This window comes from Pyrgilauda ruficollis, unplaced genomic scaffold, assembly GCF_017590135.1.
Source record: "Pyrgilauda ruficollis isolate IOZ18807 unplaced genomic scaffold, ASM1759013v1 scaffold23, whole genome shotgun sequence".
Classification (NCBI taxonomy): Eukaryota; Metazoa; Chordata; class Aves; order Passeriformes; family Passeridae; genus Pyrgilauda; species Pyrgilauda ruficollis.
The window spans coordinates 7173142-7300086 of NW_024522539.1; the positions used below are offsets into that span (position 1 = coordinate 7173142).

General features: G+C 48.6%; 7 protein-coding genes across 9 annotated transcripts; 3 read left to right on the plus strand and 4 right to left on the minus strand.

Annotated features, from left to right (window-relative positions):
• Positions 1–2929: 2929 nt before the first annotated feature.
• RHCG (Rh family C glycoprotein) lies at positions 2930–10734 on the minus strand. The gene is made up of 10 exons (XM_041469259.1): positions 10514–10734; positions 6984–7170; positions 6381–6531; positions 5895–6042; positions 5346–5512; positions 4529–4666; positions 4037–4173; positions 3373–3497; positions 3121–3194; positions 2930–3025 (listed from the first exon to the last, which is right to left on the minus strand). Exons 1-10 carry the CDS (start codon positions 10698–10700, stop codon positions 2960–2962), a joined length of 1380 nt encoding a protein of 459 aa, XP_041325193.1. The 5' UTR covers positions 10701–10734; the 3' UTR covers positions 2930–2959.
• A 4922-nt stretch (positions 10735–15656) lies between these two features.
• On the plus strand, positions 15657–32903 carry TICRR (TOPBP1 interacting checkpoint and replication regulator). Its single transcript, XM_041469258.1, has 22 exons — positions 15657–16339; positions 16880–17165; positions 17735–17976; positions 18232–18475; positions 18973–19108; positions 19796–19935; positions 20624–20836; positions 21488–21636; positions 22370–22464; positions 22823–22916; positions 23075–23154; positions 23484–23720; positions 24139–24235; positions 24453–24525; positions 25212–25352; positions 25855–25945; positions 26459–26520; positions 27311–27466; positions 28195–28352; positions 28560–30825; positions 32032–32136; positions 32487–32903. The coding sequence occupies exons 1-22, from the start codon at positions 15701–15703 to the stop codon at positions 32603–32605; spliced, it is 5823 nt and encodes a 1940-aa protein (XP_041325192.1). The 5' UTR covers positions 15657–15700; the 3' UTR covers positions 32606–32903.
• Positions 32904–34566: 1663 nt separating this feature from the next.
• Positions 34567–46005, minus strand: KIF7 (kinesin family member 7). 2 transcript variants are annotated; one of them, XM_041469285.1, is made up of 18 exons: positions 45158–46005; positions 43577–43777; positions 42545–42956; positions 41448–41979; positions 41015–41152; positions 40645–40869; positions 40031–40230; positions 39634–39740; positions 39174–39329; positions 38668–38870; positions 38360–38557; positions 38039–38164; positions 37389–37565; positions 36917–37132; positions 36506–36712; positions 35839–36037; positions 35598–35747; positions 34567–35398 (listed from the first exon to the last, which is right to left on the minus strand). In XM_041469285.1, the coding sequence occupies exons 1-18, from the start codon at positions 45456–45458 to the stop codon at positions 35031–35033; spliced, it is 4116 nt and encodes a 1371-aa protein (XP_041325219.1). In that variant the 5' UTR covers positions 45459–46005; the 3' UTR covers positions 34567–35030. The 2 variants fall into 2 exon arrangements, with proteins under 2 accessions (XP_041325219.1, XP_041325220.1); XM_041469286.1 differs by lacking the exon at positions 36506–36712.
• Positions 46006–46014: 9 nt separating this feature from the next.
• LOC121354565 (ras-related and estrogen-regulated growth inhibitor-like protein) lies at positions 46015–49185 on the plus strand. Its single transcript, XM_041469287.1, is given in 6 exon segments — positions 46015–46245; positions 46247–46303; positions 46305–46446; positions 46857–46910; positions 47175–47251; positions 47800–49185. Coding segments are annotated over 6 exon segments (807 nt in total). The 5' UTR covers positions 46015–46194; the 3' UTR covers positions 48226–49185.
• A 269-nt stretch (positions 49186–49454) lies between these two features.
• Positions 49455–55448, minus strand: PLIN1 (perilipin 1). 2 transcript variants are annotated; one of them, XM_041469221.1, is made up of 9 exons: positions 55362–55448; positions 54674–54732; positions 53853–54051; positions 53640–53722; positions 53022–53274; positions 52539–52837; positions 51904–52050; positions 51009–51242; positions 49455–50507 (listed from the first exon to the last, which is right to left on the minus strand). In XM_041469221.1, exons 2-9 carry the CDS (start codon positions 54716–54718, stop codon positions 50127–50129), a joined length of 1641 nt encoding a protein of 546 aa, XP_041325155.1. In that variant the 5' UTR covers positions 54719–54732; positions 55362–55448; the 3' UTR covers positions 49455–50126. The 2 variants fall into 2 exon arrangements, with proteins under 2 accessions (XP_041325155.1, XP_041325156.1); XM_041469222.1 differs by having other exon boundaries at positions 50250–50499; positions 54674–55431.
• Positions 55449–59310: 3862 nt separating this feature from the next.
• PEX11A (peroxisomal biogenesis factor 11 alpha) lies at positions 59311–63946 on the minus strand. The gene is made up of 3 exons (XM_041469236.1): positions 63831–63946; positions 63209–63324; positions 59311–61682 (listed from the first exon to the last, which is right to left on the minus strand). Exons 1-3 carry the CDS (start codon positions 63884–63886, stop codon positions 61117–61119), a joined length of 738 nt encoding a protein of 245 aa, XP_041325170.1. The 5' UTR covers positions 63887–63946; the 3' UTR covers positions 59311–61116.
• A 398-nt stretch (positions 63947–64344) lies between these two features.
• Positions 64345–75238, plus strand: WDR93 (WD repeat domain 93). The gene is made up of 16 exons (XM_041469235.1): positions 64345–64395; positions 64710–65021; positions 65721–65916; positions 66547–66611; positions 66820–66898; positions 67739–67866; positions 69339–69426; positions 69960–70137; positions 70342–70409; positions 70908–70994; positions 71316–71447; positions 71944–72175; positions 72815–72875; positions 73559–73715; positions 73841–74042; positions 75127–75238. Exons 2-16 carry the CDS (start codon positions 64758–64760, stop codon positions 75236–75238), a joined length of 2049 nt encoding a protein of 682 aa, XP_041325169.1. The 5' UTR covers positions 64345–64395; positions 64710–64757.
• Positions 75239–126945: the final 51707 nt, after the last annotated feature.

Here is a 126945-nt window from a genome sequence, read left to right on the forward strand (position 1 = left end):
TGCTGCCAGCAGCAGATATGTAGTGGCCAGTGGCTGGGGTGTGCAATGAGCCCATTTCAGCCCAAATCTGGGGCTGACACCATGTATGTGCACCTGTGCACACCAACACACACGTGGGCATGGATGTAGTAAGCAGGTAGACGCCCTTCTCCCGGGCAGATCCACAGATGGGGCTCCACCATCCACTCCACCAAGAGTGGGGGACAGCAGAGGTGAGCAAAGGCCTTCTGCCAAAATCTCTGCAGCAGCTTGCAGGAGCAGGAGTGCGAGCAAAGCCTACCACCTGCCTATTAAAAGAGGGATTAAACTATGCAGTTCCTCCCCCCTACCTCCTCCCTTCTCTCTCTAACATCATCCCCTTGGGGAAACCACCACCTTTACATGAGATTTTCCCCTTTTTTTTTTTTTTTTTAACCTCTTTTCTGCTCCATGCCACAGAGATCCCAGGGGATTAGCAGCCAGGCTGGGCCTTCCAGCCTCCTTGAAGGCAGGTTGTTTCAGCCACCCCCCCCATGGGAACCTGCCCCAGGACAACTTTGGTCAATGGCTCCGGTGCTTCCCAGCCAATTTGTACCACCTAATCCCCGCGAGTATCTCCAGCCCCTTTCTCACATGTTCTCCCGCCTGCTGGAGCAGCCCAATCCTCTGCTCTCCACGCTCCCCCGTTGAGAAACCCTCCGTCCACCGCTGGGGCCGCGACTGCACTTCAAACGCGCCAGCCCGACCCCGGCATTGTTTGCCAGGGAATTAAAACTGCACGGCCAGCCCCAGCGAGTGATTTAGGTACTGAGACCAGACTGAGCCCTGCAAGAGCACGGGCAATAAAACGCTTCGCTGCCCAGCAGCCCGGGCAATTTAGGTGTCTTCCCACGAGGAGGAGGCACAGCCCAGAGGGCCGGGGAATTGGGTCAGGGCTTCTTCTTCCAGCACATGGACATGGGATTGGACGATCTCCCAGGGCTCACGGAGCTGCCCCATCACAGATGTGGGCTGGTCACCTTGCTGAAGCAATGAGAGTCACCTGGTCTTTGCCATTACTGAACCCACAAACCCTTGTAAGCTGCTGGGAGGAAAGATCAGAGACACACAGATTATTTGGGACACAGACAGAACTTAAATGGTGTGGGATGAAGGGACACCAGTCCAGTCATACAGGGGGAAAAGCAATGCCCAAAAGGTCTGCTTCTGCTTTCAGATTTTGCAGACTCGTGGGGAAAAGTTTTGGACTCCCTTTCTGAAATGACATTGTCTATGGTGCCTGTCAGTAAACATCCCTGAGGTGGTTCTGCTGCACTCTCTGGATGAAGCTGTGAGCAGAAAATGGCTGTTACATCCCTTTCCCAGTGCAGAGAAGCTGGGATGAGATCTCCCTCCTTCAGCAGATCCCAGCACAGGGAAAACACTTGCCCTACATTTTCCCATCCCTGTCTTAGAGAAAGGATGCAGCTCAATGTATGCTTCAGCCTCTGCAGGGATCATTCTCCAGAGACCCTTTCTAACCCCTGTCAGACCTGCCTTTGCCATTGTAAAAGAAATATACTACACATCACTTGCTGGCAAGCAGGCTGGAGCTCCTGATGGCCCAGCTACGATATTTCTGAATTTCTCCTTAGCCAGTCAGCCCTTTCCCTGCATAGCACACTGCTGCTGTGCTTGAGACCAATCCTATGGAGGATTTTAGGCCTTTTATTACTCTTCTTTTTTTCAATGGTGAGGTTGTTTCAGGCCAAATGGAGGCAATGCGTGTACAGGAGAGAGCGTCTCCTGTGCCTGGCTGTCCCTGTCCCCGCCATGGCAGGGGAACACAGTGTTTCGGCACCTCCTCCTCTGTCACAATGTTTTTCAGCTCCACCAAGCAAAGTGTCCAATTAGAGCAGAGCCTCTTGCTTCCATCTTTGCCGACATTTAATTAACATGCTGCTGCTGGCAGCCGCTGACAAATTCCAGAAACATGTTGTAAAGGGTTTTTGTCTTTACCCAGCACGGAAAATGAGGGTGTCATATCCCAAGGGGATGTGAATAGCTACTTTTGACTCCCCCCCTCAGGTGTAAGAATTACAGCTAGATGCAGTGAAGAGACCTATCAGCCCTCCTACCTCCTTTCCCCCCCTCCCTTCTCCTTTCCTGCTCCTCATATTATATCACCCTGGAAAACACGCAGGATTTTAGGCCTGGTTTCATCCCTGTTTCCTCCAACTCTGGCTGAAGCCCGATGGTCCAGCTAAGAGATGGGGGCTGTCCTCTTCCTTTCAGAATAGCACCACAGTGGAAAGAGCCATCTGATGACACTGGAAGAAATGGATGAAGCCAAGAAAGAGGAAAGGGTCCTGTCAGCCTGTGCTGTACATGCAGACAAGGTTCCCAAGGAGCTGACGGAGGCCTCAGTGGGGCAGTTCAAGGGAAGGTGATGGCAGAGGCCATCGTGTGGAAGTGTAGCTGGACTCACAATGGCCCTCACCCCACTGTGGATGGCAGGATGAGTAGAGGCTCACCTGCATCCCCTCCTCAAACAGAACCAGCTCAGCCTGTGCTTTCCACAGGGGCTGAGCCTCCACCGTGGGGGCTGTCATCTCAAGGTGCCAGCTCCCAACCCAGCTATCTCCCCAGACTGCATTATCTAACACATGTCTAATACACCCAGCCTGTGCAGCCACCCTTCATGCCCCGACTTTGTCCCCAAGGCACCAGGAGTGTCCCGGCCCCTGTGCTTTGCCCCGGGCAGCCAAGAGCTCTCCTGGCAGCTGCTGTGCTGCACATCCCACCCCGCTCGGCCGTTGACCCTGCAACACAGGCCCGGAAAGAAGAACACGACTTTATTACATCCACAGCAGCTCGTTACAAAAGCGGCAGAGTAGGCCAGAGCCCTGTCCTCACGGGAAAAGACGATCCTTGGGCCCGGCGGCGGGGCGAGGCCCTGCGGCGGGGCAGGCGGGGCAGGCGGGCCGGCGGCGGGGCGAGCTCAGGGCGAGGCGGGCTTGTCGGGGTTGTGCATGTGGTACACGTCGCTCTCCTCGTCCTCCGGCACCTGCGGCAGAGCCCCCTGAGCCCCCCGGGCCGGGCCGCGGGCCGACAGCGCCATCTCGTGCCCCCCGGCCCGCTCCCGCCCCGCGGCCCCCTCACCTCCCAGTAAATGCCGTCCTCGAAGCAGTTCTCGGCCGCGGCGTCCCCCCAGATGGGCAGCTTCAGGATGCCCCCTGCGAGCAGGAGGGCAGGCGGTGGGCACGGGGGAATGCGGCTGGTCCACCCGAGGGGGCAAACGCAGCCCTGGCTCGGCGCTCGGGGTTTCCCCAGGGTGCACCCGGCACATGGATGCCGCTGTTTCGGCTGCAGGCTGGCTCAACCCTCCCCTCTCCGTGCTCCCCTCCCGCTTACCCACGATGGCTCCCCCAGCAAATGCCATCAGCAGAGACACCACAATGCCGGCTGCCTGGAAACCTCCCTGGATGCTGGGTGTCCGCGTCTGGTAGACGCCCGTGAAGTCAAACGCCTTGATGAACCTGCCGAGGAGGGCAGAAATGGTGGTGATTGCCCCTGGCAGGAGACATTCCCTGGCTCCGCTGGAACCATGTTGCCCTGCTCTCCTGGGAACTCTTCCCTAGCCCCATCCCTCTTCACAGTGGACCAGGAGAGTGTTGCAATGACCAAAACACCGCTCACTTCTTTCTCTGATCCCTGGCAGAGCTTTACCAAGGAGGAGCCCAAAATATAAACATTCTCTTTGTAATTCAGACTTCTAGCCTTACCTGACCCCACAAAACAATGCAGGGGAGAGGGAGAAGCACTTCCCTGCCCACTGTGACCCAGGATAATGCCAAACAGCAGGACTGTGGCTCACTTGAAGAGGCCACCAAGAGTCAGCTGCATAAGATGAGGCTACAATTCAATAAGCCCAACAGAGTCAGTGCAACCCGTGTTTTTGAGGGATAACTCTGGGCAACTCTGAACTATTAACAAAAGCTGTTATTTGCTCCCTGCACCCAGCCCACAGAGCTTCAGGTAAAATCTATTCTCAGGGAAGATTTTCAAGCCATCTTACCCTTCCTTTCCATACACATCCTCCGTGGCTGCAGCTGCTGTGATGGCCCCCACAATGCCTCCAATAAGGCCTGGCATGGCATGGAGGTTGTGGATGCCACATGTGTCCTGAATGTGCAACCTAGACTCCAAAAAAGGCTGAGGGGAAGGGAAGTAGAGAGAGATCAGGGAGTTGAGCATGGCCCTGGAAAGGATTAGTTTCTTCCATGGAGGACTGGGATAGGCAGAGAAAGAGGAGAGATATTGTGTCCCATTAAAGAGCTAAAAGCTTGTAGACAAAGATGTGAACCAAGTTCAAGATAAACTAACAACATATCCTTCAAACACACTCCAGCTGGGAGTCTGAAACTTCCTGAGCATTTTGGGGCAGTAAAGGGAGACAGAAGTGCATCTCACAAGGGATTCTGGAAAGCAGGAATCGTCAAAGGGAAGTGAATCCATTTCTGGTCTCCTCAGCAGGACTAGGGCTGCAGGCCCCTCGAGCAGCACTCACCGTGAAGTAGACATACCCCACCGTGGACACGATGCCAGAGATGGAGCCGACAATGAGGGAGCCATATGGGGTCAGCATCATCTCGGCGCTGGTGCCCACGGCCACGCCGCCGGCCAGTGTGGCATTCTGGATGTGGACCTGCAGGAGCAACCACTCTGCCTTGGCATCTCAGGGAGACTGAGATGCCATTGCTCAGGGGTGGTGCAAATGGCAAAGTGGGAGAATCAGCTCTGAAAATGTTTCCAGAGGAAATATCAGGGCCCATTTTCCTACTTGGTGGTGAAAAACAAGAAAAGAACAGGCAGCTTCTGTCTGTAGCACAGGTGCACATAGACTCCCACTCCCCGTACCACACACGTTCTTTGCATCCACAGATATGGGTGGGGAGTTGTGATGAGATGGAAATTGTCTCACCCGTGTGTCATGCAAGCTCTGCTGTCACAGAGACATGTCACCCACACATCCAACACATACAAGTCAGCCCCCCGATTGCTCACGAGCTGCTGCGCAGGCCTTGTTTGATGGGGAGCACTGCCAAAAAGGGCTCTGCAACATGTCCAGGAGCAAGTCCAGTCCCTGCTTGACTTGGGTCCACCACAGGCAGGGCATCACCCCACACCTCAAGCCCTGCAGGACCCATTCCCACTTTCTTATTCAATATAGCCTCAAGAGTTTCTGCCTGGATGCTGGTTTCACCATCATACCCAGAAACCCTGTGTCTGATCAGCAAAACACAAGTGCCAGTTGTTTCCTAGACCCTTGATCAACCTCATTATACATCCCTGGGGCAGTGCAGGGCTCTCTGCTCCCATCTTACCATGTCAAGCTTGCCCTTCTTTTGCAGCATGCTGGAGAAGGCCATGGTGGTGAGGACACAGGCGGCCAGTGAGCAGTAGGTGTTAATGGCAGAGCGGTGCTGGGCATCCCCGTGGTCAGAAATGGCTGAGTTAAAGCTGGGCCAGTACATCCACAGGTACAGCGTACCTGGTGGGATGGGGCAAATGGGATAAGGAAGAGAAAGGGAAAAGAGAGAATACAGGGATTGAAAAAAACCTCTTCTGCACAGGGGGAAATTACATCCCATAGTCCTGCTTCCCCAGATCCACACCCTGAATGATGAGACCAGCATCAGGAAAGGCTGGCAGAGAAAGGGAGCCAAAATGCATCCTTATCTTCCCAGGCACCATCTCAGCCCAGCCACTGATGGAGGGAGCTGAGTAACTCTGAAATGTGAAAGACCTCTGGCATACAGAGCTCCTCAACTCCATATCCTGGTTTCAGTTTTTCCCAGAGGCACAGGAGGAACCAGCCCTGTGCAGATGAGTGCTCCCCATTCAGCAGCACCCCGAGATGAGGGCTGGCTCACCGATCATAGCAAAGAGGTCGGAGTGGTACACGGAGCCCTGCTTGTCCTTGCTCTGCTCCAGGTTGGGTCTGTACAGGATCCGTGTCACCGTGAGGCCAAAGTAGGCTCCGAAGGTGTGAATGGTCATGGAGCCACCTGCATCCTTTACCTGCAGCCATGGGAAAGCAGAGGTTTGCTTCTGCAAACGCCACTCATTCTGGAGCTGAGGCCTGATCTGCATCATGCCCAGCTTGTCTGCGCACTTGACAGAGGGACCCAGTGCTCCTGAATTGCCAGGCTTATGTGCAAAACCCCAGAAGATCTCCCTTCCCAGGGAAGTATGACCTGCTGCCCCTCTCCTTCAAAATCTGCCTGCTTTTTCTGCCTGAATTCTTGCATTTTTAATCCTTATGGAGGCAGTGGCTTGGTGGAGCCATAACGAAGGGAGGCAGTTTGGAGAGGTGCAGAGAGGAAGGAGAAGAACAAAAGTACTACCTAAAGCCTTACATGAAGAAGGTTGAGGAGGATGTACTCATTCACTGAAAAGAGTGTGACTTGAAACAAAGTCATGACAAGGAGCTGTATGGGGCTGGTTTTGCCCAGGATGGCCCCAAAGGCGATGCACACAGAGCCCACGCAGAAATCAGCATTGATCAGGCTGGAAAAAGGGAAGGAAAATTGTGTTTTAATTAGGAAAAACTTCTCTGTAAATCATTCTTATCCACCCCCAGCTCTAGAGATCCCACCTGAAGACAAAGAAGTGATAAGGGACATCCCTAGATTTCCCACAGACCTTCCTCCCATCCTTACACCCCCACATTTTTCAGATAATGTGGATGATCCATGTTCTCAGCACTGACATCCTGGTGCTTGGCTCGGCCCTGAGGGGTGACACTCATCTCAAGTGTCCCTTTGAGCAGTACCACCACAGGTACCTTTGGACTAGAAGGTGGAAATCAAGTAGAAGTATGTGGAGGGAAAACAACAGTTTAGAGACCGATTTGTATTTGACATAACTGAGGGACAGGTGTTGCTAACTGCTTGGCTCTCATTCCAGCTCTTCCACTGGCCAGGTCAGAGGTGCCATCCCAGAGCCCAACTCCTCCTTACTTCTCCACTCCAATGAGGATCTTCCCGTCCTTGAAAGAGTGGAACCAGCCTTGCATCAGGAGAGCCCACTGGATCCCAAAGGCAGCAAGGAGGAAATTGAAACCCACAGCTCCGAATCCATAGCGCTTGAGGAAGGTCATGAGGAAGCCAAAACCCACAAAGATCATCACATGGACATCCTGGAAAGCTGTGCAGAGGGAAGGGAGTGTCAGCTCTGTGAGGACAGCAGAGCTGCAAGTGCCACATGCATTTGGTGTTGAAAAGAAACTACATCAGTAGCAGTAGGGAGGAAATTCAAGAGAAAATGTGTGTTTTCCTCATGTCCACATGTTTCTAAGTCTGAAAATGGCTCAGCTTTTAGTTAAAAGGCTCAGCCTGTAAAGTAAATGTTTACTAAAAGCTGTGTGCAAAAGAAGACCTGAGAGTAATGGAGTGCACAAAGGAAAACATTTTTCTATTCAGATTGTTTTTTCTCCTTTTGTGAAAAACTCAAAACCATCACGTGAAATGAACAGTAAAGTTTTGTTAAAACACGTAAATGGTCATTTTGGGTAGGTCCATTCAGGGTCCTGGTGATGGCTCAGAGCAAGGAGAGCACAAGAACAAGGAAAGTTTACAATTACATTTTTAAATGCTTCGGAAATCAGCAGCAAAATACCCTTGAGAGCAGAAACCCACCGTGTGAGATTTTTTGTGCTTAAACCAGAGAGACCCAGTTCTTCCCACTAATGGTCAGACCTGTTCACCCGAGCCCCTCAGATGCCCTTCCCCGGGGGAAACCAGACCTGTGTGAGCCTCTTGAAAGACCTTCTTGGTGCAGTAAACCTGCTGTACTTTTTAATGCTGCACCTTTCTATCAGATAAGCACTCCTTTGCAATTAAGTGAGCTGAAACGCTTGCATACTTACAAATTGAACCATGCAAACCTTAACACTGCAGGCCACTCAGCCAATGGAAAGAACAGGAGATCCAAGGCTGGGATGAGACTCCTGCCAGCGAAACCATGCTGCTGAGCAGATAAATACAGCAGTGATGGAGCTAAACCAGAATGTTCTGCATTTTGCAGTGCACAAATCATTATAGCCACTATATCCAGCAAAGTCTGTCCACTCAGAGAGGGTGTAAGCTCAGGGCAAAGGAAATTCTGTGGCTGCAAGTCTACTCTATCCCGAAACTGTGCTGAAATCCATCAGCCCCTGGTCCATTTCCACAGGGCTTGTGTCTGCTATTTCCACTGAGGGCGGGTGAAGACTTGTGTGAAGTGCAGCTCTGCAGAAGCTGAGAGTTTTGTCCTTCTGTGCTTTAGAAGACCTTGCAACTTGTTTAAGGATGAGCATTTGGACAGGCTTAAGCCATGTAGTGCCAAGCTAATCTGATTGCTTTCAAAAATGCCCCTCATGTCTATGAAATCACACTTTACAAAGGAAGGAGACGAGATCTGCAGCTGGTACTGTTTAGCAGAGGTCACTTCTAAAGCACTTCTCCACATGTCCTAAGATTACTGTGGTTTTACCACACAATCCCACAGACTTTCCCTCTGCAGCTGTATTTGTTTCCCCTCTCTCTTTTCCAGTGTAAGCAGCACAATATACAGCTAGATTTATCTGCTGCCATTTGCATCATATATTCATTCTCTCATCCTAAAAGCTGAAATACACAGGTCAGAGTTAAAGCTGTGGTCTGTGTGCCTTCCAAAAACCCAGAGGATCCTGCTGTGTGTTAGACTCTGTATGAACTTAGGAGGAAGAGCAGATCTTTCTTTAAACCACACCCAATTTAAACCCTTTTTCGAACACTTGCCTTTGTTTTCCCTTAGTAAGAATAACATTGTTGTCATTCAGAGGCAGTATAGGCATTGCTATGCCCTAAAGGTTTTGTAAGCCTGCTTTTGTGGCAGGACAATTGCCATAACTATCAAGAATAAGTGTTTGGGCTTTGGGAATACTCTTGGGGACAAAAAAATCTCATTGCTTTTCCCCTAGAGAGCAGATGAGTCACTGATTACAGAATATCCATGTGCAATCCAAAATAAGAAGGAATTGTCACACTGACTGGACCTGGCAATGGGCACCACTGACACAACCACATACTGGCTTCCTGAAACCAGGACAACTTCCCTCTGCCTGCCTTCCCAAGCCTTCCTTCTGGCTTGAAGGACCTGCTCATTTCTCACTCTTATCCCACTGCCACTGCAGACAGGTGCTGTGGACAGCAGTGGTCACAGATATGCTGGTACAAATGATCTTCTGGTCATCAACCACCACAGTCTTCTGAGCAGCACTGGATGGACACAAGGATTAAAATTCCAGGGCTTGGCCACCTTGTCATGTTTGTCCATTTTTGCAGAGAGAGAAAATTTCTGATTAGATAAGGGAGAAAGAACAGCTGTGCCTTTGGGCACGTGAGCTCTTCCTCAGGCCTGAAACAGAAACGTAATTCAAAGCTAAAATGAGCAGTTGCCCTTAGATTGATTTAGCTGTGTTGAATCCATCTTGCCATTTGAGGGGGAATATTTGGTGCTGAGGAGCAGGAGTGGGATATGAGGACAGAAGAGATGTCACTTCCTTAGCTCCTACACACTCTTTCTTGGACTCCTGATGTCCTCCCAGCACAGCAGTGACAAGAGCAGCCCTCAGGCACTGCTGCTCTTCACACCAGCCTGTGTGGGGCTGGTCCCAAGGGCGGGTGTCCAGGGAGAGCCCAGGGCAGCCACGACCGTACATGAACCTGGAGGCTGACTGAGCAGCGGGTTTCTGTAAGCAAATCCTTTTCTCAACCAGCTAATCCTCAGCAGCCACAGGTTGCTATAGCTCCTTTGATTTAGCAGGTGTTTTTAATGGAAATGTTCTAAATAGATGCATGACTCAGGCCTGTTGCTTCCTTGGAAACAATTGCCTACAGAAGCAGCCTGTTCTGAAAGGCTCACAAAGATGACCAGCCCTGGAGATCAAAGCCACCCAGAGGCACTGGCTGGCCAGAAGAGCTTTAACCTTCTGAATAATTTCTGTGTCACTACGATGCAGAGACCCGAGAACCCTAGGAACCTGGCAGCTTAGGAGGACTCTGGCACTGAAATGCCAGCAGCTAAAGGGTAATTCACAAGTGAGGGGGTGGACGGAGGAAGAGGAGGAAGATGTCACAGGATCTCGACAGCCGTTCCTCTGTGTGCACAGAAAGGCTTGCTCTGATCCAAAGCTGAGGGAGGGGGCAGAAAGCTGAAACTTGCAGAGTGTTGGGAACACGTCAGCCCTATTCCTGGAAAAAAGACGTCACGATACCCTGCTGACAGAGCCCCAAGGCACCAGAGGCCCAGGAGGCTTTTCTCTGGTTCTTTGGTGAACCCCAAGCCAGCCTCGAGGCAAGAGCACGGCTTTTGGTGTGAGACAGCACCTCTGACAGGTTCTGCCACAGCACAGGATAGGATGGATGGGACAGAACGGGCTGGGATGGGATGGGATGGGATGGGATGGGATGGGATGGGATGGGATGGGGACCAGCCAGCACAAGGATTAGGCTTCCAGAGTACTCACAGGGGTATCGGAAGTAGAAGTCGTTCTCTATGTCACTGGTCAGGTTCATCTCTCGTTTCTCCTCCTCCCAGTGCGCATCAGCTTCGGCGCCGAAGCGCACGAAGACCCCGAAGAGGACGATCATGGCCACCTCCCAGAGCAGGCACACGAGCGGGAGCCGCCAGCGCATGTTGGTGTTCTTGGCCATGCCGGAGCCTCGGCGGGTCCCTGCGCAGGGGCTCCGGGGGCTGTGCGAGCCGCGGCCCCGCGCCCGCCCGGGGCCGGTCACGTATATAGGTTTGGAGAGGGCGAGGTGGGGCCCAGGGAGGTGCCTCCGGCAGGATCACATTTCAGGGCACTGGAGCTTCAGCAGGGTTGTTCCTCTAACCCACCTTCCTCCCTGGGAGGAGGGACAGGATTCAGCACCTTTCCTCCGAGCTGCTCCGGGCACCTCTGAGCCCTGCCTCCACGGGGACGAGCAGATGGGGAGGCCAGTGTGACTGGGGAGGGGAGCCGCAGTGTCCAGCCCCCTGCTCTGCCCAGTCCCACACACCTTGATCCCCGCTGTCCCCTCCCTCCTGCCTCTGGGTGCTCCCCTCACCCCCTCCCCAGCTCTGAGCTCGCCCTTCCCCAGCTGGCACTGTGGGTGAAGGCACTGCCCTTTGCTCCAGCTCTTGGCTTTTGGAAAAGCAGCTGGGGTGCAGAACAGGAGGAAGAGGAAGGTGTGTGCTTCAAACCAGGTACCAAGATCCTGCACAGACACGTGATGGCCCTGCTAAGGCTGTAAGGATGTTCAAGTGACACATGTTCCATAATTTCCCAAAGTGATTTACCCAGAGCATCCTCCTGGCAAGGCAAACTGAGCTGGGGCTGCATAACCAGGGCAATACTGTAAGATGGTGCTGGAGGCCTAAACAGCCCCTCCTCGGGTATGGTTTTCCTTTAATTAACAAACATAAACACAAAAGTCCATTTTTCCTACTGTTTTGAATTATGTGCTCTTTCCCCAAAGAGCCGGGCAAGTCCTTCAAACGGATCCCAGTTCCTTCCTCTGCCTGCAGATCCCTGGTTTGCCTGTCAGTCTTCAAGAGATGAAAGACTGCAGCCCAGGCAAGCTGCCCAAATTTGCTGATGGCATCTAATTGTGGCCTGCAGGCTGAGCAAGCAGCACTGATTTTGGTGTTGATTAGGCAATAATTTGAGTTTATTATTTTTTCTTGTGTGCTTTCTTCTCAAAATGACAGATGGCAGAAAAATGCTGTGGATGGTCTTGAAGAGACTGACGGTCACACAAAATCATCCTCCAACCTCATTTGAACCCGTGCAGGCAGCAGGATAGAGACAGTGTTGGGAAGAAGAGAGAAGCCCATCTGTCTTAGCCCTTACCCTGCGTGAGCAGAGCTCCATGTGACTGGGGTCACTTTTTGGGGACACCTAAAGCAAGTGGATTTTTCTGTTGTCTGAAGGACGAGCTCCCCCTCGAGCAATGCTGCTCAGGGTGTGTTTTTGGGTCTCCCATTACACAGAGTGTCTGCAGGGCTGTACACACCAGGATACAAAAGATCTCCAGCTAGAAGGAAGCTGAAATCCCCAGACAATACTTGATCTCTGATTGCTGGAACACTGTTGACAGTTGCATGTTCTCGTGCCAGCTACGTGGTAAGACTGGTATTCTGCCCTGCCCTAGAGCAGCCTTTAGACATCTCAAAAAAGGCAGCACAGAGGAGCATTTTAAAACAAAAGGGAATTTGCTTAGGTACTGTAGCCACCAGCAGCTATACTCTGTGATTACTCTAGCAAAAGAGTAACTGCAGAGCTTTTCTAATCTGTGGCATCACTGAAATGGCAGGGTCCAGAAAAGCAGCTTGCAAAGCCCTTGTGCAGACCCCAGAAGCAGCAGTTCTGTCCCACCTGCTGTCCCCAGCCCTCTTCCCACGCGTGGAGGCCAGGAACAAAGGCTAATGGCTTTTCTGCTGGCCTGATAGTCTCACCTTGCTGCACTGCCCCTCCTTATCAGCCTGCAGATCAGCACTTTGTCACTGCAGTCCCATCAGGGCTGGCATGCTCCACTGGCTGTCCGTGCTGTGAGAGCCCATTAAAGGACCAGCTTCTCTCCAGGCTCCTTTTCAGGGCCAGGATAGCACTGGGAAGGCTGAGGGGGCTGTGCCAGCACATGTGTCTGCTGCAGTGCTGGCAGAGCACTTCCTCTGTTGGGTTAGATCACGTTGCATCCACCCTACAAGGGTGGTAGGACACACAGGGCGGGTTTCACCATGCCTCAGTCACAAATATCAGGGTGCTTAAATGTCCTGTTGGAAACTTCAGGCTGGTGTCAGCTTGCTCCACCACAGAGTTTTGCCCATCATGTCCAGCACTTGTAAGAGCTACAAGGTTTCCCAAAAAAAATCTCTGGGATATCACTGGGGGAGAAGGAACATTTGCCTTTCTGCTCAAGAGAAGTGGGACCAGGTCTGGCAGTGTCCAGCTCTCAGTTACCTTGGGGGAGGGCTGTACACTACTGGTCCCAGCTGGGTCTCTCCCAGTTTCTCACTTTTATGAGCACTAAATATATTTGAAAGATGTAGAGACAATATCTAAAGCACAGAAATCCCTCCCTCTTGCCTGGAGGCCTTGGGGCAGCTTCACCCTGGATAGAGGGAATGGGTGCTGCCCAGAATCAGTGCTCAAAGCAGCCACTACCAGTAGCCTTTGGGCACATGGGGTGGAGAAGGCACTGGAGCATGAGGATTTGGGGAGTCCTGGAAGCCTTGATGCAGCACAAGTGAGACTCTGGGCATTGCCCAACTTCAAAGGTGACTTGTTACTTGTGCAGGTCCTTGAGGAGTGACCTGAAAGCAAAGCATCTGAGTCAATACAAAACAAAACTTTTTTCCAGGCTGTCTCAGCAGAAGGGCAAACAAATTTTCCAGTGGGGCAGGACAGAGTGGTGGTATGAGGGGAGATCAAAGAGTTCATTTAGGTCTGGGCTTTCTCATCATTTTTTTCAGCCCCCACCATTAAGTATCCCTTGGAGATAAATGTTGGAGACAGGACAAAATAAATAGAGACTTTTTTAAGCTAAAAAAAAAAAATTATCTGGATCAAAGTGACAACCACACATGAGCCAAATTCATAAATTATTTTTCTTGTGCTCTCTCATTCCTCCCAAGAAACAGCATTTACCAGCAAGTAAATGATTGTCCAGAAGGAACCCAAGGACTGTTTGAGAGGGAAGTCGGTGATCTTGTGGAGCAGGCAGGGAGGGCAAATGTCTGTGAAAGCAGCAAAAACACAGGACAGCACAAGAAGCAGGGGTGTGAGCAACTCTGGCTGTCACACTGGGAAATAAGGTCACCTGGGCTCAGCCAACACCTCTGCTGGCCTTCCCAAGAGCTGGATAGGTTTCAGAGCAAATACACTCAGGTGGGCAGGAAAGGACAAGGGGTTTGAGTAGCTAGCAGCAGTTCCTGTGTTGGAAAGTGTCAGCCTTTGCTGGGAAACTCCCCTTTGCCCTGGGTTTGTTTCGGGTCCCAGGTGGACTGTGATAAGGCAGGTTTTGGTCACACTCTGCTAAGTGTCCTCAGCAGACTGCTGGGACAGATGCCAGTGGCTGGACAACGGCAGTGACATGGTGAGGCTGGCTCCTCTTCAGGGCTCAAACAGCACAGCGATGTCAAACAGCAAGAGATGCCAGCCATGGGCAGAAGGGAGCCCATAGCCCACATCCCCAGGGCTGCCCTCTGCACTTTTCCAGGGACACCTGGTGTCCTTCTCTTGCTCTTGGTGGCAGGTTACTCCTGCCCAGCCGGGTGGATCAGCTCCTGGTTCCAGCTCATTAACCCCACTTGTGTTCCCAGTCACCAGCAGAGCCGAATGGGTCCTTTAGTGCCCCTTGTCTTTGTTGCTCTATAAATACCACTGGCTGCTGGTGACACTGGTTTGGGCTGGGGTGTTCAGGCTCTGGAGGTGAGGGTGGAGCAGACACCTGGGTGGGGATGCTGTGTGGGGATTCCTCTGCTGTCACCCACTGTGATCACACCGTGACCACTGACACATGGGACAGACATGTTTCAAGCCCTGCAGGGAGGGGCTGCTCCTGGGCAAGGCAGCTGATGACAGCCCAGGGTCTTTGTCCTCCACAAGCATCCTGTCCAGGTGCCCTGAGCCTACACCTTTTCACAGAATTCAAGTTTGGAAGAGGCCTTTCCAATCAAGCCTAACCATCAGCAGAGTAACCCCTAAACCATGTCAGCCAGCCCCAGATCCAGATGCCTCCTGGACACCTCCAGGGATGGTGACTCCACCACTTCCCTGCCCAGCCTATTTCAATGCCTCACCACCCGATCAGATTTTTTTTTTTTTTTTAATATGTAATCTGAATTTGAAAATGTCACCACCCGATCAGAATTTTTTTTTTTTTTTTTTTTAATATGTAATCTGAATTTGAAACTGAATTTTTCCCATGCGGGCCCTGGGCTGTTCCTGCGGTCCTCCAGGGAGGCTCGGTAAGGAGGATGCCGTGTCGGCAGGACTGAATTAGAAACTGGATTTTCCCCATGCGGGCCCTGGGCTGTCCCTGCTGTCCTCCAGGGAGGCTCGGTAAGGAGGATGCCGTGTCGGCAGGACCCTCCGGGCAGGCTCTGTCCGCGTTGTCCCCGTCCCTGCTGCCCGGGGGCGGTACCGGCGATGGGGAGGTGCCGGTGTGCGGGCAGCCGCGGTCCCTCTAGCGGCACCGGAGGAGCCTGCCGGGTGCAGGCTGGGCAGGACCGGGCCGGGGTCGCGGCTCAGCCCCGGGATCCCGCTGGGGGACCCCGCCGTGCCCGGCTACCGCCGCCCCGCCCTGGTGACGTCATACCACACACACTGAGTGACGTCACTGCCACGCGCGCCCAGCCGGCTTTAAATTTTAAACCGGTGGCGGCGCCCAATCGGCTCGGTCTGCGCGCTGGCCGCGCCCCTCTCCGTCACTGCCTCCCGCCAATGGTATGGCAGCGCTCTTCGCGCGGCTGGCCAATCAGCAGCGAGCACCCCTCTCGCCGCCGCACCGCTCCGCCCTCCCGCTCCCCGTTCTCCGCCAATGGGAGAGGGAGGCGCGGGGAGTGGGCGTGGCGGGCGCTCCGCGGCAGCCAATGGGAGCCCGCGCTAGGTGAGGGCGCGAGCGGCCGTCCCGGGCGGGCGATGGCGGCGGCGGCGTGAGGGGCCCGCGCCATGTCGTGCTCGCACAGCGCCGTGTTCCTGCTGGACACCGCCGGCCCCGCGCGCCGCCAGCGGCTCCAGCGCGGCGCCCTCCGCCTCCTCACCCTCCTGGGCTGCCGCTTCGGCCTCTCCCGCCTCCGCTGGGCCTTCCGCTTCTTCGACTCGCTCGGCGGCCGCGGCGGCGCCTCGCGGGGCGGTGGGTTCCGCCCGCCGGGGCCCCGCGCCTGGCAGCGCTTCGAGGAGGAGCTGGCGGAGCGGCTCGGGGCCCCCGCCGCCCTGCCCGGCCCCGCGCCCCGCGCTGCCCTCACGCACAGCGGGCTCAAGGAGACGCTGCTCGACTTCCAGTGGGACCGCCCGGAGATCGCGTCCCCCGCCAAGCCGCCCCGCAGGAGCCGCAGGACGGGGCTGGCCCCCCGAGAGCCCCCGGAGGCGCCGCCCGAGGGCTTCGTGAACGCCGTGTTCCTGTTCTCCCCCTGCCCGCACTCGCGGAGGGAGCTCCGGCAGTTCGTGTCGGGGAACGACGCCCCCTTCTCTGGAGAGCCGCCCTCGGCGCGGGAGCTGGCGGAGAAACTCCTGCCCAAGAGTGTGCAGGAGCTGCTTGTGGAGCAGAAAATCAGCCTGTTCTGGGTGGACACTGCCGACTGGTCTCAGGTAACGGGGTTACACGGCACAGCTTTCTAGCGGGACATCTGCCACGCTGCTTTGTGGCATGAGTAATCTTTGGGCGGTAGGGAAGCACGCCAAGGTTCACTCACTGACACATAATCTTCAGCAAGGCACTGAAATCTGGAGGGGAATCATCCACATGGAGACTGAGATACATCTGCAGTGGAGTGGCTGCACGGTGTTTATTGATGGGATGTCTTGTGCTTTGACTTAAAAGGGTGTTACAGTTGTTCAGAATTGCAGATAAGCAGCCTGATAATTCAGGTGTGTAGATACCAGATTAAAAAAAAAAAAATCGTCTTGAAAATATTGCTAGCTTTTAATTCCCTGGGAGTATATTTACTTTGTTAGGTTCCTATGAAGGCTGATCAAGCCCATAAAAATACTCAGAAGGTACCATGTTTAGATGCTGTGGATATGTTTCATGTGCCAGCTTTTCTGGAAAAGTGCAATCTTTATTTGTTTGCATGAAAGCTCTCTCACTGCCAACCTTAACTTGAGACCTCTCTGTTGCTTTTATTTCAGCTGATCGAATGCCCGGATCATGGTGGCTACTGGACAATGTTTGAAGTGATCTGTCAGATGGGAGGCACCATTTTGCCAGCTGAAAGCCTGGTGCACTGTTTGAGTCACCCCGGGGCAGATGCTGCTCCTGGCTTCCTTGGAGACTCCGGGTTCCCAGAGCCACAGGCTGTGCCTTGGGCCACGCTTCTGCCCCTGGATGGGACTTTGAACTGTTTGTTCTCCAGGCCTTCCCTGTATCGATCAGTATTTCCTCAGCAAGAAGGAACATTGTTTCTCAGCATGCCTGGTAATTAAAAAAAAAAGAAAAGAAAAACATAGATGTGCATGGTAGTAACTGATCTCTCATGCAGGGTCCTTGATGAACTTCCTTTGTGGATAATGTGTGTAGAAGTAACTTCATATATTTACAAGCCTAGGTGTTTTTCTTTTAAAGTTCTGCTTGTGCTCTACTTCTGACTTGAGGACTGTGAGCCCATGTTTCTGATTTAGCCTCTTCAGTTTGCCATGCTCCTAGATGTTTGGATGAAGAGCTCTTTGCTGGTCCCACTTTGTAGAGGTGTACTCCCTTTTCTCATACAATTGTTTGATTTAGCTAAAATAAGAGTACAGATTAAAAACCCCTTCCAAAGAAGACAGAGCTGCTGTAAAGCAGCATTTAGGATACATGGGGTCTTTCTTTAGTGGTGCTTCCATGCACTCAGCTCCTTGGGAGCATGGGGAGGAGGTCAGTTCTGCAACACACTGTAGGGTATATCCCCTGTTTAATCTTGGAACTCACTTTTTGGCATTGAAGTCTCTTCACCCTGATGGAAAGGGGTTGCTTTCAGACTTTTTCTTTATCCTATCCTTGCACAGGAGGGAAGAAGCAGGAAAGCTGTGCTGTGACCCTGGAACCTCTTGCCATGAGCCAAAGACAGCTGCATTGCCCAGTCAGCATTGTCGTGAAAGGAAGCTTGACAGGTTGGAGCTTGGCACAGGCTGGCCACTTCCTCACAGAGAGCTGGATACTGCAGAGCTCACAGGCTGAGCAGGGAGAGTGTAGCAGGTCTCTGTTTCATCAGCTGTTGAGGAGTCTGCTGGCTGAAGGACTGCATGTGGTAAATCTTTCTCTTTGCCTTAAACTATACCTGCTCTGAAATGAACTGTGACAGAAGGGCTGGCAGTATCATGTTGTGAAGACAGTAATAGACACTGCACATTGCTCATTTGAAGCTAAATTCAGAACATTTTTTTAAAATCATGTAACTCTATAACCTGCTTGTAAAGTATCTATGCTCCTTAGGTCTCTGTATTTCTAGATAATGTAATATCTTCTATTTTTCCTTTTTTTTTTTTTTCCTTTTAAAATGCAGATTGCTGAAGTATCTCTGTCTAAGACTTGGTGCCCCTGCACTGCTGTTCTGTCACCTCTTTCTGGGGATGCTGCAGTTCTGACTGTGCTTGGTCCTGAGAAGACTGCTGGAATTCAGGGATGCAGCCTTGAAGGAGCTGTAGTGGAAGACTCTTCCCAAGACTCTGCTACTCACCTGCCAGAGATTGTGAATAGTGTGTTGAGTAAAATTGACATGTCAGTGGAAGATTCTCTGGCCAGTCTGGGTAGGTGTCAGGAAATGCAAAACTTGCCATCTTTTGATCATCTCCAGATGTGCAGTAGAAAAAAACCTAAAGTTACTGATTTTGTCCTTGAGGAGTCTCATTTTGGGACTTGTTCATTGTGTCATCTGTAGCTAAGGCCTTATGATGTGATGCAGAAAGAAATCTGCATGGGATTCTGTTTTATTACTAAGTATTAGTTTCCATTAGCTTGCAGATAAAGCACAGTTACATGTGCCTGAGGACATGCTTTTAGAAGGAGGCTTCCTAAAATGTGTCACATGGGCCATCCCTGGCCAGTAATGCCTTTGGGTGGGACTGCATGCAGCACATGTTTTGTGTTAGAGTGAGTCTTTGCTTCTTCTGATGTATTGTCTATGAAATTGTCTCTCCAGGATCAAAAGTTTGTGAACCTCTGTCTTCGAGCTTCTGTGGAGGCTGGGACCTTCTGCCACTTAGTTTAGCTTTTCTCATTTTTGGCTATGTGTGTGTCTGTACAGGAGAAGAAACTCCAGTGCCAGAGTGGGTCCAACGGGAGCTGTCCCATACAGGGGGCTGGCATCCTTCAGTGCTGGAAGCGTGGTATCCTGCATCCAATGCTTGTGGAGCAAGCTCAGATCTGATGGAGTCATTCAGGTATTCTGAATGTCTCTGAGCAATAATCAAAGGATTTCAGCTTTTTTTTTTTCTATTAAGGGAGTATGGCTGTAGCATTGCTTAGAGTTCTAGGATTTTACTGCTTTTATTTCTGTACTCAGTTTACTGGTGGGGTATATAGACACAAGAAACTGGGAACAGGATGTTTGGGTATCAGATTGCATGGATTAAAATCTTGGTAATTTCAGGAGTTATAAGGTCACTTAAAATAACCTTAAGCTACTTGGGAAATGACAAATTTTAGCTTCACGGGATGGTAAGATCCCAGTGCAAGATACTGAAGATGTGGTTGTGTTCTCACAGGTGGTGTTTATTTGGAATGAATAAGCTTGCTTTCTTCAAAGAGCTTGCTGAGTGAAACACAAGAGCCTAATGCAGGGTAGTTTAGAAAGCACAAAGCTGCTCATTTAGTTTTGTGGTACAGGTCAGTGCCATAGCCATTGCACATCAATGTAATGCTTGTTTCCAGCATTTTCAGAGGGTTTGGATTTTCTGCATCTCCTATGTGTGTTGGGGAGCAGGTGCTGGAAGAGTTACTAGTGTGTGCTACTTACACTATATTGCTGCAGGCTGGAATGTAGAAAAACCTTGTTTCTGTCCACAGGAAGGAAGGGATATGCCTCCTTCTCCCACCTTTTTTGATAACTGTATTGTTCTTTCATACAGGCTCCTGCAGGTTCCTTGTGCTAACAGGAAGGATGGTGCAGACCAATCTGATGTGGAGCTCTCAGAAAGTCTGTCTGAGCTGTACCAGAGAAAATGCAGTGAAACCTCTGCTGCAGCTGGAGCAGGAAATAAAAAAAGACGTATGTATAGTTTGGGGTTATATGTGTGTCTTGTCAGTAAAAGATGATGCATGAACTCCAGAGATTTGTACTCTTAAGTAGTACTATGCTTTAGATATTTTGTTTATTTAGGGACAGTCTCATTTTCTTATTAGTATTAGGTTAGTCCTGTAGTAGAACCCAAATTATTGTAATTCAGGGCTGTGCAGTGAGTGACAAAGCTGTTAAAAGCAGCATGCAGAGCTCTGCAGTTTAATTAGCTGTTGAAACAGGGACTGCTCCAACTACTAGTAAATATTGCAACTTCTCAATTTTGTTCTAATTAACAAAATAAACCACTTTTCTTCTAGAAGAGTTTAATCATTGCATTTCTCTACACTAACTACAGTTGACTTTACCTTAGCCTCATGTATCTGCAAGTCCTGCTATCAGCTGTTTCTATTTCTGTGACATAAGATTGCTGCCTATATATAACTTCTGATTAAACCTGTGTAAGTTCTTATGCAGAGCAATATGCACCTCACTTTTTATTTGGAGAAGTAGCTGCCTGCTACCCTGCCTATATGTTGATTTCATGAAGAAATACCAACCTTTTAGGCCATATTTTACTCTAGGAGGTTACTAAGGTCGCAGTAATACAGAATTTAGTGTTGTTTTCTTCCTTGCCCCAGTGTACCTGATGGTAGAACTTTCTCTTGTGGCGTTGCAGGTGGGGTTCCCCGAACTCCAGTCAGGCAGAAGATGAAGACCATGCCCAGATCCCTGCAGATGCTCAATGTAGCAAGACTGAATGTAAAAGCTCAGAAGTTTCAACCTGATGCTGTGCCACCAGCAGTGAATGAGAAGGTTCCACAGAAGCTTTCAGCAAAAAGATTGGATGAAAAGGTGGAAGGAAAGGCAAAAGCACTTAAAATATCAATTGGTGTGTGTTAAGTCCTGTTATCTTTATGTCTTGTTACATCCCATATGAACTCTTGATATCCTAATATAGGAGTCATAGAGGATTCGTATGGAAGGGAGAGCAAAGGATAATAATGGAGTGTTCCGTATCTAGGAGCACATCAGTGTTTGAGTTTCTGTATCTTGAGCATGGCAAAGAGTAGACATTTTTCCCCACCCTTCTGCCATTTAGTTTCTGATTCTTTACAAATTATTGTTACAGCTGCTTCTGGGGTTAATTTCTTGCCTTGTATCCATCTGAAAAAAACAATAGGGATTTACCTTTTAAATTTTTTTAACCAAAAGAAATAGAGGGAAGCACTCATCAAGGTATAACTGGAAATGTAGTCCTATTTATTAATTAAGCAGAAATAAAGTATTTCCTGACTGCTTCAGTAGCGTGAAAGTTTGCTGATCTTAAGCAAACTTTGTTGATTATAGCACTGATTTAGTTTATGATATGTCTTGGGCCTGGACGTGGGACAGCCTGTTAGTGTGCTGTGGTCTGGATGCATCATTGCTGGAGGAAATATTTATTAATACCTCCTCTGTTCCCTGCTTCAGCTGGGGGGAGTGTTTTATCATGGAGGTGTGGTGAACATGCCTTTACTTAATGGAGAGCATTTCCTTGCAGACTTCCAAACAGAGGAGGAGCTGCAGTCCCACCTGACTTCAAGCTACCAGAAGGCTGTTGCTGAGGGAATTCCTTCATCTGTGTGTGCCCAGAATATGATCATGGCCATTAAAAGGTTCTTGAAAATACAAGATGCCAAAGAGAAAGAGGTAGGTGAGAGCATGTGGGCAGGGTTAGAATTTTTGGAATCTGGAAGTTAGAATTTTTTCTATTTTGGGCTACCTTTCCTTCATGTTCCCTGAGGTTTTATGTGGAGGTGCACCATGGTCACTGACTGCTTCTATCTGTGATGACTCAATAGTGAAAAACTGGATTGTAAAAAATGTAGGAAAATCCAGTTCAGTTATCAGTTTACAACTTTGCTAAATGTTGCAAGACGTCTTTTCTTTACATTGACCTCTTTACAAATTCTGATTTTAAAGACAGTATTTAAAAAACACATTCTTGCAAACCGTATTTCAAAGAAGTTGCATCTTTTGTTTTGGCATTACATGGCAAATCTAGGCCTGGCTTTGTCAGGGAAGAGAAATTGTTCAAGGTATTTCTTGCAATCTTTAGCACTATTTATAGGCTTACAATAATCTTAAACCAAAACTGGTAAACCTGTGATTAATTTAATAAAAACACTGTGAGAGACAAATCCAAAGTGGATCCAGAGTGAAGAAGGTCTGAAGCTATGAGCAAGAGACCTCTGTGATTTCTAAATTGTTTTATGTCATAACTGTGCTACTGAAAGGAAAAAGTAATTAATTTCCTTGAAATAAAAGGAAAAAACTATACTTCCAAAATAATAGGTTGGGGTGGTAATTGGGGGACAAGGGTGGAACCTGCCCTGCAGATGGGGAACAGTTTTGAGTTTTTGCTGTCATTATGTGTCTGCAGGTGGCCTGTGTGGGAAGAGTCAGAAACCATCTCCTGAAGACCAGCAAAATGCTCAGACAACAGCATGGCTCACAGAAGGAGACCAAAGTCAGAGAGTATGAGACCCTGTATTTACTTCAGCTTCTGAGATACTGTGGAGTTGGTTAGCAGTTTTTAATGGTGGCTTTTTTGTACAACTGGAAAAGTATTTACCTGGGACAAATATTTCAAGGGTAATCTCTGGTTGCAGTAAAACCATTTCATTAAATGCAAATATACCCGTGCTGTGTGATAAGCACTGCAGCCAATATCTGGAGTGAGGTATCTCCCTTGCCACCCAAATGAAATGCTAAATAAATATTGCTGTCAAAAGGAACCACTTCCCTTCCCATTGCTTTTTTGAGCACACCTTTTGCAGTAAATCTGCTGTTTCCAGTAGAAAAAGAGGTGGTGGATAATTACTTGTTTTCTTAGGTGCCGACTTCAGGTGTTTTTGCGCCTTGAGTTGTGCCTTCAGTGCCCTTCGCTGCAAAGCAACGCTGAGGAAATGGAGCAGCTGTTAGAAGAGGCAAGTAAAGTATCAACCAGGTTGTGTTTCTGCATGGCACTAAAAATGTGGACCTGGAACCTGCTTTTCCATTGATTTTACACTAACAATTTATATTCCTTACTAAAATATCTGGTGCTGCACCTTAATCCATTTTGCCACCTGACATTCTTTTCCAGGTGACAGATATGCTGCGCATCTTATGTCTGACTGAAGACCCAGCCTATCTTACAAAGTTTCTAGAGGAAATATTAGAAGTGTAAGTTATTTGGCATGACTTATGTATTGCTGGGGACTATGGTTTGGGTCAGATGTTGTCGGTGAGTAGGGAGCAATCAACAGCTTTGATTTACTGCATCTTTGTAATTCTCAGAAATTTCCATGTGTTCTCTTTCTTATGCTTATATTTTGGTTAAAGAAACAGTAGTTGATAAGCAAGTAAACTACTTGAATATAAACCCAGTTGATATTCAGTTTGTTGTTTTTAAATGGACAAGTAAGAACAAGGGTTTAGTTCACACCTTGGATTTGAAGTACCGAAGTTTAGAGGAGGGTTGTATTTCATGTGTGTTCTTTCTGCTACTCCAGGTATATGAATTCTATACCGAAGACCCTTGGAGATATTTATTATGGTCTGGGTACACAAATACCTCCGAAGCTGGCATCTGTTCTGCCTTCAGACTTCTTCAGTGATGACTCCATGACTCTGGATAGCAAATCTCCAGGCCTTCCTCCCTCTTTATCATCTATCTTAACTCCCAGTGCTGTTTGCACTGAGAGCGATCAGCTGGAGGAGCTGCGCACCAGATCTGCCAAAAAGAGAAGGTAGTGATTCCAAACAGGAGGCAGCTTTTTGTTGACTATAAAAAAATACAGTCTTGATTCTGTATTTGTATCTTATGCAGAAGTAGATTTCAGGAGCATCTTCCATGAGAGGAAAAGCACGCTATGCTGTGCAGTAGCTGACCTGTATTGTTAAAGTGACTTACTGGAGATCTCTGTGTTGGGAGTTCTGTGTTCATATTAGCAAATTGTGAATGAATTTTAATACCAACCTTAGGAATAGCTTTTTATATTGCAAATCATATCCCAGTGTTGTAGTAAGCGAGGTATCAATGTAGTTTGCAATTTGAATTTAGGTAAACACTTCTATCTCTCAAGTCACACCTAAGTTTAATTGTCAGTAGGTTGATAACTGTGCTCTTAATCTTATTTTAACTTAATTTTTGTGTGTTTTCTGAAGGAATAATGTGTTAGCCAGACACAGGAGCATGACAGAAGCACCGCAGAACTTGCGTCAAATTGAGATTCCCAGGGTAGCCAAGAACCCCATCAAAAAGGTAAAATTCTCCCAGAAGGATTGTCTGAGTTGTGATTCTTGACTGCAGAAACTCTTGCTCTGTATTCCCTTAGTAAGTGTGCCCTGTATCAGCTGTACAGAGATCAAATTGTTTTGAAGGAAAGATTGAAATAAAGTGTGGTTCAGAGCTTGTAGTTAATGTTCATATTTAACGTAACATTGCACTGCTGCTGAGGCTGATTTCTCATTTGTTTCAGGAGAACTCGCATTCTTACCTTGCCCCTGAGAAGTCCCAGCAGATGCCTTTGTTGCAGAAAGAGGCAGTGCAAGGTATATTGACTTCTGGCTTGTTCATGGAAAGGTGCATCTTCAGCACATGTTGTCCCTGTAAATTTTACTGAGCCATGATGAAATTATGCTGAGGCATGCTGGAAATCTGAAGGAAGTTTTGCTGAGTTGTGCAAAAACTTTGAGGGGAAAAAAATATGCGGTATTCTGTGTACTCATACACAGAAAACTTAAATTTCGTGTCCTCAAAAGAAAACCTTGACTCTTGAAATTATTTCCAACTTCTCTATCCGGAAAAGAGAATGGGGACAAGAATGAATTATATCTGAAAATAGGATATGTCCCCACAAATACTTCATAAAAATAAATCTCACATATGTTCTCTGAACCAAGATGTGCTTTGGTTGAGATTTTGTAGTGCACCTAATGTTGCACATGGGATACTGACTGCTTTTTCTGCTATGGCATCTGCTTATAGCTTATTGCTGGAATTATGCAAATAATAACAAATTCAGAAGAGAAGGCTGGAATGGATTTAGAAGAGGACATGTTCCAGTAGCAGGAAAAACAACTTTTCAAAGCTTTTTAGCCTCTAAAAAGTTGTCTTTCCATGCTGGTATATTGTTCTATCCCATCACCTGACAAAATTACCTTTGTATTTTTTTCCTTTCTTTTTTTCTTCTCTTTTCCTTATAATCTGATGTTTTCTTGCTTTTCTTGTCTCACAGAGGTTACAAAGGTAAGGAGGAATCTCTTCAATGAAGAGATACTTTCACCATCAAAAAGGTCACTGAAAAAGATGCTTAGAAGCCAGTCAGTGTCTGCTGTGGAAGGCCTAAAATACAAATGCACCAGTGAGGGCAACAAAGGTAGGATATGACTTGCACATGTAGGATTGTTGTGGAAGAGCTTGTGCTAAAATTCCTATTTTTGCATTCTCAATTTTGTGAAACAATTATGATCTGTTTTTAATAAAGGATAAAAGGAGGTCATTGCTGTGGTGTTTAGAGGGTGAATAATGATGGTATTGAAACTGAAACCTATTTTTACTGAACCCTTTACATCTCGTAAAGAAAATTAAAAATGCTTGGTTAAAAAAGGATCTGTGAAATAAAGATGAATAATGAAAGTTATCTCAGTAGGTCAACTATGTCTGACAATGGTACAATATTGAGGGAGTGGGAGGGAGGTGTAGACACTGGGCTGAAATAATGATAGCTTATGAGTGCTGGGAGACAGCACAGTGCTTCTATATTGACTTAAAAATGACTATTGTCATTCTTAAGCTGAAGCCTGTACAAAACTGTATTTATTTATTTGTTCCAAGTGCTTTATGATGGTGTGATGTTACAGCTCTTACATGATTTTTAGATCATCGCAAGTTATTGACCAAGAGGGTTGCAGAAACACCACTACACAAGCAGGTGTCCAGGAGACTCCTACACAAGCAGATCAAAGGCCGGTGAGTTCTTTCTGAATTTCTTCACTAACTATTGGCTGCCTAATTAATGGATGCCTAATTAATGGCTATGAGCAGAATTACCAGGTATCGTTGCAGTCAAAGATGATCTTCCCTTAAGGCAGTAAGAGAACCAGTGGAGGCTAAATGTCATTGCTTAAGTGGGGGCAAATACTGCTTGCTTCATCATGGCTTTAATTTCCTGCACCTAATGTCTGTTTAGGTTGTTACTGATTCAAGGGCTTATGGAGAAAAGGCTCCTGCTGTATTTTGTGGGCTCCAGGCTGAATTGTAGCATTTTCTTTCATGTAGAACTGTTACCTGTACATCTAGGGAGCTACGTATACTTTAATTACATGTCAATAGGAGGCAAAGTTCTTAAGTTGCTCACTTAGAGTAGCCCACAAAGCAATATATTGGTGTAGAATGGAGCACTGCTTTTCAGTTTCTGTGGCAGGTTCTGTTCCTGTAAATGTGCTCAGTATGCTAAGCCCAAAATGTCTGTTGTTTCTCAAGGTCTTCTGATCCAGGTTGTGACACTGGTGTTGTAGAAGAATCTCCAGAGAAGGCCATATGTGGTAAGCACTGATCTTTCATTAAAGGTGGTTTGTGTGTCTTGTAGCTTGTAAGATGAGTGTGCTTTGATTTGGCTAATTCATTAGAAGTCAGTCCAAAAGTGTTGTACTGTTGTGTTCTGACAGAACCACTTGCTGTTCACTGCTTTAACAGCTTTGTACAGTTTAAGTTAAGAAAGAGAGGTAGATAGTAAGTCTTTTAAATGAAAAAACGTGAAGGGCTTGAAGGGTGAACAAGATTCTGAGCTGCTATAATTACTGTCAAACCAGCACATATGCTTATTTTTAATGTAACTTCACCATGTTGTGCTGTGACCCTGCTCTGATTTCTGCTGTAACAGACAGCCACCTGGCTCTGGGGAGTGTCTCTTATGTTGGCTACTGCTGGTCTTTTTCCCCAGAAGGGAAGAAAAAACCAGCATGTCTGGGCAAGCAGGAAAATGAAATTGTTAGTGAAAAGAGACAAGAGCATTAACCCGTCTTTTAACTTGGATGTAACCTGCATTGAACATGGTTTCTCTAGCATTCCTTTCCATAATTGCTAAACAGGAATGAGACTAATAATGAGTTAGAGGAGGGGCATCATACTTTAGGAGATTTGAATGCATAAATATTTCAAAATCCTTTAGAAAACGGAACATTTGCTTCACCTGCTTGCCTTCCTGGATGAGATAGGTATCTGTGGAGAAGTTTCTTCTGAGAGTATGTTCCTTGCAGTTGTGAACTGTTCCTGATGATGTGCCACTGCTGAGGGGGAAAGAAGGCTCAGTCTCCAATGTCCTTGCCTTTTCAGAAGCAGGTTTGAGAAGAAGCCCACGCATCAAACAGCTGTCTTTGAACAGGACCTGCTCTGGTGCTTTCTATTCCACTACGCAGCCCAGCTCAAAAAATTCACAGCACCTCCACCAGGGACAAGGAAAGGAGAGCTGTAAACTGCAGGATGTAGAAGGTACTGAGCAGGATTTGAGCAGACTGATACTGCTGATCTGAAAAGCTGGCATGGATAGCTCTGAGTTTGATTTGATTTGGCTCTATGAGAGACTGTAAGAAGCTAAGAGCTGTCATGTAATATCTTCCATAGACAGAAATTCATCCTCAGTAATTATTTTTTAATTGGTAATCTGAATTTTGAGGATGGTAAGGCAGCTATTTCTATGATGAATTCACTGCCAACTTAACAAACCAGTCAGGCCCATCTAACAGAATACCACTGATTGTCAGTCTGCATTCCTTAAAAGCAGTGAAATCCTTGTAAAATGTGGGACAGAAATCCTGTAGCTTACTCTGTGGCAGCATAAAGCAATGACTGATGGGATCTTCTTTGCAGGCTTTCTCAGCAGGATTATCAGCTAAAAATGGTGACACTTACTTCTTTATATTCTACTTATTAGAATCCTTAGTCATGAACCAGAACTATCTAAAGCTACAAGCTATAAATAGAATAAGAGGCCGAGGTATTTTATACCTTTTTTTACCATTGGAGCACTCTTTCTAAAGATGGGTATTAATTTCATAATGGGAAGTAACAATAATTCTGGTGAAGCTGTAACTCTTAGTTAGAAAAGAACATGCCAGGGATATGAGCTTTTTACACTACTTTTCCACACATCTGTCATGACTCAGACAATTATGGCACGTTACTTTGTGTTAATTAAATTGTACTGTTCCATTTTATAGGCCTTAACCAGCATTCAGAGACCCCCCCCATCCAGAGTCCCAAGAGGTTTTTCTTTGGTGCAGTCATTGACATGTGTAGTCCTGCAGGGAAGCAGTCACCTGGAAGGAGGAGAACAAGAAAAGATTCCTTACACTTAGAAGAGCTCACCTCATGTCAGGTAGAAACAGTTATCTACCTCCCTTTCTGTTTCTTCCCATCCTTATTTTCTCCTCCATTCATCAGCATCTTAAATTTAGTGTTCGTTAAGTCTCATCCAATGGGTTTTTTATGTTTCAAGTCTTGGGAAGTAAATAAGGAGATGGATAGATAATACTCCTGGAGCAGAACAAACATGATTCTTTAATATATTATTTTTCCCCTGCAGACTCCTAGGAAAACACCTCGTAAATTTGCCCAGAAGCCAATAAATTCTGCCAGTAAGCTCCCAAGGAGATCGCCTCGCACTGTCCACAGGACGCCACAGAAGCTGGAGAAGACACCTGGCAGAAGTCCAGCAGCTAAGCAGACTGTAGCTAAATGTTTGGGAAAGTGCTTTTCTCCTCCTGCACAAAGGGTCAAGTCTCCGTCTGTGCTAACTGACAGCAGGAGGGTTCACTCACTGCAAGTAACTGCTGAGGACTGGTGTGCAGCTCTAACAGTTTCCCCTCCTTGCAAAGAGCCTGGCTGGCAAACACCAAAACGTGAAGGGTTCACAGCTTCTGTATTACCTCCAACAGATTCAAATCCAACTGCTTCTTCTCCCCCCTCTGCCACCCAGGAAAGGTGTTGTACAGAACTTCAGACTCCAAGACGTTCCTTGAGATACCTCTCAAAATTAACATCTCCAGTTAGTGCTCGGAGGCAAATCCTCACAAAGGAAATTCAGGTGCAGTCAGATCAGTTATCTCAAGCACCTAAAAGGACACCTGGGAAACCTGAAGATCCAGGTTCAAAGTTATGTACTAGCCCACTGAGTACAGAAATACCTCAGCTTGCTGTGAGGCCCGAGCCTCTCTGCAGTTCTCCACTCTGTGAAAGTTCCACAAACACTGTGACAAGCTGCTCTGTTTCCCACACAGAGTCTGACAGGGAACCTGGTGCATCTAAACCATCTTCTCAAAAGACTCCAGGTATTACTGGCACCTCACTGAGGTCCCTGCTTCACACACCCAAGCAGGCCAAACGTGAATCAGGTTCTAGAGGAGAGAGCCTTGCATGTGCAGCACTTACAGAAAATGAGGACAGTCATGATAGTGGTGGTAACTGTTCTGTGGAAAGCCTTCAGCTTCATCAGTCCCAAGTTACTGAAAATACTTCTGTATTGGAGAAAAATAAACAGATGGATAGAGTGTCTCAAAAGTCTCCTTCAAGGGAGGACTTGGAAAACCATTTGTCTCCAAAGCCTTTTGCTGGAGGGCAGGAACATGCACAGAATGCTGAGAGAGACTGTGAGCCATCAGTTAAGGAGGAGAACTGTAGTGCAAACACCTGTGAGTCCTTCCTAAGCGATTTGCAAACAGCTAGTGATGACTTGGAAGCGAGAACTGTGCTGAGGGAAGAATATATGGAAGTGAAGACTCCAAGTCTCAAGAGACGCTCCAGATTTGCCCTGAATGCTTCCCCCCCTGTGCAGAAGTCTCCTCCTGCCTATTCCTTACGCTGCACTGCAGACAGGAGGCAGCGGGAGGCTGCGGCTCGCATGGGAGAGCCTCAGCTTGCTGCCAAGTTCTCGTCTCCTGAAAGTCATGGCAGACTTCCTTCTGCCAGCCCACCGACCTACGAGGTGGAAATCGAAATGCAAGCTTCAGGCCTGCCCAAGCTTCGCATTAAGAAAATTGGCTCTTGCTCGTCCTTGGAAGTTCAACCTGAAGCAAGTGCCAGCAAACCCAGGGGAGGAGAAAGTCCCTTCAGTGATTTTGCTATGACCTGGTGCAGCAAGCACCCAGGAAAACTGGCAGCTGCCTGTGTTTCCCCATCCTGCTGCCGTTCTTTCCATAGTACACCTGGGAAAGGTGCAGGACAAACCTACATATGCCAGTCATACACCCCAACAAGCTGCGCCTCTGCTGTCACCTCCCCATTCCCATTGGAAGCAGTAGTTCTCCAGACACCTTCTCCAAAGCAGAAGGGGAAGACTACTCCTGATGCCATCAATGACTGGCCTCGGAGGAAGAGAGCAGCAGGCAGCACTGCTAGTGTGAGCTGTGGTCAGAGCGAGAGGAGTGCCGACGATCAGACACGGGCGTCAGCAGGCAGAGAGAGAGCCATGAGGATCTCAGAACACTGCAGCAGCAAAGTGACAAATACCCTTGGGGAATTTGAACTGGAAGGGATTTGCAGGCTCCAGGATCAGGCATCTCCCAGTGACTCGGAACCGAGGGCTGATGAGGACTCTGCCATGGGAACTTTTGGCTTGAAATCTCGGAAGCGGGTCTTTACTTACCTGTCACCAGAAAAGGAGGAGAACCACAGTGCCAAGAGATCGTGTCCTGATAGGGGCAGCTTGGATCTCACTGGCTTTTCCACAGATGAGGGCAGCAGAATTAAATCAAGGACAGACTCTGTACTTCCTGAGAAACCAGGAGCATGTGCCCTCAAAACACTGGAGCAGCACAGTTGTCTAGGGGATGATGATGTCTTCCTTTTGTCAGGTAATTAAATGGCATGAAAGACACTCCACTGAAATTCAGATGTGGTTAAAAATGGGGGTTAGACTAAAATGAGAACACAATTGTTTCCTGTGTAATTATCTGAGGGAGAGTGAGGTGAAAGGGGAGTGACTTGTAGATGACGTGGAAGGTAATTATGTGGAGAGGCAGACTGGATATGAGGAGTATTGACGATGGAAGAGAGATCAGAGAAATATGAAAGAGCAGAAAGCTGGAGGAACTAAAAGGAAAGTGAGAATTTGAGGAGAGAGGATCCCTGTTGCATCCAGCTGGTGATTTGTTCAGGTTTGTGTTGATGCCACTGCCTGTTTCTGCCCAGCATTCAGCTCTGAAGCCAACACAAGCCAACAATCTCAAGTATAAAGCTTGGCTGTTTCAGTGCTTCAGACTGGAGTCTTGGGGGGGGTTAGTCCTGTGGATGTTGGTGTTTATTGCTGCTCCAGTTGTCTCTGCCCGTGGTGGTGGGCACCTTGAAAGTGCTACCAGAAATTATTCCCTTGCTAGCAATAATGTATCAGGAGGTGTATAGGTTTAAGCTGCCTCTCTGCTTTTGCTGTGGGTACAGACAATTCAGCTGACCTTGGTGAAACAGGATGTTCAGCTCTGTTAACAAGGCCTTGGGAATTTCAAATACTTAATCCAGTATTGTTGTAGAAATTACAGGGGGCTGTGGCAGGTGTTGGTCTGTAGTCATTGCACTAAGCTTTGGTGTGTTTTCTCTTGCAAGGAAAGATTTGTATACAGAGCCAGTGTCTTACTCAACATTATCACAGAAAAAAGGCCAAACCTTGAAGCAACATTAATCCATATTCAGAACATGAAATAGTAAGACTTACGATGGTCCTGTAAGAGACTTTATGTACCTACACACCTTGTGTTTGTATTTCTATATCACTGTGGTTGTAACAGTTTTCTTCCAGGAAATGTGAATTACCTGTGTTTAAGACAAGTAAAGTGATTTTCTGCTAAACCAGCTAAGAAAACTTAATGTGCTAAGAGCTGATTCCAGACTGCCGTTTACCTTTCTCAAATGCTAAAACACCAGTGACAGCCTAGAGTTTATTTCAGATACACTCAAAGTATCACTTACACTGATGTCAGTTTTGAGGTAGCATAAAGGCTGTGTGTGAGACTTAACATTTGAGTTGTTGAGTAGTTTTGCTGCAGCATCTCTCTGTGCTTCTCCAGGCTCCACTCCACCCTTGAAGAGTGGACTTTCTGCCAGCAGCCTTCGAGCCCTGACCCAGTCTCCACTGCTGTCCCCACCGCCGGCTCAGAGGAGGCGCGTTCAAGGTAAGCACAGGAGAGGAAAGGCTGGGCTCGAGCACACTGCCTGTGCTCTCTGCTTGCCTCCAGCTAATGAGAACAAAGTCATGCTGTGCTGGGGGCTGGGATTTGGGCAGAAAACCTGTTTCTGCCACTGCTCTATCTGTTCAGTGTCTCGATCTCACATGCTTACAAGAAACTTGGCATGAACTGGGAAGTTTGGAAGGAGAAGAGAGTAGCTGAAGAATGAAGACTGAGTAGCTACATGGGAAGTGCAACTCCCAGTTCTTGTTGTCTCCACTTGGTATTTGGCTTCTTGGAATCACCAGTAAATTTTGGTAAACTGTGGCTTTCATGTATTTGTTCTGTTTTTGTAGAAGAGGAATCTGATGCTGTCCAAATTACTGCCAACCAGGAGCTGTCTCCATTCCACATCATGATTTCCAGGAGGCCTCGCCTTAGCAGGACATATTCACGGAAAAAGCTGCTCAGCTGAAGTTTGGAGCCAGGCCAGCATGGGAAACTTTGTATTATCCCAGCTGTACAACACACCTTTTAACAAAGACTGGTATTTGGTGCTAGACTGGAGCTGCCTTGTGTTGGTAGGACACTGGATGCAAGCACATGGCAGTAGAAATAAGGACCACTCCAAAAATTTATGGTTTCTTCCATCCATTCAAAACCTAGCTTGGTCTTTTTGCTAGTGGAACCTTAGAGTGAGTTCTGCAGTGAGGGTTCAGTTCTCCCAGGTTAAGAGGGAGAATTGTCACTTTTCTACAGCTCTTGTAAAATAAACTAATTTGAATTTTCATTGTGTCCTTTAATCCAAAATCTGTATTTGGCTTGAGGGATTGTGGGCTGCAGGAAGGATGCTGGGGGCGAATGGGTACAGAACAAGCTGCGTGCTCCTGCTGTGTCTTGTCCTGATACTAAATGCATCCCTCTGTTAATTGCTTCCAGTTTGCCACAGCTTAGTGGCAAAATAACAAGCAGATTAATTAATTAGCCAAGTGCCAAGAGTACAGAAAAGGGGAAAGATAATTTAACTGGGAACATTGTATATCATGAATGGTTTGGTGTATCCGCTCCTGGCTACTGCTGGATAAGCAGATGCTGATGGAGTGACTTCATTGTCCTTTTCTGCAAACTTGCAGTAAGCCAGAGAGAATTGGCTGGGGAAATGTCCTTGAGAAGTAAAACTTGGATGGAATAACTGGAAATGACAGTTTCAAGACTACTCTTTACCAAACTGAGTCATGGATTAAATAGCAATTTAGTTGCCTGGGTCACATTTGTGGAAGAGAGCAGGAGCTGTGGTTCAGTGCCTGAGATGTAGCCTACAAGAGGCTAAAATTGTGCATAATATTGGAAGGGCTGATTTTTTTTTTCCCTTGGGATAGTGAGCTGTTTGTGCATAGCAGGATCTCAGGGAACTCACACCACTGTGCACTACTGACTGCACAGGAGGTGGAGAGCTATGAAGATGATGTAAGGTGATCCTAAAACAAGGCATGGGAAACCAGAGGTTTGGTAGGTGGCTTTGAGGGGCTAGATGGGATTGAGTGAAGCTTGTTTCCTGGACACACTATTGCAGGAAAGCTGTTAATTTCCCACTGGGAAGAGGAATGGAATTTGTGCTTTACAGTGATTGTTTTGCTTCTGGGAGAGCTGCACCTGCCTCAAGGATGTTGAGTGCCACAAGCTTGGAGCTCCAAATCTACTACTTACTTCCAAAGAGGATGGATTGTTATTTTTCCTATTGAAGGTCTTTGTTTTCAACAGCAGGAGATAAAGTGTCTGAACTTAATCTTGTGTAGCTCAGCCACATACAGCCCTCAGTAATATCCCCCCTCTCACTGTCACACCACTACAGGCAAGGCCAAGGATATAGGAGATCAGAAGATGGTTCTTATATCAAATGCTGGCTTTTAACTTGGTGTGTTACTCCTTAAGTAGTGGTTGTGGTAGCTGTTCTCATTTCAGGCTGAAGGAGTGGCTTGATTTTTAGGATCAAGTGGTCAAGCAGCCCTTTGCCCCTGCCCCTTGCCCTTCTTAAAGCAGATATCTGGGCTTTCATTTCTTGCTCTGCTAAACTTGGTTCCCCTTCCTGAGCTGTCAGTGTGAAGCTGCAGGATTGCATTTAGCCGCTCTTAAATCCAGACTGGAAGTTCTCTCAAGAATATGAAAACCCTGCTTAAAGCAGCTTAGAGGCTGCAAGAAAAAAACAACCAGAGTTCCTTTTATCCTGGACATTTCAGACAATTCTGCTGCTGGCTGGATGTGTTCTTCCTGTGGCAATTTAATGTAGGAGGCCTACTGGATGTGGCTGGGACTACTTAAAACATATTTAACCATCAGGCCAAAAGTGTGACAGCAGCTGTCTTCCCGTGCAGTGAGATTTAAATACAACTGCTTTCCTACACACCTGGAGTAAGTGGCCCTTCTGACAAGTCACCATTTCATAAAACTCACTCTGCTTTATTAGAAAAGTTATAGTAGAAATGTAAAAAACCCAAAGTTACTACAAAAATGTATGTACAAATTCTGCAGGACTGCAGAGCACTTCCCTCTGAGGCTGCCAGGGCTGAGCAAGCTCTTCAGCTGAGAATTCCACATTGTAAACAAGTTTTTAGTGTTAAGAGGCCTGGAAGCAAGGTGTCTCCTGCTTCACAGTGTTCAAGCTGCTGAGGGAGCAGAGGAAAAGCTTCTTGTCACTGCTGCCTCGACTGGCAGCAACATGGAGAACGTAGGCTGGTGCTCCCACACCTTTCACACTCGACTCCCTCACGACAAGAAGTCACATCTTTCTCTTGCCCAGGCCTCTGAAATGTAACAGGGCTGCAGCCAGGCTGCCGTGTGAGGCAGGAGGGCTCTCAAGCTCAGGTCAGCAACACCTGTGCCAGCCAGCGTTAAGCCTGGCTCTAGAGCGGGTTTTTCCTCACGTCTATCATGGCAGGGTGGTAAGGCACGGGGCTGACGCTGAGGCTGGCTCTGCGCAGCTCCCGCCGGGCTTTGGGAGCAGCAGCCAGGCTCCGAGGGGCGAGCGGCTCGTGGGGCTGCCCCGCTCTGTGCTCCGCGTCCCGCTGCCGAGGCTCGCCGGGGCTGTCGCTGGGCAGCGAGGAACGCCTCCACGTCGAGGGCAAAGGGGCGTGCACCAGGTCCCTGCTCTCATCCCTGGCCCGAGGGCTCTCTTCAGCTGGAGGCACGGGCTGCTGCTCCCTGAGGCTGAATTCCTCACAGGTGCCAAGCTCCGGGGCAGCTCTGTCCCCATGAATGTTTCTCTCCATCCCTGCAGGGAAAAATTGAGGGTACGGTGAGGAGAGTATCAGGATCTCTACTTTCCTCATCAAAATTGGTATAGCAGTTGCTGAAGGACCTATACATGCACTGCTCTGGACTGCTCCAAGCTCTCACTGCCAGGTGTGGGAACTGAACCTCCCTTTTAACTCGGCAGGAACAGCAAAGCCCTGGCCTGGGATTCCTCTCACCTTTGTTCTGTCCAGGATGGAGGTTCATGTTACTCAGTCTCTGGTTCAGCTCCTGGTTTGCCCACATGTAACGGCTCAGCTCCTTTTCCAGCACTTGAATCCTCGCCTCATACTGCAGCTTGCTGCTGGCCAGCCCCTCATCCATGTGCTCTACAAGCAAAAACAAGGCTGTTTCAGCCTGGGAGCCCTGTGAAAGACAAAAGCAGTAGCACTGCTGCCCATCTGGAGAGCTGGGGGTTACCACGGCTCTGCTGCAGCAGTAACTGCATGTTCTGCTCGTGCTCCTTCTGCTGCAGGGTGAGCTGGCGGTCCATCTCCAGGCGCTGCCGCTCCACGGCCGCCTCCAGCCAGTACACCAGCTGCTGCTGCTCCTCCAGCTGCATCTCCAGCTCTGAGAAGGCAATGTGCTGCCTGTGCTGATCCTCTCGCAGTGTCACCACCTGGCCAGGGCCCAAGAGCAAGGAACACTTCAGCTCCTTCGTGCCTGGGAAGATTTCCTGCCCCACCGAGCCCCAGTCACGTTAGTTTTTTGGTACAGCTTACAAAGGTTAGTAGTGCTGGGATGTCAGAGCTGCCTTGTGGAGGGAAGAGCAAGGTGTGGCTGCACTGATGTGGCAGAGCCACTGCAGGGATCCATGCATCCCATGGCTAGTTAAGCCCTTCTCCCAGTAGAGGTCACGGTGCTGTGGCTTTGTGGCCTTGCTTTACAGGACAAAACTACAATATGATGCAAGGAGAAAGCTTGAAACTGAGGAAAACAGGAGTGTGGTCAGGTCATCATTTGTGTTAACAAGTGTGTTCAAGCTGTGTTATATTTATTACGTGTTCTGGCTGGCTAATTACGCAATCACTAACAGCCTGTAAATGAAATACAGCTCCCACCAGCACAGAGGGCAGTTGTCTCCCACCTTGTCAAAGTACTTGCAGAGCAGAGCTCGTGTCTCAGAGGAGGAGAGGTAGCTGAGCTTGGCCATGAGGTTCATCTCACACTGTGACAGCAGGCTGGCCGAGGCCCGCAGGACTCGCTGCCTGCATGTGATGGACTCGTTCTTGTACTCAATGGCTGCATCCAGAGCCTCAATTGCCTCATCCAGCTGGAACAAGATCCGTTCTTCCTGCCAGGGCAGAGCTGTAGTTACCAGGCTGCAAAGGGTTTGCTCTGTCTCACCCTGCCCTAGCCTTGCTTGCCATGCCAGTGGTGCTGGGGAGAAGCTGGGACATGCAGAGTTTGGGATGTGGGGGAGAATCTGCCAACAACCTCATGCTCAGTCTTTACTTGTCTCCTACAAGCTCCTGCTCCCCAGCCCCAGCAGAGGTACCTCTGGGGACAGCAGCGTGCCCTGACGCAGCTTGTTGTCGAGCTCCAGCCTCTGTTTGAGCAGCTGGTCCTTCTCCTGGCGCAGGCTGTTGATCTCCTGGCGGATCTGCTGCTGGTCGTGGGCACTGCCGTGGCGCAGCTGCCCGTTCTTCTCACTCAGCTCCTTCTCCAGGTGCTCCAGGCGGCTGGACACGCGCACTATGTCATCTGTCAGGGCCTGCAGCAGAGCATGCTCAAGGGGATCTGCTCCTCAGCCCTGTTCTACTCCCTCTCTAGGTCAAGTGACCACCCCCCCAGACAGACATAAGCCAAGGGCCACCAAACCAACAAGCTCAGACTCTTTCACAGAGACAAGATTTCCTACCCACCTCCCAGCACCACCTCATCCTGGCCTGCAGCCAGAGCCAGGATGGCACCCAGGTCTTCCAGCTCCACCTCTGCTGGAAATCAAGCAAAGGGCTGAGGTGTCTTACCTGGCTGGAGCGCAGCCGTTTGCTCTCCAGGCCATTCTTCTCCTGCAGCAGGGCTTCCTTTTTGGCCACAATAGCTTCCCGCTTCCTCAGCTCATCTTCCAGCTCATCCAGGGCCTGGCGCTGCTCGAGAACTTTATCCATCTCCATGTCCAGCCACTTCTTCTGTTCCTCAATTTTCTGATGGAGGGAGAAGCAAAAGGCATGCGTGTGTGCAGACAGCAGCAGCAGTGCCCAGGACTGCTGGACTAAAGAGCAGCAGGTTTGAGATCAGAACAAAGGTCCTTATTCCATCTCTGCTAAGCCCCATAGCCCAGACCTCGCCGGTGTTATCCTTCCAGCTCCTCCAAGAGGCAGAGCTAAACTAAATTCCCAGCAGTCAAGGAGTTCTTGGAGGGCACATCTCTCACCACCCTTCTGCTAACAGACAAAACTTCAAAACTTCTTTACCAATGCTAGGATTTGAATGAGATCCTGTTTCTGGGGTAAGAAAAGATCTGAAGTCCTCTGCTACCAGATACAAATGACATTACAGACAGTCCATCTCAAGGGTCGGATGGGCTCAGGTTCCTGTTTTCATGTCTCCCATCAGCCTGCAGTCTGCCAAGCATCCCCTGTGAACAGGGAAGCAGAGGCAGGCTTGCTGTCTGTACCTGCTGCTGCTCCAGGCTGATCACAGAACCATTGCTGCCACTCCGCCGCTTCCTCTGGAAAGCCGCAATTTCCTCTGTTTTGATGCGCAGGATTTTCTGGTGCTGCTCGTGCTTCAGCTCCAGTTCCTGCATGTGAAAGAGCAGCCGTGAGCATGGAGGGGTGGGATGTGTTTGCCCTATGGCCAGGGGCTGAGGGTTATGTTCTCCTCTAGCTCTTCGGAAAGAGCTGTCTCCATGCTCTCCAAGACAACCACATCAGAGCCCACCCACTGTCATCCTCACAAGCCCCACAGCAGCACAGCTGCTCCTGCCCTCTCCTACCTTGACTCGGTGCTGTCCCTTGTTCACCTCTGTCTCCAGCCGCCGTTTCTGCTCGCTCTCCTCGCGCAGCCGCCGCTGCAGCTGCCCCTGCTGCCGCCGCATCAGCTGGATGTTCCTCTCCAGCTCCTGCACGCGCTTCTCGCTCTGCGCCGACAGCGACACCAGCCTCTCCGTCGCCTGCTTCTTCCTGCACAGAACCTGCCAGGGGGTGAAAACCACCCTTGGCCTCGGCATCTCCCCTCTCTGCAGAGATACCCCCAGCTCTGCCCCTGCTCAGCAGCAGGGTGGGCAGAGCCCTTTTCCCTCACCTGTGCCTTGCTCCGCACGGCCGCCAGGCGTGTGCGGTACTCCTGCAGCTTGCGCTTCTCCCCAGGGTCCCACGGCTCTTTGCCCTCCAGCTCCTGGAGCTGCTTCTGGCTGTCGCTCAGCTCTGCCCGCACCTGCTCTGCTTCCTGCTCCAGCTCACTGATCTTCTGGCTGTACTGCTTGTTCAGAGCCTGGGCATCCTTGCCTGCAACACAGCCCCCTCTCTCACAGCCAGGATCCTGACCCTTCCTCCCTCTCCCCAAGTATTTTTGGCTACTGAGACTGAATGTTCCCTTTCCCTCAGCCACTCCAGAGAAGGAACAAACCAGTGGGAAGGGTTTCTGTCAGCTGGAGGGATGGAGAAACAAGGCCCTGCTGCTTATAGGGGAAGAGACTGAGCACAAGCAACACAGGGCGAGAAGATGAGGATGGAAGAAGAGACTAAGCACCACAACTAGGAGGAGGTTTCATGGGAAATGGGTGCATATTCCTGCCAGTAGCTCTGCACCTGTCTTAACGAGCTCCGTGATCAGCTCCTCCTTCATGCGGATGTTGATTGCCAGCTCTCGGATCTTCTGCTGTGCTTGCACCAGCCTCCACTCAGAGTCCTTGCCTGGCAGGCGCTTCCAGGAACCAAGCAGCGACTCCCGCTTCTCATAGACCTCTGGAACACAGATTCCCAAGTCAGGAAAGTCCTATCTTAGCAGATGGGTGACAGAAGGACAATCTGATCTTGGATCTGTAGCTGGAGTCTGGCACAGAATTGCCCAGAGTCACCTCAAGCTTCTGCCATAACATACACCCTTGCCAGACCCTAAGAGTTCAAGTTTCTCTCTAACAAAAGCAGCTGGGTTCCATTTTTGCTCCATTTTTGTCCTCTGGGCACATCCAGGTGGTACACCAAAATCTCCCAGTGAAGCACCACCAGCCCATGGAAGATTGTCCAACAACCTACGGATGCTACTTGCCTTTTGACAGCTCCAGCTGCTCCTCCTGAATTGAGTGGGCATTGCCTCCACTTGGCTCCTCACCCAACTTGAAAATCTCTTTCTTGCTCAAATTTTGGATCCCATTTCTAGAAGGAGAATCAAATTAATCAGTTTGGTCTGGGCACTGCTAAAGCTGTTCTCAGTAAGGACCCTCATGATCCACAGGCTCCAGAAGGAGATGGAAACAATAGCTGTGGTCAGGAATGATGGTAATGAGCTCCCCAGGGAGCAGTAAGGTGTATCAGCAGCATCACTGACCCCACAGGCATTTGCCCTGCATCAGACATGAGAGCTGAGCTGCAGTGGTATGTGCCAGGGTCACACACAGGGACAGGGACATGGCACAGAGACAGCTGGTTGGGACAGCCCAACTCACCGGCACTGGGACAGGGACTGCTTCTGTTCCCATTCCTCCACCTCCTCTCCTGAGGACAGTTCTGATGGCTTCTCTGAGTCCTGGCTGAGCTCCCTCCTCAGCACCACCTCTCTGACCTCGGGATCACCAGTGGGGTGCTGTGCGTGGTTCGGGTGCCAGCCTGCCAGCTCCTCCTTCTGCAAAGAGCTGCTGCTGAGCTTCTGGGCACAGAAAGAGAGGAATGGGAAAGAGAGGAAACAAGCTGTGTGAGAACCAGTGTTAGAAAAAGCAGCTCCCAGCTGAGCATCACTGCTACACATAAAAGCAACAAAATGGATTGAGTGTATTTTCAGGAGAACCAGTGTGTTGCCAGACCCAGCTGCCTGTGCTTCTGCTGCTCAAATACTGAACAATTCTGGGACTCACCCACGACATGAAAGCAACAGCCTCAGTTTTGAAGCTGGGCTGTTTTTGCCAGAGTTGTAAAACTCTGGATTTGAACACTGAGCACAGTCCTCTGGACTACACTTCTGACAAGGATCACATTAAACAGCAGGGCAAAAGCTCTTCTGCAGTGGAGAGCAGCCAAGTGAAGAGGCAGCAGTTCTTCAAACGGCACGGCCTTATGCTCTCACCTTCTTGCAAAGAGCTCTTCCACTCTGCTCAGGAAGCAGCCCCGAGGGAACCCCACCAAAGCCATGGGACGGGGCAGCATCCAGTGGGGCTGTGTGAGGTCTCTGGCTGGCAGTGACCAGGTGAAGATTTTCCAGCAGTCCTGGCACACACAGGTTTGGCATTGCCATCTCCAAGCGCACGTGCAGCTCTGAGATTTTATCCTGCTGCTCCTGCAGTTTGTCACTCTAGGAAGCAATGAGAAAAATGTAGTTACATACATGTTGATCTGAGACCCACTGCAGAGGAACCTGAAAGCTGGGCTGAGCACCCCTGGGCAGGAAGGAGAGAAGTGGGGCAGGTCCCTACAAAGAGAGCAGAGCCCAGAAATACCTGCAGCTTATACTGTTCCATAGCATCCTCCAGGGCAGCCAGGAAATCACGGTTCTCCTCCTCCAGACGTTCCACTTGCCTCTGTAGCTTGGCCACCTGCTCATCTTTGATGGACTCACACTTCTTCTCAGTGCTCACCTGCTCCCCAAAGTAAAAGAGAGACAGCATCAGCATTTGTCCTTGCCTTCCCATCTCTGCAAGGACACAACAGCTCTGCAGACCCAGATTCTTCCTATGCAATAAATCTCTCAGTTGCAGCTGAATCTAATTTCTCCCTGCCTGCTGTGAGAACCACATCCTTCTGCCTTCCTAGGGCCTCCTGGACAGGTTACTTCTCCTCCCCCTCCTCTCCTGACCCTTCCATTGTGCTGTGCTGGGGCTGCTGTGGCCAGGAGATGAACCCAACCTCAGAGCTGTAACACCCCACCATTACCTGGCCTTTCGCCCCTTTTGAACCTTGTGCCTCCGGTCCCTGGTCGTCCATGGAGGTGCTCTCAATGCCGCTGTCCAGCCCGGCCGAGGTCAGCTCGCTCCTCTCGCTCTCCACGGCGCACAGCCACTCCTTGACGCGCAGGATCTGCTCCACGGTCAGGTTGCTGTCCTCCTGGAGCTCCGTGAGCAGCCGGTACGCGGCGTCGGTGCAGGTGCGGTAATGGGCGCACTCGGCCAGCAGCCGGGCCGTGGCGTCGGGCGCGCCGCGCTTGGCGCTGCCCGAGCGGTGGATGGTGCGCGTCTCGGAGCGCTGCCGCTGCTCCAGCGCCTTCTGCAGGTTCTTTATCTGCAGGTGCAGCTCCTCGATGTGCTCCGTCTCCTTGCGGCAGTTCACCACCGCCCTGTTCTGGATGTTCTGAGCCCGGTTGGCGTAATTCAGCGTGTTGAGGCTCTCGTCGAAGTCAGAGGATGAGGGGCTGACACAGGCTATCATCACGGTCTGGGCATTCCCCCCCAGGGAGTCTTTCAGGATCCTAAGGAAGAGCACAGGGATTAAAATAGCGCAAATACAAAATAACACAGGAAACAGAACGTTTTCAACCCTTTTCAGAGGTTAAGCCCAAGGAAAATGATGTCCTTGCTCTGTAGTTGGCTTGGCATCAGTGAGGTGAATGGAATCATTAAGCAGAGGATTAACAGTTTGCACTATGGCAAGTCTCTATCCAAATAACTCCTGAAGTTGGGAGCTCCCTGACTCTGTGATCACTGCTAGGTATGTGCTGCCAGGGGCCCTGCTGGAGATTGCAAAGGCCGCCTGCTCAAGCTAAGAACTAACTGTGGACCATTAAACAAGTCTACTGGGAGTATTTTTTATTCCCTGATGGGCAGGAAGGGCAGGATAATCCACAGCAACACCTCATCTTAGCTTTAGCAATACGAGTTATGCAAGCCTCACTGTCTCCAGCACTGCAATGAGCTAGGCCTGCATTCCTATCCTGGCCTCATTGCTCCTTAAGATGCCCTACAGGAGAACCTGCAGAGAGGGCAGACCTGTAAGCTGAGCCCGTGAGATGTGGGGGGTCCTGCTCCCAGTGGTACCTGGTGATTTTGGAGTCTCTGTATGGGATGTGGGTGGTCTTTCTCCGAGGATCTCCCAAGGCACTGATGACATTGCCCAAGGCCAGGAGGCCGCAGTTGATCTGGATACTCTCCTTCAGCCTCTCCCCTGTGTTTCCCGTCTTCACAATTCGCTCTGAGCCTGCCAGGTCTACGAAATGAAACTTGGACACCAGGACCTGTCCGGCGGCGGGCACAGCGGGGGCGTGGTGGTGCAGGGGCAGCCGGCCAGCGCCACGCCGCTGCTCCATGGTCACCGTGAAGATGGTGTGCGAGCGGCTCGACTGCCTGTTGATGTGGGTGGCTCCCGTGTGCTTGGCTGTGTTCCCCATCTCCAGCAGGCTCAGCACCTCGTCCAGCCCTTCCACTTCTGACTCCTTCACCCCGCAGAGCACTGCAAAGCAAAGGCAGCTGTGGCTGGGCATTGTAAAAGCAGGCGACCCCCGTCGAAGGAAGAATGATGCATCTGACTCCACTGATATCAGAAGGGTAATTAATTACTTTATATTATTCTATATTACATTACACTATATTACACTACATCTAAACTGAAACTGCACAAGCACTCAACTCAACTGAACAAAATCTTGTGACTATCTCCTGACTGACAGTCTGGACACACACTTGGCCCTGATAAGCCAAGGAAACAAAACCCCATCACTCTGGGTAAACAATCTCCACATTGCATTCTACTTTGGCACAACACAGGAGCAGCGAATGAGATAAGAATTGTTTTGATCATTCTTTTCTCTGCTTCTCTCAGGTTCAGAGAATGTGGATCCCACAGATGGGAGGGATGGGCTGTCGGAGGATGCAGCTCCTCTGCACAGCCTGGTGCTGTTACCCTGCCTGTACTGGGCCTTGCCCAGATCAGCTTTCCAAATTAAGCACAGCAAACTGCTGCAGGAGACAAAGGGATGGAGGAAGAAGACCTGGCTCTGCCTTCGTGGACAGACAACCCAGCTCTGGCCTACAACATGGGGAGAAAAGGAGCCTGTGCACAGCCACACATACCAATGTTCCCCTTGTCATCCTCCCGGATCTGGATGTCTTTGCTGGCTGTATCCACCTGCAGCAAGTCCCGAAACTCCTCCTTGTACACTTCCAGGTAGGACACTCGGACCGTGTAGTCAATCAGGTCATTCTCATCAATGAGCCTGAAGGTCTCAGCCATGGCTCGTGGGATGATGCCCTGCTCATCTTCATTGATGGAAGCTGGCAAAGAGAGGCACACACTCATGGAGCACCCAGGGAGCCCATGCTGGCTGGGGACAGAGCTGAGCTCAGAAGCCTGCCTGCAACACACATCAGCTGGAAAGGAGCAGCCTCACAACTCCCACAGCTCAGCCCTAGCAGGCTGGGTTAAACATCCCACAAGAGCTCTGGGCAAATCCTATCCCACTGCTGTGCTGGATTCCAGCAAAGCTGCTTGTTTCCAGTCCTTCCTCAAGAAGGAAAAAGCACCTCAGCATTTCAGTGAGTATCCAACACCATGCCTGCAGCTGCAGTGTGCTGTCCTTTGAAGCTAGCATGACTCCACAACTTTTCCCAACTGCGAGAAGCTTTTATTTATTTATTTATTTATTTTTGTGCTTGTAGCTTGCTTGTATCTGGCCGCAGCACTCCACTGTCTGAATTTCAAATGTTTTTTCTTTTGTCTCCAACAGCCATGTAAAAAGGCAATTCTCTAATTTGGTGCAATGATAGCCTGAGCTGAGAGATTGAAAACAGATGTACATTAAAACTATGAAACAATTTAATGTTTACAAATGATGCTATTAACTAAAGATGACTGAAATGTTTACAGTACATCCTCTGTAAGAAATCACAATGCCATTAAACCAGAATGAAAAAAGTTGTCTCTTTCCTCATTTCCTTCATATAGAGAAACTAACAGGATTAACACTTGCAAACCTCCCTCTCCTTCAGGTTTATTTCAGGACCTAGGACTATCACCATCACCTCCAGAGCTGGTGGAGGACCAGGTCCTGTCACTTGTCCTGCAGTGAAAGAGGAGAAACCTAGACACTGTGATCTTAAGGGTGTGGAGACACACCTTTGGGGGGGGGGTGGCTACAGAAACATAGGTAGGGGGAAAGGAAAGACTGCTGGTGGTGGGATGGTGGGGAGAGGTTGGCTGGATCTGGAGGGGCTGGCGAGGTGGAAGCGTTGTTTGGGAGTGAAATTGGAAGTGATGGAGACGATGATGATGCAGTTGGGTTTGGGTAGAGAGCAAAGGTGCTGAAATGGGTGTGGACAGCAGCACCAGGCTGGTGGGCTGGGAAAGATGGCTGGGATAATGGTGGTGTGGGTGGGCTTGGCTGGGGATGGAAGGAGATGGAAGGAGGTGGCGAAGGCTGGTGGGGAGGGCAGGGAGGTAGTGGGGATGCTGGTGGGGCAAGGATGCTGGCAGGACAGGGATGCTGGAGAAGCAGGGATGTGGCAGAGCAGGGATGCTGGTGGAGCAGGGATGTGGCAGGAAAGGGATGCTGGAGGAACAGGGATGCTGGCAGAGCAGGGATGTTGGAGAAGCAGGGATGCTGGCGGAGCAGGGATGCTGGCGGAGCAGGAGCCTCCAGTCCCGGCGAGACTCACCGACGCTGGCCTCCCCGATGGTGTAGGTCTTGCCGGAGCCGGTCTGTCCGTAGGCGAAGACGGTGGCGTTGAAGCCGCGGAAGAAGGCGCGCAGCAGCGGCTGGACGCAGGCCCGGTACACGGCCGCCTGCCCCGCCGCCTCGGGCAGCACGGCGGCGAAGCGGAACCGGCGGCGACCCAGCGCCACCTCGCCGGTGGCGGCATCGCTCCGCAGGCAGGGCCGGTGTCCCCGCAGCGCCTCCCGGGGCAGCAGCGGCCGCACCCGCACCGCCACCCGCACCACCGCCGCCTCCGCCGCCATGGCCGCGCCGGGCGCGCCGCGATGGCGTCAGCGGCTCCTCCCGGCGGGCCGGGAGGAGGAGGATGCGGAGGGCCGGGAGGAGGATGCGGAGGGCCGGGAGGATGCGGCCGGTCCTCGCTGCACCCCGCGGAGAGCGGCCGGGGGGAGCGGGGGGACGCCCGTGGCTGCGGGAGCTGCGCGGCGGCCCCCCGGTGCTCCAGAGAAGCTCCATGACTATTGGGATGCTCCATCACTCTTGGGATGCTCCATCACCCACTCGCAGGGGATTCCGTCCCTCGAGAGGTGCTTCGTCACGTGCGAGGCAGCGCTCCGTTACCCGCGAGGTGTTCCATCGCTGGTGAAACAGAGTTCCCCCAGCCGTGAGAGGCTCCGTCAGTGGCGGGGGACTCACGTCTCTCATCGGCTGCTTCATCCCTGACGAGACACCCCAGCACCGGTGACACTGCTCCACCCCCGCCTGACATTCCCACGGTCACCCTTGGGAAGGGACAAGGGGCTCCGTGGCCCTGCCGAGGCACAAAGTGCTTTGAGGTGGGGGCGTGGGCACCTCCTGGGATGCAGCTTGCGGAGCAGCTGGTGCCGGCAGCTGGTGCTTCCCGGCCGCCCGCCGTGCTGGGGGCTGGCAGGGCCGGCTCAGCCGCTGACGTATGTTCAGGACAATCTGAGCGATGACAAAGTTTTTCATCCGGCTGCCTGCAGTTCCCTCCGCACCGCCCCTGCGGCTGCGGGGAGGGGTATGGGCCTCGTGGGTCCCCCGGGTGCCGTGGGAAGCGCTGGGCAGTCGGCTGTGCCGAGCCGAGTTGTACACACGGCTGGGACCGTGCGAGGGGCTCGGCCGCGCTCGGCATGGGGCTCCGGCTCCCGCTGCGCCGCAGCACCAGCTTCACCCCCGACCACCCTGCCCTCATGGAGGTGCCTGGCCCCACTGCCCCGCTGAAGATGGAAGCAAACGTCCTTGTCATGGGAGCAGACAACGTGGGGAAATCAGGTGAGAACTGACCGTGAACTGGAACAGGGGGTTCGCAGGCTGAAAACTGCAGCGGTGTTTGGAGAGAACCAGTGGCGGGGAGCAAATTGGTGAGATGGGGCTGAGCCCTGGGGTGCCGCTGTGATTCAAGGTGGGGAAGCTGAGCACAACCTTGTAGCCAGTCGGGGAATGACAGGGGAAGGTATTTTCCACTGAGCTGCAGTTTGCTGGTGCTCCAGATCGTGCAGATGCTTTGGTTCGTGCTGTGCCTCTGCTGCACTCACAGACCTGCTGGTGGCTGGGGAAACTCAGAGGTCATTGCTGCTTGTAGGAGTTTACAAGGCCATGGTGTCTCACTCTGCTCTGGTTTTAGAAAGGAGAATCCTCCAGGTTTTGGGTTATTCTGATGATTCCCGTCCTTCCGTCTGCAGCTCTGACCGTGCGTTTCCTGACCCGGCGCTTTATTGGAGAGTACGGAGACATGGGTGAGTGCCAGGCCAGGGCCAGGCCAGTTCCCAGCAGGGACTGGGGTCGAGAGACAACCCTGCTTCTGCCTGTGGGATTTCATTGCAGCCCATCCTCTCCTGCCTTTCTCCAGAGCATTTGCCTGCTCTCAGGGGCTCAGTGTTGTATTTGTTCAGTGACACATCTCTTTGCTCCAGAGCTGCTTCTCTGGGGTGCAAAAGGTCCTGGGTGGGAGCTGGTGACACCATGAAGATGACTATTTTTTTTTCTTTTTGGGGGCACAGAATTCATCTACAGCCACAACCTGACTGTGGATGGCCGAGAGATTCTCTTACACATCTGGGACGTCCCCAGTTCCCAGGTGAGAGGGCTCCACTCCTATCACCCGTTTCTACCCCAGCGACAAAAAAACTCCTTTACTGGAAGTTACCTATGGGGAACCACAGACTGGGAGGTCCAGCTGAGCAATTCTTTCAAATCGGAGGTTTCATAAGTCACTGAACTCTTCTCACCTGCCAAGCACAGGACAGCAATGCTGCTGACAGGGTAGCAATAGTTACCGTAGCCCATGGCCTTCTGGCTGGGAACACTGGAGCTGAAGCTCTGATGTTCATAAAGGACTGAGCTAAAGAGGTAGAGGTGCTGCTCTGAGGTCCCCACACTGTTATCACCTACAGCCTGCAGTGCTTGGCAGCTGGGTGAGGGTTAGGATTAGGCTATGATGCTGAAGCCTGAATCATCCCCCCTTGTTTAGTTCTGCCAGGTGCTGCTTGGTACTCCTCTTTCTCTCTGCCCTTTTGTTGTTCTCTAGCTGTCCCTGTTCCGACAGGCTCAGGATTTCCTCTTCTATCAGGCAGGCCTGGAGGGAGGGAGCCCAATAAAACAACCCTTCCTTTTCTCTTTCCCCAGGAGCAGGCAGAGGATGGCTCCTCAGAGGAGAAGCGAATCCAGTGGGCAGACAGCTTCGTCCTGGTCTACAGCATCTGTGACCGTGCCAGCTTCAACATCCTGCCCCTCAAAATCCAGTTCATCAAGGCTGCCAAGGAGGGGCAGAGCCAGGAGAAGGTGCCCATTGTCATTGTGGGCAACAAACGGGACCTGCACCACCAACGGGTGGTGTCCAGCGAGGAGGGGCGGCTCCTGGCCCTCTCTTTAGACTGTGGTTTCTATGAGGTCTCTGCAGCTGAGGCTTATCACGGGGCCCTCATGGTCTTCCATGGACTGGCCAAGCTCATCCCAGACACCAAGCTGTCCCTGAAGAAGGGCACAGGGATCCGTGGCATCGTCAAGACCATGTCGGCTGTGTTTGGCCGAAAGCGAACAGACTCCCTCTGAGCTTCTGCACGGGTGTTGTGGCTCTCTGTGCTGCCCAGCTGGGCCAGGCCTCCTCACTGGGTGCCCATGGAGATGGTGTGTGTCTTTCCATAAGTATGACGGGTTCCTTGCTGTCCTCCTAGTGCCAGGGTCTGGGTGTCCTGCCATGCACAGCCAGTGCAGCTGAGGACTGTGGTGGGTTACTCTTGGCTCTGCCATGGGACAGTCTCATCTCTTTGCTGTACCAGCTCTTTAGGTGCCTCCTGCTTTCTCCTTACATCCTCCAACACTGGAAACCACGGGGGGATTTTGCCAAAACTCCAGGCAGCAGCATCCCCAGCTCCTGCAGCAGGAGCTACCCAGGCTGTCAGCAATTAGGGAGGATATCCTGCTCTTGTACAGCACACGACTCCCTGTCTCTCCACTCCTACTCTGGGATCCTTATTCCTGTTTAACCCTCATCAGGATCCTCTTCAGTAACCCTGGAGCACCCATGAGCTGGAGAGGTGGGGCTTTCTCCGTGGGGAGGCACTCCCACCTGGGTATCACCGTGTGAGTGTCCCAGAGCCCAGGGCACCGGCGATCCTGGGGGACTTGGTGAGGGCTGGGGTGCCTCCCATCCCCCTGCCGTGCTTTTGAACAGCCGTGCTCACGGCCCTCTCCCCCACAGCCTTTCAGCGATCACAGCCGCTTCCCTTGTGCGGGCGAGCGCTGTACAGGCTGTGCCTGGGAAAAGCCAGGCGCGGGGCTCGTTCCCAGGATGGGAATTGCACCACGCGCCTTCCCAAGCCACTCCTTCTGTAGGGCTGCCTGTCCCCGGGGAGGAAAGGAGGTGGGGAAAGGGGTCGCTGGGCTCCTTGCTGAACCCTCTGCTGCTGGGAGGCTGGCTTTTCCCTGCCTCTCCCAAACCCTTCTCTTTGTGCCCTGGGAAAGCAGTGTATTGGAAGAGGGTTTGTGCGTGCTGTAGGGACACTGATTTCTCTGCTGTGTTCTTCTGGAAATGCAATAAATTGTCTTTGGCAGGAAGCCCCGGCTCCTTGGAGCTGTGAGTTTGTACTTGGGGCATGGGAAGAGACACGTACTGGGCATGAACACCCACTCTCCCAGTGGCAGCTACCCACAGGGAATGTAACAGGATGCTTCCTGCACCCACGCCCTTGGTCCTGAGTTGGGGGTCTCACCCCACTATGTTCCCTTGGTTTGGTGTCTCACTGCCACAAAGAAGCTGAGCAGATGGGGTGAGCGGCAGGTGGTTTATTATTGCAGGTTTATTATTGCAGTAGATACAACTAGGTGTTGTGGGAAGCCAGGTGATCCTGTGGGAGAGGGGCTCCAGGAGCTCCACCTGTTCTTTTTCCTGACCCCACCATCCATCCCACAACCAGCTGGGAGAGAAGTGCCCAGGGCTTTCCCATTCATGAATCCTGCTGATTGGTGGGGATCTTCAGCACCTCCATGGAGGATCAATCTGTACCTAGGGATGGGCCCTGCAAGGGGGGATGGAGGGAGGAAGGATGGGGAAGTAGGCTCTCTGTGATGGTGTTTGACAGCTTTGCCATCCTCCCCTCTCTCTCTCAATGTGTAGCCCATCTAAGTTCACCCTGTCTGCTGAGCAGGGTCCAAGGTAGCCTAGTGCCAGCCCTGGTGGTCCCTTCTTCTGGTCTCACTGCTCTTTCCACATCTCCTTCACTTTCCTAGTCCCACCTTCCCCTGCCTTCTCCTTCTGGCAGCAGGGCTTTTGGTTGTTTTTATTTCCCCATCCTGGCCTTGATGGACTCCAGAATAAGCTATCCCATGGCCTGTCTACCACTTTAAGCTCCTGTCCTGGAACAGGGGTGTGTGTGGGAAGCTGGCAGGGGCCCAGGCAAAGCGTGCTGAGGGGGTTTGAGAGGGGCTGGGATGTGCTTGTCCCGCCTGCTGGCTCAGTCCTTCTTGAAGACAGGAGTGTACAGGTTGCCGTAGTAGGCGCGGCTGTACATGGACTCGGGGCTGAAGCGGTAGGAGCCCTCGCTCACCCGCCTGTTGTAGGGGGAGAATGCGGATTTCCGCGGGAACGGGTAGTCGGGGTCGAAGGCAGGGCTGCGGTAGTAGCTGTGCCGCAGGAAGAGCGGGTCCTCGAGCCCCAGGAAGGAGAGGGGGTGATGGCCACGGTACAGCCGCCAGTCACTCCTCAGCTGGGATTTCTCCTCAGTGGAGGGGGCAGCAGTCTTGGTCTCCTCCTCCTCCTCCTTCTTCTCTTTCTTCTCCGGGTTGGTCTTGGTGCCTCCGGATGCTTCTTCTTCCTTCACCGACTGCCTGCGGAGCTGAGAGATGTGGTGAGCGCCCAGCCAGATGGATCCACCTGCCAGTCCTGCTCCATCTGTGCTACACAGCCCCCCTCAAACTGGGAGAACCTCAGGAGAAGCCAGTTTGCCCCCAGAGTGGAGAGGAGTGGGTGGCTTGCTGTCCTTGAGCAGCTGTGGTGGAGAAATGCTCCCAGGGGAACAACAGGCTGAGGTAAAGGAGAGAAAACAGGGTCTCAGCCTGAACTTTCACCTTCCCAGGAAACTTGTCACACCTTGGCTTGGGCATGAACTGTGTGAAGGTGTCACCGCTGTCTGATCCATTTGTTCTATTGGGGGACTCACTGTCATGGCTTTGGGGATGCTCAAGAGGAGGGTGGGACTGAGGTGTCTTCATGGCACCCCATCTCCCCATTCTGGTCCCCCCTGACATTGCCTGCAGCTGTGGGGTGCTCATGGCAGGAGTTTGAGCAAAATGGAGTTTGCTGGAGTTGGACAGGGCCTGGCTGGGGGCAAACTCACCGGCACATAGCTGTATAGGGTGCCCAGCAGATGCTTAGGGGCACTGACGAGGGTCCCCCCGAGAGCATCCACAGTCTCCATGGCCCTGGACAGCCTGCGGGGTGTGAAGAGGATCAAGCCCTCTGCCGCATCCCAGGCCACGGCTGGGACCTTCTTCACGCTGGAGATGCCCGAGGCGCAGGCGGTTTGCAGGTTGTGAGCCACGCTGCCCACGAGCCCGGGGTCCTGTCCCGCCTGCTCAGAGAAACCAGATCAGCTCCTGGAGCTGCCCCACCTCCAGGCAGGACAGGGGTGGCCCTGGTTTCCCCAGCTCTAAGCCTGAGAGATTTCAGCTCGCTGCTCTGCAAAAGCCACCGCAGCTCTTTGCAGCAGGGTCTCTCCCTGTCCCTGCCAGCTCCCCCCACTCCGGGCCCCGGGGGACCCTCTGCTCGAGGCTGTGCTTCCGCTGCAGGCAGAGGCAAAGGGCACTGACCCCAACCTGCTGCTTCCCGTCCCCAGGTCCCAGCGGAGCCATGCAGGGGACTGTTCCCAGCCCCACCGGCTCAGACCACCCCTCCCTGCTGGGACCATGGCTGGGGATTTTTCAGGGTTGCTCAGAGCTTCAGTAGGGAGTTCAGTGCTGACGTCCCACAGCTCCAAAGGAGTTTTGAACATACAAGCCAGGGTGATTTTGCCAGGCAGAGAGGCTGCCCACAGCTCCCAGCTTTGGGGAAAGGGAAGGTGACTCCTGGGGCTGCCCCACTGCCAACCCCCTCTTGCATCCTCCAAGCTGCATTTCAGGATTGAGCAGGGATAGGGGCCTGGTCCCCAAAGGTATGGGGGACAGCCTTGGTGGTCCCTGGGTAAGAGGATGCTTTGGAGCATTCCTAGCTCACTGCTCTGCTTTTCTCCATACCTTGGTGTGGTTGGTGTCTTTCTTGCCTGCTTTCTCCTGCTTCTGCTCCGGTGCCTTGCTGTGCCGCCGGGTGAGCCAGCCCGCGCTGCCCTGCCCGTCACTGCAGGCCGCAGGGGCCGCAGGGGCACTCGGCTTGGCCAGGCTTCCCTGCGAGGGGAGCAAAAAGGCACCACTCAGAGGGAGCTGGCTGGTCCCATCCACTCCATCCTCTTTAGAGATACACAGGGAGTTCATTTGTGCAGCTCGGGAGAAATCCTGAGGGCAGATGGGAGCTCTGGGATTTTGGCACAAGCCAGGGAAGTTGTTCCCACTGCAGCACAGGGTAGGAAAAGTACCTCCTTCTCCTCGACCCCTCTGTGTCTCTGCAGGGGCTTTTTGCTTTAGGAAGGATGTTATGGCAAGGCCATAAATCAACAATTACATGCTGGGAACCTGATAAAAATAGCTTGTCCCACTAACGTGGTACATGGTTATGTGTGAACATCACGCAGGAACTGCTAGCCCCAGCTTGTCCTGCTGAGCAGAGAAGTGAACTCTGCTCAGATTTGCTCCAAGGAGCCTGAAATATCCTGTCTGAAAGCAAAATCAGCTCAGAAGAGGATATGGGGGAGCAGCAGGTGGGTTCTGGCACTCACCAGGATGGGGATCCAGGAGGCCAGCTCCTGCCCTTTGGTTTTGGCACGCTGGAGGCTTTGGGTGGTTTGCTGGTAAGCGCGGTGGGACACGGTGCTGACCAAGGCGCCAATCCGGCCCAGGGTGCTGGGAGCACTGGGAGCGCTGGGAGCGCTGGGAGTGCTGGGAGTGCTGGTTGTGCTGTATGCCCTGGGAGCACTGGGAGCCCTGGTAGCACTAGCAGCACTGGGAGTGGTGGTAGTGCTGGGCTGCTGCTGGGACACCTTTGGTGTTGACAGACGTTTCTTTTTGGGCTTCTTATCTAAAGGTGGAAGAGTACAGGCAGAAGAATGGTGAGAAGGTTACATTCTGGTGGGACAACCCTCCTAGGCAGCCTTATGCCAAAATCCAGGGGCTGCCTCCTGCCCCATGCACCCCACAACTGAGGAGCCACCCAGCCAGTTATCACCAGATTCCCTCAGAGGGGATTTGGGCGTCAGGACTACCTGCTTCTTCATCCTCTTCTGGCAGCAAGTATTCCATCAGCTTCTCCAGCCCTCCCAGGGCTGTGTCGACCCCTGCAGCTGCCATCTGGGTCACTGAGTTCTTTCTTGTGTACTTGGCTGTCGTTTCCACTGTGCTCTTGGTGGCCTCATAGCCCTCTGCTGCCAGCTCGATGATCTTATCCATGGAGCTGCCAATGGTGCTTTTGGCACTTTGGATGGGGCAGGAGATGGTGTCCTTCAGTTCAGATGCGAGCTGTGGGCAGAGAGATGGAGAACAGCCCCGCTGGCGTGCTTGGGGTGGCATAGGACAGCAAGAGGAACCGCAGGGACACCAGCCATGTCCCTGCCAGTAAACAGCTCCAAGAGGGGCATAACAGCTCTCTCCAGCCTGGGCTGGAGGTAGCTGGCAGGGATGGGACACAGGACATTGCTGACTTGTATTTGGGAGCCCCAACCATTGTTTAGGCTGCAGAAACCCTTGGAGGAGCCCTCACTTGGAGCTACTGCCTTGTTTCCCAGCCAGCAGCCTGTCACCATCCAGAAACAAGACTAGAGGAGATGTACTGTGGGCTTTTCAGAGGGGCTGGGGGGTCCCACATTGTCCTGCCTGTGACTTACCTTGTCAACAGGGTACTGGAGAGCAGGGATCTTCTCCTCTAGGTGGTCCAAACCCCGGCAAGCCAGGTTGTTGGCCACAGCGACTGCCTCAGGCAAAAGCATGGTAAGAAAAACCCCTGGGCCGTGCCAGGCACGTGCTTGTGCCAGCGCTGCCCCACCAGGCGAAGCTCTGCTGGGCCCCCCTGCCACGTCCCCCCCAGCACACGGACTCACACTGCGGCTCCAGCCGGCGCACCACGGGCTCCATGCCCCACATGGCCAGGGCGCCGGCGCCCTGCACGCCGCGCTCGTACACCTCGCACACCGAGGCCATCAGCGGGTGCGACTCCTTGGTGCTGCTGTACTTGCGCTGCAGCGTCTGGCACGTGGAGCTCACCACGGGCAGCTGCAGCACCCTCTGCAGCACGTTCTCCTGCAGGGTGGATGGACACGGCTGAGCCAGCAGCCCTTCCCTGGGGAGCGCCCCATTGCCCGCACACCGCTGGCTCTCGGTGGGTCGCGGTGACCAGAGGAGCTCGGCTTGCACGGGGAGAGGAGGAGGCTGTTTCTCCAGCCCCACTGAGGGTCTGCCAGGTATGCTGAGTAAGGGCAGGCAGGCTGGCTGCTGCCACTGAGGGAGCAGGGACACTGCAGGCAGTGTCTGATGGGGTTGGTCTCCACTCCTCCAATATCCCAAGCCCAACTGTTCAGATGCTCCCTCTGGCTTTCCACCCTGTGGAAACCTCCGTGCTGGAGGTCTGGGGACTAAATGGGGCACAGACGAAGGACAGGTATGGTTGGCAGCTATCACTTAGTGCTAGTATCAGCTCAAGGTTAACTTTTTTGAATCTGAAGTGGTTAATTTCAAGCAAACAAAAAGGTTTGTCCTTTCCCTTTGATGATACTCCATACTACTGCAGGTAAAGATCCATATAAAGAGAAAATGGGACATGTGAGACAGCATGAGGTGTGGCTGGTATTCATCCAGCACTGTCAATACACACTACCTGGCCCCCTTGGCACATCTCTGCCCTTTTTTCTCTCCCTTTACCCACCTTGGCACTTCCATCCTGAAGAGCCTGAGTCTTCTTCACAGTCATTGTGGCACATCCACCTGCAAAGCAAAGTTGGGAACGGCAGACTCTGCCTGAAAGCAGGGCTGGGCTTGAGCTCCCCCCTCACTCCTGCACCCCCAAGCACAGCAGCTGGGCTGACACACACCTACTGTGGGTGCAATGGATGTGGCATTGCCCAACACTTGACTTTTTTACCAGTTAAACTGTAAAACCAAAACCTCCATGCAGCCCTGCCCTGCTCGTGTCCCTTAACACCCAAAGATCCAAAAAAATTAGCTGAGAGGCATTTGGTTTAGAGAAGTTATGGTAAAGGCAGGATAAAGTATGCTGGCAAAGCAAACTCAGAGCAACCAGGATGCTAACAGATGTGCATGAGAACAGACTCTGGCTGAGAAAGGGTAAGAAGGCAGGACAGGAGCAGACAGAAGAGTGGGGGGCAGGGATATGGTGAGATGTCCAGCTGAGGTCAGCATCCCCCTTGCACATATCTGCTGCTCATAATGCCAACGCTCATCCTGGTGAAAACACAGCTACAACCCCAGCACAGAACCTTTTTCTTAGCAGCAGATGAAATTCTAGAAATCTAGAGAGAATGGGTGATCCCTGCTCTCACTCCCTGCTCCCACTGAAGCTGTCCTGGAGCACCCAGTGGGCACAGACTACTCACCAAGGGCCAGCCTGTCCCCAGCAGAGCAGGAGCAGAGAGTGGTGTCTGCACTGTCCCTTCACCCTGGTCTTGTGAGGGTGATGCACCGTGCTCTGGCCACTACCACCACCACGAGGCCCCACCTCCACTTGCGTGGGCTCGGGAGCTGAGGGACTGTGGTGGAAACGGGCCAAGGAGCTCCCTGAAACCACCGTAATTGGGAACAGATGACGGCAGAAAATCCCCTTTGCTGCCTTCCTTGCAGAGTCCAGAAGCCGCAGCACGTCTGAAACGTTCCAGGGTTTAACACCACTCCTTCCACAGAAGAGAAGAAGCTGCCCTGGGACCTCACCACCTCGAAAGCAACAGATCCATGAGCAGACAGGGAGAAGGTGAAGAGTCAGGGTTTCCTAAAAGATTACAACCTTCCTGTATTTCTGTAAGCCCTGCTATGGGAAACCTAACACAGACCAGGAACATGGCTTCTCCTCAGAGAAAGAGAGAAAGAGAGCTCACTGAGCACAAGGAGAAGGCAGATGTGGGGGACATATTCTGCTTGAAACAATCTGCTTTGGCCAGGTCTGCAATTTCTAAGATGATTAATGAAACTTTTGGTGAGGAGGCTTTAGCTGAGGGTCAGGGCAGACACTATATTAGGAAAGCTTTAGGCATTTGGGGTAGATGGAGAAAAAGATCAGTTTGGAAATGATCTCTGAAGAACACCTCATTCAATTTCTGCTCAAAGCAGGGCTACCCTCAAAGCCAGATCAGGTTGGTCTAGGTCATATCCAGTCTTAAAAACTTACAGTGAGAGCATTCCCCGCTCTCTGGGGCCCAGTTCCTGTGCTAACCATACTAATGGTTAAACTATTTTTTCCTAATGTCCAGCTGGAATTTTCTTCATTGTACCTGACATCTCCTATTCTTGCTTTGTGCACCTCTGAGCAGAGTTTGTGCCCCACTTGGTGATGGTGCAGCCTGTGTTCCGTGCCCCTGAATGCCCTACCCTCTCAGTGATCTTCTGACAGACTATTCAAGATGTCTCCTGTGATGGTGGAACCAAAGCAAGACGTGGTTCCCCACATGTGGATTCACAAATGCTTTGTAGAGGAACAACTGCCCTCCTTGACCAGCCAGCAGTGCCCTCACTAAAATGCTGCTCTTCCATGGCCTCAGTGCACAGGAGGCACACTCAGGACTCACACCATCATTAACAAATCCATTTGTGGTACTGATTGAAAAGAAGACAACACCACCTGTGTGGGGCTATGCCAAGTTTTGGTTATTGACTACAGATGAGCCACACTGATGAGACCAGGACAGTGTGGTGGAAAGAGGACAAATGCCAGAGGACAAGGCAATAACCAGGGAGATCAGTGCAGATGAGTGGTCCAGGGCTGCTGTGTGTCCTGGATCAGCTGGTGAGGCAGGGAGCCCCTTGGCATGTGGCGCACAATGCCCACAGCTGCCCAGCATTCCCATTCAGCACATGGAGGTGAGCACCCAACACAGCTCCATGGCTCCCTGTTTGTGGCTGCACTACTCCTGCATCGGGGTGGGAGGCTTCTCTGGGGCATGGGAAAGCCACAGATGGGAAGAAAAATCCTCCTTTGCTTCCCAAAGAGCCCAGAGTTTGCTCGCAGCCCGGGGCTGTGCCTGCCTTGCTGGCTGGGTGCAGAGGCACATGAATGTGCTGGGCTGCCTCCAGCTGGTGCTGGGGTCAGCCACTGCCCTTGAGACAGAGGGACAAAGGGCACCAGCCTGCTTGAAAGTTTGTTCTCTTGGCACTGAGACTTTTTCCAGCCCTGCTGGCCTGGCTGAAAGTGCAGAGGGCACAGCAACCTCCTCCTTGCCTTGGCTGGAGGCAGGAGCCAACACAGCCCTTGCCCTACTAACGCCTGTGCTCATCCCCTCCCCTTCCTCTGGGGCAAAGGCTGTGCCAGCCCCAGCTCTGCAGGGCAAAGGAACCACGGCCTCCCTGCCCCACCACTCCAGCCTCCACCAGAAGCACCCCCTGTGCTCCTGCAGGCAATGTTTAGAGCTCACAGATCCACAGGGTGCAGGGAAGCAGTTTCACACCACTGACTCTGCAGTCTGCTTCATACTCCTTAATATACCACGGTGAGGGGATGAGCCAGATCCCCAAATCCCTGCAAGGCACCTTTTTACTTTGTTCTGGGAAGGGGCTGGAGAAGTATCTGTCCTATTTTCATGCAGGATCAGCTACCCCATAACCACTGCTGACAGTCTGCCCAGTTTCTTTTTAAGGATGCCCTCCTAGGCAAGCTATTTAGATTTTTATTTTACTTTCAGTAAAAAAAAAGTGTGATTTAATTCTTTGTGGCAATATGATCTCCTGGATCTGGAGACCGATTTATTGCCTTGCTCTAGGCAGAAAAGCTTTTAGACACTTGGAATACTACTCACACCCTCCCCTAGTGACACTTCCTCTACAGAACTGCTTTATTTGGTATCTCCCTGGAGATGTTGGTTTTTAACCTTTGCCTGCTCTTGATGCTCACCTGGGAATCCCCAATGGCTCACATATTCCTTGAAATGTCATGGCAAGCAGTGCTAATGTTAGGAAGGCCCTGTCTGTAAGCAAAAGAGAAGATGACCACTCTCCTACTGTTTCTATTACAAAATGGGTATGAGGCCACTAATCCAGAAGGAAACTCTTGCTAAAGCACTCCTGAATGCCACACTTTATACATGGTTCAGGAGCTGACATTTTGGAGCTTCCAGGTTTGCAAAACTCTCACTGCAGGGGGTAGGAGCTAACAGTGAGCTCAGTTTAATGGTTATTCTGGCTCCATCTCTTGCCACCTCTGCCCGAGATGTCACCCTTTGTTCCCTGCCTGAACTGGCATTTGTCATTAAGCCACGACCATCCAAATGAAAAGCTGTTTAGAAGATACTGAAATGCAGGTGCCCCTGTCCCTTTCACACTGGCCATAGGGCTCCAGCCCTCACTGCTGGTACTCAAAGGCAGCTGATGGCAATTCCCAAAACACCTCCTTGTTTCAGGGCATTCTAAGGATGCAGTTTCATCTGATACTCACGTATTTCTTAATGGTTTTGCAGCTGAAATTGTGACTCTAAATTAGCTGGATGAATCTGGCTGCCAAGTGGGTACTGCAAAACAAAAGCTCTAGAACCCGCTCACAGGCAGTCTCTTTAAGAGTGTCACCTGTCATGAAATTCAGAGATGGGAGGAATTCTCCCTCCTTCAGCGTCTCTTTACACCACCTTCCAAGTTATACACAGACACAGTGTCACACTCATCACAGTTTATTGCTTATGTTCAAACAACTTGTTCTTACTCCAAGTGCTGTACTAGAAACAGATACAAAAAAAGGCACTAAACGGATTTTCTCCACATGATCACAATCCTATGGCTTCAGTCACATTTTGTTAAGGTACCTTAAATCACCAGCCTCCAGCCGGGGAGCAGAAGGCAAATATTAGTGCTTAACATCCAGTAAACAGAGGTACTCCTGTGTGCTCCAGCCTGTGTAATGGAGAATGGGACAGGTAGGGCTGAGGCAGGCTGAAAACTCACTCCCATTTCCCTCAGTAAAATTGTACAAGCTAATCCACATCAGGCCCTACCAGAAACATCAAAGCCTGGCTCAGGGCTTTGCACAGTGTTTGCCTGCAGGGCACAGGGAGGTGGAGATTGGGCTGTATCAATGGCTTTCCCTGAAAAGCGTAAGAGTGAAAGAGAAAGCAGCTGGCAAACCAGTGAAAGTATTTTGTGAAGTATTTTGCATCTGAGAGCTCCCCTGAGTGGGACTGAAAACACATTTTTAGCAATAAGATGGAACTCTGTAGGCAAAAGCTGATCAAACCTCCACTGTCAGATGATAGAGACTCCTCTTCCTTTTTTCCAGGGGTTGCTACACACTGGGATAATGATCAACTCTGACTAAGGTAGGGATGGCTTCCACATTGCCAGGAGATGAAACAAATCCATTGTTATAAAGGAGAGGAAGCCTAGAATATAGCCTACAATATATATCCCACACACAGTGCTCCATTTTGGCCTGAGCTGCCAGTATGCTCCTACTTTTAGTGCTACTCATTTCCATATTGAAAAGAAGAGCTGCTGAAGGCCACATCTGATCTTCAAACACACTTAATTATCCTGCCCAGCAACCTCTTTCTTTTCAAACACTTCATTGGCAGGCTATCACTTCATATTCAAACTGGAAGTAATTCCAAGCCCAAGAACAACTTCAGGTAAACTGGAGCACTGCCTCACCTGCTTACTTAATTCCACATCCTTTGCCTTTTAATAAAGGAGACCCACACCTTTTAATTTTCTGGTTTTAGATAGCATCAGAAATAATAAATGAGAACTTTGGTCCAGGTTAGTCTGTTCACATCTCCTTGACAGATTAAACAAGGACTTCTTACACCATGAAGCAGCAGAACACACAGGCCTAACTCTGATGAAGAAAAACGTTAAAATTATCTCCTGTATAATGTGCAATTTTGTCTCAGATGGTGTCAAACTGGTACTCTGCAAAGTCAGGAGCAGCAAAAACTGCATGCCATGCTAGAGAGCTGGACACAGCATTTCTCTTTTAACCCAGTTACACTGCCAGCCATCACTGCCAGTGAGGTCAGTGATGAACAATAACACAGTTGCAGGGCAACAAAATGAGGCATTTTCAAATGGTTGAACCCATTCAGCCACCGAGGGAACAAGCAGTCATGTGCTCATGAGCAGGGAGGACAGGGAGCACCAGATAAGAAAGTCTAAACCATGAATGCCCAAATCCAGTAAAAAGCTTTCTTCCTCACGGGATTCTGATGTTATCACAACAAACTCCATTCTCTTTCCTCCTGGAGCTTACACAACTACAAACATGTCCTTGCAGTTTTTGTGACTCAACAAGCTCTGAGCCAGCCTTCTCTCCTTAACTGCATGTTCCAAACTCCTTATTAGACTGGAATTTTTCATGTAAAATTAAAAGAGAAAAACAAGCTCCTTATCACGATATCATTAATGGAAAATAGTTGTGCTTGCAGTTACAGGGGTTTGGGAGTTAATACACTGTCCTGCACCAAAGCCCTCAGCTGTGGCCTGCTGGAGCAGTCAGAGTCACTGGCCAACAGTCCCTGGCTCACAGTATCAAAGGAAACAAAGAAAGTGCAGATTTTTTGGGACAGGAGTTGGCACTCACTAGACTGCAGCTCCAGCACCACCGGTGCACACACCACAGACCCTTTCCAGGTACCACCACAGTGTGCTCAGTGCCTGCAGGGCACAGGATCCAGCAACCCAAACCCATCAGAACACTCACCCCTGACTTCAGGCTGCTCTAATACAGCTCCTAACCCACCTTAGCCCATTTGAGGCAATCTGACTGCAGGGACCTTGGATTAGTGAATTGAAACGTTCCAGTGTAAACATGATTAGTGCAGTCATGAATCATAATACCTATTACAGTTGCTTATGCAGTTATTTCACAACCCTGTATTAAAATAAAGGAATATTTTCTTATCTAGCAGCCAAGTTCCAAGTCCTCTTTTTGTTTGTGAAATATTACTCAGCCTTTTCCTCTCTCCACCCCATCAGTGAGTGTGTCATGGCACTAAACTCATCTGCAAAGGCACAGGGAAGGGAAAGTGGCAGAATTCACTTCTTCAGAGGACAAAATTAATCTTGAGATTATTTTAAGACATGTTCATTCGAAAGTGCTATATGAAGATAAAAATCTGTCAGAGGATCAAAGCTGCAGCCTTATACTATGCAGCTCCTTTCATGTCACTGTTTCAGCTTCAGGTGTGGGCTTGCTAATGTGAGGATCCCCACCAGGGAGGACAGGATGCCGCAGAAACCAATCACTCCTGGGTTGGTCTTGTAGATTCCCAGCGTATCCAAAGGGCCTGAGAGATCACAGAGGTTCTTCACCAAGTCCAGCAGCAAAGGAGGATTCCTTTTCAGTATCTGAAAGAGCAGGCAGAGAAAATTGTGCAAACCATCGCTTTTCACACCGTTTAGTTCCTCGCTGTGCTTCTGCCAGACGGAATTCTCCTTTGTCTTTTCTTCCAGTGCAGCTTGTTCCAGCCTCCAGGAGATCTCATAGCAGTCCCTGGCCAGATTCATCAGGAGGGAGCAGTAGTAGCACTTGGTAGCCCAGGTGTGCCACTTGGGTTTGTCGACGTGCGGCTGGAGCCCGACGCTCCTGAGCCAGAGCACGGCGTCGCACACGAAGTACAGGGCCCGGCTCAGGTGGGAGGCTGTGAGGCACAGGCGAGGAACCACCTCTGGCAGCTCTGCAGCTCTCCTGGCTGCCACCAAGGCGTGCACCATATTGCCCAGTCTGAACACTGCAAGAAACCCCAGACAGGTTAGCACGGCCCGGCCTCACGCAGAGCTCGGCCTGCCGCAGTCTGCGTGTACTTTCACAAAACCTGGAGGGCTCCGGGCATTTGTATGCTTGAGCACTTCCTAGGATTAGTGAGAAAAGGGGTGTAAACGTCTCAGTTCTGTGTAAACATCACCAGCCCAGGACATGCACACAGGTTTGGTCAATAGCCAGGACTTGCAGCCTCTCCTGCCACTCCGTTCTTGCACCTGGGGGCCCTCTGGACCAATATCACCCTCGGCTCTGCAGGAGTCAGTGCCAGCAAACAAAGAACACAAACAGAGCCTCTAATTTCAGCTGTACATTTTACCTCACTTTGTGGACAGAAGATGTTTCTGCATTAATCCTATTGCAGCCATGAGACACAGGTTGCCTCTGTGCCTGTGAAAGCCGCTGATTCACGTGCTGAGCACAGAGACCAAAGTCCCTCCTCAGCCAGGAATCTGCCACAGGCACATGTAGCAGCTCCCTGCAAACCATGTGGAACACTGTATTCCATGTCAAGCTGCAACATACGGCAAACCTGATTTCACCCGCTGCACCGTTTGGGTTTTGCCCCCTGAACGTTACTACAATATTATTGAAAACACTTTTTACACCCTGCTGCCTTGTTACAGTGACAGATGTTGACAGCACCCAAGCCTGGTGGAACTACAAGAGCCCTGAATTTAGGCCTGGTGTCTATTAGTGATTCATTTAGCAGAAGCACAAGAATTATGCCTATGCTGATAAACCAGCTGGCCTCTCCACTAGAAAATACCATAACTCTAAAGCTAATGGAATAATAAACAAATCCATGGCAATCCGATAGACTAGAATATTTGTCTCATGGGTTGCAGTTGTTCCAGGATTGAGCAATTGACAAGTGGGTGGAAGACCAAGCTGCAAACCAGTGATACACACATAGTAACAGTGTAATCATCGTGGATGCAACCGTGACACAGACCAGAGTGATGCAAATGGTCAGGCTGTAAGCATGGAAGGGTATGTGATTTAGTAGCGTATAAATGCTAAAGAGATTAATATGTTAAGTAGGATATAAAAGCCATATTGAAGGATGGTCTTTCAGAGGTGATTTTGTTGGATGATGATCTTTCAGCACTGGGCTGTCTCAACCCATCAGCTGGAAGGACTAATGAGCACACAGTGAGTCAGCCCTGCCTCATAACCCTGGCCTGTCCTTGAACAGAGGTGTCAGGTTGGCCTCTACAGCAACAGCTGACTGTGAACTTATTCCTCTCATCCTTCCAGCAGTAATTCTGATTGTCTAACTGAAGAGGAGGCTGAAGAAGTAAAATAAAAAAAAAATCTATTTAGCCCTACCTAGCCTGGCAAGCCATGGCAGGGATAAGTCTATTGACAGTTTTGTAAATGTATTAAAAGAGGTTTTGTTAGGTCTAGGTTAACTAGAGGAAACACAAGGGCAGGAGCTGGGAGTGCAAGGAGCAAGTGAAGAAGGTCTTATCCCTCTAGACACCGGGTACTTACTTTTCCGGCCAGAGCTCATGCTAGATTCCAACTGCTTGAGTTTCATTACCAGCTTCTTTTTATCGGCTTTATTCTCTATTAAATAGCTAAGCAACATGCATGTGTACTGAGTGGCTCTGGAAGGGAAAAAACGAGGAGAGGGGAACACAGGTGAGACACAGACAATCACAGGATGGCAGCAGCAGGACAGGTTCATTCCACAGACTCAGAACTGCCAGGGCTGGAAGGAGACCATGCAGCACAACCCCACTGCCCAGGCGGGATCACCTGGAGCGGGTGACAGGGGAACGTGTCCGGGCGGGTTCGGAGTGTCCCAGAGAGGGAGACTCCGGGCCCTCAGGGACACTCCCTGGGCAGCTGCTCCAGCGCTCCGCCACCCAAAATGCGCACAAGTTCCTCCTCAGCTGAGGTGAAACTTGTGGTTTAGTTTACGGCCACTACTCCTCGTCCTGTCGCTAGCACCGGAGGGGATCCGCAGCACCCTCCGGCGGAGCGGGCGGTGTCCCCGGCCCGCGGCGGGGCCCGGCGGGCTGAGGGGCCGCGGCCCGGCGGGAGCGGCGCCGCTGACGGGCCCTGGGTGGGTGCCGGGGGTCGCGGGGAGGACGCCTGCCCCCACACTCACCGGAAGAGCTGGTCGCGGCCCTGGCAGCGGTTGGTGAAGCCCACGAAGCCCTCCATGGCTCGGCGGCACGGCGGGAGCAGCGCGGGGGCCGCGGCCGCTCCGCCCCGCCGCGCCCGGGCCCCGCCCCGCCGCGGAACGCTCCGCTGCGCACCGCGTTCCCGGCCGGGCTGCGGCACCGAGGGGCCGTTACCACGGCAACCGTCAACAACGGAGCAGCGGCGGTGTCACCCCTAAAGGCTTCCCCTGCTCGGAGCCGCCGGCTGAGCTGCGGCGGATCCTCCCGGGAAAGCCAGAGGAGCCCGGCCCGGCCCGGCCCCTCGGCCCCGGCACGGCCCCTCGGCCCCCGGCACGGCCCCTCGGCCCCCGGCACGGCCCCTCGGCCCCCGGCCCCGCTCCGAGGTCAGGCCGCTGTGAGGGCTGGCGGCGGTGGGGTGCGCCCGGCCCCGCCGCGGAGGGGAAGCTCGAAACCACCCGGTGTCTTGGAAATGGAGTACAAAACTTCCAGTGAGAGCACCTGCTCTCAAAGTTAATCGTTGGGATTTTACTCAGGAAGAATAAGTCCTGGGTAATTAACGAAGAACAAGATCATATTTTTGCATACTTTTGAATGCTTTGCCATAATTCTTGTACACGCTTGTGACAAAGTTTTTGGGCTCTCTTTACCTGTGGGCAGCCTGCAAATCCCTGTGTGGCTGGGATCCCCAGAGCAGGACAAAACCCCCGGGAGACAGGGGATACAAGGAGAATTGAGCTGTGCAGAGCAGAGTTGCTCTGGCTATCAATACTGAAAGGAAACCCCCTTAGACATCATTAATCAAGTCTTCCCCCATTACCTCATGAGAGAAAGTATTGAAGGACTCTTTATTCTTCTGCATCCAGGGTGATTCCTGCATCCGTGGTGCGTTTTGCATCTGCAGAGGGAGAACCATGGCAGTGAATACCCAGAAGCATCTCCTGGAGATTCCCCCACCATCTGGAAAGGAATGGCCAAAGGAAGAGGAGGAAAATTTCTTCCTGCTGGATCCCGATCGAAAGCGTGATGTGCTGCCGCAGCCCCTCAGGATGATCAACAAACTGGTGATGCAGGTTTTTGAGAGTGCTGTGGAAATCATTGAAAAAAGGGAGATGCTCCGAGAAGCACAAAAACGAAAGGTCCAGCCCATAAAATGCTTTCCTACAGCTGAATTCCAGGTACAGAGCCTCTCCCAGCAGAGACAGCATTAACCACCAGAGCAGTTCTTGTCATTCTCCTGTTCGTGACCTTCCTCAGAATGCCACCACCATCTCACTGGTTCAGTTTTAAAGCCTGCAGCTTCTCAGCTTGTCTGACAGGTTCTGCTTCCCACCCAGTTATCACACCTCTCTAAGTATTAAACACTAAATTCACCTTCCCAGGCTGGCTCCACCCTTGTTTGCTGGGGAGAAGGTGATTAGTCAGTGGCACACGAGTGGGCAAGCCCAGCTCTGTGCTCTGCTGAATCCTCCAGTGGGAGCAGGATGACAGTGCTGCCTTCCCCGTGGTTATGTGGGGGTGTCCAGGAGGATACTCTGGTGTCTGCTGGTGTTCTGTGACTGCCTGGAGGAGTTCAGCATCCCGTCACAGCTCTGCACTGGAAGGGAAGGGCGGGATGCTCCTGAGCTCTTGGCCTTTAAAGCCCCTTCTGTTTGTGGGAAGGGGAAAGATGGGAGAAAACTTTCTCATTCCTAACACAGACCAATCTCTGTGACAGAGATGAGAGACCCTGCCCTGCTCTTGTGGGGAAAGAATGAGTCAAAAGGTTTCCCTTATAGAATAAATCAGCATTTTCTGGTGAAAAGGCCAGGAATATATCAGTAGTATGGCTGATGAGAATGCAGTTGGGTACACTCATCTTTTCCCTTTCTTGGTAGGTAACTGAAAGGGCCAATTGCCTTGCAGTGTCTGGAGAATACGTCTTTGTGGGTCTGTCTGTGGGTCTGGCTGCCTTCAACAGGTGTGACTTCAAGGATGTCTGTGCTTGGGATGCAGCCAAGACAGAGATCTGTGCCATCCATGCCTCGGATCTGGGCAGCAAGTGCCACGTCCTGCTTGCTGTGGATGAAATGGGTCAGTGTGCCGTGGATTTCCTTGCCCTAGCTGGGGATTAGCTGTGCTCTGGAGCTGAGCTGGCGGTGCTACAGAGCACTGCTGGGTCGGGGCAGCGTTAGGGTGGCTGAGAAGTTTCCTAGAAAGCCCTGCAGAGAGGGCGTTGGACGGCTAGCAGATTGCAGGGTGGCAGAGTGGCCTTAGGGCCTTGTGATTGGCAGGGGCTGTGGCTTTGGTGGCTTTTCTGGCACAGCAGAGGCAGGTGCAGAGCTGAGGGTGAAGCACAGTGAAGTTTAGGAGCATCTTGGGCTGGGCAGAAAGAGCTCTTGCTTGGAATGGCCTCCTGCCTGTGAGCTGCTCCTGCACCTGTACTAGTTTGTTGGTGCATCTGAGAGTTGTCAGTTTGGTGGAGACACTTTTCAGACTGGCTTATCCATCTCTGTGCACAACCAAAGGTTTACTGGTGCTCACATAAGGAAGCCAGCAAAAGTTTAGTGCTGGAAATAGTGGCATACTGTTCCTTGGGCCCAGGAGGTAATGTAATCCTGCTCACTCTCCTGCACATGTTGTAACAGCCATCTCCCAGGAGCATGGCTAACATTCATTCACTTTTCTCTCCCTCCTTCTGCTGCTTCTGTATTTCTATTTCAGGGCTTGCCTGGCTCTTCTGCTTTCACAAGGAAAGCTTCCTGCTCATTAAAATCCTGAATGAAGTGGTAAGTGCTGAGCTAATTGGGAAGTAATCAATCATGAGAAGTACCAGTTGCCCTCAGAAATTTATTCATAGGCAGTAGCTCTCCAAGACTGCTGCCCAGTATTTACTTTTGTTCTTCCAGCAGTCTTCAGCCTGTTGAGAGCTGTGTGAGGGCATGGAGCTCTCTGAATCAGTGATCTAGCTTTGATCAGCCTGTTTTTCCTTGGCAGGAGGACATCAGCCAGCGAAGCCCTTGTGTGGAGGTGGTGCTGTCCCGAGGAGGTGATTATGCAGGAATCCTGCTGCAAGGCAAGTGCAGGAACACGCTGTGTTTGGAGGCTCTTGTGTCCTAACAGAGAGGCAGCAGCAGTGTTTTGAGAATGCTGCAAGTGGTCTGGGTACCCAGGGATCCTGTTTTAATCCTCCCAGTTCTCCTCCAGCTTAAAGATCAGCCCCTGCCGCTCCCTGTCCCTTCCAAAACACTTGGGCTGATCCCAAAAGCGAGCTGTCTGGAGCTGTCAGTGCAGTCCCCAGCTCCCAGGAGGCTCAGTGGAAGCAGGTTTCCCTCTCTCCAGAAGTACCAAACTCAGTTCTTCCTCTGGTTTGCTATGGCTCACTTTTACACTGGAAAGATGTAGACCTGAAGAATTTTCTCTGCAGGTATAGCCTGGAGAGCATAGAGAGCCTCTGAAAACACTGCAAGAAACTCCTTGTTACAAGGTTCTTCTGTTTCATGGCAGCTGAATCCATGGCAGGCAGGTCTTCTGGACCTGTGTTTGGTGGAATCTGCCTGGACACATGCTGAGAATGAGTCATGTAGCAGAGAACTAATGTGAGACCATGCCTCAATTTCTACTTTCTCCTCTGCTACTCAGTGGCTCCACGTCAGGTTATTGACTGAGTAGCTTCATGGAATTTCTTTGATGGATGTGGGACCTTGAGGACTGAGCTGGAGGCTGAGGTGTCAGTCTCAATCAAGCATGTCAAGCCTTAAGTGGGAGGAGAGATGGGCTGCATGGAGTTCGCAGAGATTTTATATTTCAAAAAATACACAAATCTTTTTATAAAGGATAAAAGATAACAGAAGCTGCTTGCCTGAAAGACCTTTCCTCCTCATTTCCAATTGCTTAACATGGTTTCCCAACGCAGACAGCACAAAAGCTTGGCTGGAGGTCTACCAATTGCCTAAGGATTCCTGGCTGGAAGAGATGGAAAAGAACGCAGGAGCTGCAGAAGAGCTGGCTTGCAGTGACAGGAGGTCAAGCTGCTCATCTGTGGTACAAAACAATTCCATCTCCCTCTGTGCTGTTTTTTCTTAGGCCTTTTTGCCCACAGCTCTTCCCCCAAGGCTTGCTGCTGCAGACAGTGACAGCAAGGCACAGCCTGAACCCTCCTGTTGGCCCAAGGGGGTGCTGTGTGTGTCTGCAGCTGCTGCAGCTGCCCATCCCACATTTCATAAGGCCTTTGTGCTATTGGGACATGTTTACCCTCCCAAGACAGGCTTTCTGAAGAGATTCTCCTGGTCCCAGGGTTTGTGTTCTTGCTGCCCCTCCCTGAAACTGGCAGCTCCTTTCTCAGCAGTATTGCTCCATCTGAGGGTATGTGTAAGGGTATTCCCACAGGGCTTCTCCCGTGTGTTACTGGGGGAAGGAGGAGTGGGAATCAGGCGGGATGCCTCTGTTTGGGAGTCTGGCCCTGCAGCAGGGTTTGTGTTTTAGATTACATACAAGGAGAGCCTGGTGGGGTCACAGCCTCACCCACCTGAGCAGGACAGAGTCTCTGCCTGTGTGCACTAACCACGGTCAGCTCTGAGGACCGTGGGGCTGCATGGAGGCAGCTCTGCAGAGATGGTCTCTGGCCTCAGGGACTGTCCTAAGCTGCCATGGGGAATTTTAAGTGCTGACTCAGTGCTTAACTCTCCCCTTTATCACTTTCACACTGTGGGATTTCACCTCTCAGCACACAGACACCTCCTTCACAGCACCTTGAACCAACCCTCTGTCATAGCACCCTCCCAACTCTTTCCTCTTCCTTCAGCAAAGACTTTCCTGGACATTTAAGAGGGCACTGCTCTCAGCCTCGTCCTCAGGGCAAACACCCTGCTTAACTTAGCCAAAACCAAACACTTAAGCATTCCACCTTTGCTGATTCTGTGCAAACTATCCAAATGCCTGCCCCTTCCTTCTCAGACTGGCTGATTATTAAGCCAGACCTTTTCTGTTTAGCCCAATGTCAATGTGTGTGGGGTGGTGGTGGTGGGCACACACTGGTGTTGGCCCCCTGTTACAATTTCCTGTTCCCAGCCAAGCATGTATGTGACCTCCTCGAGTCCTGGGCTCTGTGAAGTAAAATCTGGTTCTTGCTGTCAGGAGACATTCTTCAGCCTTTAGTCTTGCTTCTTTTTTGGTTTTTTTTGGTTTTTTTTTTTTCCCTTTATTTTCTGAGCATTGCTGTGACTCACACAGGCCTGTGCTGCAACAAGAATAATTGAGAGATGGCACAAAGACAGGAGTCTGGGCAGGACACCCTTATAATGTAGTTGAGAAAGTAGTGATGCCCTCAAGCTCCTGTGTTTTGGCCTGAAGAATGAGCCCAAACCCAGTATCTCCCAGATAGTGCCAGCCATCCTTTGCATACACAAAGGAGTTTTTCCTAAATTCTTTAGGAAGCACTTGATTCCCATGAACAGGTGAAAACTCATCAGTGTAGCACACACCACAGTTCTCAGGTGGGCACTTTTCTGTTGCAGGAGCTTCCTGTGTCTGCAGTCCAGGCTGATGTAAAGCTGGATCCCCCAGAGCTGCTGCTGACAGTGAGGCCACCCAAACCCATTACAGGTCAGGACTGAGTCTGGATGTGCAGCCTGGTTCAGGTGGCAAAGGCAGCATGGCCCCTATAAATACAGAACAGGTCAGAAAGTCTCAGTAACGTGATCCCTGGCCCTTTCCTGACCTGTCTGTCTAGTTACATGTGGGAGTTGCTTCCTCCCAGACCATCTCACACGTCACCTTTGCCAGCACAAAGTGCTTTAGAGCGTCTCAGAGTGGGTGTCACTGGGGAGGGAGGAGGCTGCTTCCTAGATCTAGCAGAACTCCTGAGTCCTGGAATTATAGAGAAATGCCAAGGATGAGGAGGGGACAGACTTATGTTGGAAAATGCCACAGAAAGGCAAGGTGTGTGGGGTGCTCAGAAGTCTTGCCCTAATCCCTGCATTCAAATACTGGAAAATGAACTTGTGATATGGAAAGTCCCACACCAGATAAAGTGTTTTCTGCCTCAAGACCATGCCACCCCCAAATGCCTCCACGGTGTTTGCTTCATGGGTTCTGCTTCTCCAGGACTGCCTTTTCCCTTTGTGTTCACAATCCAGGCACTAGTTTTAAAGGTCCTTTGGATGCCTTGAAGGAAGTGGATGATGGCAGCATGCTTGGCTTGGGGTACAACCACCTAATCAAGGACTCCCAGTGGGAGCTGCAGGAAGCAATCTTCTCTAGCACTTACCAGGAGTACCTGGAGGCTGAGGGTGTGACCAAGGAGGAGATCCCCAGGTGAGTGGCAGCACCAGCCAGGATTCAGTCCATGAGTCATCCACACAGGGCACTGAGCTGTGTAGATGGAAGCCTCTGTCTTTGCTTTGCTTCCTTCATCCCAAGGCTTCAGGGCAGGGAGCTGGAGCCATTCCAGGTCTTGTCATAGTGCTGCTTACTTATCAAAGCCTTTCTCTTACATACATTTCTTCCTTTTTTTTTCAGATATGCTACCTTTCATTTCCTCCTTCCTAGCCAGATCCTGATGGGACCAGAAATGAAAGAACAGCCAGGTAATCCAAAGGGACAAAAAGCTGTTAATCTGTGAAGCACAGTCATTGCATGACATTGAGCTCCAGTGAGAGCTCAGTGGGTCTGGCTGGCATCCACTCTAAGTTCCATCTCCAAGGACATTAAAAAAACCCTCTCAGCCCTAAGACTTATAAGTCAGTTACTGGCATGGAGTAAAAAAAAAAAAAACAAAACCAAAAAACACTTATCTTCATATTAAAAAAAAACTACACAATCTCCCCCCGAAAAAAACCTCAAATCAAAACAATCCCCCCAAAAAATGAAAAAAGGAGGCATATCATAAAGATTCAAAAAAAAAAAAGCCCCAAAACCAACAAAGGGAGAGGTTGTTCTGGTTTAGTTTCTGTGTGAGCAGAATTTCTATCAGGAGTACCATGAAAGCTCTAATGAGAGCTTTCTAATGGTGTTTTGGTGTCCAGATTGTTCCTTTCTTTGTCCCCAGTCTTCTTCTCTTTTTGCCATCCCCTTCTCTGTACCAGATATTCCAGTTGGCATCGGTGTGCATTGGGATGGAAACCACAATTTCTGCTTGTACTTACTCAACCATTCACTCAAGGACAAAGCAGGTAAGAAAGTGTTGCTTTCTCTAGCAGAGCACTCTGTGGGGAGTGGGAGTGTTCTGTGGCCAGGGGCTCTCACGCTGCCAGGTCTTCATGATTCAGGGAAATGAGGAATTGGCAGGGAAGCTGACTCATATCTTGTGGGTTAGGCTGGCATTTGGATTGTGGGGCTCTGTGCTGCACAGACTGGCAGTGTTTTTAGTGAAGCTACTCTGGCAGGAGGCGGCAGAATGGTGCATGTTTGATGAGGAAAATGGATGCCAGTACTATGTGAGAGAATGTTCTGCACCTTCTTACAGTTGTCTCTCTTCATGCCATTCTGTTTAGGTTCTGATCTGAAACCTGATGTTGTGTGGCCATGTGCATCTCCAATTGCATGCTCAGCTGTCAGTTCCTGCTCCAGGTACCTGGCACTGGCAGGTGAAGATGCAACAATAACTATTTGGGATAAGCACCTAGGTGAGCTTGCCCTTTGGGACTCTGTATTGGGATCACTATGCATAAATTGCACCTTTGCCTAGGAGTTTGAGGCTCAGACTTAGTGTGAATAAAGGGCTGGTGGTGAGTTTACAAGGAAATCTGAAAATACTTTGGATTCAGTCATCTGTTGGATGCTTGGCCAGAAGCTGCCAGCACAGCGTGACTGCCCTGGCCCCTGCAGGGCAATGCAGGGGCTGGAGCTGCTGCAGCAAGGACTGATCAGTCTTGCCCCAAGGCTTGAGACAGTGACAGTCACTGCTTTGCCACTGCACTCTAAGGTCACTTTTGAGACTGTTGTGGCACGACAGTTCAGGCTGCCATCAGTGCTAGTGTCATCCTGCCATGATGGAGGAACTCTCCTGGCAGAAGAATCTCCTTCTGCCATCTGCTTGTTCTCCCTCTGAGTGGGCCACACTCCAAACTAAGCTTTGCTTGGATAAATGATCAGTTCCTTTTTCCTTCCTTCCTTCCTCAGGATACCCACTGTGTGTGACTGCCATTCTAGAGGAACGTTTCATCCGTAGTATCCACTTTCTGTATGGTTCTGCAGCTGCCAGTGATGAGACATGTGGTGCAGATCGTGTCTATTGTGGTGCAGATCCTGTCTGTCCCATCATACAGCTTCTAGTGCTGTGTACAGACAGCTCTTTCTATTTGGTGAAAGCACCCAAGGCTGGGAAATCCAGCATCACACTCCTGGCAGACAGGTGAGGTGGACTCCAGCCAAAGAAGCCATGGTTTTAATGGTCCAGTCTGACAGGAAACCCCAGATTTCTGTGGAGTAGAGAACTTTCTGCTGTTTTTACCAGGATGGCTCTGCCATGCTGCTGTCAGCAGCAAGTGTGGTTTTGGTAGTGCTAAAATTCAGTGGTTTGTCAGAATTAGGGGTGTTTCTGGGTTCTTCTGTGCGCCAGAACACAAATACCTCTAGCACAGCTCCAGGGCTGGTGCTGAACTATTTGTGTCTCTGCTGGATACCCAGGGGAATTTTTTCTTCCCTCCTCTGCCCTAACAGAGTACCATCCCCCTAGAAGTCAGAATAAGCATTTATTGCCATCTTTCTATCATTTTTGTGTTCACTTATCCCCCTGCTCTGAAGACTCTGGGTTCATGCCTCCATGGCAGGCAGGGATTTGTATCTCCAGTGTAGTTCCCAGGCAGGTTTGCACAGGGATGGGCCTCGGGGGTTCCTGCCTGGGAGGAGACAGGCTTTGTCTCTATAAGGAAAGAGCCTGGCTGGGACTATTTGCAGTCAGTGTGCCACAAATTGCCACTGGCATTATCACAGCCTCTCAGTATGTGCCAGGTACATGCAACAGCAGCATAAACCTGTGTCTCTTTCACAGGCCTGAAAATCCAAATCTTATTGTCAGTGCAGTGATGCCTGTCCTGGCCTTCCCCAGTGCAGTGAGTATTAACAGCTGGGTGGGAACTCATGTCCAGCTGTGCTGGGATCTTGTTGCCAGCAAGGACAGTAACTGGGTGCCTAGAGATAATGAGCAGGGCAATCAGATCTTCACATCCTCCCATCCTTTCCAGCCTCCAAATATTTTTGGTGTGAAGATTTCCTGCACCAGTTACAGGTCTGTGTGTAGCTGGTAATGCTCAAAGGATTTATCTTCCATGATCTTACTCAGTATCCCCTTGCACTTGTGTCCTCTAACTGGCCACTGGGGTGCACATGGACAGGTGAAGGTGGGAGGGTTCAGCCATGAAGCCTCAGGCATCAGGGTCAAATATGAGAGGGCCTCCTGGGGAGGAAGGTACAAACACAGCCTTGCAAGTGGCCTCAGAAAGTTTGCAGGCATGGGGAGGAGAGGAAAGCCACTCACCATAGCAGCCATGCAGAAGGCTGGATCTAGCTCATTTCTAATGTACCCTGTTGCCCTTTTCCAATCTAAACCTCCAGCAGTTTAAGTCCAAGTTCTCTGCAAGGGCTGTTCTTCATCTCTGTCACCCTATGACTATGGGGCAGGCAAAGAAAACAGCATTGTAGTTAGGGATGTGAAGTCCTGGATGTCATCTCAAGTCCTTTACAGAAAATGTTTTTTCACTTGTTTTACCCCTACTTGTCAATTTTGCTGCTTCAGGTCCTGATCTTCTGCTGGGATGGCACGGTGTCCCTGATGAACACTGACACATCACAGACTGTTTACTGCTTCTGCACTCCACCTTCTCATGCTGTAGCACCTGCCTGGCAGCCAGTGTTCACAGTGGATAATGTGAACTGCTGCTTGCTGCTCCGAGGTGGGTGACACCTTGGGGTGGCCATAGGTACACCATCATGGGTGCATTCAACTTTGCACTGGTCCTTGGTTGCTCTTGTTGGGTGACTCCTGATGCAGTAGCTCACTGTTCTTGTCTCTGTCTAGGAGATGAGCACCAGCAGGCAGATGAATTGGTCCAGAGCAGAGCCACTCACAGCACCATCTTCCTTTTTGACTTCAACTCCTACCCACTGAAGGAGGCTTTCCCAAAGAAACCAGATTTGTCCCTCAAACCCGTGCAGGAACTGCAGTGGATTGAGAGATGTAACATTTTTTTACAAGATAGGTTTCGCTTTCTGCCTGAGAGGTAAGTGCACCTGCATTGTTGTCAGCTGTGGTGTTGCTGAGTTCATGCAAGGTCTCACCCTGGAGCTTCTGGGTTGTTTTGTGTGCTCTGAGAGATTTGTGTCTGAGTAAGGTTGGTGTTCAGGCAGCTGGATTCCTGACAGCCACCCAGAACTGTCCCTCCTCTCCCTTCTGTCCTTCCTAGAACAGCTTCAGCTGTAAGTCAGGATGCAAGTTCTAACGTGTTTTTGTGCAACGCAGTTTGTGCAGGCTTGTCAGGAAGTATGATCCTCACTGTTTGCGTCCTCCTTTAGACCCCACAGCCAGGCAGAGCCGAGATCTCTCTGTGCCTCTCTCGACCCCCGCATTCCCGGCTCCATGTGGTGTTTAAGTGGTTTGTGTTGGAGGTTCCTCGGTTGGAGCAGGTCCCCGGCAGCCTCTCCTGGTGCATCGCGCCGCTGCCATCATTAGATGGCACTGTGACATCTCTTTTTGGGGTCCTTTGCCTTGAATTCTGCTGGGAACCTGGAGCTAGATCCGTGTCAGTATTTTGTATCTTCTTTTCACTATGCTTTAATTTTCCAGTTTGAAACGAAACAGGTGGGTGCAGGTGCGACCTTATAGCACATATTTATTACCTGGTAGCCTTCCCTAATTCCTTGTCTCCAGGTGAATCCTGTGGAGTTTTCTGGTTGGTTAAGTGCAGAAAAGTTCCATCCTATGTTACCAGCCAGCAGTTCTGTCCCTCCTTCTCAAAATGCTGGAGACTCCTGTCTGCCTTATACCACAAAACTAGGGAGTCACCAGCTCCAGGGATATCTTACTCCCTGAGAATTGAGAGCTGAAGCCAGAGTAGTGCAAATACAACTGCAGTAGGACCTGTGTTTGCAGAGATGTAGAGACAACAGAAATTCAGAGGTCCTTGCTGTCAGGAGCAGTGAACTCGACTATTGATTGGCATAAGGGAATCATTGAGATTTTTGGACACAGGAAGAAGAACTGCTTAACTGGTAGTGAGCCCCAGGGTCCCTTGGGGGTGTTGTCTGAGCACCGGGGGAATGTCAGGGACTGTTTTTGTTTTAACCACTCTTTCCCCACCATTTTAGGCAGCAGGTACTGCTGGAAATGGAGAAGCAGGAATACTGGGATTGTCTGCAGGCAAAGGCAGCTGCCATGGACAATGAGAGAGAGAAAGTGAAGGGAGAGAAGAAGCAGTAGCCAGCCTTGCATGCTGAGGGCCAGGCACTGACATTTTGGTAGACCTTCTATTGCAATTATCTCTCTCCCAGAGACGTGGAGCATCAGAGCAATCTGGTATGTTACAATAATAGGGTGGACCTTAATAAAGCCTTTCCTCTATTAAAAGTCTCTTGCTCTTCATAGGATTGGCATTTTGTCAGACTCTGATTTTCTGTCCTTGTGTTGCTGTAGCTCACCAGTGGAGGTCACCATTTTCTGTTCCTACCCAGATGGACAGCCATCAGCATCCTTGTGCTTAACCAGAAACCTTGTCCTTTCAAAGGAGGCAGCAAATTGCCTGTGGAGGTGTCTTCCCTCAAAGCATAGCAGTGCTAAGCAGCAGTGACACTGCAGGGTGTGACATGCCTGACACAGGATGTTCTGCAGTTGTTTCTCTTGACTTCAAAGCAGGCAGTTTTGGGATAAGACTGCTTAGGAATTGCAGCCTGGAAGGCCCATGAGAAACCTTCAGTCTCATACAACTGATGGTTCTTCTGGGATGACTGCCTAACCCACAAGGAATCTGACAAATCTCCCAGGAATAACTCCAGTCTGTGTGCAGAGGGGACTTTTTTTCCCCCCAGTGCCTCCTCTAGTGCCTCCCACAAAGGTTCAGGGAGCACCAGTGCAGGGTGCCAGGGATTCAGCACAGACTGTGCTGTGTAGACGCTCCCATCCAAGGTCCCATTTCAGTTTTTCATAGCAAGTTGTCTTGCTTTGGGCTGAGTTTTTATGATAGGTTTCAGCTCATCCCCTGGAAATGAAGTCGGCCAATCTGCTGGGGAGGTAGGAAAAGGGAGAAGCATTCAATTTGCTTCACAGACTCAGATGCCTGGCTTTACTCTGGAGAAGGACAAGCTATTTGAATTAAACCTTCCTATTTGCTACCTTTGTGAAGGCTCTGAGGCCTGCAGTAAAAGCTTTTGTGCTGTCATTTTCCATCTGCCACAGATTACAGCTTCACAGCTCATCTGATTGTTACGGATATTGGGACTGGGCTGTGTGAGCTCTTGCCATCTGCCTCAGTGCAAAGCTGGGTGGGTGAGCCCAAACCACCCTCAGTGCCTGTTTAAACCCAGCCACCTGGGTCAGCACTGAAGTGAACAAGGAGCACTCCTTGATCCTTCCTTCTGTTCTTGCTCTGGTGGCCATAGAGCTTAATTATTTTGTTTCTATGGTACTTTCAGAAACAATAGACCTTCTGCCATAGCCAGGCATTGGGGATTACTCAGGGCAGGAATTCCTATTCCTACATTGCTTCCCATGCTGCAGAAAGCCAGCACAACAAATATGTGGCCCTTTGAGTAGCACTGGGTCTAGTTCTTGCTATTTGTGCAAATATAAAGGGCCTGGGGATCTGTGCCATTAATCCTACTCCATCTGCTTTTCATCCAGAAGAGGAGCAGGGCTTGCCTGGCGTCAGAAGAGGCAGGACAGGATCTGCTGAACAGTTAGATGTACTGTGCATCCACCAGTTTGTGTATTCCTCTCAAGACATACTTGTTTGTTTGCAGTTAGAATTTGCTCTAAGATTCTAATCATGTGCTTGGCCAAGATAACTAGGAGCTGGCAGGCTCCACAGAGAAAGGAAAACAACAAGCAGCTGCAGGAGGCTGATGAAGAGCCTTTGTTTTAACTCATGATTTCAGCAGGGGACCATTTGTTCCTGCTTCTTTGAGGGATACAGAAAAATTGGCATGATCAGTGTGTTGACATGTGTGTTAGTGATGGAGCTCTGTGCTGAGCTCCACAGCATGTTCTGGAGACAAGCACAGGCACCTGATTGCTCGTTCAAAGACAATGCCCTTGGCAGCCACGCTTCATTCCTGGTCACTCTGTGAGCCCTAGGCAGATGTAAGTCTGTTCCAATTTCAGCTCTTCTGCTGCTGGGAGCTATAGAAAGGCCTTGAGTAGTATCATATATGTGTATCTCACCATCAAAAGATGAAATTGTCAGTTCTGGCTGGGCCTGCTCCTAGCTCAGTGCCAAGTTCAGTGAACTCAGAGATGCTCAGGGTATAATAGGAGCAATTTGGCTCTGTATTTTAAAAAAGTAAAAGACAGTTAAAAGATCAGTTGATGGCTAGAGAAGGCTGTAAGGGAGGAAGAGGAGCTCAGATCCACAGAGGGGCGCTCGAGCAGCATCATTCCAGCAGAGACAGGTCCTGCCCAGCCGGGCGGAGATGGTTTTTCTGCGCGAGAAGGGAGACGAGGCTGTCGTTTAATCTCGCTAAATTATCTGCTGTTCTCTGCAAGAAGCCAAATGTCATCTTACTTCTTTGCATACTTGCTTGTTCTGTGAAGGCAGAGGAAATCAGAGGCTGATCTGATCTGGTTCCCCTGCTCCTGGGGCCAGCAAAAGTTTGGGCTGTTTGGGTAAGGCATGTCTGTGTCTGTTGGAAGGAGTGCGGTCCTCGGAAGGGCTGAAGTGCTGTGTGCTCTGGGATCTGCACTCCTTGTTGCCCGTGTTGCCAATTTTAATGCAATCATCCACATATACTGTAGTGTCTCACCACATAAAACTGAAGCCATTCTGAGGAGGAAGATGCAGAGACCCCTATGTCCTACCTGGGGGAAATAAAGTCCCTGCAAGACACTGTGGGACATGCAGTAGTGCCTGGGGCAGGATAGTCCCAGCAATTGCTTGGCTTGCTCTGGAAGTAGCAAGGGAAGGTCAAGCTGCCCCCTTGCTCTATTAATTTGTGTCTAGATATAGGTAGACTAAGTACTGCATCCCATTCCTAATTTCTGAAATAGCTCTCATTGTCCAAACTAGTGTTGCCTCATTACCTCTAATGCCAGTTCCCTGTAGCAGGGTGCAGTTTCTCATCATCCCCTGAGCCCAGGCTATCACTGGTGGATTGTGCTGTTCAGCCAAGCCATGCAGATCAACCCTTTTAATCTTCCCTAATGCATTGTGCCAGCCATCTCAGTCTGGTTTAATTCTGGGCTTCTGCAAACCCTTCCAGTTTGTGCCTATTTCTATTCCAGTTTGATGGTGCACAGTGCCTCTTGTGCTGATCTGTCTAGGACCTTGTGCATATTCACCTGTGGTCTCACACGGGGAGCCAGGTTCTGCTGGCCTTGACACCAGATTTTGCAAGAGCAGGACAATTGGCTGGGATGAGAAACGAGCCACGATTTCAAGGCCAAGATTCAGGATGAGGCTGGCTGAGCTTAGCTGAGGGTGCTGGGGAGAGAAGAGATTTGCACGGTGACGAGGGTGATGCTGTGTTTTGGCTCTTGGCCTGTGGATTTACAGGCACTTCATGCAGCTCAGGACAGACAGTGCTTGTGCTCTGAGGAGCTCACACCCTACACAAGCCAAGTGCTGGGCTGGGGTGTGGAGGAGCAGCCTGGTTGTGCTGTAGGGGGGACTTGTCCTGGAGGAACCGGGTGTTCACGTGGCACACCTCTGTGCAGGGCCGTGCGCTGCCTCGGCCCCAGCAAAGTCCATGGTCTAAGAGAAGGGGAAGGAGAATGACTCATGTCACTGCAGGGCTGCAGATCAGACAGGAGGGAAATGTACAGTGTCTGAGCAGTGAATTTGCTGTGCTGCCAAGTTTGAAACACTTCCACTGCCTCAAGCTCCTCAGGCTAAGCAGCTCGTTTTGTTAGAAGCTTCAGGTCAGCCTGCTGGGGCAAGCAGCAGCTCTTCTGCACATGAAGGGCTGGACTGTCAGAGGGAGAGGGAATAAATTTGTGTTGTTGGGAGGGTGTTCATAGGAAAAGCAGATATGTAGGGGGAAAACAACAAGTCCTGCAACCGAGCAATGAAGAATAGACACTAATTAGGCAAGGAAGAGGAACCTGCTAGGTTGCAATCCTGACCTAACAACCAATTATAGGATAATATAGCACAGTAATACAGGATAAACACTAAATGGAGGATGCTTCTGAATTAATTCCTTTTTGAAACACAGCCATCATTTAAAAACATCCGGCATCCTAATTTTAAACTGCCTGTCACTGACGCCAGCACAGCCTGTGGTCAGGTGTCACAGTTGTTAAACTACCTGTGCTGTTTAAATCTGCACCCTGTTTCTGATCTGAATAGCTCATGCTCCAGCCTCCAGCTTGCTGGGTCTCTGGGAGGTGGAAGAGCCCAGCAGGAAAAGGTGGAGGGACTTAGAAGCCATGTGTGTGTGTAAAGCAGATGTAGGAGACTGAACAGGCTCCAGTATCCATGGAGAACCTTAGCAGTGGGTTCAGGTTTGAGGGGAGGGGAAATCTGCACTGGCTGTGGAGGCTGCATAAGTGTAGATTTCTGGGGAGTCATGCAGCATCCATCAGTGGACAGATCCTCCTGGCCAGGGAGATTCAGGAGGACAGAGGGTACTCTTGAATTCTTTGTAGCCCAGATTCCCAGTGATTCTCAGTTTCTAGAAATGAAATGGACTGTGTTCCTGAAGTGTTTCCCACACATTCTGCATTTGGGTCTTTTCTCTCTTTGAAGGCTATAACATACAGAAGGAAATGAGAAAAACATTTCACACAATTCCCGGGACAGTGCAGAGAGGCACCAGGAGCAGGGCTACAAACCAGGAAAAAATATTTGCAATTGTCCAAATGGGAATGGAATGTTCAGTTCCATCACTAGTAGCTTTTGCTCTTTATGGATCTCCCCCATGACAGAGTCCTGGCAGAGACTGGGGCAGCGATGGTGAATGAGACAGGACTAAACAGATCTGCCAGGCTGTACTTCCCTCCTGGTTCAATAACTTGTATCCTTCATGCTTCCCAGTGAGCAGGCAGTGCCTATTATGGTTTTGTAATTTTTTCTCCTGGTCCTATCTCTGTGGAAGTTCATATTTTAGCAATTCATTTTCTTAAAATTATTTCTGCTAAAAGCATTGCCAGGAGGTCCCTTGGCACTGGAAAATGTTTGCAAAGGCTGAATTGTGTTGATCAGCATTGCAGACAAACCCCCTTCCAGCAGATCAAATCAGAGTCAGTGCTGCTGAGTGGAGTAACAAGGGATAAGGCAGGTATGAGTGATACAAGGAGGGAGCTGTGAGTTATTTGGCTTTGCTATGATCACTTTAATCAGTGGTTTTCAGAAACAAGTTGTATTTTTCTTCAGTGCACATTACCCGTTGTAAATCATCATTCCTCAGGGATCAGAGAGGCTGAAGTTATTTACTTGTTGGAACCAGAATGAACAGAGAGAGACTTACACATTTCCTTTACAAAATGAATCTGAATCAGAAGCCTTCCTCTGTATATTCTCCACCTCTTGAGGCAAAACCTGAAATCCAGATCTGGATTTTACACTTGCATCTCTCTGTGATCACACTAATCCTAATCTTCCAGACTGGGGAAGAAACTATAAAGCCTAGCTGCCATTTAGGCTACCTGTTCTGCTTTTGTACTTCCATTTAGTCAGCCTTAACAGCAGTTTTTTCTTTCTGGATGCATTAAGACAGTCTCATTACAGCATAATTATTTTGTGGAAAGACATGCATCTTGTTGCCTCATACCAGAGCTTCTGCAGGAAAAATACTAATGCAGCCTGCAGTTTGATTATCATTGTGGTGACAGTTGTTTTCCCATTTAATTTTGACTTTGCTTTCATTCTCTGGGAACAGAGTGATGGCTGGAGCCCCTCTCCCTCTTTCAAAGATGCCATGCTGCAGCTAGGAAATATTTAGCAAGGCACTGGGGCAACACAACAGAAACATAAAAGGCACGTAATGAAATACAATGAATTGTTGGTGAAAAGATCAGCCAATTAATGCTTTCAGCTGTTGCAGCACAAAACCCCCCATATTCCCTCCCCCAAAGGTAGATCAAGTGCTGTTATGAATTCCTAAAGCTTCTTTAGAGAATTTAAATGCATCCTCCAGCTCTGAGCTGTGGACTCACATAGCATTCCAGCAATAATGTTTTCCCAAGGATGAGCTGTTCCTGAGCAGAATGGCCACTGAAGTGCATTTCATAGGTAAGGGATTTGAAGTTAGCACGAGCTTATGTTCTATAAGTAAGGTTTGTATCATCTATCAGAAAGCTAAACATTTCCCCAAGAAGTTTGTAAAGAACCCTGTGGGTTTCAAATTTTGAATCTAGCTCCTGTATTTTTTCACTTGTCTTTATTATCTAATTACACACACAGGGTGAAAAAGGAATAAGAACTGTAAGGAAGAAGGTTTATTTTTTTTTATTTTTCTCAAAGGAGAAACACTGCTGCATTTTGTTTCATTAGTTTAAAAAATGACAATCCTTTTCACTGAAATGGTCTTTTGTGCAAAACTTGTTTCAGTGTTTTCATGCACATCCCCAGCACTGTAGGAAAGAAGAGACGTGGTTTGCCAAAGAAATTAATGATTTTGGATGCCTTTACCTCATGTACTCAACTAGAGTTTCCTCAAATGGACTGTTTTCACTGTCCTCCAAAGGCCTCCTTCAAATTAAATCAGAATGTCTTGAGATTATCAGATGAACCTAAGATATTTCTCTAGAAAATGCACTGAAGATTTGGCTGTCATGCATGTGAAGAAACAATTAAATTTTCCACTGCCTGTTAAAGTAGCACTGGGCTGAAGCTGCAAGGGCCATTGGGCAGTTTCAATGGACACCTGAGTGTGTGACTTGAACTGCCCTGGGTCAAATTCACTCCTCTGGCTTCCTTGAATGTGCTGACTTCAGTGCATTTACACCGAAAAAAAAAAAAAAAAAGAAAAAAAAATCTTGGGTGAAAATACTCTTATTAGAAAATATTTAGTCCTCAGTGCATTTACACTGAAAAAAAAAAACCAGAAAAAAAAAAAAGGAAAAAATTATTTCCTACGTAGATCATCAGGAGGGAACTTCAGTTAAGTGCAGCCATGCTGAGGTTTGTAGGTGAGCAGAAGGCAGGTGCCTGCATACATGCCTCAGGCATTGCACCAGGGCTGCATTTGCAGAGACATTTGGCTTCAGTGCCTCAGAACAAGGGTGTGATAACCTGCCCTGCTCTCTGCACCCCAGCCCAAGGCACAGCCTCATGGCCTTCCACCCAAACCCCCTTTGCTGCAGTGTCACAGACCCCCAGCTCTGAAATGCAGCAGAGCAGTGGTTCTGTTTGTCAGCCTGCTCAGACATCACAGAGCTCTCCCAGCTGAGCCCTGACTGCTGCAGCCCCTTGGGCTGGATCAGAAAAGCTGAATGGGGCTGAAATGTGAGCACATTTGCAGTCACTGAGCCCACAGCCCTCCCTGCTGCAGCTCTGGGCTGGGCTGCTGTCAGTGAGCCTGGCAGAGACCATGCAGCCAGGGCCGGGCAGGGCAGGAACCTGGAAACCTCAGTGTCGCTGAGATAGTTTGGGGGGATTGAACTAAATCTACTGGAAATTCAGGGGCCTTCTGGGAAGGATGCTGATGAGGGCAGGGAGCTGCAGGGTGTCTCTTTTTCAGGAGCAAATGTGTTTCATGCAATCATTTCGACCCCCTCTTGGCTTCAGTGCCCTCCCCACAACAGTGAGGCTGATTATTTGTGCTAATGTCCTCATCTCTGGTGAACAATATTGCTGCTATATTTAATATCAGAGAGGGTTATTAGAGTATTATCTAGAATGAGCCATAACCATTATAGGTTGCTCTGTGTCTCAAAGCTAGTTTTAATTAAAACTGCCAATAACTTTTGAGGTGTTTGACACTTCTGGAGTTGAGACAAAGGAAGATGCTCAGGTGGTTTCCTTTGGTTGTGAATGAATTATTAGAAGGGTGGAATCAAGTTCACTGGCAGCTGAGCCCTGCAGTTTCTGTGATGCCTGTGAGAGTCCATAGGGCCTGGCTGGCCTTCCCAACACATGTATATATTTGGGAGCAGGTTACCATTTCCTACAGGCCCGTGGAAGGAGATGTTATTCTGCCTCACACCACTCAACTTGATTTTATTATGAGACAAACCATCAAGCGGGCCTTCATGTTGCCTGGTATGCATATGAACAAACTCCCTGCTAGCCAGAAATAAAGAAGTGGGTCCTCAGATGCTGCTTGGTGTGAAGCAAATTCAGAATTTTTCCAGTTCCCTCCCAAGCTTCAGCTGATCTGGACATCCCATCTGCTCCATCAGCAGGTGCGATGGAATACGAGGTCATGTCTCCCTTTACCTGCAGCAAGTAGAAAAGCACCTCACAAGTGTGCTATTAAAAGACTGAAATGAACATGCAATTAGAGATCAGAGAAGCCTTCTGCAGGAAAGTGCTAATTACTCCAATCAGAGATTCCTGTGTCTCTCTTTACCTGTGCACATCAGAGTTCAAGATTTGATAGTCACAGCAAACTTAGAAAATCCATTTATAGCCACACCTGATGGCTGGTGTAAGTGACATAATCGATCTGCTTTGCTTAGACCTTTGCCCATGTCCTACACAACATCAATATGCAAACACAGCAGAGGTGAGCTGGGGGCTGAATTCAGGCAGTTTGCAGTGGGATGCACTCTATGGTTTGGAACAGCTCCCCCTTTACCTTGTGCCTCCACCATCCTCACACCCTGTGAGACTGTGGCTGTGCCTGATAAGTCACAGGGCACTTTCCTAGGAGGGAAAGGGAAAAGGGTCTGGAATTTCATGCACTTTAATGTAATTTTGTGAGGAGGGGACCTCTTCAACCCTAGAATCAAAAGGAAATGATGAAGAATTGAATAACCTTTCCCTCCCACTTCCTCTGCCCGTGCTTTTTCTCCCCAATATCACACGGTATGTGACAAGTTTTCTTCCCTGATGGAAGTCACTGAGCAATTTCCCCACCTCAAGTACTCATGGGTGCCCTTCCATGTACTAATACTGTAATCATTACCTCCAGGACAAAAATCATCTCAGGTTTACCCTTACAGGAGTTTTACACTCAGGTTTACAGCCTTTCCTTGGAATGCAGAGAAAATACTCCACCATTACGCAGTTTGAATAATCTGGAATCCTACCAAGTCATCCATCCCATTGCTGAAATAATATCATTAGAGTACTTTGTAAGAAAGTGTATGAACTTTGGCTTTATTTTGGTATCTAATCAGTACACATTGAATCAGAATTAGCACCATAATAAGAGGAAAAAGACAGCATATTTGTTTGGGAAAATGCAGGCAGGCAATGATGGTAGGTGTGAGGGATATTCTTTCTTAGCTGTGCCATGAAACCATTTTTTCTGAGCCTGAAACTTCAGTCTCGATTTCCTTAATAGCCAATTCTTTCATTTTGTTCTCCTTGTTCAGCCTTAAAAGTTATTTACAAGGTACTTCTAAAAGCATGTGATTTAGGCTGCTCTAATGCTTCGTTTGTTTTTGTCTCATCAAATTGCCTGCTGACCTGCAAGTAGTGGCCAAATCAGACTGAAATTAAAAAGGTGGTGGAATATGCCCCAGTCTCTCCTCAATCAATACCAGCCTAAATTACTGCAAACCTGGAGCCATGGTGCATGTAATACATCATTTTGTAACCCCATAAATTGCTTTTAGCCAGTCTCTTCTGATTCCTCTGTAATGGCCTTTCAGCTGAGATCAAGAGTAGCATCAGTTCTGCATCAGCTGTGCACCCTGCCCTGGGATGGCTCACACTGGCACAGGGATGAGCTCAGCCAAATGGTGAGAACCCCTCGGTGTTGGTCATTTGGAAGGTGCCTCATTTGAGATGCCTCCCCTCTGAGAATCAGAGAGCCCAGACCTGCCTGCCACTGACTGTGAAGTCCTGCCCAGGGCTGGGCTCTTATCTTTTTTCCAAGAAAGTGAGGAAGAGAGGTGGAGAGATGATACTGGAATTTGTTATTTAATGCCTGGATTACATGGCCCCACAGCACTAGCCCTTGCCATGATTTCTTCTGACTAAAGGAGCAGTTTCAAACCCCAGTGGGGACCTCCAAAAGCCATGGCCCTGCAGAGCTCTTGCCATGGCCTCAGCAGCCACAGCTGCCTGGAGGCACCCTGGGCAGTGCACGTCCTGCCCGTGGATCATCCCTTTGCTTGCACAGAGCCGTGTGTGACTGGAAGAGCAGGTGTCCAGCCTCCCCTCCTCCTGAGAGAGCCCTGCAGCTTCTGCTGAGATGGAAGATCCTCACCATCTGCCAGTGCTGCTGGCCTGGCCACGCCGCTCCCTTCCCAGTGGGATTGTGCCTGTGTCACAAATCCTGCTGCAAGAGAGGCCCTGCCCTGCCTGCAGACCAGCCACCTCTGCAGCTGAGCTGAGAACCTGCTGGGCTCTGGGACAGCAGCTTGCTCCTTCCCAGAGGCTGTGTCCACAGAGTCATTTTCAAATACCTTCAGAGAGAGACGAACTAAGCCCAACCCAACCAGAAGCAGGACCACCACTGCATCTCTTCAAACAGGACTCTTGCTTTTGATGCTTTTCCCATCCTCAGCCCTTTTTCTGTGGGTGCTCACACAATGATCCCAGTTTCAGGGAGGAAACACTCTCATTTCCCATGAGCTGTGTCATAGAGAGACATTTGCTCTGGGTGCAGCCCCTGCACACACCCATGCCCCCTCCCTGGGACACCCCCAAGCTCCCAGTCACTTTGATCAGGATCAGGCCTAGAGGGATTGTTTTGTCTGACCAAAATGTGAAGATTGTTAGCTAATATTCTATATGGAGTTTAGAATTATACCCTAAAGCAGTACAGGATTTAAAAAAAATAAAAGCTAAAATCCTAAGGCATCAGCTTCTGGGGTGACCCTCTGGGGACTTGCAGGTTCCTTGTTCCATAAAACACAGTATAAAGAAATTGGACAGATTTTACAGAGTTTCACTGAAAAGAAATATTTTTACAAGAAAACTTTAAGAAGAAAAGGTTTAACTTTTGGCAAAGAAAAAACGGGTCTATGTGTGTCTGCTGAACTGCTGAATATGCTTGGCACTGAGAGCAGTTCCTCTTCTCTTGGCTCTTCTGTCTCACTTTTCACTGGCAATTGTCTTAAAGAACTCTTGGAAGAACTGTGGAAGATGCTGTAACTAAAGTACATCCTTGGTCTGTGTTGGTGCAACGTGCAAGTGAAGTGATTCCCTGGGCTGGGAGAGATTCTATGAACTGAATTACTCATAAGATGCCTGAAATTTGTTGACTTGATTTGTGCAACTTGCAACACTCTGAAATGTCAATGTAGGCTGCAAAGAGCTCAAAACACTTTCAGATGTTCAGAGATGGTCAGAGATCAGCTTTCCCTATCAGAAGTATCAAACACCCCCTCCTTCTACCAAAACACAATCTTTTTATAAACATCTTAATAGGAACAACCTGCCTGCTATCAGAGGGCAGAAATGCAAATGTCCTATTTCAAGCTGGCATTTTAAAATGAAATGAAAATTTCCATTTTGCTTTGTTTTCAGTTTTCCCAAGAGGAACACCTTCATTTTCCCACTGGAACAGCAGCCTTCCTTTCAAATGATTTTCACTTTGGAAGAAAGCTAATTTTTCTCTTGGGACAGTAGCTACAGGGTCAGTCTCAAAGAAAACAAAACACTTCTGCCACTGGGAGAAAATGCCATGTTCCCCTCTGTGTTCCAGTGCCCCCTTTGCTGCATAAGCCACGTGTACATAAAGAAAGGCACAAAGAGCAGTGCTCGTCTTGGGGCAGGATTCATGCAAGCAGTGGCAGAGCAAGCCACGAGTAACTGGTCTTTATTTTTCTAGGAACTCAAAAGCAGATGCAACCCAAATCAAGTCAGGGTGGGATTTCCCAGCTCTGGCTGCTGAGGAAGAGAGCAGTGTAAACACTTAGAGGCTGCTTTGAGGTTTGCTGTGCTTCTGCTGCTTTTCATCAGGAGTCGGTGGAGGCTTCAAGGTGACACGGAGAGGCCTTTTTCTCTTGATGGACTTCAAGTGGATTAAAAGCTGCCCAGAAGTCACTGCACTTTTCAAACAACACAGTCCTGGATGCAGGGATCCCCACCTTCAGGGGAAGGTGCTACTTGTCACTGTTAGTCACTGCAGGGAGTCCAAAAGCTCCTCAGATCTCCTGTACCAGAATAAAACACACTTCCAGCTACAAAATTAATTCATTTTCCTTTCTCTCTCAGTTTCAGGAGCAGCATGCTATAAGGTGGGTAAGCCCTACTGCTTTTTTTAGGTATCTTTATTTGAGGCTGCAAAATTTAAAATTTTCTGTTAATAAGAACAAAGAGGCCTCTTAATTAATAGAGCTTGTAATAGCCACAGTGGCTTACAGAGCAAATTTTGAGAAGAGAAATTACTTCTGCAGAAACATTATAATGAACTTGTATGCAGATCACAGTACTGATAGACATAATGAACTGCATCTGGTTTCAATTTTCAGCTTTGACCTTTCACCAAAAATGAATTTTAATAGGCAGTTGACTTAAATAATTCGTCTGTGTTCAAATCAATACTGGAACGTGATGGTTAAGCGGTTAAAATAATTGAGGTGTATGAAGGGGGTTTTTAGAGGGTTTCAGGCTCTGATCAGAAGGCTGCTGTTTGTGGGGGTCAGAGCTCAGATCTGTGGCTGTGCCACTGCTGTGTGTGGCTGTGATTTCAGCAAAACTGCTGTGGTACCTCTGGAGCCCTCCCAGCCCTCACTGCTCCCTCCTCCTGCTCTTGAACAAGGGGTCATGGAGCTGAGTAGGGTGCTGTGCTCCTGGGATTGCTGTGGGAGGGAGAATCCAGGTGCACATCCACACTGAGCCCACATCCCATCCCATCCCACCCCATCCCACCCCATCCCATCCCATCCCATCCCATCCCATCCCATCCCACCCCACCCCATCCTGAAGGCCACACACCGGGGTTTTTAGGCTCCAGCGCCTGTGTGGTCTGAGTGAGCTCATCTTCTGCACGTGCAAAGAAAAAACATGTTTTGCAGAGAATCGTTTCTGCAGTGGTCCACGAGAAGGTTCCCTTTGGCTGTACAGCACAGCTGTTACTCTGAATTTCATTCAAGATGTGTGGATAAGAGTAGAGGATGTCACGTTGCACCCAGCAGCAAGTGCTCTCAGGTGTGTCGTGCTGGGGACCTGCTCTTGCTTCTGAAGCCAGTGCAAAGAATTTATTCCTGTGTACTAAAAATGGGCTGAAAAGTGAAGGGCAAGAGAGCACACCATAGTCTGAGGCCTCATTCTCACAGGCTGTGGCTGCAAACCTGCCCTGCTGGCCACTGCCCTGGGTGACAGCACCAAGCCCTGCCCTTCCTGCCACCCCAAGCCCAGCTGCAGTCAGAGTGTTTAGCAAGTTTAGGTGGAGGGGGTAGTTCAAGCAGCTTTCAGTAGAGCTGCTTTTCTTGGTGCTGTGGGAGTCAAATGTTGACCTGAGTTTGAAGTGAGTGTCCAGGAGAATTTTTTTCTGGTGTAAAGTGCAGTGCTGACTCTGGTAGGTGGCAAATATATCCTGGCACAAGTTCCCTTCTGTTATACATTTATATCAGGAAGAGGAGGCTGAGTGGCAGAGCTGGTTAATGTGCTTGACTCAGGTTTAGGGATAGGATGGAAAGGGCTGTGGGCTCTGGCTTTTGCATTTATAACAAACTTTACCATTTTGTGTTTTACCTGTCTGGCTCTTTTTGGCAACAGAGAGTTGGAACATATGCATGCATTCTTCAGCTTTAAAAAAATTGCAAACCCCAAAATCTAGGGGCTTTACTGTTGCCTAAGAATTTGTGGTAATTCTGCCTGGCACCTCAAGTGGGTGAGTGGCCTTGCAATGCTTCTTGTCTGCCTGGTGAGGCTGTGCCTGGACTGCCCAGGGTGAGCTGGGCACCACAGGACGTGCACAATGCTGGAGTGTCCCAGGGCAGCACAGAGAAATCCCACGTGTCCAGGGAAGAGCTGAGCGTGCTGGGGTGGGGGATCCATGCCAGGAGGCATCTCACTCCCAGCACACCATCCTCAGTCAAGGAGAGTTGTGCTGCAAATTCTGAAGCTAAATTTAAGGGTTCATTTGCAAGGAGTTGCCTCTTTTTTTAGCCCAGATCAGCTCCTCAGTCTGCTTTTGCTGTGCCAGCTGCACGTACAGCTGAGGTTGGGCGATGGAGGGAGCAGCGCAGGGCTGAGGGCAGGGGAGGGATCAGCAGGGCTGTGTGTTGGCTGTGCTCTGTTCATGTGGGGGCACTGAGCTCTCCTTGCTTTTGAAATGGAAGGGTAAGAAATTTGGTGTCTGATGCTGGTTTGCTGTGGTTCTGACATGGCCCTGGGGGTCTTCTGCTGTCCCTGTAGCTGGCACCAGTGTCTGCTCACCCCAAACTGGGCAAGGCTCAGTCACACCTGGGAAACCATAAGTGCAAGGTGACTGAGTGATGGAGTAAAAACTTGGCTGGACATGCAGCAAGCTGGGGCTGAGCATCATCTGACTCCAAATGAGATTTCTCTGCTCTTTCATCTGCTCTTGATCTCAGGGCTGGACTCTCGTAAGTAGACTGAATAGTGACAGCAGCATCATTGTCTGCATTTTAGCAAATGCTTCATACTTAGGAGACCCTTCATCAAAAGGGGTGGGCAAGAGCTGGATGGTAGTGAGGAGAGATGTGTTTTGTTCATGCAGGTTTTTTTTTTTTTTTTAAAGGGTTGGAAATTCTGCAAAATAGAAAACCTTTTTAGCTATATTTGCTCTCACAATGGAACAGCTGCCAGCTCAAATATTTTTGTGGTGCTGCTGTAAATAAGGTTTGCAGGTATGACTGATACAGCAATCTGTCATTGTGCCAAGTGGCTGTTCCACTCTGCAACTGCAATTTGATCCCTATGTAGAATAACCCCTTTAATGTATAGGGGAATAATCATAGATTGTTTTCCCAGGATATCCCTTCTCTGGGAAGATAAAGAAACGAAATCTTTCCATCAAACTATGTTTCATCCTAATTAATGCATGTGCAGACCCTTTGGTGGAGTAGTTGTTCCCGGGAGTGGCAAAGATGAACCCAGCAGTAGATGGCAGATGGGTCTGACACAGACAGAAAAGGAGCAGGGGGAGAATTTTTCCCTTTTCTCTCTGAGTAAGTGGGCATCTTCAGCAGTGCATCTGTCATAATGCTGCCCAGATAATCTATCTTCTGCAGCCTGAAATCTGATAGGATTTGAGACTGACAGTCTGGAAAATAGAAACTGTCTTGGCACTGAGCAGGCTGGCAGGGAAACCTCTTCCTGGGGGTGGGATTGACAGCGTGGCAAAACCAATTACCCTGGACCCTGGTCTCGGCTCGCTGGGGCTGTGCCTGTGCAGACAGCACTCCTGATTGTGATGGCTCTGCTGGTGCTCAGGTGAGCAGTTGCCATATGCTGGGGGCTGCAGCTCTCAGGGGTTTTGTGGTCCTGAACTGCTCCATGGAACTCGTGCTTAAAAACTGCTTTTTGCAGCTATGCATTATGTACTCCAACTGTGCTTCGCTGTTAAAGAAATGCCAGGAGGAACACTGCCTTCTGGAAACATCACTTCACTCCTATATCTTCTGGAAAGTTCATTGCTGCCTCGACAAAATTCAGTTTTTATTTAAAATGATGAATGTCTATGAATTTAATCAAGGCGTGTTCACACAGCGGTGGCTCTGCTATAATAGCTCGATTTTAAACAGCTTGTGTCCTGATGCGTGAGGTGTGTTATATTATTTGACAGCAGTGACATTTATATTTGTAATTACTAAATGGTGACAATCCACTGGAAAGCCTGTCCCACTTGAGGGAAGGAAATGGATGGAAATGCAGGGCACTGAAAAGCACAAAGTGTCACAATACATCAGTGCATCCCAAGATTAAAAAAGCCATGGATGACATCCTCCTACTAACAAAAGCACATATGTGTTCCCAAATAAATTGCTGAGTTTTAATTATTTCTCTTGTATTCTTGAAATATTTTCTTCCTGCTTATTGCCTGGCACAGTTGCCTCTTTATTTCATACCAGAGGAGCATCTTGAAAAGCAGAAGATGTCATGCCCAAGAGTCATGGGCCTCTTGGGGTTTGATTACAGAATGCTGAAATATTGGGCAAGTCAAGCTGGAGCAGAGAACCCAAATCTGATATAAATCTTGAAAAATTGGTCAGGGAAAAGTGTTTGGAGCTGCTGTTTGTGAAGTGCTGAGATGTAGGATAAACGCATCAGTTGGTAGAGGCTACTTTGAAAGTGGCTTTAGACCATTAACACTTTGCAGATAGGATCCCTCCCCCTGCAAGAGGAAACTCCGTATTTATCCAAGCACTTCAGAGTGGGTTGGCAGTGAAAGGAGATCTCCTCGGGCCTGTAGGTAATTAATGGTACTTATCTCCTAGCTAAGAGACGCTGTTGGAAAGACCAGTATCTGGATTTTGCAGGTGTAGTAAGAACAAGGAGCTCTAAATGAAATTCATAACTTGGATGGTCTGTGTGACCTGCTGGGGTGCCTGGTGACACCGGGCTGTGCTTGTCCTTGACACCAATTTCCTTCTCTCATCTGCTTGGTCTGTTAAAGCTTCTCCTGCCCACTCTAGGTCTCTGTCCTGGCTGCACGGCAATGCATGGGGGAAAATGGACTTTATTGTTCCTACAGAACATGCAAGTGACCTCCTGCAGAACTGTTCCTCTGGCAGATGCAACACTTCTCCCTGTCCAGCCAGCCCTCCACCACCTCCCAGCTGGGGGCTGAGCATTTCCAGGAGTTCTGGAATGTTAACTAACATGAGCTGGGAAGGATGGTGCCCTGATGGGTGTACACCCACCTTCAGGGAGTCTCAGATCTTAGCAGCTCTGGGTTTGGTTTATTTTGGTTTTCTTTCTTTGCGCAACTCCAGTTGCTGAAGAGGTCTGGCTGTAAATAACAACCTTGTGACTGCCTCAAGTTCATGTTGCACCTGGAATTTTTCTGCTAGTCATAATAGATATTTTCTTTCCTTGTGCATTGGATTTATCCTTTGCAGGTGCCAATTTATACTGATTGCAGCTCATCAGTCTTGCATCTTATCTGCCACGGGGTTTCTTAGGCTTCCTGATTTCCTGAAGGAAATGTGTATTGACAGCTCTCAATGCATCCCACAGCACAAGGAGGTGCACATCGTGCCAAAACCTTGCAGAGTGCTGAGCCCCAGATACTCTCTGGCAATGCCTAGTGATTTTAGACTCAAGCAGAGGTTTTGTTATATTAATCCAACAATGGCTAAGTAGCACAAGACTTCTGATAACTCTTTTTTTGGCCAAAATAAAAACTCTATGCAAAACAAGTGACCTATCATCTTACAGGCTCTTCAGTGGGTGGCAAAAACTGTCCTTCAGATAAGACTGAAGTCCTCCTCCTCAAGTGGTTTTCTAGTTTTTTAATCAACTTTCCTTTTGGGAATGATCTATAAACTCTATCAGTACTTAGGAAAAAGATGTTCATAATTCAAAATGAAGAAATGAAATATTTAGGCAAGATTAATCCTGAAAACATCACTGCTTTAGCTGCATAGTCATTCATCTTATGACATGGACATATTTGCTTGGCTACAAACTTTTCCTTTGAAAAAAATCTAGTTCCAGTGCAGCTTAAAATATTAAAGTGGAGAGAAACGACAAGTTTTGGAAAGGAGCAATATGGGAATAGAAGCTGGGACAAGTTTTGGAAAGGAGCAATATGGGAATAGAAGCTGGGACAAGTTTTGGAAAGCAGCAATATGGGAATAGAAGCTAGGACAAGTTTTGGAAAGGAACAATATGGGAATAGAAGCTGATGGCATTTAAACTGAAGGTAAAATGCCATTTGTCTGGCACAGGAGCAAGAATAATTAAAGCTGCTGTGTTTGAAGGTGGTCCCTGACCATATGTACCCACTCAGTGCAGCTCTACAGGTTGCTGTCCAAGATATCCCTGCAGAGGACAAAGTAGTTGTGTTGTTTTTCTCAGCCTGGGAAGATGCTCCAATGGTCTTTTTCATCCTGGGATAGGTTAGGAGTTGTAAGAACTGCCTGAAGGGCATCTTTGCAGCAAAGAAATTTTTATTTCTTTATATTGCTGATGTCTCCAGGGTGCCCTTTGGTGCCTTCCTCCCCACGGGCACTAAAGCCCAGTGTTCCTGTGTCATTTTGGGCTGAGGTCACTGCAGGGCTCCCCCAGATCCCATCCCCACCTCCAGAGCATCTCTGCTCTGTAAGATGGAATTGGATCTCCAGCATCTTGAGGCTGGGAGCCTTTTTGCTTACTTGTTTATAGCATTATAGCCTGAACTAAAGCCTGATTGCTGTTGTGGCAACCTTGAACTTGTGCAGTTTCTCATCTTCCAGCTGGAATGATTCAGTCTGGCAGGAGTCTGGTGAGGCTCTGAGCTGCTTATGAATGCATAGCTCGTACCAATAAGGGAAATTAATAATTCCTCAAAACCATGCAACAGTTTAGTCAGCTGTTCATTTTCTTGTTGGCTTTTTAAAGTTGAAACTGTCCTAAAAGGCACTGTGGAAATTTTACCCTGCCTGTTCTAGGGGGAATGGTGCACAGACTGAGCTTGAGGGGGGTGGGTGGCTGGCAGGGATCACTGCTCCTTCAAGTGCAAGGTCCTGTGAACCCTGCTGGGAAATAGATGTGGAGTAGGAAGGTTTCACTGAGCAACTTCATGTGAAATCAAAGTCCACCCAGGTGGAGCCACACAGATCTTCCAGAACTTGCTGAGTTCCCATCTTGGGACAATCAACTCAGAACAGGGCTTCAAAAGAGTGTGGGGGCAAGGGGCTAATGTGGAGCAGCTGGCACATTCAGCTCAGGCAACTGTGCAATAAATCTCTAGCCTAGAAGATGCACAAAATCTCTGTCACAGATCCCTATAGGCCTGAAGACAAAAGTACAGCATGTTTTGCAGGCTATGCAAGCACCAGCACTGTCTGCTCTGCCTGCTGGGGTCAGATGTGGCAACTGCTTGATACGCAGCCCTGCCTTTTTACAAATAATGTGGGACTGGTCTGAGGAAACTGCCTAAATCCTGAGGATGGATCATGGCTTTGGAGAAAGGAAAGCTGTTCTCCTCTCCTCCTGATGAGCAACAACCACAGAAGCTCTGAATTATCCTTCTGGGGGACACTGCTGGAGGCCAAGCCCAGCTGAGACTCCCCAGCCTTGTTTTACATAGTTTTATGGCCACTTTGAGAGTGAAGCAGTTGTACAGCACATGAAAGCAAGAGAGCTCTCAGGTGCTGTGCTTATCTCTGATTTATCCTTAGAAAAGAGCATCCTGGTGTCATTCCCATGGGAAAGAAGCTGAAGGCAGTTGCTGTATTTACAGCTTGTGGTGCTCCTCAGCCTGACCTCTGCTCTCTGGCAGAACCCTTTCCTGGTGCAGGGTGGTGCTGGAGGGGAGATAAATTAAAGGTCTGAGAGTTTTTATTAGACTAAGTATGAATGATAAAATTGCACTGGCATCCCTGCAGTGGTATAATTTAACACAAGATTCAATTAGTTTTATCTTGCCCTTAAATTTTTAATTTTTCAGTATATTAAACTTCCTTCCCCATATCCCTCTTCTGAAAAACCTGCTTCATGGAAATATTCCGTGGTGAGGAGACTGAAAAACATGAACAGCTTTGGAGATGCTACTGGGGCTGTTGGTATCCACTCAAATTGCTTTGTGGGGTCAGGGAGGAAGGCAAGTGGCTGAAAATTTAACTCAGTGTTTTGGCTCAAGGAAGGATCCCAGTCCTGCTCAGAGAACTTGCAAGCAGGTGGGATCCTTTTAGTAAGGGGTGCTTATTTCTTCCTCTCCTATTGGAAAGCTTTTCCAGGTATGCCTTCATCTGGCACTTAGACATTTAAGTAGCCAATGTATTTGTGCTGGAAATTAAATGTAGAAATTCCTCTTGTGCCCATACTGCTTTTTGTCTTGCACATTGTTGGTGGAGCCAGGGGTCACTCCAGCTCTCAGTATAAAAATAGGCAGGGTCTGAGGCTGGTAATCTCCCTGATCTATTCAAAGACTGCAATTGTACCACTAGACTTTCATTTGCAAACTGAAATGAGTTATTTTTAATCTTCTTTTGTGAGATTAACTAAACATGTATGGTTCTTTGTACCTGTTTCAGTCTGACTGAGATCTTTCCTAAATTGGGATTCCTGGGCCTGAGCAATACAATAATCTTCAGCTTCTCCTGAGCAGACCTTCTGTAATAACTGCAGAAACTCATTAGCCTCTCTTGTGGCCCAGTCACATCATCAGCTTGTTCTATCAACAAAAACACAAAGGTTGTCATCTTCCCAGGACATCTATTACACTCAAACAGAAACTATTTTTTTCCTGTGGATTATTTTTTCCTATTCTTGTTTTGACATTTTCCCTGAAATGAATACCTGGTTGTTTCAGGATTTTATGGCTGTGTGGGAGATTGGCAGCCATCAGCTCTGTGTGCCTGAGAAGCAGCTCAGGGTGAAGGACATGGGCAGGTTTGCCAGTGCTGCTCAGCAATCCTGGCTCCTGGACAGCAAAGCAGAGCAGCTGGGAAGGGATGGGAGCACGGCACTGGGGTGCTGGAAAGAGGCCTCTGTGGAGATGATTTTTCCCTCCCTGTGGGGGTATTTCTGCAGCCCCTGCAGCTGGCTGGAGAGAAGAGTGATGTGGGCTTTCCAGCCTTTTTCCTGCCTGGTTTTGGAAATGGTGGGAGTGGGAATTCGGATGTGTGAAGGTGACGGGATGAGAGGAAATGGCCTCAGGCTGTGCTGGGGAGATTTACAGAATAGATGTCAGGAAAAATTTCTGCACTGAAAGAGTGGTCAGGCAGGGGACAGGCTGCCCAGAGAAGTGGTGGAATGGAAGTTCCTGGAAGAGTTCAACACCAAGTGAATGTGGCACTTGAGGAATGTGGTTTAGTGGTGAACAGGTTGGTGCTGGAGTCAAAGATCTGTGAGGTCTTTTCCAACCTTTGTGGATTCTGTGATTTTAAAGTGGTTCTATCTCTGATCTCTGACTACCCAGAGACTGTGGTGGTGTCTTTTTGAGTAAAGATATCAAGTTTGTCTCTCCTCTCAAACAGGCTTTAGAGGAGGCATTGCTGTGACCTCAGGGGGCTGTTTGGGTGCCACTGCTTGGGTTTTCGTGTTCCAGTCTGCCCTGCTGCACTTCAGGCTGTCCCAATTTTAAGCTATTTAAATAATAGCTATGGCAATTATCCCCCGGAGTCAAATGCAATGCAAGTATGTTGTACAGTCATTCTTAGGCAGCAGTGGGTACTGAGTGATGCTTGAGGTCAGGTGGCCTCAAGTACCCAAAATTGGCCACTTGTAGCAGGGTACAGTTGATTTTTGTTCTTTTTGCACTGGATGCAGTAACACACAAAGTATTGTCTCTACTCATCAGGTTAATTCCTGTGAAAGAAAGTCTGATCAAACCCTTAATTTCTCTTCAATTGATTAGATAGCACTGACATGTTGAGAAGACACTTATAAAGTCTACTTCAACCTTAATAAATTCCAGAGGGGAAAAAGACAGTTTTTAATTTTCCAGTTGGCTACATAGAATTTGTTAAAGCCACATTCTGTGAAAATTGGCTCACCCTAGAGAGCTTCAGGTCTATCCCATTGTGCCTCAACAAAGGGCCTCAGTAAAGCAGCAGATGAGTATCAAAGACTTGAATGACTGAGTGTGGTGGGTGGTTTAAAATTACATATTAAAGGAATTATTATTGCCCTTGTGAGTGGTACAGCTTTTAGAGCTTTTGGTGATCTCAGAAAGGAGACATCAGGAGAAGGAAATACAAATTGGTTCAGCCAGGACTGGTAATTTTTGAATCTGGAAATTACTTGAACCCAGGTCAACTTAGTCCTTTTGTTTTTCCTCTTGGAATCCAGCCACCCAAAAATGCAGTGGGGGCTGTGCAAAGGGTCTGATCCTCCTAAAGGCTGTGAAGACCCACAGAATTGGCTCCCAATTTCCAAGGAGTCAGCCCCTGTGAGATGGATGAGGCATAGCTGCTGTCTAATTTACAAACGAGACCCTTTGCACTGACTTCACTGGGTGCTCTCATTCCCTAAAGGAGCAGCTGCCTCACCAGCAGTGGGAATGTGCGTGCTCCTCAGGAGTTCCTTTTGTGGCTGCACTGCAATAAATGTTCTTCATTGTGCTATTGACTAAGCTGCTACCCACGGAGGGGACTACTGCCTAGCAGGGGTGCTGTGGAAGGAGGGTTCCTCCTGTCTGGGGGTGATGCCTCCACTTTCCAGTGCTGCTCTGGGTTCCAGCTCTGGGTGTTTGTCAAGCAATCCTTTCAATGTTTCTAAAGCTGTCTGCAGTATTGGGTAGGGCTTCCTTTTTTTGTTGGAATAGAGTTACTGAATGTATGCAGAGAGATGTTTTCAGTAGGGTTATTTTATAAAGCAGAAAATAAAACAGAGCACTCTCCAGCTTGAGAGACATGCTGGGCTTTTTTCCTTGAATTCTTACTGAATGTAGAAATTAAAGCTATTCTTAAAGAAAAACAAGGTTTTAATTTTTCTTTTGCAAGGCCAAGTCTGATCTTGGTGCCATTTTGGGTCCTAATTTGTAACCATAAAATTTCTACTATGTGAGTTAGAAGTAATTAAATCTAAATGGGCTGTTTCTGGCTGAGGTCTAAGGACTTCAAATATTGTGGCTGCAGAATAGAACATCTTCTAATCAATTGATCTTTGCTCCTGTTTAGGACTTGGGGAAAGGGAATTCAGTAAAAAAGAAAATTTTAAAAAGTCTTATTATTTTTGAGGGTAGATATTCTTTCTTACCCCACTCCCTTTTTTTTTTTTTTTTTTTTTTTTTTTTGCAATCAGTGCTGCTCTTGGTGATAGCAGGTGGATGAAGGCTGTTTGTGAGGGATGGGGTGGATCTGTCAGAGTGGATTAGGAAACTGTATCTGTGGCTCACTTTTCAATTCACTTGTGATGGCTTGAAAATGAATCCAGGTGGAAAACTTAAGGTAAACCAAGCTGCTCTTGATCTAGTGGTTTAAAATCAGTGATGGGGAGGGCAGGCAAACACCAAAGGAAATCACTGCCTTGGTGTGGACTGTGGCATTTCTGTCTTACATCATTTTTTCCCTCATGCATTTGGGAGATGAGCTCTGGCCAGATCCTGGATTTCCATCCTTCCCCACCTTGAGCAATGCATTCTCAAGGACAAGCTGGAAGCACTGGAGCATTTTGCCAGTACTGCAAGTATCACAGTAATGAAAACTTCAGTTGAAATCACTGCATAACTCCAGGACAATTGGAGAGGTTTTTTTTTTTTTTCATTTAGAGCAAGTAAATTTCTAGCTCTTGTGGAGAAAAACCTTGAGCTAAGTATAGCCTAGAGCATTTAAACAGACGGCAGATGAAAATAATGCAATGGTTGCAGCTTTTTTAATAATGACTCTTAGGGTTTAATTCACGACTTTAAAGCTCTTGGGGTTGGAAGTCTGAGGGCTCCTGAGGTCTGAGGCACATCAATAACAGTAATAGCCTCTGCCTGGATTGATGAGCTGAGCAGTGAGGGGACCCAGCTGTGTTCAGGGATGTGGCAGACACATCACAACTTCCTCTGCACACACCTGGGGTGTTTTACCTGGGAAACACAGGTGAACAGATCAGCTGGGGGGGCTGACCTGCTGGATGCAGCCTTCAATCCTCAGCTGAGTCAGACTTCATCTCCAGTGCGTGTATATTCCTAAGGACAGCAGGTCCCAGGGATGGTTTCCAGGCTCTTCACAGTGCCCCCACTCCCATCGTGGCCGTTTGTGCAAATGGAAACTCCGGTCTTGGTTTGTGCCCTTGAACCTCCCCCATCAGAGCCATCACCTGGGGGTTGATACGGCTCCTGCATATCAAAGGGCTCTGCTGGAGGTGCACAAAAATAAAATCTCTGAACCTCGATGATTTATGGTGGGGGTTGTAGCTGCAAATCCCTGGATTTTGTTCTTAACAGAAGTAGTAAGGCAATATATCCTGGCTGTCAGGGTAGTAGTTCAGGCAGGGCTGCTACTGCTGGAGTGGAAAGCTGTTCCTTTCCAGCAAATAGCTGTATGAGATTCCAACTCCCTCCTCATCTGAATGGCGGAAAAAACCCCAACCCACCCTGTTTAGCAGGCAAGTCAGCTCTCCTGCAGTCTGATAAATACTCCAGGCTTGATAGTCTCGCTTCCCCCACAGCAGTGCTGGTAGCCATTTGCCAGCTGCTTGCTCTGACCTCCAGTCACCAGTGGCTGTCATCACACTGATTTTCAGAGGTGAGATCCAGCAACAATCAAGTAATCTGCACTGTTGCCTGAAGATCTGTTGGGCAAAGCAAATGAGGCAAGAGTCAGAGCTGGAAATTTCCTTGTGCTTCCAGTCTTAATAGCAAGAGGTTTAAAAAACAAGGAAAAAGAAAAAAAGGCACTTCCAAGTTGTATAAAACCACACTCATAATCCAGGCTGCCTATGAAGAGCTTATATGAGAGCATCTATTTGTCCTAATGTTGATTTGATAGAAGTCAAAGCATAGATGGGAAACAGAGCTCTTGAATGTGCTTTGTGCACAGAAGCAGGACAACTGTGTGCTCCTCTGGCTGAAGTGAATTTCAGGTTCTTTTCCCAGCTGAAATTTGTTTGGTTAACAGGAACTCAAGAACATGGATGAGCCTTGTGCAGCTCCTAGCTGCTGGTCCCATGCAGAGGGGGGAGTTGCCCACTGGTGCAGCTGGTGTGATTGTTTGGACCTCTGAGAGGTAACCTCTCTGTCCTGACAAAACTTCTGGTGGGGTAAAGACCTGTCTGTGGAAAGAAGTTTGAGCTGTGCTGAGTGTGTGGATTTTTATCACATCCCATAAATACTCTGCAGCAAATAGCAGTGGCTATAAAACAAAAATGTATATGATTTCGTTATCAGCAAAACACTTGCTCTGTCACTTGAATTCTCAATCAGAAACTTTGCCAAACCAGCAATTTTTTCATTGTTTCAGCCGAGAAAGTTTCTTGGAAACGAAATCACACTCCAGAATTAATAAACGCTGATCTGAAAGTTCCCTTTCAAGAGGATGGTTTGCTGGGCAGGAATTCAAGTTCTCTGGTTTGAATGAAGCAGCTTGTTCTCTTCTGGAGCACTGTGAGGCAGCACCTGTGCCACCAAGGGTGGCTCCCACTGGGCTCTGGGACACCAGCTGCCACCAGGGCTGGGATGGCAGCACAAGGCTCAGGGTCCAGCTCTGCAAAGCAGCTGGTGCCCTCAGTGGTCTGGCTGCTGGGCACAGCCTGCTGTTCACTCAGCATCTCCTGCAAGAAGGACGCCCAGGTGCTCCTTTTCTTTGCAAACAGCTCTGATACAATCCAGCAAAGTGGGTTTTTCTCTGCCTTCTTGCAATGTTTTTCTCTTTAGGTGGTTGGTTGGCATTGAAAAGTCTCTCTGTAAGGACAGAGCAGGAAGGCAGCACAAACTGCACACGTGTTGGTGCAAAGTGTGCTGCTGCAATCCTGCTGGCCTAGCTCTTGGTTTGAATTTTTCCCCAGCTGCCTAGTGTGAAGAAGGTAGTAGAATCCCAGTGTGTTCTTGGAGCCCAAAGCCTCTCTGAACACTTTCTTGCTGTCCCTCTGAGCTCCTTGCACAGTCCCCTTAACCCATCAGGTAAGGGCTGGCCAGCACAAAGCCAGTGGTCTCTTAGGGCTGAAAAAGCCATTTTCTGTCTGAGTGTGCAGCTGGTGGCACAAGGCTGTGACCAGCAGCCAGAGCTGCTGCATGAAGAGAGGCATCTCCCAGCAAAGCTGAGACACAGGTTTGTGACTCTGGAGTCCCTGCTGTGCATGCCTTGGCTCACCTCCTGGCTTTTCCTGGTCTCCCTGTGTTGTCCTTTCTATATGAGCTCACAGGAAAATGTTCTTGCTTGCTTCCCACTCCCAGCTGTGCCCCAGCAGCCCTGGTGGGATCCTGACACGCAAAACAAGCTGGTGATGGCCCTGAAGAGCTCAATTCCTCCACCCCATTTAGTACTTGAGATCACTGGCTGTCTTGTGTGAGACCTTAATGAACTGAAGTTCATTTACCTCTGCTAAGCCATCCAGGTGTCTCTGTCTGTAATTACATGGTCTGCATCTCTAACACACTCACTTTCCTTACCCATTTTCTCAGCCTGTTTTGAGCCTTCTGCTCAGGTTCCCATGACCCTGGGTAGGACCAGTGGTAAAACACAACAGTTTGGTGTGAGCTTGTCCTGGCTCTTAGGCTGGCTGTCCCTCTCTTGTCCCCAGCCTGTGGCCCTAATTAGAGGTACCTTTATTGAAATGCCAAATCTGCCTGCCTTGGAGTCATCTTTTAACCCTTTCCATCAGCTCACCTGGTGCTTTTGCAGCAGATACTTCTCCTGGCCAGCAAAACCCGAGCTGAGCAGGCATTGCCAGTTATTTCTTGTCTGATGAATCATAGACTGTCCTGAGCTGGAAGGACCCCACAAGGATCATTGAAATCTAGCTGGTCCTGCCCAGGACCACCCCAGGAATCACACCATGTGCCTGAGTGTTGACCAAGCAGGCTTGGTGAATGAGCCAGCAGTTTCCTTGGAAGCAAGCACAGGTTTATTTTCTTTGGGTTATCCTCAATTTTTTTCCCCTCTTGTATTGCTTCTACACCCACAGCCTACAGCAGCAGGTTAAGGAAACTACTCTGTGAGATGCAGCAAAGCCTCTGGAAAACTACCTACCACCTCCATGCAGGGCAATGTCTGTGCTGTGCAGAGTAATCTGCGCCCAGTGCTCTGGGGTGTGCTTGGCACTGGCTGCTTGTGTTAATTGAGCATCGCTGCTGGAGCCCTGAAGTGCCTCAAAGACACAATCCAGACTCACAGCTTTCCACTGCTCCCTTTTTGTCTCCCTGGATTCAACAGCAGAACTCTGAAATGGAGATTTTGCTTGTGCTGTATTCCCAGATCTCACTGCAGAGCCTTTAACACTGCATGGCAGCTCGCTGGCACCGCACAGGGGCTGGTCCCTGGGGGCCAAAGGGGGTCTGCTCCACCTCTCCACCCAGGCAAACACTGATGGAAGATGGATATGTGGGCCTGGGAACATGGTGTGGTTAGAAGATTTCCCAAAGCTTCAATTGCTGCTTGAGACCACATCTCCTGCTGTTAGAGATCCTTCCCTCCCTCAGGAAAGAACAGATAAGCCAAAGTCACTGTTAATCTGTGTCTCATTAGTGCTTCTCTGCCCTTTGCTAATCCTCTCCAGTGGCACCTTTAGGACATTATCACTTCATCTTGAGGTCTGATCTGGTTGATGATGTCCCACCTTGATTCCTCCTTGCCCAGCTTTGGCTTGGGGAAGTTCTGCCAGGACAAAGCTTCACAGGAGCTGACAGAATTTGCTGCCCTTTGCTCTGCACTGCTGCTGACTCCAAAAGAAGTCTGCAAAGGATGCTGCTTCAGAGCTGAGCATTGGGATGCTTTGGAGTGCCTGTATAAATCAGGATACAGGCTGTGGCTGAGAACCACCCAACGAGAGACAACATGGGGTGCCACAGGTTGGAGGCAGATTTGGAAAAAAGACCCTGATTTGGTCAGTTTGTGGCTATTCAGAGACCCCTGTGGTCTCTGGGAGGTGAAGCTGGACCTGCCTGTTCTCAGCAGCCATCCCTGGTGTGTGGGGATGGGGGAGCAGCAGGAGGAGCACTCTGGGAGGATGAACTCTGCACCTCTGACTCCTTTTGCATCCTTTAATGGCTCTTTGGAGCAGTAAGGTTGTTCAAGAAATGCCCTCTCTATTGTTGCCATTAATCTGAAGGAAATGTTAGATTACATCTCCCACCAGCAGGTTTTAATTTGAAGGCACACTGTATTTCAACAATCAGAGGTGTTTGGATATAAACCAAAAATTAATTCCTGTGAAATTTACTGAATAAGCATTAAATATTTTGAGTTCACTAAATGCGATTTAGGTTGTTTTCAAGAAAGCCTTAATTTAAAAAGGAAATGGAGATTTTTAACTGCTTATCTTCCAGTCTTGGCCAATTATACTCTGTAGCCAGAATTAAAAAGCATTAGATAAAACATCTTTTCCATTAGAACAGAATGAACATGCAGAAAAGGAAGAGCCTTGGAATATCCTTGCCTTGAATTTCAAATAAGCTTCTTATCTGATAAAGCTGGAGATACTCATCCAAAGTCTCTGAAGTCAGGAGGGCTGGGGTGGCTTGTGAGAACATCCATGAAATGCTCCCCTGGCCTCCCTTGTGTGAAGCTTTTGCCTGGGCACTGCAATTAGCATTTGATCAGGGCAGGGTTTTGTCCTGCTGTCTGTGCAGGGCCTGTGTCAGCCCTGAGCAGACCTTGTACAGCCTGCCAGCAGGGTGGAACAAGGGTGTCCTGCTCCTGGGCTGAGCCTGGGGAATTGGCTGGACTCCAGGACATTCAATAATGCCTTCTTCCAACTTAATTGCCAAGACTTTTGGAAAGACTTCCAAATGCACTTCCCAAATCCCTAAAACCCCTTCTGAAAACTCTTTGCCCTTTTTAAACTGCTGTGAAGCAATTTTAAAGACAGAAATATTTTCCTTTCAAGTGCTACAGGGGTTTAAATCCTCCTCTCCCTCATTCTTTGGGCTGTATTTTCTGCAAAGCAATTATCACCCTTTGCTAATTTTTATCAGCATTATTTAATGCTTGTGGTCTTAAATAAATCTTACATTCACCTGATTAGTGAATACTCAATATTTAAACCCTCTCACAGTTTTGAACTCTGATCCTGTTGTACTTTTAATATGTCTGTGTTTGAAGGCAGATTTGTGCCAGGCATGATGTGCTGCTAGCTCTGTAGCACTTTTAGCTGAGCTGTTTTGTAGTGCCAAGGAGACCCAGCCCTCCTGGGTGGTGTCACAGCTTTCTTGAGGACTCAGCATGGCTCTCCAGTGCTCAAGATGAGGCCCAAGTGGCCCCTCCTGTTAAAAAAAATGTGTCTGGCTCCTGCCCTCCAGACTGATTCTGTTGCAAGTGTTTTGTGAGGCTTCTCATCAGCATGGTGTGCTGAGTCAGAAAAATGTAATTCACCACGTATTAGGAAGAATAAGCAATTATCCCTTGTGAATTATGCCTTCAATCAGTGCATATAAACAGCTGGTGATGCAGAACAGTCTTCACTTAAAATCAGAGAACCTTTTAGGAGAGTTGGTTCATTTCCATATATTTACCAAATTTTCTTCCTATAAAAATATCATGTCTTTAGGGAAAAAAAGTGACTTAATCCTCTTGGTCTCTGGGGCAAATGGTGTATTTTTAGGTGTGACTAATTACCAAATGTAGAGGGGGGATTTTAAAGCTGCTCTGAGAAGAGCTCTGTCACTTGAAACCTTCAGGAGGTTGTTGCTGGTTATTATGCTGCTCCAGCTGTGTCTAGCTCAGATGGACAAGGTTGGTCCCTGATCCACAAGTGTCAAACTCTTGCCCACCAACTTTTCTGGGAGCCTGATGGACAGGAACTCTCTGCAGGCAATCCCAGAGGGAGCAGAGCTGGTGCTGTGTGTGGGGTGATGCTCCTTGGTGAGCATCACTAATGAGCCATTAAAAGGGGAGGCATGGCAGTTAATTTTGACTTTAATTTTATTTAATAGTTCATAACACTTAATTTCAATATTTAACAAGCTTAAACAGAACGAACAACTTGTGTGCTTTTTATGTTAATTGGCAATATTTTGCTGCTTACTGCTCCTGTGCTCTTAACCCTCCTAGTTCTTTCCCTTGACCTTAATTAATGCTCTCCAGGATTTCTGCTGTGGCACAACTGAAATGGGTTATTTCTTCTGGTTGTTACCACCCTTGAGTGGAGAATATTCACCAAGCTGAGGGGATTGGCAGCTGAGTCACTGGTGATGCCTCCTGAGATTGCTGCGAGGTCTGTGGGGTCAGCCAGGCACCTGCAGAACCTTTGGGGAGAATGTTTGCACTTTCCCTTGAATGGAAATGCACAATTTTAATGGCAGACAAGCAGGATTTCTAAACATAAATGCTGTGAACCACCTGAGGCCAAGTTCAGCCCCAGCTGCAGGCAGAGGGAGGGAAACTGCACATCTTCTCCATGACTGATACCCTTCATCTACCAAAAGGAGCTGGATTCATTTTGCTTTGCTGAATTGTTGCTGTTTTAGGCCAAAATAGGCTTTACCAAGGAATGGAATAAATGACACCGTTTTGTGGGTGTGTGCAATGGATGGCTTGGGACATGATTGGTTTTGGGAAGAGGCAAAAAAGAATGAACAGCTCTTGGGGATGGTTTTGTGGAGAAAAGGCCCTCAACCCTCATCCCAAGTGTGGCATTAATTTTTCTCTGCCACCAAAGCTAAGCAAGGATTGTTTTTCTCCTCTTGAGGGATGATGGGTAAAACAGCAGCAAAAGCCCTGCTGTGCACTGTCTCCTGCCTGATTAAATTTTAGTCTGAGGACTTCTTTCTGTCCACAGCCTCTCTGCTATCACTTATAAAGTAACAGAGTGCAGTGATTTGTCCAGCCTGTGTTCCTCTTAATAGACTACATCATTTTGGAGTGTCTAATGGGTACTTGGAGCACTTCTGCAAAACTCATCAATATGCTTATGGAGTGCACCTTCCCTCACCTTTCTCCAGGGTATCTATAAAAGTATGGATATGCAGTCTGTGCTCATCATTAAACCAGAGGTAGTAAGTATTATTTCTTCTCATGAGATTGTGAAGGTATGGGCTGTGTAAACTCGTTTGTACCAGCCACAGGTTAGAGGCCTGTATCTAAACTTCATCTTATCACTGTCTTATCACTGGAGTTAATATATGGTGATAGGTGCAGATAGCAGAATGACTGATTGACTGAAGTTAATTTGTGTGCTGACAGAGATGTGGTAGGGAAGGGAAACATCCATCACAGGAATGTGTTCTATAATATATATATATGTGTGTGTGCATCAGGATCAACTGCTGCTGCTCGTGTTCTCAGGAGGAGCAGGAAATTGAAGGAAATTGTGTCAAACAAAACTAGAATTATTTGTGTCTCTGTCACTGCTGCTCCCGGATCAGCCTGTACTGAGTTTGAGACTGGCGTGTGTTGGGATGTGGAGGGGTGTTCTGGAGGGTCCTGTGGGTGGGACATGTCTCATCCAGTGTGTGCAGAGCTGCTCTGTGCTGCTCGAGGTGCAGGGACTCCCCTGATCTGCCCTTGCCATGCTCTTGCAGCATCACTCTCTCTGCATTAGCAGCATGCAAGGATCACTCTCCAACACCCCAGTCTGGCTTCCCCCCTCCTGCCAGAGGAGGATCATGTGTGGAGAAGCACTGATTCCTCTTGCTGCAAGATGAGAGCTCCCACCAGTGAAGTCTGCAGCACAGGTAATGCCCAAACTGAGGGTGCAGTGATGCTGAGCAAGTGTGTGCATTCTGCTGGGCTGTACCTTCAGACAGGCACACTGGGCAAACTCTCATCATCCTCACAGCTGGGATGGCCCTGGCGGCAGGGAGGTGCTGATCGTATCTGTTCTTTCTGCTCTTCTTTCCAAGAATTCCCAGCTTGTGGACAGAAATGCTTAAAGCCACGTCCTGACCTGCAGAGAACCATCCATTGCTCCTTCATGGGCTGTGGGTGAGTGCTACAGGAGTGACTGATGCTGTGAGCCTCCACCCTGGCGTGCTGATGGAGGCTTGGCAGGACTGGGCCTCTGCTTGGGGCATCTCTGCAGCTCCGAGCACAGCGAGCTCAGCTCTGGGCAAGGGAACAGAGCAGCTCCTGGGTGGGAGAAGCATGGACCATGCCAGCCAAGGCTGCTTGTTCTCCATGGGAAGCAGTGTTAGCAAAAATTGGAATTTACAAGGCCTTGCTGCACAATTATTTAAGTGCATATTGGTCTCTCCCCTCTCCTACCTCTTTTATGGGGTGTTGCAGTCCCTGCTCTGTTAGATCCAGAGGAGCCAGGTGACCACTGCCAGCTGTAATAACTCTGTGAGCAGTAACAGGAGCTGCTGCAGTTTAGCAATTGTTAACTATGTTCTTCATTGAATTTTGTTATAGCTGTGCAATTAAGCTCACCGTAGTATGTTACACCTAATGTGTTTATTAAGAAATCTACTGAACCAAAACAAACATATCCATACTGTCTGACAAACTTGTTTTCCACCAAAGTTAATTAAAGAGGAGGATTCCTCCTGACTTAAATATTTTCTTGCCTTGCACCTTAAAAGCAGCTAATTTTAAACTAATTGGATTATTAACCATTCTCAACAGAGAGCCATTCTGACTGCAGGGGTTTCCCAAATGCTTGGGGACGTGGTGGGCACCATGCAGGATGGGCAGGACTGTGCCTGGTGCAGGGCAGGGAATATTTTGGTGCACAGGTCAGGCAGTGGAGGGGAGGTTGGTTATCCCACGCCAGGAGCTGAGATATCTGAAAAAACCTGGGGGATTTTGGCTTGGGTGAACTTGCTGCTAACCTGGAGGGCATTGGCTTCCTGAGAGCTATTTTGTCTTCATCTTGGGAGAATTCTGCAGTCTCTGCAGGACTGTTCAATTTAGCAGGCACTCTGGTTTTGATGGCGATGTCTCTTTCAGGTGGATGTTATTGCAGCTGCTGTGGGAACTGTTGTGTCAAGGTGGAGCCAGGTCAGCAAATTCTTTGTGTTCATATGTCTAGAGAAGGAGGTTTGCAATATCTGTATTAATGTAAAGGAGGCAGTGAGGAAGGCTTCCAGGCAAGTATGTTCCTTCCTATTTAGCTTTTATTATTTTTTAAAACAACATCAGTGTTCTAATAAAATATAAAGCTTCCAGGTAGAAGCACTGTCTCTCTCTTACACCCATAGACCAGAGGGTACTGATTTCCTTAAATCTTCCAGAGGGAAGATGTGCCCAAAAAGGTGATGAGTGCAGGCAGGGCTGGACAGCAGCACCTGAGCTGTGCTGGAGGACAGGCTCTGGGGAGCTGAGGGCTGTGCTGTGAGGGAGCTCAACCAAAAGTGTGCATCTGACCATTTCCTTGGAGAGCCAAGCTTTCCCAGAGAGCTTCTGAGACAGCGACTCCAAAGTTTGCAAGCAAACTTTGCTTTCTAAAGACCACTGAAGAGACACTGTCAGCTCTGTCAGTCTTGTTCTGCTTAATACTGCAATCTCCTTAAAAGCCATCATTATGTCTGCCACCTGTTAAGTAGGAGTGATTTTTTTTTAATAGTGAGAAAGCTGTTTACTGATATTTGAATGTCATCTAAGACTAAAAACTTTATTCAATTACCTTCTGAATGGTACCTCAGTATGATCTGATGATAGACAGGTAGCAATGTGAATTGATTTGATTTTGTCTGAGAGATTCATCACAGGAGGTGAAAACCCAAAATATTCTTCAGCAGTAAATTAATATTCTTTTCCCACTCATAAAAGATCAAATACTTGTGGTATTAATGTATTTTAATCTGGTTACTGTTCAAATTGTAGATGGTCTTGTAAAGTTTTCTATCGCCCTTTGTGAGGAGTAGCTGTTTATTCATTATTTCTGTAATGAAAAGGGAGCTTTGGCTCATCAACACTGATTTCCATTTCACAATGTCTGAACCTCTGGTTTCAGGGAGAGCACAGCTGTGAGTTGTTGCATGGCTAAATCTCTTTAAAACAGTTAAACCTTAAATTACAACAGGACTGTCTCCTGTCTTCCTATAGAAAGCCAACTTCTGGTTTTACACTCTGTTGCTCCTTCCAGATGCTTTCCAGGCTGGTTCAGCACCTTCCCCACCCCGTTCCCAGTGTCTCTCCCACTTTCTTCACTGTACCCAAAGGCTGAAAGATGAGCCACAGTGCAATTAACCCAAATTATCTTCAGAATCCTTGAATGAGTGACAGCCTGGACAGTCTGGTTTGGCCATACTGCTCACATCTGACTGTGCTGTTCCTCTCTGGCTCCTGCAGCAGTGTATGGAGACCCTGAAGCACAAAGATATGTGTTTGGAGGGGGTAGGAGACCCTGCTAAGGCTTCTTGGTACAGGACTCGTCTCTTCTGTAATATCTCTGATCATTTGTGTGCTGCTGGTTGTTCTTGCAAATAGCTGCTGAACCTGAGATCAGGATGCTTTTGATTAAGGCATGCTGGGATGGAGACAGAATGTGCCTGCCTGATGTTTCCAAAATAGGAAACCTTCTAGCACTGCCACATTATGGCTTGGAGATGGGAAAATTATGCACTGGCTTCTCAGGAATTTTCATATTGTTTTTTTTTTTTTCTCTGTAGCACTTGAGTCACATTCATTTAATAACCTTACATGGGGTGGGTTTGGGGGGAAGTTTGTGCAATGCAATGCAGCTTAATTTGAATTTTATAGCAGTTTAGTACCACTTGGTGTGTGCAGCCTTTCTGGGTTTGATTTCTTTAATAGCCATGCAGACATTTTCCTGCTGACGAAGTATCTGCCACTTTGCCCATAGAGGGAAGATTGTGCTTGCAATCTTGGAGCTGAAGAGTCACTGTGCCTGGGGAAAACTCAGGTTGGGAATGTGCTCCTGCAAGGTGCCTTTGTAGAAAGCCTGCCAAAGGGCAGCACAGACAGCTGAGGTCCAGACCTGTCATTCCTGCTTGGTACTGGGCTTTCCTGGCTCAGGGAAAGAGTTCTTGGGGCTTTTCCACAGCAGGCTGGGTTTGGCTGCTGCTGGGACTGATGAACAGCCATAAGGACAGTGATTCCCTGTCTGGAGGCAGGAGAATGGTCCCTGTCCTTTCCTTTGCTGCTGGTTGTATTTTTCTAAAGCACACCTCAGTGCTGCTGGTCCTTGTGGGGCAGGGGATTTGGCACATGCCTGATGTCCATCTCTGGTGCCTCAGGATATCCACAGTGTAAAGCTGGAGTGCCTGAGCCTCCTCTGTCAGCATGAAGCAAACTTCACACCTGATCATTGGCAAGGACGTGACTGAGTTTGCAGAGGAGAGAGGATGGGCTGAAGCTGTGTGAAGAACCAAAGCTGTGCTGCAGCTGGGGAGAGGAATACAGGCTTGGGAAGCATTAGAAACTGGATGGTTTAGGACATAAAATTTCTGCAGAACTTTCCTGAAGCTAAGGACATACACCACTGTCCTTGTCTACTTCAAAGGACAATAAATTGTTACATTCCCTAAAAAAAAAAAAAACCAAAAAAGCACTTATTTTATGTGTGGGCTTATTAAGTACTTAAGATGTGAGAATTGAATTTCATCAACCATAGAAACTCAGACTAACCTTAAAAAATTAAGCCACTGCTAAGATAAAAGATTGGAGGACAAGAACACAGCATGTGTGTATTCTGGTCAGCTCCTTGAAGAGTTTCTCACTGCTAATAATTTTTTGTAGCACCCCTTTTTTTTTCTAGCTTCAACCAGCACTTTCCCATGAAGTTTTATTTCCAAGTTCCTTACAGATGTCCAAATAGATTAGACTTACCACATTTTTTCCCATGGAAAAGGAGTTATCTTTTTAAAGAAAGATATTGGATTCAGTCTGGCATGAGCTTCTCTTTGTACCCGCATGCAACATTTTATACTGCTTTCCATCAGCCACCATATCTTTTAATTATTGTTCCCTTCATACCTTGTTCAGGAAATCTTGCACACTAGTGCAGTTGGATTAATGGGCTTCTCTTAAACATAGTTTTATATTTGCTGTTTCCTAGCACACACTGCCATTTACGCCTTGATAGATTTTTTTTTTTTTTTAATTATCATATCCTCAGGAATTATCCAATCCCCAGAACTTAAGTGCCTTAAGCTCTAGCTCTTGCTTTCACTTCAGATGGAAGTGATTTCCATTTCTATTAACTCATTCATATTAGTCATCCTATTTGTGTCCCAGCACTCAAAATCCACTTTTTTGAGTGCAAATTGAAGTTAAATTTTCATTTAGGTTTGGGGTTGTACCAAGTTATATTTATTTTCTACTCCATCCTGTCACACCTGCACACTGCAGCTCTGGCTCGGGGTTGTTGTGCTGTCACACACGCCTTGCTGGCTTCTCACCTGCCATGTTCAATTCCATATGCAATTCCCTCAGTGAGGTGAAGTTTTGTTAGCTCCACCACCACCTTGAACATGCTGCTTGCAATGTCCCTGGGCTGTTTCTTCACTTTCCCTTCCTGTGCCCAGGGATATTAGCCTTGATTTGGGTGGAAGAGAGCAGCTCTCTGGGAATCCTCTCAGGTTTCACCTTGTTTGAGACGCAAGAAATTCCCAGGTCTGCTGTGACACTGGTGTCACCTTATATTTTGCATTTTTTTTCTTCCTTGTATTTTGATGTCTGGCCTTATGATCAAAGCAGGGCACTTGGAACCTTTGCAGGAAGTGCTCTCCACCCATTTCCACTGGCTGGACCAAATGGACAAAGGACATGGCACAGGAAAACACATTCTTATGATGAACAGCTCCCCACACACTGTGCTTTCACACTCATTCCTACAAGCCATGGCTTGAATGATCTGTGGAGATTCCCAGTGGGAGTGAAAGTTCAGAGGAGTAGGAGGATGGAAGTGTCCCCAAGGAAGGCTGGTAACTGGGATGTGCTCAGGGAAGGGGACCTGTGGATGAGATGGGGCAGAGGGAGGAATGACTGTAACTGGGGAAAATGAGGGGAAAACAGAGTCCTCCTGCCAGGACTTTGTAGGTTGCTGTCATGGGAAGTAAAGGAGTTTAGAAAAGCCTGGTACCCTCTGGAATACTGAGACCAGAACACTTTCAGCTAAGCCAGAGTCTCCCAGTCCCCATGCTTTGCCAGAAAACAAGATTTTGTTGAAAGAGGCGCTGGCACTGTGCCTCAGAGCAGAATGAGAAATGCCTTGGGGTTTCACCAGGGAGAAGAGGAGGAAGAAAAAAGCCATTCTTCCTAATTTGATATTCAGTGCAGCTTGTCCCGTGTTTCTTAACACTGCCATAACACACTCCAGAAGATGCCATTCCCTCCACGCAGCTGTTATTTGCTTTATAGTTATCATTTATTTCTATTTATGCTATCTAAACTGCTCCTGCCCTGGGCACAAGTACAAGACACGTTTTAGAATGAGAGGAGGATAATCTGAACTGTCTGAGCTTTTCCTGAGCAGGGAATGGCCTTGAGATGACAGTGGAGGTTTGCTGGGTCAGGCCGGCCGCAGGAGTGGGATGGATCCGGAGGCAGGAGCTGAGCCCTGGGCTGCAGCCCACTCCCGTGTTCTCCCTGTTCTGAGGACCAGGGGAATCTGGTCCTGAGGGAAATGGAAAGACCTTCACGAAGTCCTCTTTCTGCTGGGGTTTGCCCCTGTGCATGTTTGACTCACACATCTTGCTCCTCGTGAGCCGTGGTGCTCCGAAGGCTCTCCCTGGTGCCAAGGAGGGAATTTGCTGGTGAGGGACAGGGATGCAGCTTCTATAGATCCCAGATGTGACCAAGGTGTCAGGTGTTGGAACAACTCTCCTGACCCCATTGAGAGAGGCCAAAATCTCTCATTAGATGCATCTGAACCCCCTGAGGAAGGGCTGGGGCTGAGCCTGTGGAGGTGCTTTAGCTCCAGGGAAAACCTCCAGGAGAATATGCTGTTTCTACATATTTCTTTTTGGATGGTTTTAGTAGATTCCTTTCAGGCTCCATCTAGACGTGGGATTGTGTTTACTAGAAAAACCTATTTTTCTTAGCAGCAGTTTAAAAAATGTTCTTGGCTAATGTAGTTTGCCCCTCACAATGGCAAAGGGGGTAGTGTTATTTAATACAAAGATTTCAATTTTGTATAAGGCTGAAATCTGCCCTGAAAGAAACGTGCTTGCAATTTTATTTCTTCCTTCCATCCAGGAAAGCATGAGAATGCAGCCTGGAAAAGACCAAAGTCTTATTGTACTTACAGGCTTTTTCTGTGATCAAAACAACTGCTTTATATCTCAGTCCTGCTTACACTGAGGTGGTTGTACAATGCCCCAAAACATGTTTGTATTGGTATTTTTAAATAATTAATGGAGGAGTTTGTCGATGCTGTTGCATATGTTAAAATCAGTAAGGTTAGGGGAGAGCAACCAGATTCACAACAGTGTTAATTAGGAGAAGAGGAAAGAAAATTGCAACAAGTAGAAAATCATGTTAGCAGTCTCTAGGGGATGGATCTGTTCTCAGTCACAGCAGTACCTGAGGGGCACTCAGAGGGTTGAAGAGCCAAAATAACCATGACTGTAAGTCTTTCTGTGCTTAACAGAATAATAGTAGAACATATGACTGCAAAACACTAGCTTGGAAATGCTTGTAGTTATTTGTGCACAACAAATTTTTCTGCATGTGAAGGGTTTTCCTGTAACAGCTGGGGAGGCTATGATGAAAGAACACTCTTTATCTTAAATAAAAAATACTAGCCTTTGTCTAGCTTGGAGTTTTTTGTACAGAGAAAAAAAAATTCTGCTTGCTGGACCTGCTGAAATGAGGATTCTGGGGAAGTTGCCTGAGGAGTGTGGGGATACAAATTGCCTTGATGAGGTTGGGTAGAATAACACAGAAACAAGTCCCTGAGCAAAATATTGCTTAAAAGCATGCAAACAAACTGCAGAGGGTTGCAAGCTGGCAGCTTGCATGTGATGTTGGCTGGAATAGTGCTCTGGGCTGTAAAGCTTCCTGAGCACTCCCCCCTGGACCTGCCTGCCTGGAAACACCACTATCTTCTTACTGCTCGAAGTGAAGGGATAATTCATCTCTGTGTTTTTCTTCCCTTTTTTTTCCTTCTTAAACATCGCTAACCCTGCAAATTAAAAATGGACCCATGAGTAATTAGGCTTTTCTTTTTCCTTTGTTAAGTGAGTAAGTGATGGTGACAGCTGAAAAATGCATGTGGTCTTTCTATCTGAGTCTACAGACCTTGAAGGTCCCCAAGTACAGGAGAAAATTTCTGAGATACAGATTTTCTTGGTTTCCCCATAGAATAGTTTTCTTGGGATTTTCAATTGTCTCTGTCTACACAGGTTATAAATCTAGTTCAGTAGAAGCAAGACAAAATTTAATGGAATTTTTTGTTAAAACTAATTAAACATCTGGCTCCTTCATCACCACAAACAGACAGAAGATTAACTAGAAAATAATAGCCAACTTCAAATTTGAACAGGGGTTTTGGAAACTTGCATTCACCTTTTGCTTTATCAGTTACTGTGTTTTCTGGCTGTTACAGGAGGCTACTGGTACCACAGGTATCCTTGGTCACTTGCAAATGGCCTGCAGAACAGACTTTACACTGGCAAGCATTCAAGGAATGGAAACTAATTGATTAAGACCACTGTCTCTGAGAGTGATTCTTATTTCCTTAATCACATCTTCATCATGTGCAGTTTGCAGATCAATCTCGACTTCACGCATCATAGTTGTGTCAAAAACCACACCATCTGTTACAGAAATGCTGGGAGGCACTTGACAAATTTGGATCAGACACCTTTATTTCCCTCTGACATTTTGATGTAGGCAAGGCCTAATTGGATTTTGAGAGCAGTGCTGTTCCTGTGGATAATATCATCCCACAAGAGGTGTTCAGAGCCCTTTGGCTTGTTAAGCTCTTACTATGGACAACAAGAATCTCCCGTGTTTTGCTGCACCTTCCTGGCTGTTCCTGCTGCTCCCTCCAAAACCCACATCTGTTTCTTCTCTTTGATGGTCTTGAGCCAAAACTTGGTGTTGAGTTGCCCTCAAAGCAGGCTGAGCTGGAAATCAGGAGCCTGCCCCAACAGATGGTCCAGATCCAGTGCTGGCCCTGTCCACACCTCTCTGCTTCTGCACTTCTCATCCCCACCTGCTCCTCAGGAAGGGGTTGCTGATGTTCTCCTGAGCCCAAATCTGAACTCACATTTGCTTGTTTTAATTCCCAGCTATCACCACACTTGTCCCTTTCCCTGCTCTTAGACCTCTGCAGAAGGTGCTGTTTCTCTAGAGCCTGGGGTTATGGTTTGGGGTGGTAAATGCTGAGAGTAAAATGTCCCAAACAGGACCCCTGAGCTGGTGCTGGCAGGGAAGGAAAGGGAACTCCAGCTCCTGAGAAGAGCTCGTGTTCTCATGGGTAATGGAAATGCCTTGGGATCACAGTTAAGTTTCTTCAGTCAGACCTTCTGTTCCTTTTTTTAAAAAAATTGTTCAGCATGCTCTTTTAGGATTTTCAGTTCTTTTATTCTGTCCCAATTTCAGCTGTGAAAGTCTTTCAAGTGATTTTGGCAAGAAATCCATGAGAGCATTGATTCGATATTCTCCCATGTTAAATATTTTGATGTCGTTTTTTCATTTCCATTTTCTTCTTTCTTTTTCTCTTTTGGCTTTTCAACCTTCATTTGTTGTAGAAACCTTTAAAACCAAGGAATATTTCCATCTATAATGGCATGAATAAATGAACGTGAGCTCAGTGATTAATGTGCCTTTATGTAGTTTTATATAGTGTGTCATCCTAGAAGGGCAAAAGAGCTTTGTACTTGTTTTCTAGAGAGTGTGTAGGGAGCTTGAGACAGCATCCACTATTTAGGGAGAAGGCAACAGAAACAAAAGAATAAGGATGCTCTGAATGCAGAAGGTAGTTATTAAAAAAGAAAAATCGTTCAGTGAGCCCAGGACTTGTGCAGGGCAGAGGGATTTTCCCTCTCATTTGGCAGAGCTGCCATCTTCCAAACTGAAACTGTGAATTTCAAGTTGGGCAGTCCTGCAGCTGCAGCACCAGCATTGCTTGGTCCCCTTGTGCTGGTATGTGATGGCAGGGGTGTCTGTAATAGTTCTGGTGCAGAAGGGAGACAGTGAATTACTCTGGGAATAATTTTCCCACCCCACTGGTACATTCGTGTCCCCTGGAAGCACCAGAGGATGCTCTGGGGACACGAGGAGAGTCTCCTCCCATGACAGTTTAATTACCCAGACTATTTAGGCTGGCACTTGCCCTCCAAAGGGCTGAGGTCTGTGAACAAGCAAAAACAAAGCAGAAAGTGGCACTTTGATAGAAACCAATAATGTGGTGCCAAATCAGAGTAGGTTCAAATCCTGTAAAAAAAAAAAAAAAAAAAAAGCTGGAGCCAAGATCAAGGTCTCTGACATTCAGCTGCTTTTAGCACAGAAATCACATAAGATATTCACTTAGTAGGAGGAAAGAAGGTTAAAATGGTTAAATGGTTACCTGAGAGAACAATTAGGCAATCTCCACTTGAGAACAAATCAAACCAAAGCAAATTCAACTTTCTGGCTGTGCAGGCTCTTTCCCATTGTTTGTGCCTGAGTGGGGGTGTGGGATCAAATGCCTCTGCCTTGGAGAGTCTCCCTGTGCCCAGGGCAGGCAGGAGGGAGCAGCAGCAGGGCATGGGGAATGGGGTGCTCCTGTAGGGAACCTCAGGCAGGAAGGACAAGGCTGCCTCGGAGCTGCAGAGCACGGGGCTGCTTTGTCTTTAGGTGCAATTGTTATTTTCCTTAGAGGATATTTCCAGCTGCTGGGGCAGGGGGGAGCTGGACCTGCTCCTACAACAAGTACTTTGTTTAGAGGAGGAGTCCTTAGAATTCCAGCTGGAAATATCTGATGGGGCAAGGGGGAGCTGGACCTGCTCCTACAACAAGTACTCTGTTTAGAGGAGGAGATGGAAGTGTAACATCTTAATTAGTTTGTTCCTGTGTTTTAGAGATGCCTCCCACTTTTCAGGGTTGGAATCTGTACTGCAGAGGTGAGCTGGGTATGAGCTGTAGATGTGAGGACCAAAACACAGCAATTCCCTGAGCTCTGGCTGTAGACCTTTTTGAAACTGGATGGATTTCCCCCTGCCCTGCACCTGCCCCTATTAAATCTAAGCTGTTATGACATTTCAAAAGACTCTTAAATAAGGCATGGTGTGGTATATTTTGCATCACTTGTTATCCTGAAGGATGGTGTAGCTTTTGTACTCATTTCCTCGGCGTTGTCGGTGATGGATAGAACTGCCTTCGTCTCAGGGAGGTCTTTGAATCCAGCAAGCCTTGACATCTAATGCAATCTGAATAATCAACAGAAGCAAATAATGAGATGCCAGTGCTGAAAGGAAAATTCCTGCAGCTTAATGTCCCAGTGCAGAGCATGGTGTACCAGCTTTGTAACCTGCTAATTTAATAATGGAGCCAACCGAGCTGTACACATAAAGCATCTTCCAATGTGCCTAGAAATTAACCTTTAAAAGCCGGTTGACTTGGTCTCTCAAAGGCTGTGGTTTTAGCCTGTGGGTTTTCTGTAAGATTTTGAGGGTTTGGGTTAATTAGGTGAAGGGGAGCTGGCTGAACCTGGTTTGCTGCTGAAAACTCAGGTGGGGTGTTTGGGGTGTTTTGGTTGGTTTGTTTGTTTTCAAGGGCTATTGAGCTCAGTAACATGGATCAGTCTGGATGCCTGATAAACCTCCTGTAGCCTTAGTGTCTGCATCTGTGAGCATCCAGAAAGGCACACAGTAATGTATGGCAGCAGGTACAATCTCTGCTTTAATAAAATCCTGCTGTTTTGCCTAACAGCACTTGAGAGCTTCAAGTGGAAGTTTACCCAGCTACACAGATCCTCAGCTTTCTTTATTTTCTTCTTTTTTTCATTAAAACCAAACTTGCAAAAGAGCTGCAAAGTATTTCCAGTCCCTTTCCAGTGCAGTGTTGAAACACAGCAGCTGGATAAATATTTTGGCATTTTCTGGGGAGAAAATAAACATGGGGAACAGTAAAAAGTAAGCACAGCCTTTCAGCCTCTCTCTTTCTGGGCGTTTGGTGAAAGGCAGGCCGAATTTTGTGGTGGTTTCTTTACTGAACATCCCAGCATCTCCCTTGCCTTATCTCTATCCTGCTGTGAGTGTGCACCATGTAACAGGATTTGCATTTGCTATTTGTAGTCATGGAGCCAAATCCAACTTGAGCTGCACAATTTTCTGGCTTTTCCATCTGAAATTCTGATGCAAACTCACATGTCACTTGTACAAGAGGCTGCAGATGCTGGATGGGAGAAAACTTCTCTGAGTTGGTTGGATGCAGGTGAATTATTTCATTGTGCTCATGTGGGTTTCCTTAGTTCATTTGGGCTTCTAATATTTAAATTAATAGCGACAACATTAACTCTAATATTGATTGCTGACTAGTGTAATAACCACTAGTAAAATCTCCAGTTGTTTCTCAATATTTTCTTCTGCTGTGCTCTTCTATTGGCAGCTAATCTCTTTTAAGCTACACATGAAAAACATCCTTCTTCAAAAGCACATGTTTGCTTTGGAGGTATTTCAGACACATTCAAGAACAAACTTGCTCCAGTGACTTATTGCAAGCCCAGAGGAGTTCTCTAACATTGCAGCATCTTTTCTCTCTCTTTAGCAGCTGTTTTCTCCTTTTTTTTTTTTCTGCCTGTGAAAGACAGCTTTTATGAGACAGGTCCTCATGGGAGCTGTTGTGTGATTAACCCTCCCACCCCCATGGACAGCTTGTGTCCTGCACAATTTTTAAGCTCTCCCACACCCGAGGCTGCCTTTTGCAGCCCCACAGGTCACTCACATTTCCCTGCCTGCTCCCAGGCACCATCTGGGTCCCCTCCTCACATGGTTCAGGTCTGGAGTCCATCAGATCCAGGGGATTGGCTCCTTTGGGCACCTGAAAACCTGGTGCCAGGCCAGCCATGAAATGTGAAACACTGCCTGTGCATAAGGGGCACAAGCACTGCCTGACTCCTAGGCTGTGCCAAACCCCCTGAAAGATGGGAACGTTTTGCAAAATTTGTGATAGATGCTGGAATCCCTTCCAGAAGAGCCTGGGAGATTAAGAAGCCCAAAGCCCACTAAGAATTGTCCATGCCTCTGCTGATTTTGGAAGTGGGGCCCAAGGTTCATAACTGCTATTAAACATCACCCTGTAATCACCTCTTCAGCGTCCAGGGTTTGCTGGAGAAATAATTGTTTTGGCTTTGATAACAAATGCTGCCAGCACCCTTTCTCTCTGTGGGAGAGTCCCCCTGGGAAAGTGGTGATTTTTGGATGCTGGGTGCCCCTGTGCTCCGTGGTGTCCCACTGAAATGAGGAAATGAGGAGAGCACGAAAAATCACCCAGTGGGCCCAGGGGTGCTGCTGGCTGCAGCAAAGGTGGGTCTGAGAGGAGAGCTGAGCTTCTGCTGATCATGTTAGCTGAAAATAGGTGAGATTGCAATAAAGACAAGTTTAATCACATTGAGAAAAGTGGTAATAACCTAGTTTTGGGCTGGCTCTGGGATCCTTTTCAGTTTTTTTCTGCAGTTACTGCCTTATGAGAGAGAGGATGGGGGAGAGAAAAACAGATGTCCCAGATACAGCAGGCATTTCTGATAACTTGACTCCTAAAATAATCTTGCCTTATAGAAATTGATTTTGTTCTTTTTCTTTTACAAAGAACAACAGAGAGAAGGAGTTCATGTTTCCACAAATCTTCTCTAAAGGAACAGTACTATATAAATCAAACTCTGGTTCAGGAGGTTTGGTTTTTTTTTAATCTTTAATATTTAATTTAAGACATCAGTTTGGACTGACACCTATTCATCTCAAAAGGGCATAGGTTTTTTATTTTCTATCAGAGAGTGGTATTTTCCCTTTTAATAGACTCTTTGTATCATGCTAGGGAAAGAGGAAGAAGCTACACTATTCCCTCAAGCAGTATCACACTCCTGACACCTTGTTTTCCCTGTAATGGATTCAGACTAAAATAAGGTCCTTCAAGTTTTTATCTTCTCCTAAAGCCCTGGCATGTTAGGAGGATTTAGAGTCCACCAGAATAAAAGCAAGGGCAGGGATGGGTGCAGCTGGCTTTGCTGCCATATTTCCCAGCTCCTGGTGATCACTGCATCTGTTGGAGCCATCACTGACCCCTTTTGGGGTTTCTGAGTTGATGTTAGAAAGGGGAGGAGGGAGGATGTGGGTCCTGAGCTCCTGGGACCCCCTGGGCCCTGTAGCTTCCATCAGTTTCAGAGAGAAAGTTCCCAGACCCAGAAGAGCTTCTGAGCAAATAGTCTATTATTTTTTTTCTGAAGGTTTTCTTTATGGAAAAGAAAATATGCTTTAAGATCCAGCAGTAGGTATTAAAATGAATGTGTTTCTCTTCCAGGAGTTTGTTCAGTGTCCAAATAAAATCAACCTTTGTGCACAAAAAATCTGGAAGGTTTCAATTTAAAATTCATTGGGTTTTCTAGGGAAGAGTGTGGGGGTTTTTCTGCATGTGTAGTAAAGTATGGAAAAAGATCCTCATCTGCACAAAACATCAGAGAGCAAATGGCAATTATGGATTCATAGACTAGCAAAAAATGTTATTCTTGATTTATCCTTGTGCTAAGATTTATAAAGCACAGTGATAGTCTAAAAAGAATGACTCCAGTTGGTATAAATAAAACCAATAAACTTGATGGTAAAAGTGATAATATCAGCCCAAAACATGATCTGAACAGTATGAGGCAACACAAAAATTTGTAGTTGATGTCCAGAGGAGAGGACTGCATTTCCTATTTGCACTTGAGGGATAGATGAGCTCATTTGGGTCTGCAGGAGAGTTTTTGTGTGTGACTCAGAGGAAGAGCAATGAGAATTATTGCCCCACTCACTGAAATACCAGTTTATACTGAAGTCTCCACTTCTGAATTTGACTCGTTCATTGCAAGATGGGTTGGCACTTTCCAGTGTGATATGGAAGGGCTCAAAATGCACATCTCAGGAGCCCTCCATCTAATTTTATTGCAGACTGCAACAAACTGTAAAAGCAAAGTCCCCCATTAGTCGTGTGTCATCAGAGCAGCTCTGCTGTGATAATGTAAAAACACTCCAGAAGATGATGTGTTTGCCCTGAGAAAAAGCTGCTTGGAGGAGATGCTAAAATGTATTACCTGGTGGAGGAGGGCCATCCAAGCAGTGAGTGTGAAAGTGCTGCACTGAAAGCTTCAGCCTGACAAAATGCTTTCCTGGGGTGCTGTGCCTCTGCACAGGGAGGGGGGCCATGGCCAGGGCTCGAGCAAGGTGCTACAGAGCTGGGAAAAGCTGCCCTGCTGTCAGTGGAGATGTCCTGCCAGTGACAGCCACGATTTTTGCATCTCTTGTAAGGCTAGAGCAGGATAATTAACTGGAAATGAGTGATCAAAGTGTTGTTGAGTTGTGACATTGACTTTCCGTGCCTCAGTTTCCCACATACTGTTTAGTGTCATGGTATGTGATGATTAGGGATGGTATTTTGTGAGTCTGTTAGTAGTGTTACTGTATAGGTATGGATAATGGTTATTTTCCATTATTTAAAAGCCTGCTTTGCCACCAGCAAAAGGACAGAGTCCAGCATTATGGTTTCTGATCCCCATTAATGTTAAAAATCCCATTATTCAGAGTCTCCTTTGTGTGAACCCCTCCTGCTGCCTGTCAGCAGAGGCTCAGGGCAGCAGTCAGCAGGCTGGTCCTGCAGGTGTTTGTGTGCACATCAACAGGTTTTGGTTGCATCTGTGCCACTTCCCTGCCAGGGTACAGGGCAGGAGCTCCGTGGTCCCCCTGCCACTGGCCTGTGGCCAGGAAAACACAGCTGTGCTGAGAACTCCACCATTATAAAACTGGGAGTATGAAACTCTTGGAAGCTCTGGATGGTATGGGCTGAGTGGGGGCTTGGAGATCTCGGTGGTATCAGAGATACCAGCTAGCAGGTCTGGTGTCTGCTCAGTGTGAGAGCCCAGACCTCAGAGCAGCTTGGGAGCAGCGTGCTGCCATCCCACCCAAATGGGCCACACAAACCTACTCAGCACCAGAGAAAGGCTGTGGGAGACAGGGAGAGCTTGTTCTCCCTGCCTCTATGGCTGTTCAGAAAACTCACCTTTCTGAAGAAGTTTTTTTAGTCCAACAATTTACATCTTTTTGTTCTTGTGCCAATACTCTTCCTCAGCTGAAATAGCTCTTCTCTCTCCCCTGTGTTTACCCCGTTGATGTATTTATAGAAAATAATCACAGCCCCTCTCAGGCTTCATTTTGGAAAGCTAAATGGAGCAGCTTGTCCACTTTCCTCTTACAACACTGGCTCATCCCTGCTGCTTTTTGTTCTGTTTTGGACACACAGGGGACCGTGTGGGGCAGGGTGTTCCCAGCGAGATGCTCCTCCTTCCCAATGATCTGTGCCCTGTAAATGTGTCAGCATCCTCCCCAGGAGCTGTGTGCAGAGCTACTCATCCCATTCCCTTTGATTTTGTATGGCCACGGCCTGACAAATGCTCTTCAGCATCCTGTGCTAGACTAATGCTTTGCTTTTCCCCTTCCTCCCCTCTGATAAGCTCTCAGGTGCTCACAGATATTCTTGCTGCTCCTTCAGTACAGAATCATAAATGATTTTTTGTGTTTGACCCATCTCTCAGCCTCTTGTTCTGTGCAATTTCTCCAAGAATGCTTCCCAGCTCTCTGTCTAATGCCACTGGAGGCATTAGTGCCTTTCTGCTCTGTCTACAGATAATTAATGAAAATAGTAATGGAAGTGGGTCCCAGACACAGAGGAATTCCTCTAATAATCTCCCCCAGCCTGCTCCTCCTCCTCTCAAAATGGCATGTCAGCATCTCTCCTACTGGCTGGGTGGGGAGGTATTTAGCAGTTGTGAATTAATCCAAATAATTTCCAGTGAACTTAATTTTCCATGTCAGCTGTTTTGCTGAAGTCCTGATAGGTTGTGTGTGCTGCTTTAAAAAATGAGGATTTTTATCAGAGAAACATAATGGTGTCCCTGGGTGTGATTTATCTTGGTGCATTTTCTCCTGCCACCATTTCCTTCCAGACCCCTTTTCTTCATCATGTATTAAAGAGCCTTCCTTGCTTGTGAAATCAGACTGGAGAACCTGAAGCTGCCCAGATTGCTTGTCTGCACTTCTAAAAAATTGGAATATCATATTTTCTCATTCTATCTGATTGCACAGATTTATTAAATAAATCCGTGCCTTGTAGCTATCTTACATCCAGATTTTCAAACCTGTGCAGGGAGGATGATGGTTCTTTCTTTGATGAAATCTATTGAAAAAAGACCAGTAAATGAATCCCAGTCACCATGCATTTAATAACAAATGCAGACAAATAAAACATCCTTAGGGACTCTCATTTTTCAAGCTCTGTGTAGGTAGCATGGCTTCAGGCTGCAGCACTGTGCCTCAGTGCATTTAAACACCCTGTCACCTGCAAGGAGCAGTAGTTCAGATACACAAAGAATTTGGCAAAGAATGGCTGCAGAAAGGTTTGCAATGAGCTCTGCTATCACTAACAGCTTTGTCATTAAAGTGGAATATCCTGTATGGACACTTCAAATTTTATCATTCCTCAGAAACTGCAAGCTAACATGGTATTAACAGAACTGCTATGATAGATGGCTGTGTTATAATTGAATTAGTTGGGAAGCATTGACCTTTTTGATGTATAATGTCTCTGAATGTGAACAACAAATACAAACTAATGCTTTTATGACTTTGCTGGGTGAGTTTAGTCATCAATTGGCTTGTGATAAATAAGACATTGTATGCTCCAGTCAATGGAAAACATGTTTGCAGCTCCTGTGCTTGTATTTCTGTACTCTGTGAAATCAGCTCTGCCAGCACGTGTCACTCAAGTGTGGCTTCTGTATTATGAGCTGGACCCAAATGTGAATTCAAGTCCTCAGAGGACCTTATACTGCTGGATAATGATAAGCCCAGCAGCTAGTGCTTGGTGTTAATTGTTTTCTCCCTTACTGTGTGTCCAGATTAGCTGACAACGACCTGAGGAGATTTCTGCTGTTTCTGCAGCACCTCTCCTTGTCAAAATAGTTGTAGATCAATAGCTGTTACCTCCACGAGCCATAGCGAAAGTGGAGTTAGATGGGAAATGCAATTAGAAGAGAGGAAGCTATTTGCAAAGAATTCATGTAGTTTGTTCTTGTTCTGTTTCTACACCTTGGTCCTTCCAGCTTCAGAGCAGAAAATGAAATTTTTCTGCTTTTTATTCAGTTTGGGCTTGACAGAAAAATCGCTATTGCTGTAAGCTGGGACATTTTATTAGTGTTTATCTGACCGTGATGAATTCACATATTGCTGCTTGCCACTGGAGCCAAAATAAATGATCTCCAGTGGGCAGAGTGCGTGGGGTACTGATGGATGTCTGATCTGTCTCTTCCAATGCAGCCTAGGTCAGAAAGCCTTGCCTTGAAAAACACTTGTTCATTGTGTCATGCAAAGTGAGCTGATGGTCTCAGCCTACATTCTGACACCTCCAAAAGGGCATGACCTTGATGCAGGAAGATGCCCCCTGCCCCTCTCTGTGCCTGTGTGTAAGTGTGGCTAATTCCTGGTGGCTTTGCTTTTCTTCACCCCACGCCCAGTTTTGTGCAGTTTTCAGGCTCTTTCTTGCACACAAGGATTTCCAAACCCCTCTCCAGGTCTGAGACTCAGCCACAGCCTAAGATGAAGCTGTATCAGCTTTCTCATAGTTACTATTGATTTAGGTAAAAGTATGAATGTAGCATTCTCCCAGTTTGTGTGTCTGTCTCTTGCCTCAGGCCCTTCCTTCTCCTCTGTGGAATCAATTACTTTTTTATCCTTGGATGCAGTCTGGCATGCCCTGCTGGAGCACAGAAGCAGGGCCACTGCTATGACAGTTTGGATCAGAAGAGCCCCTCCAGTGCAAGGCTTTGTCACCAGGAGGGCCAGCAGCAGGCATTTTGGGGAGCACTGCAGAAATGCATAGTCATGGCTTAATTTTCATCTAAGAAAACAACATATATTGCTGCCTTCACAGTGAGGTCAGAGTAAACCATGAAAGAGCAAAACCAGACCGACCAGCTACCAGAAGAAATTAAATTTGTCTTATCACTGTTTTTGTACCTCTGAGCCCTATTCTCTATTTTTGGACATCCCAACACTCATGTAGGGTTCTGACGCTTATCACTCCAAGTCTAGATAGTATCATTGTCTATAAGAAACTTAAAAAAGCTTTTTTAGCTCTTAATCTTTGGTATTCTTGGTGGTGGTGAAGTTTTACAGTACTGATACTTAAAGGAAAAGGTCTCCAATACCACCTTCTCTGGCTCTCTGCATCAGTGTTGGACACAATGAAGATATTTTAAAATAACTTTGCCTTGCAAATTCAGGAGCAGGTTCTTGCTGGGCTCGATGCAAATGTTCAATTGTGGCAAAGGGAGAAACCACCTCAAAAAGCATCTGAAGGGCAGCTCAGGTGTGAAAGTGCAAAGCAGAGTGAGGTCTGTTCCCTCCCTATGCATGGAGGTGGGAGGCAACAGCTGCATTTCCATCCTTCCCCGCTTCAGCTGGCAGCTGAGAACAGGGGGCATGATGGCATCACTGCCTGTGAGTGCAGCTCACAGGGCACGTACATCCCTGACCTTGGCATTCACTGCCCAGAATCTGGCACCTGGAGTCAGCCTGGACTGCTCTTGGTGCCTTCTTGCACTGAGCAAACCTGCTCAGGCCCAGCCCAGCTGTGAATAGATGCAGCTTCTTGGCACGAGGCATTCATTCCCTGGGATGCTGCTGCTCCTTGGACTTGTCTCTGTACCTCCAGGCAGGACTTTCCTCGTGGGTTTGCTCGTGGGTTTGCTGCACACAAGCAGGTCAGGTATGACACACCTCATGGATCCTCTCTGGTGCAGAGCAGAAGAGCAATTCCTTCAAGTATTCTATCTCTCCCATGAGCAAAACAAATTATGCCAAAAGTGCCATGTAAAATGTGGTTTTCCACGGTCCCCAATGATAAAGCAATTATGGAAGAGCTGGGCTGCAGTGTGAGTATAATCCCCTGGACATCACAGGGGAACAGTAAGGACTTAGAACAACTCACACAGGGAGCAAACCTTGCAAACCTAATAAAATGCAATTCAGACACAGAAGGCAGAGAGATTCTTTTTCTGTACGACCTGCCCATGGTCAATGGGAGAAAAGATTAAATGCTAGAGAGGTTCCAATCCATTTGTTGTGGTTCAAGAGCCTTGTACAGGATGTGCCACAAACAGTTCGCTGTCTCCATAATGTAATTGAAGTTACTGTGAGGGTCATTCATCTGCTGTTTTTCCCAGCATGGAGAAGCATGACTTTTTGGCTTATAAAGACATCTTGTTATGATGCATCTTATTATATCATGCAGTCCCTCCTGTGAATGAGCCAGTGCCTCAGAGGAGGAACACAAGAGAATGGAAATACGTGGGGACACTGTTCCCTTGCTCTCCAGGGCAGTCCATGGTGCCACACTGCCTGCTCTGGTCTTAGCAGCTACTGGAGAAATCCCAGGGCTGCTGAGATCAATAAGATTTTGCTGACAATTTCAAATGAAGGGAGTGATTTAACCCTACCAAGCCCGAAGACACAATCTGATGTGTGTTGCTGTGAGATCTTTGGATGGCAGCCAGTGAATTCTACACCACATTGAGGTACAAAGTGTCCTGGAGAAGCCAGCAAGGAATGAATTTTCCATAGATACACTCTGAACTATTCTTCACTCTGGGAGCACAAAACCAAACATCGTTTCAAAGGATTTTAAGGCAGACAAACTCAGGTCAGGGGTATGGATACTAGGAACAAGGAACAATTTAGAGATTTGAGCTGAAACATGTGAAAGAGCTCCTTTAGAGCTTCTACAAATCCTCTCCCACAGGCCTTCCCCTCCCAGGGAAGCTGACCTTGGCCCTCCCACAGCAGCTGTTGTTGTTGTTGCAAAAGTTCACTTTTGACTCTCCACTTTGCACGGGCTCAGCCAGAACATATTGCTCCATCCCTTGAAAGCCCTGGAGCATCTGGTTAATTCATGACCCTTATTCCCCCAGAGAAGATCCAGGAAATGGTTATGAATAAAAGCAGGGCCAAAGAAGCCAAGGTCAAGTGGAGGTGCATCCCTGCCCACCATCATACATGAGCAAACTGGACCTGTTCTCACAATGTGATATTGTTTCCTGGAGCAAAACTGACAGAGGAGATGGGAAACTGGAGCTT

Bases quoted from the DNA above. Each gene is read 5' to 3' on its own strand.
- PLIN1 (XM_041469221.1), bottom strand. From the start codon at position 54,718: ATGACTGTGAAGAAGACTCAGGCTCTTCAGGATGGAAGTGCCAAG. The intron at 53,275-53,639 runs GTAAGTCACAGG...CTCTGCCCACAG, and splicing joins TCCAGTACCCTGTTGACAAG to CTCGCATCTGAACTGAAGGA. The intron at 52,051-52,538 runs GTGAGTGCCAGA...CTCCCCTCGCAG, and splicing joins CCTCCTGGATCCCCATCCTG to GGAAGCCTGGCCAAGCCGAG.
- PEX11A (XM_041469236.1), bottom strand. From the start codon at position 63,886: ATGGAGGGCTTCGTGGGCTTCACCAACCGCTGCCAGGGCCGCGACCAG. The intron at 63,325-63,830 runs GTGAGTGTGGGG...TTTCCCTTCCAG, and splicing joins GGCCGCGACCAGCTCTTCCG to AGCCACTCAGTACACATGCA. The intron at 61,683-63,208 runs GTAAGTACCCGG...GGTTTCTTGCAG, and splicing joins CATGAGCTCTGGCCGGAAAA to TGTTCAGACTGGGCAATATG.
- KIF7 (XM_041469285.1), bottom strand. From the start codon at position 45,458: ATGGCGGCGGAGGCGGCGGTGGTGCGGGTGGCGGTGCGGGTGCGGCCG. The intron at 41,153-41,447 runs GTAATGGTGGGG...TTTGGGGAGCAG, and splicing joins CAAAAGGGGCGAAAGGCCAG to GTGAGCACTGAGAAGAAGTG. The intron at 35,748-35,838 runs GTAACCCCCAGC...TTTTGCTTGTAG, and splicing joins ACTGCTGCAGCAGAGCCGTG to AGCACATGGATGAGGGGCTG.
- WDR93 (XM_041469235.1), top strand. From the start codon at position 64,758: ATGGCAGTGAATACCCAGAAGCATCTCCTGGAGATTCCCCCACCATCT. The intron at 65,022-65,720 runs GTACAGAGCCTC...CTTTCTTGGTAG, and splicing joins TTCCTACAGCTGAATTCCAG to GTAACTGAAAGGGCCAATTG. The intron at 70,410-70,907 runs GTAATCCAAAGG...TCTCTGTACCAG, and splicing joins AGAAATGAAAGAACAGCCAG to ATATTCCAGTTGGCATCGGT.
- TICRR (XM_041469258.1), top strand. From the start codon at position 15,701: ATGTCGTGCTCGCACAGCGCCGTGTTCCTGCTGGACACCGCCGGCCCC. The intron at 17,977-18,231 runs GTAAATCTTTCT...TTTAAAATGCAG, and splicing joins TGGCTGAAGGACTGCATGTG to ATTGCTGAAGTATCTCTGTC. The intron at 19,109-19,795 runs GTATTCTGAATG...TCTTTCATACAG, and splicing joins GATCTGATGGAGTCATTCAG to GCTCCTGCAGGTTCCTTGTG.
- RHCG (XM_041469259.1), bottom strand. From the start codon at position 10,700: ATGGCCAAGAACACCAACATGCGCTGGCGGCTCCCGCTCGTGTGCCTG. The intron at 7,171-10,513 runs GTGAGTACTCTG...CCCTCTGCACAG, and splicing joins CTTCTACTTCCGATACCCCT to CTTTCCAGGATGTCCATGTG. The intron at 6,043-6,380 runs GTAAGGCTTTAG...CCATGGCTGCAG, and splicing joins TCCTCCTCAACCTTCTTCAT to GTAAAGGATGCAGGTGGCTC.